The sequence below is a fragment of the Indicator indicator genome, chromosome 41 (assembly GCF_027791375.1).
Source record: "Indicator indicator isolate 239-I01 chromosome 41, UM_Iind_1.1, whole genome shotgun sequence".
Taxonomy (NCBI): Eukaryota; Metazoa; Chordata; class Aves; order Piciformes; family Indicatoridae; genus Indicator; species Indicator indicator.
This window is the reverse complement of record NC_072050.1, coordinates 649,998-781,951: the sequence shown is the minus strand read 5'-3', so window position 1 is coordinate 781,951 and position 131,954 is coordinate 649,998. Positions and strand designations below refer to the sequence as shown.

At 58.5% G+C, this 131,954-nt stretch overlaps 9 protein-coding genes across 12 annotated transcripts in view; 5 read left to right on the top strand and 4 right to left on the bottom strand.

Moving 5' to 3' along the window:
* Window positions 1-2,672: 2,672 nt before the first annotated feature.
* On the bottom strand, window positions 2,673-13,407 carry RACGAP1 (Rac GTPase activating protein 1). The gene is made up of 17 exons (XM_054397107.1): window positions 13,388-13,407; window positions 12,838-12,926; window positions 11,830-12,032; window positions 10,962-11,098; window positions 10,210-10,279; window positions 9,952-10,005; window positions 9,157-9,234; window positions 8,904-9,021; window positions 8,604-8,734; window positions 7,571-7,735; window positions 5,481-5,576; window positions 4,924-5,122; window positions 4,374-4,479; window positions 4,040-4,172; window positions 3,789-3,924; window positions 3,382-3,490; window positions 2,673-2,751 (listed from the first exon to the last, which is right to left on the bottom strand). The coding sequence occupies exons 1-17, from the start codon at window positions 13,405-13,407 to the stop codon at window positions 2,673-2,675; spliced, it is 1,923 nt and encodes a 640-aa protein (XP_054253082.1).
* A 21,047-nt stretch (window positions 13,408-34,454) lies between these two features.
* ASIC1 (acid sensing ion channel subunit 1) lies at window positions 34,455-53,727 on the top strand. Of its 2 annotated transcripts, XM_054397109.1 has the most exons (11): window positions 34,455-34,819; window positions 35,870-36,065; window positions 50,481-50,631; window positions 51,321-51,448; window positions 51,638-51,788; window positions 51,867-51,923; window positions 52,166-52,319; window positions 52,896-52,987; window positions 53,189-53,268; window positions 53,373-53,477; window positions 53,623-53,727. In XM_054397109.1, the coding sequence occupies exons 1-11, from the start codon at window positions 34,455-34,457 to the stop codon at window positions 53,725-53,727; spliced, it is 1,584 nt and encodes a 527-aa protein (XP_054253084.1). The 2 variants fall into 2 exon arrangements, with proteins under 2 accessions (XP_054253084.1, XP_054253083.1); XM_054397108.1 differs by lacking the exons at window positions 34,455-34,819; window positions 35,870-36,065 and adding an exon at window positions 48,940-49,566.
* Window positions 53,728-59,555: 5,828 nt separating this feature from the next.
* Window positions 59,556-66,131, top strand: SMARCD1 (SWI/SNF related, matrix associated, actin dependent regulator of chromatin, subfamily d, member 1). 2 transcript variants are annotated; one of them, XM_054397110.1, is made up of 13 exons: window positions 59,556-59,714; window positions 59,865-60,052; window positions 60,850-60,892; window positions 60,983-61,105; window positions 61,672-61,794; window positions 62,239-62,355; window positions 62,745-62,846; window positions 62,934-63,095; window positions 63,190-63,287; window positions 64,022-64,157; window positions 64,689-64,811; window positions 65,047-65,148; window positions 66,029-66,131. In XM_054397110.1, exons 1-13 carry the CDS (start codon window positions 59,556-59,558, stop codon window positions 66,080-66,082), a joined length of 1,530 nt encoding a protein of 509 aa, XP_054253085.1. In that variant the 3' UTR covers window positions 66,083-66,131. The 2 variants fall into 2 exon arrangements, with proteins under 2 accessions (XP_054253085.1, XP_054253086.1); XM_054397111.1 differs by lacking the exon at window positions 64,689-64,811.
* Window positions 66,132-69,623: 3,492 nt separating this feature from the next.
* On the top strand, window positions 69,624-76,665 carry GPD1 (glycerol-3-phosphate dehydrogenase 1). 2 transcript variants are annotated; one of them, XM_054397115.1, is made up of 8 exons: window positions 69,624-69,664; window positions 69,838-70,015; window positions 70,621-70,692; window positions 71,011-71,149; window positions 72,310-72,422; window positions 73,292-73,525; window positions 74,324-74,430; window positions 74,962-76,665. In XM_054397115.1, exons 1-8 carry the CDS (start codon window positions 69,624-69,626, stop codon window positions 75,056-75,058), a joined length of 981 nt encoding a protein of 326 aa, XP_054253090.1. In that variant the 3' UTR covers window positions 75,059-76,665. The 2 variants fall into 2 exon arrangements, with proteins under 2 accessions (XP_054253090.1, XP_054253089.1); XM_054397114.1 differs by having other exon boundaries at window positions 70,552-70,692.
* A 1,699-nt stretch (window positions 76,666-78,364) lies between these two features.
* Window positions 78,365-78,756, top strand: LOC128979040 (cytochrome c oxidase assembly protein COX14). Its single transcript, XM_054397119.1, has 2 exons — window positions 78,365-78,391; window positions 78,487-78,756. Exon 2 carries the CDS (start codon window positions 78,495-78,497, stop codon window positions 78,651-78,653), a length of 159 nt encoding a protein of 52 aa, XP_054253094.1. The 5' UTR covers window positions 78,365-78,391; window positions 78,487-78,494; the 3' UTR covers window positions 78,654-78,756.
* A 1,731-nt stretch (window positions 78,757-80,487) lies between these two features.
* CERS5 (ceramide synthase 5) lies at window positions 80,488-93,172 on the bottom strand. Its single transcript, XM_054397113.1, has 11 exons — window positions 92,973-93,172; window positions 90,238-90,343; window positions 89,053-89,183; window positions 87,423-87,480; window positions 86,735-86,785; window positions 86,288-86,380; window positions 85,945-86,073; window positions 85,568-85,674; window positions 84,504-84,660; window positions 83,227-83,256; window positions 80,488-80,723 (listed from the first exon to the last, which is right to left on the bottom strand). The coding sequence occupies exons 1-11, from the start codon at window positions 93,170-93,172 to the stop codon at window positions 80,571-80,573; spliced, it is 1,215 nt and encodes a 404-aa protein (XP_054253088.1). The 3' UTR covers window positions 80,488-80,570.
* A 2,899-nt stretch (window positions 93,173-96,071) lies between these two features.
* On the bottom strand, window positions 96,072-112,220 carry LIMA1 (LIM domain and actin binding 1). Its single transcript, XM_054397106.1, has 10 exons — window positions 112,102-112,220; window positions 110,439-110,484; window positions 108,192-108,653; window positions 105,137-105,272; window positions 104,452-104,600; window positions 102,892-102,999; window positions 101,382-101,439; window positions 100,643-100,758; window positions 97,633-97,766; window positions 96,072-97,153 (listed from the first exon to the last, which is right to left on the bottom strand). Exons 1-10 carry the CDS (start codon window positions 112,218-112,220, stop codon window positions 96,154-96,156), a joined length of 2,328 nt encoding a protein of 775 aa, XP_054253081.1. The 3' UTR covers window positions 96,072-96,153.
* Window positions 112,221-121,850: 9,630 nt separating this feature from the next.
* Window positions 121,851-128,261, bottom strand: GLI1 (GLI family zinc finger 1). The gene is made up of 11 exons (XM_054397105.1): window positions 128,165-128,261; window positions 127,911-128,006; window positions 127,382-127,577; window positions 127,038-127,200; window positions 126,857-126,958; window positions 126,616-126,756; window positions 125,966-126,115; window positions 125,431-125,595; window positions 124,964-125,212; window positions 124,236-124,515; window positions 121,851-124,108 (listed from the first exon to the last, which is right to left on the bottom strand). The coding sequence occupies exons 1-11, from the start codon at window positions 128,259-128,261 to the stop codon at window positions 121,851-121,853; spliced, it is 3,897 nt and encodes a 1,298-aa protein (XP_054253080.1).
* A 1,617-nt stretch (window positions 128,262-129,878) lies between these two features.
* Window positions 129,879-131,954, top strand: part of LOC128979018 (basic salivary proline-rich protein 2-like) — a 6,295-nt gene continuing 4,219 nt past the window's right edge. Inside the window, exon 1 of the mRNA XM_054397084.1 lies at window positions 129,879-130,428. Within this exon, the coding sequence (XP_054253059.1) occupies window positions 129,879-130,428 (550 nt within the window). The remainder of the gene's footprint in view (window positions 130,429-131,954) is intronic.

The window sequence follows — 131,954 nt, the reverse complement described above, 5'->3', positions numbered from 1 at the left end:
AAAAAAAAAAGAAAAATGCTACCCCCGAGGGGGGGGCAGCGGGGGGGGGTTACTGCCCCCCCACTCCTTTGTGCTCTCCCCCCCCTCCCCCAACTTCCTTGTGCTTCCAGGGCCCGCGGCCCCTCCAGTCCCTGCCCCCTGCCCAGCCCAGCCGCGGTGCCCCCCGTGCCTTCTGCTGCCCGGTCCTGCCGGTGCCCCCCAGCTCCTACCCCTGCCTGGGGACTGGGGGGGGCTGTGTGTGTGTGGGGGGCACACCATGGTCGACACCTCCCCCCCCCCGCCCATACTCCACCCCTGTGGGGTTCAGTCTCTGGGCACCAGCCCCCCCGCAGGGCCGGGGGTGCTGCCCCCTGCTCCCCCCTCCCCCCCTGCAGCTCTTCCTGCCCCCCCGTGGGCTGGGGGCTCTGCATGCTGCCCCCCACCAAAATCCAAACCCAGCCTCCCCCAGTGGAAGGGGAGGGGGGAGCAGGATAAGTGCAATAACCAACCCCCCCCCACCCCACGGGCAAGGGGCACCCCAAGGGGTCTCCAGGCACTTTAGATCCGCCCCCTCGCCACGGGGGGGCTACAGCCTCCCCCTCCCCCTGCAGTGACAATCAGGGGGGCCCGTGGGGGAGTGTGAAGGGGAGCAGGGGGGGGGCCTCTTGCAACCAAAGATTGAGTAAGTGGAGGGGCAGGGCTGAGCTGCCCTCGCCCCCCACCCCCACCCTCAGCTCCCTGCCCCCCACGCTGTGGGTCTGTGTCCGTCCCGGGGAGGGGGTGGGCAGCCCCCAACTTGCTTTGAGCTCTGGGCCCAGCTGTGCCTCCTCCTCCCCACCCCTTCCTCCCCATGCCAGCTCTGCCTAGGGCCTCGTGGTTCCTCCAGCCCCTCACTCACAACCCCCCCTCCCCAATTGTTTTTAGTGCAGCAGAGTGCCCCCCCAGCACCCCCTCCCTGGCATCTGTCTGTCCCCTCTGGGGCCTCCCCCTCTCTCCATCACACATCTACCTCACCCCACAGCTCGGTGAGTGCTCAGCCCAGGCATGGGGCAGGGGGGGGCACAGGAGCTGTGCCTCCTTGTGTGCCCTCCCCCCACCTCGGGGTGGCACCACCCAACCCTTCTGGTTTCCAGCCATCACCACCTCCCCACGTTGCTGCTACTGCCTGCCCCCCACCCTCATCAAGCCCTCCCCCCCACTTTGGTTGTGGGGGGCACCCACACACACCCCTCCCCGAGGAAGGAACCAAAGAGGGAGCCCCAAAGCTTGGCCCTGCACAGGAGTCTGCTTTTTTTGGGCTGGGGGAGGGGGGCAGGGAGTGCTGGGACCCCCCTGCTGAGCCCCCATCCCAGTGCAGAAGGAGGAGGAGGAAGAGTGGGCTGAACATTGGGATCCCAACAGCTCTTGTGGAAAGGGGCAGGGGGGAAGCAGGGGGCTCCCTCCCCCCAGGGAAAAAAAGAAAAAAGAAGCTGAGGCCCCCCCACGGCCCCTCCTGTGCCCCCCCCTGTTTAATTTATACGTAGAGCATTTTGTACAGGTTTTTAAGTTGCTTTTTTTTAATCTCCAGAGGTTTCTAGTTTTGTATTTTTCTTCCTCCTGCTTCTGCGCTCAGCTCCCCTCCTCCCCCCCCCCCTCCAAAAACCACCTTCCCCCCCCTCAGCCTGAAAAAAAAAAAAAAAACCAAACAGCTCCCCCCTCCCCACCCCCTTCCTCCAGCTGCCCCCCCGTGGAAGTTGTTCTTTTGGGTTTTGATTTTTTTTTTTGGTTGGGTTTTTTGTTGTTTGTTTTGGTTTCGTTTCTCTTCCATTTTGGTTTTTTTTTTTTTTTTTTTTGGTTTGTTTCTAAATAAAAGGGCAAGAAAAGGAAAGGGTTGTGGAGAGTGTGGAGTTTGGGCTCCTGGGGGCGGGGGGTGTCACTTTTTCCTTGGGGATTTTTGCTTTGGGGGAAGGGAGGGGGTTGTGAGCTGGCTGGAGAGAGGTTGGGCTGGGAGAAGGTAAACAGTGCTGGGCAGCCTCAGTCCAAAGTGATCAAATCCAATCGGCAGAGCAAGACCCAGAGAGCTTTGCTCCACCCACAGGGGACCCAGGCCCTTGCTCCTCCTCTCTAGGCTGCTGCTCAGCCACCCTCCCTCCCCTCCCCAAGCTGAGAGCAGCAGGGGAAAGCTGCTGAGGGCACCCAGGACTCCTTTAGGCTTCCCTCTCAGTCTTCTGCAAGATATTCCCCAAGCTTCAGGAAGAAGCCCTCTAGAGGCCCTGAGGATGCTCCAACCAGAGGAGAGGTCCAACAGCGTCATCCTCAGGCACATTGGTTCCACAACCACACTGTCAGGAATTCCAGGCTGGGTGATGCCAAAATTCCATCAGGGTGGCACTGCTGGGGGAGGAGACTGCAAAGCTTTCAACCCCAATGAGCTTGGGCTCTGGGGCTGGTGAGAGCGAGGCCCTCAAGCAGGTTTTGTCTTGTCAAGACAAACAAATCCTACTTGTTCCTTAGGTAATAAAAACACTGCCCCCTGAAATCCAATCCAGACTAGAATGAATGGAGCTGAAAGATAAAACAAAAACCACCTCCAAAACTAACAGAAACCAACCCACAAAATAAAACCCCAACTCTTAAAGAAGCTGCTGGAAGCAGGGGAGAGGACTTGGGCTTGGGGGATGATGTGGAATTGCCAGGAGGGCATCAGCTCTACCTCACTTCAGCCAAGGAGAGGCAAAGAAGGTGCCCTGGTGCCCAAGCTGGGTTGGTGTTGGTTTCCCTTTGCTGCCAAATCTGAAATGGAGAAAAAAAAAAAAAAAAAAGAAATCAGGTTGGGGATGGAGAAGGAAGGACCATTCAACCTCTCCTGGAGATCATGCACCCATATCTCACCACCTCCCCAAGGGCTTCTCTCCTTCCCAGCAGGTGCTGCTCATGAACCATTATGCAGCTTCCATCATTAACACAGCACTAATTAAGAGCAGGAACTCCAGAACTGAGTCAAAAACCCAGAAATCTATTTCATAGTTTCATGGAATGGTTTGGGTTGGAAGGGACCTTAAAGATCATCCAGTGCCCTGGGCAGGGACACCTCCCACCAGCCCAGGCTGCTCAAGGCCTCATCCAGCCTGGCCTTGAACACCCCCAGGGAAGGGGCAGCCACAGCCTCCCTGGGCAGCCTGTGCCAGAGCCTCCCCAGCCTCACTCAGGAATTTCTTGCTCATCTCCAGTCTCAGTCTCCCCTCTTCCAGCTTCAATCCATTGTCCCTCATCCTGTCACTCCCAGCCCTTGTCAAAAGTCCTTCCCTAGCTTCTCCAACCCTCTGATCATCTTCATGGCCCCCTCTGGGCCCTTAAGTCCTCCTTGAACATCACTTCCATTCATCTGAACACCTCCAGCACAACCCCCAGTGGGGCACTTACTTGGGGGTGGTTCTGCTGAAGGTGGAGCGGACCCTCTGGGACAGGGAGCTGGAGGAGGGGGTCTTGGAGAGCTGATGCTCTGGGGTGGTGAGGGGTCCCAGCATGCTCACTGCAAGGAAAGAGGCCAAGTGAGCAACAGGAGGACAGCTCAAGGCTTTGTTCCATGCAAGGAAGATCAGACATTCCCTGGCATCTGCCAAAGCCAGCAGACAAAGCCAGGATCTCACAGAGCCCCAGACTCAGGGGGGTTGGAAGGGATCCCTGGAGATCATCAAGTCCAACACCCCTGGCAGAGCAGGTACAGGTTCTGGGCAAGCTTCTCTCCCCAGAGCTGCAGGAATGGCTGAGCCAACAGTTCAGCAGCAGCTCTGCTGGAGGGACATCATCCCTAGCCCCCAGGAGGCTACCTTTGACATCTGGTGTCCGTGGGGAGGAGGAGGCCTTGGTGCTCTCAGCCACATGTGCTGGGTCCAGGTTCTCCTGCTCCACCAACATCAGCTGGCTCCAGTAGTCCATAGGCAGCAGCAGAAGGCACTCCACAACCTACAGCCAGCCACAAGCAGCTGAGCTCCAGCTCAGGCCTCAGCTCCCTCCAGCAGCCCATTCCAAGCCTTGCCATGGGACATCTCCACCCTTCCCAGCACTGCCCTTGGCACACCTTGGGCTGCCTCTTGGTGTCCTGCAGGAGCGTCATGGGGTCAGGATCTGGCACCGCATGGGCGACGATGGTAGGGCCAAAGACCTTGGCCAGGTTGGCAACATCCATTTTGGTATCTGGGCTCTGAGCTACCCTGGGGTCAAAGAAAGGGGATGGAGCTTCTGCTCTTCACCTTCCACTCAACAGCTCCCAGCTCACACCCCCTGCAGCAGTTTTTTTTCCCAGGCTCCATGCTCACAGTGACAAGAGCCTGAGAAAGCACCAGAGGCCACCAGCCCCTCCTGCACCAACTCCCCCTCCCCTCTCCAGAGTCACCTCCTGCATCCAGCCATACCTCTGCAGATGGACCATGAGGAAAGCCAAGGTGTCCCTGTTGGCCTGAGGAAGTTCACCAACAGCTTGGTACATGGCAGCCATGCTGTTGTCCTCATCTGGGATTTCTGGGGGGAAGCAAAATGTACAGATCTCAGCAAGAGGTCCCAGAGGCACCACTAGAACATTCCCCTCACAGCAGGAGAAACAAGGAAGCCAAAAGCTTCCCATGCCACTGTAAAAATTGTGTCCTGCCCAAGCACTAGAACTTGGGGAGATCTTGGAGTTGGAGAGAGCCAAGAGGTCTCCCCACAACCTCCTTCTCTCCAGGATGAACCACCTCAGGTTCCTCAGCTGCTCCTCATCAGCCCTGTTCTCCAGACCCTACACCACCTTGGTGCTTTCCTCTTCCAAACCAGGACCCCATAAGAGATCTTAGCAGGCTACAGAGCAGCATCAACCCAGCTGCAAGCACAGGGGCTCCACAGAGCACTGCCAGTTTGTGGGACCCCTACAGCTGTCCCCAGCAAGGGCAGAGGGAGGGTCAGAGCTGGCACTCAGCAGCTCCTCACCTGCTGCTTCCATAAAAGCCTTGTTCAAGCGGTGGGTCAGGAGAGGCTCTTTCAGGCTGCGCAGGAAGTCCTTGAGAAGGCCACAGATGGCATGGATGTCATCCACCTTGCTGAGCAGAGGAACATTCTTCGTCCTGAGGAACTTCTCCTTGAGTTCCCTCACAGTCTTGTCACAGCCAGACACTCTGTAGAGGCCAGTCTGGAACAGAGAGCAATGCTCAGAGGCAGCAGAGTGGTGCAGGGGCAAAGCTGACCACCTGCTGCTCCCACCCTCGAGCCACACCTCAGCACCAAGCCAATCCCAGCACAGTGAGGCTGGAAGGGACCTCTGGAGCTCCCCCAGCCCAACCCCACCCTGCTTGGGCACCCACAGCAGCTTGCCCAGCAGCACAATGCCCAGGAGGGGTGTGGAAGCTCTCCACAACCTCTTGTAGAAGATGTTGAAGCCTGGACCCAGTCCTAACCCTTCCAGACACCAACAGTCAGGAGCAGCTGGGTTAGCAACATGGCCCCAGCACCACAGCCACCAGTAGGTTTCTCACTCACTCTGCTCTTACCTCATGCAGCCCTCGCTGCTCAATCTCATTAACACAGTGCACTAGGATGGAAGGGATCATTGGAGGAGTAGAAGGGACAAAGTCCATCAGGGTCCCCTAAGAGGCAGAAAGGAAAATTAAAACCAAAGATACTCAGCCTTCAAGACATGGAAAATGCCCTCTCAGGGGTTCAGAAAGAGATGAAGCCTTAAAAACAAAACATTACTACTTCTTCATCAGCCCAAAGAGCAGCAGCACCACATCCACCAGCACAGTGCTGCAGGATCTGCTACCCAGAGCTGCCCTCTTCCCACCTCAGCACCCTCCCAACATCAACCCCCCCCCCCCCCCCGCTGGAGCTCCCAACATCAAACCCCCCCCCGCTGGAGCTCCCAACATCAACCCCCCCCCACCCCCAGCTGGAGCTCCCAACATCAACCCCGCCCCCCCCCCCCGCTGGAGCTCCCAACATCAACCCCCCCCCTGCCCCGGGCTGCAGCTCCCAACATCAACCCCCCCCCTGCCCCGGGCTGCAGCTCCCAACATCAACCCCCCCCCCTGCCCCGGGCTGCAGCTCCCAACATCAACCCCCCCCCTGCCCCGGGCTGCAGCTCCCAACATCAACCCCCCCCCCTGCCCCGGGCTGGAGCTCCCACCATCAACCCCCCCCCCTGCCCCGGGCTGGAGCTCCCACCATCAACCCCCCCCCCCCAGCCCCGGCTGGAGCTCCCACCATCAAAACACCCCCCCCCCCCCCGCCCGGAGCTCCCACCATCAACCCCCCCCCAGCCCCGGCTGGAGCTCCCACCATCAAAACACCCCCCCCCCCGCCGGCTGGAGCTCCCACCATAAACCCCCCCCCTCAGCCCCGGCTGGAGCTCCCACCATCAAAACACCCCCCCCCCCGCCGGCTGGAGCTCCCACCATCAACCCCCCCCCCAGCCCCGGCTGGAGCTCCCACCATCAAAACACCCCCCCCCCCCCCCCCCCCCCGCCCAGAGCTCCCACCATCAAAACACCCCCCCCCCCCCCCGCCCAGAGCTCCCACCATCAAAACACCCCCCCCCCCCCCCCCCCGCCCAGAGCTCCCACCATCAAAACACCCCCCCCCCCCCCCCCCCCCGCCCAGAGCTCCCACCATCAAAACACCCCCCCCCCCCCCCGCCCAGAGCTCCCACCATCAAAACACCCCCCCCCCCCCCGCCCGGAGCTCCCACCATCAACCCCCCCCCAGCCCCAGCTGGAGCTCCCACCATCAAACCCCCCCCCCCCCCCCCTGGCTGGAGCTCCCACCATCAAACCCCCCCCCCCCCGCCCCTGGCTGGAGCTCCCACCATCAAACCCCCCCCCCCCCGCCCCTGGCTGGAGCTCCCACCATCAAACCCCCCCCCCCCCGCCCCTGGCTGGAGCTCCCAACATCAACCCCCCCCCCCCACCCCCCCTGGCTGGAGCTCCCAACATCAACCCCCCCCCCCCACCCCCCCTGGCTGGAGCTCCCACCATCAAACCCCCCCCCCCCCGCCCCTGGCTGGAGCTCCCACCATCAAACCCCCCCCCCCCGCCCCTGGCTGGAGCTCCCACCATCAAACCCCCCCCCCCCCGCCCCTGGCTGGAGCTCCCAACATCAACCCCCCCCCCACCCCCCCTGGCTGGAGCTCCCAACATCAACCCCCCCCCCCACCCCCCCTGGCTGGAGCTCCCAACATCAACCCCCCCCCCCACCCCCCCTGGCTGGAGCTCCCAACATCAACCCCCCCCCCCACCCCCCCTGGCTGGAGCTCCCAACATCAACCCCCCCCCCCACCCCCCCTGGCTGGAGCTCCCAACATCAACCCCCTCCCACCCCCCCCCGGCTGGAGCTCCCAACATCAACCCCCCCCCCCCCCCCCGGCTGGAGCTCCCAACATCAACCCCCCCCCCCCAGCCCCGGCTGGAGCTCCCAACATCAACCCTCCCCCTGCCTCCCCTCCCAACTCAACTCCCCACATCCCATCCCCATCGCCCCCAGCCCTGCAGGCTCGCTGGGGATTTGTTCCGCAGCTCTTCTGCGGGACAAGGATTTGGTGGAGCCCAGGCACCTCCTGCCCCTTGCCCCCTGGAGCTGCCCTCACCTCTCCTGGGCGCACAGGGGTGGCTGCCAAGGTGGGGATGCAGGGCAGGGGGCAGCGCTCGCGGCACTCGGGGTGAGTCACCAGGCGGCAGTCTCGGCACTTGAGAGCGAGCTTCCCGAACTTCACCCTCTTCCCACAGGGCACACAGGACTCTGGCTTGATAACCTAGCACAGAACCCCCGGATGCCAAGGTTGGAAGGGACCCCAAGGACCATCTCTAGGTGATAGGGGAGTTGAAATGAGCAGGCAGTAGGGAAGGGCCCAGGACGCCAAGCTGGGTGTGTGATGGCCATGCTGGAGGGAGGAGATGCCACCCAGAGGGGCAATGCCAACCTCATCAAGTTCATCAAAGTCAAATGCAAGGTCCTGCACCTGGGTCAGGGGAGCCCCAAGCACAAATGCAGGCTGGGGGATGAAGGGCTGGAGAGCAGCCCTGTGGAGAAGGGCTTGAGGCTGCTGGGGGTGCAAAGCTGCAGATGAGCTGGGCACTGCCAGCCCAGCCCCAGCCTTGCCCTGGGCTGATCCCCAGCAGGTGGGGAGCAGGCACAGAGAAGGATTCTGCCCCTCTGCTCCAACCCTCCTCCAACCCCTCCTGGGGCTACCAGAGAGGCGTTTGCTCCAAAGACAAGGAGTGACAGGATGAGGAATGATGGCTTCAAACTGGGAGAAGCTCCATTTAGACTGACACTAGGAGGAAGTTCTTCCCCATGAGGGTGCTGAGATGCTGGAACAGATTTTCCAGAGCAGTGGTGGCCAAAGTTAGGCTGGCCAGGAGCAAGCTATTGCAGCAGGCCCATGACAAGGGCACTGGAACCAGATGATCTTTAAGGTTCCTCCGCTCCAAAGCATTCCATGATTCTATGCCTTCCACTGGATGGATGGGCACAGAGAAGAAGGTGTTCCCTGACCCATGCAGGTAGCCAGGACAGTTGATAATGCCTGGACAGGAAGTGGCTGGCAGCCTCTCAAGGGCTTGGTATCCCCACATCCCAGGAGGGAAGGAGTTGCTCCTTCCCTCAAGCTCTGGACCTACCGTCTTCGACACGAAGTCGTGCAGCCTCACCCCCCCATTGTGCTGGGGGGTGCCACAGCTCTCACTCTCACATTTGGATTCCAGCTGTTGGCTGCAGATGTTTAACTCACTGCTCAGAGGCTGGAAAGGGCCTGGAAGACAGAAGAGGACAAGAGTTGACTGAACGGAATCGCCCTCCACAACCTTGGCTTTGAAAGCAGTCAAGCAGAGGCTGTGGGGAGGTGCTGGGAGGAGGTAAACATTTCAGGAGAGCTTCTGGACTGCCAAGAGGCTGCTGCAGGACAGAGCCATGACAACTACCACTCTTCCTCCGGCTTCTCCGAGGGCCAGGCACAGTCTGGATAGTAGAAACTGCTTCAATTGGGCCCCCATCGTTGGGGACCATGACAGTGGTCTTGGCTATGATGGATTCATTCCCCTGAAAGGAGAAGGAAGTGGTGAGCGCCAGCAGCCCCCACAGGACAGGAGACTCTCCAGCTTGGTGGCCCTGGAAAGAGGGAGGTGATGTGACCTCCTGCCCTAAGTGCACACAGCCCCACAGGGAAGCCCATACCTGGTCTGCTGTGGAGACAACTGTTCTGCTCTTCTTCTCTGGGCCTGGGGGACCTTCAATGAACTGCCTGGAGGAGCGCTGCAAAGACACCAGAGGTGTGGGCACAGCATGGGCACGGGCAGGTATCCTGGGAGCCACACCTGGAGCTCAGCCTAACCAGCACTCAGCAAGTGCCTGCACACACCACAGACCAGGAAGCTCTTCCAGGGGCCCTGTTCTTCACAGCAACCTTGAAGTTGCCATGAAGTATCCCAGGAGGCCTCAAGGTCTTGCTCTCTCAAGTAGCTTCCCTAGGCAGGTCTACAACCCAATTCAGATGAAGAAAGGAGGAAGAACAGGAGCCAAACCAAAACACACACACAAAAGGACAACTAAGCAAGACCCAGACTGGTCCCAGCTCTGCTAGGGAGGATTCCAGGCTGTCCTGTGCCTCCTGTCCCCACCACACACCACCAGGACAGAACCAGCAAAGGCTCTGTGACAGAACAGGAAAATTCTCACTTCCTAGAGGATTCTTCCCAAACCTGGAAGCTGTTAGTAACCTTCAAGTGCACTCCTGCAAGCTCCAGGCCCTACCAGAGCTCCCCTGCAGCCACTGAACTCACAATATCAGGAGTTACTCTGTCTCCCTCCCCACAGCAGGTCTCAGTTACAGCAGCAGCACATCCAGCTGAGGTCTGATTGTCATTTAGTAGCTTGGCCACCACTAGAGGTGGCAGGGAGGTGACAGATGGTGACACTGTGTCAGCTGAAGCTGACAAGGGAAGCTGTTTGAAGGGGAAGGATCCAACATACCCTCTTCTCTCTCCTTTTCAGCCTCACAGCTTTCACCATGGAGGAATCCCAGTCCTGGAGGAGACAACAGTGCTCAGCTCAGTGGAAATCACAACCAGCCTCTGGTCAGGCCCTTCCTGAGCTTTTTAACCAAGAGAAAGGCAAACCAGCTCAACCAGTCTAACACCAGTCAGCTAAACCCAAGAGGTCTCCAGAAACTATCCCACAGCCCAAAGGTTTTACAGCAGAGGAGAACTCTGGAGCTTGGAGTCACATTACCAGTGAGTCATCAGTCTTGTCAAAGCTGATATCTGACAGGATTGAGCCAGATTCATCTATTGTTGAGAGCCTAAAGAGCAAAAACCACGGAGAAACTGGGCTCAGCTTGGCAGTCATGGTTCAGAGCAAGCTGCCTGCCTGCCAACAGCTGCATTTGCAAGTGGAGTTAAAGGAACAGGCTGCTGATGGGGGTGCAGAATGTGTCACAGAGGCACAGGGCTGGATTGAGTTGAGGCCTCTCCTGCACTGGTGAGGCCCCAGCTCGAATCCTGGGGTCAGTTTTGGGCTCCTCACTCCCAGAAGGACATTGAGGGTCTGGAGCAGGTCCAGACAAGGGCAATGAAGCTGGGGAAAGGTCTGGAGAGGAGCAGCTGAGAGAATAAGGCTGAGGAAGACCTTCTGGCTCTCTGCAACTCCCTGAAAGGAGGTAGGAGTGAGGTGGGGGTTGGTCTGCTCTCCCTAGTCTCAGGTGATAGAACAAGAGAAGATGGCCCTGAAACTGTGCCAGGGGAAAGTTAGGTTGGACATGAACAACAATCTCCAGATTAGGAGTGGTTAGGCATTGGAACAGGCTGCCCACCACCACAGGGAGGTGGTGGAGTCCCCATCCCTGGAGGTGTTCAAGAAACCTGTGGCCATGGTTTGGTGGTGGCTGCTGGGTGGACTCAATGACCTCCCAGAGCTTTTCCAACCCCAGCAGTTTTGTGATTGTGACACTTGTGGTGCTCAGCCAAAAAGCCTCTTTTCCCTACCTGCTGTTGCCTGCACCTCCAAGAGAAGTCTGTGGCCTGTTGAGAAAGGCCAGGGCAGACTTCTGCTCCTCGTTCAGCTGAATGCTCCCAGAGCCATCACACATGAGCAGCTCCCGAATCAATTGGATCTGCCGCTCCTGGAAAGAAGATCAGGAGCTGGATGAACTGTGCTGAGTTATGGTATGAAGCAATCTCCAGTGGTCCAGACACCACAGCTGTGCTCTCAGAACACAGCCCCTGCTCTGACAGAGAATGGCAGCTCAGCCCCAACAGCAGGCAGGGAATCATAACAGGATAGCTCAGGTTGGAAGGGACCTCAGAGCTCATCTGCTCCAACCTCCTGCCATGCCCAGGGACACCTCTCAGCCAGACTCAGCTGCTCAAGGCCTCACCCAGCCTGGCCTCAAACACCCCAGGCAGGAGGCAGCCAAAACCTCCCTGGGCAGCCTGTGCCAGAGTCTCATCACCCTCATCCTGAAGAGCTTCTTCCTCAGCTCCAGTCTAACCCTGCTCTTCCTCAGCTTCAAACCATTCCCCCTTCGCCTGTCTCTAGACACCCTCATGAAAAGTCCTTCTGCAGCCTTCCTGTAGCCCCTACAGGTATTGGAAGGCTGCTCTAAGTTCCTCCTCCCAGAGTCTTCTCTTCTCTAGGCTGAAGAACCCCAGCTCCATCAGCCTACCCTCACAGCAGAGGAGCCCCAGCTCCTGCAGCAGTTGCCTCTTTCCAGCCCAACACAGCAGGGAGCAATTTCTCCTTGGGTTTGTTTTCCCCAGGGAAAAGGTCTGGAGTGCCAGTCCTCAGCACAGCTTCATCCCCTTGTCCCCAGGTTCCCAAAGGGGTAACTCTGGTGGCAGAGGGAGCACTCACCAGCTTCTCACAGTCCCTCTCAGCCTTCTGCCTGCGTTTGATCTCCACATCCACCTGGTTGCGGGCGTGCTTCAGCTTCACCTCCAAGGCGCTGCGCTCGGCCTCGGTTTTCCGGAGGAGATCCTGGGACCTGCCCAGGTCGTGATCCATTCGCTGCCACTTCTGACGACATTCCTCGAAGTTCTTTGCCAGCTGAATGAACTCTGGGAAGAAGACAAGCACGCCTTCAGCTGCCCTCCTGTCCCTGACACTAGGTAAGAACCTGCTCCCCACCCCGAGAGAGGGGAAGCCACCTCTCGGCCAACACAGCCAAACCAGATAGCTTCAGGAGATGCTGCAGGGCTGCAGGCCAAGAAGGTGAGAACCCACCACAGAATGCTTTAGGTTGGAAGGAACCTTGAAAGGTCATCTACTCCAACCCCTCTGTAGTCAGGAGGGACATCTGCAACCATAGCAGGTGGCTCAGAGCCTCAGACAACCTGACCTGAGGCAACCAGGGATGAGGCAGCTCCCACCTCTGCAGGCCGCCTGGACCAGGGTCTCACCACCCTCAAGGTAGAGCATTTCTGCTTGAGGTCCCATCTAAACCCACCCTCTTCCAGTTTAAAACCCCTGCCCTAGAGGTCTCAGTCAAAAGTCTCTCCCCAGCTTTCTGATCATGCCCTTGAAGCACTGAAAGGCCACCAGGTCTCCCTGGAGCCTGCTCTCTTCCCCAGGCTGCCCAAGCCCAACTCTCTCAGCCTGGCCTCACAGCAGAGGGCTCCCAGCTCTGCCAGCATTGCTGTGGCCTCCTCTGGGCCTGCTCCACCAGGTCCTTGTCTCTGCTGTGCTGAGGACTCCAGAGCTGCCCCAGCACTGCAGGGGTTGGTGGGGGGGTGTCTCAGCATAGCACAGCAGAGGGATAGAAGCCTCTCCCTGCCCCTGCTGCCCACACTGCTGGGCATGAGCCCAGGCCATGGCTGGTTGATGCCCCAAGGCAGCACAGCCCTCCTGAGGAGCAGAACTTACGAGCCTCATTGCCTTCACTCAGAACTTCAGCCTGGTGCACAAGCTGGTCATACAGACCCCACAGGTTCAGCACAGCTGTCTCCATCTTCCTGCCAAGAAACCAGAGCTAAAGAAACAGCCCAGCCCTCTCTGCCCACCTCCAAACCCAAAACCCAAAGAAAAAGGGCTTCAGAATCAACCATTTATAAATTTAAAGGGAAGTTTTAGAAGCTACACAAAGCAAGTTACATTAGGAATTGTGTTTTGGGGAGATAAATGCATCTAAATCTTGCTGCAAAGAGTCAAGATCCTCATCCCTCTACGGTTTACAGCTAGAGAGAAGCAGCCCAGCTCCCTCTTTACTGCTTTAAATGCTTTCCAGTACACTACAAAGGCTCAGAATCCAAGATGAGATGAGGGATCCCAACCCAGTCTCCTCCAGGAAGGCTGCAGAACACAGCTCAGGCCCTGACAACCAAGAATTTTGTACTCTACAGGACACTAACAATCTGCAAGTTCTCACAGCTTTGTAAGATAAAAATAGGAGCAACCTCGTGGGGAATTTTAATACAGTTCTAAATTTTGCTGCATTTTAACTTCCAGCGCCTGCTGCAAGGAGCTGTTTGATTTCAGAGAGTCAGCAGATTTTCCTCAAACAGAGCAACAAGGGCATAAAAAGAAGCAATGAAGAGGAAAGTCTCCAGCTCAGCAGCACAGAAATTACTTCACTTGCTGGGCCACACAGGGCAGCCTCAACTAATGAATTAGTGCCAGGGAGTAGGTGCAGACACGGTTGGGAGAGGTGCCAGGTGAGGTATGGCACCAGCTCCACTCAGAGGAGGCCACACTGGAAAACTTTCAAGCACTCTGTTGGGACTTAGATGCCCTACAGACACACAGAGATCTCAGGACTTCATATGTGAGCTGCCAAAGGGCCTCACAGACTCAGGCAATTGGTTTGGTTGGATGAGCCCTTAGGGATCATCCAGTCCAACCCTTAAACCAGCACTGCCAGGTCACCACCAAACCCCTCAGCACCATACCTCCAGGGCTTGGAAACACCTCCAGGGGTGGGGACCTTGAGCAGCCTGGGGCAGGCCTGGGCAGCCTTCAAATGGAAGGAATCGCTCCTCGTGTCCAGCCTGAGCCTCCCCTGGGGCAACCTGAGGCCATTTCCTCTTATCTTATCCCCTGGAGGCCGGCCCCCACCTGGCTCCGACCTCGTTGCAGAGCCAGAAGGTCTCCCCTCAGCCTCCTTTTCTCCAGGCTCAACGCCCCCAGGTCCCTCAGCTGCTCCCTTGTGCTCTGCTATTAAGGGCACAGTCTCAGACCCTCATTACCAGCACCTCTCCCATTAACGCCGCGCCCAACCCAAGGCAGAGGCCGGGGCGGCCCAAGGAACAAACCCAGCCCGAAAAACAAAACCCACAGCCGCTCTCCGAGGCACGGCCCCCGCCCGGGAAGCCGAGAGAGAAAAGGCCTCTGAGGAAACAGGCGCCGGCCCACGCTGCGGGCCCACCTGGAAGGTGGCTGCCCGCACCCGCTGAGGGGGTTTCGCGGGCTGGGAACCGGGCACTCACCGCCGGTACGAAGCCCCGGGACCGGGTCCCGCCGCCGCTGCCCCTCACGGCCCTTCAGCCTCCCTCACGCCCCAACCGCTCAGCCTAACCGTCCCGCACCGCGGTTTCAATCCCTGCCGGCAGCCAATCACAGTGCAAGCCCCACATTAGTGGCTTCTCATTGGCTGGGAGTCTGAAGCCAAGCCGGCGCCATGGCTGCTGAGGGCGTGGCTTCTCGCTCCACTCCCTGTCGCGGGGGCGAGCGGGAGCACCAACCGTCGCACGCTGAGGCGAACCAGGCGCCATCTTTACTGATGGAATGTGCCTCGAGTGAGGGTTGCTTGGCAACCGAGCAGGATGGGTACGCTGTCCGAGCCTAAGATGCTGCTCCGGCAGGACCCAACTGCAGCCACCGATACTGAGGGGTCTTTTGGGTGAGAAAAAATTGGTTTCAATTGGGATTTTAAGCAAAGTCCTTAGCACAAGGTGGGGGTGGGCCTCAGCTATGCTGCTTCTGCAGTGCACTGTAAAGCCTGGATGCAATGAGCAGCTGGGTCAGAGCATTGGAACTTCACCAGGAGGCCCTTTATTAAGCATTGTCCCTTGAGAAACAGAATATTTTGACTAATTTCTGTCTTTGAAATGTTGATCAGGCAATCAAACCAGGCGCCAAGAGGCAAACCCCCATTTCAAGCCCTTGCCTTTGCAGTCGCTTAAGATGCAAGCTGATAAAACACAGCCTAACAGCCAACAATTAAGAGAAGTGAAATCACATAATCATAAACCAAGAGTGTGTTTTAATCTTTCAGATCTGAAGCAAAGCAGCAGGTAATGGCAGAATGGATATTAGCAATTAAAAAGTGGAACTAAATGCTTAACACTGCTAATGGGGAAGGGAGTTCATAAAGCAGATTGTGCTCTAGCATCCAGCTGCTTTGTCACAACTGCTTTATTTAGGTTACATAGTCTGATTTAACTTAATTAATAATAATTAATTCATAATAGATTGTAAAAAGCCTCCAGGTCTTCTGAAAAGTGAACATTAATGAAGCTTCCCAGAGGAAGGGAGTCACTGTGATCTACATCTTACAGGGGAACTGAGGTCCATAAGAGCCACAATTCATCATCTGAGCCAATGGGGAAGCAAGAGAAAGGCACCAACCTTGATACTTGGCTTCGTGGCATGGAAAATCATCCCAAAAGCCCAATTTGCCCCAGTCTGAAAAGCAAATTGGAGGCTGAAAGATACACATGGCTCTGCTGAGAGCCTCTTGTGGAAGCACAGTGCATCCCAGCCCTTCTTGCATCCCCATTCCTGAGGAGGTTTAGTTGTCAGGATTAGGTATTAGGTAATAGCTTGGACTTGATGATCTCTGAGGTCCTCTCCAACCTGGCTGATTTTGTGATTCTGTGATTCTGTGACTCTGATTCTGTGACTCAGATTCTGTGAGTCTGTGATTCTGATTCTGTGACTCTCTGATTCTGTGACTCTGATTCTGTGATTCTCTGACTCTGATTCTGTCACTCTGTGATTCTGTGACTCTGTGATTCTGTCATTCTGTCATTCTGTGACTCTGACTCTGTGATTCTGATCTTTTTTGTCCCTCACTTCAGGTTTGGCAGCAAAAGCAAATCCACAACAACTCAGCTTGGGCATTCTATGGATCTGTGAACCCTCCTCACCTGCTGATGTGGTGTGCATGTGGGAAATGGGCCACATGCCACTTGCTCCATCCCATCCTGGACCCTGAAAGCTTTGCTAATTTCTTTCCTATTGCCTGATTGATTAATTCCATGATGAGAGCAGAGAGGTGAGAAGCACCTTTCCTGTAGAGCTTTATTTCATGGGAGAAGAAAAGGCAAAAGGGTTGAAGCCTTTGCAGGAGTTGCTTTATTGCAGTGTAATTATATTCTCCTTTGTTTGTGTCTGGGAAGAGAGGGAGAAGCCTTGAAATGTCTCATCTGGGAAACTGTTAATAGAATTTATGCTAATTTGATGATTCTGGCGATTGCTGGCGGAAGCACTTCACATTTTCAAGCAGAAATTCTCCTCCAGTTCCTCCTGCAGTCTCGCTCCATTTGGTTTTTTAGCCTCTTTTGCCTCCTCCAGTCCACAAAATGGCCTTTGCTGGGCAGCACTTGGACGAGCTCATGAGGTGGTGAGGATCTTGGCTTGTGCCAGTGGGCTCCCTGCTGACCCCAGGCCTCCCAAGAGATCTGCCCTGGTGCCTCCATGTGCTAATAAGCAGCCCTACAACAACAAACCCTCCCCTCCCTGCTGGAGCTTCTCAAGCACCAAAGTCTCTGCCCGGCTCCTGCCTAATTAACTCCGGAATTGCAAACCCATTTGTGCAGCTTTTGTGCTCAGGGGAAACCTTTATTAAGTTCCTTTTAATTCAGACCCAGTTAGGGTGTGATGGTCTTCACAAACAGTCATTCAGACACACACACACACACAAAATAAAAGGGGAAGACATCAAACCCTCTCCAGGGGGGGAAAAAAAAGTCTTTACCTTATCTTATCTTATCTCAGACAGGAATGGTTCAGTAGCTTGAGGAAACCCCCCTCAGGCTGAGCAGGGAGGGCAGCCAGAGGAAGCTGGGGAATGAATTCCTTCTTTCTGCTGTCCTGGCCAGAGCTGCAGGGCCAGCAGATGGCATCAGGCTCATGCCGTCGGGCGGAGCTGCAGAGCCTCCTCAGCCATCGTGAGATAGTGCAGGGCACACGGCCTGGGCACACAGCCTGGGCACACGGCCTGGGCACTGGGTGAGGAGGGTGCCAAAGGTGCTGCTTTAATGATGGTGTGGCCAGCAGGAGCAGGGAAGGGATAGTGCCACATAAGCCTTCTGTGAGGCCACACCTGCAGTCTTTGGGTCACTTTTGGGTCCCACACTCCCAAGATAGACATTGAAGAGGAGGAGCAGGTCCAGAGAAGGGCAACGGAGCTGGGGAAGGGTCTGGAGGACAGGGCTGGTGAGGAGCAGCTGAGGGAGCTTTGGGGGGAGCTGAGGCTGGAGAAGAGGAGGCTGAGGGGAGTCCTTCTGGCTCCCTGCAACTCCCTGAAAGGAGGTAGGAGTGAGGTGGGGGTTGGGCTGTTCTCCTTAGTATCAGGTGAGAGAATGAGAGAAGATGGCCCTGAAATTGTGCCAGGGGAGGGTTAGGTTGGACATGAGGAAAAAAAGTCTCCAGATTAGGAGTGGTCAGGCACTGGCACAGGCTGCCCAGGGAGGTGGTGGAGTCCCCATCCCTGGAGGTGTTCAAGAAACCTGTGGCCATGGTTTGGTGGCCATGGTGGGGTTGGGTTGATGGCTCTGTGACTTTGCCTTTCCCAACCAAAAGAGTTTTGTGATTCTCTGATTTTCCCACGAGCTGCCTTTGCTCTGCAGGTCCTGACGGAGAGCCAGGCTGAACTGGGAGCTCCTCAGGATGATTCCTCCAGCAGTGACTGGCACGGGGGCAAAGAGCTCTTGGATGGGATCAGGCAAACCTGTCTGCAGCCACACCAGGTCCATCATCTCTGCTCCTCACAGAGAAACGCTGCTTTGAAGTCAGCAGAGGAGCCCCGGACCTACCCTGAACTCATTAAATAACAATGGGAGTCTCTATTGCCTTCCTCTGGCTTTTAATGAATGACCTCCTGTCGCTGGGAGCTTCGTGCGGTGACAAAGGACCTTTGTGGGCTGATATTTATGATTTCATTTAAGCCAGGGAGTAAGCTAAGGGAGAGGAGTGGAAAATAAAAGCTGGGCTGATGGTTCCTGCTTTAAGCTCAAGGGATCTTTGTCCAGTTTTTGGTATCAATGCAGTTGTCATCCCTGAAATATTCCAGCAGGGCTCCCACACTCCCTGCCCCACTCCCACGCTGGAAGGGCACTCAGGTCATGCATGGTGGCAGGGCAGAGGGAAATTCCAGCCCCTCAGCACACCCCAGGATCTCCTGGGTCCTGGCACAGGTTCACAGAGTGCCAGACTGCATTGGGTTGGAAGGGAGCCTCAAAGATCATCTTGTCCAAACCTCCTGCAGTCAACAGGGACACCTCCAGCTGCAGCAGGCTGCCCAGGGCCACACCAAGTCTGATCTTGGATGTCTCCAGGGATTTGGACTCAAACCACATCTCCAGGCAACCTGTTCCAGCGTTTCACCACTTTCACTGTGCAGAACTTCCTCCTGAGGTCCAACTGAAATCTTCCCTGCTCCAGTTTCATCCCTCCTCCCTCGTCCTGTCACTCCAAGCCCTTGTAGAAAATCCATTCCCAGCTCCCCTGTAGCCCCCTTCAGGTGCTGGCAGGCTGCTCTAAGGCCTCCCTGGAGCCTTCTCTCCTCCAGGCTGAACAGCCTCAGCTCCTTCAGCCTGTCCCCACAGGGAAGGTTCTCCAGCCCCTGCTCATCCTCGTGGCCTCCTCTGCACCCTCTCCATCCTGCCCACATCTTGTGCTGGGAGTCCCAGAGCTGGGCACAGTACGGCAGGGGAGGTCTCACCACAGCAGAGCAGTGTGGCACAACCACCTCTCTGCACTGGGGCAGGTTTGGCTTTCTTTGCCTCCCCCCAAGTGCACCCAGCCCAGGCCCAGCTGCCAGAGCCTCCTCCTGCTCGTGGCAGCCACCGGGCAGCTGCCAGCGCCGAGCACCCCCCCCGGTGCCAGCCACAGGGGCAGGGCTGATAACTGTTTTGCCTTTTCCTCAGTGGGGGATTAAGCAGCTGGGAGTCTGGAGTGAGAGTGTGTCCCCTCTCCTCTGCCATGCAAAGAAAGAAAATTAATCTTCCAGCTTCCTCTGCTCTTTGGGCTGAGTTACAAGCTGGGAGCGGAGATAAAGAGCAGGCGAGAGGAAGGTGCAGGTGAAGTGGAGAGCAAGGGCTGCCTGGCACAGACCTTTGTCCCTGCAGATAAGGACTTCTCCTCCCTCTGTCATGCATAATTCACCAGCACTGCCTCCCTCTGTCCTGGTCAGCCCTCTGCTCTGCTCTCACTGCTCTTCTCTCACAGGAACTGGAAGCTTTCCCATAGGGCTGTGGAATTGGTTGGGTTGGAAAAGGCCTCCAAGAGCATCAGGTCTGACCAGCAACCCAACCCCACAGTGGGCACCAAACCATGGCCACAGGCTTCTGGGACATCTCCAGGGATGGGGACTCCACCACCTCCCTGGGCAGCCTGTGCCAGTGCCTGACCACTCCTGCAGGACAGAAATTGTTCCTCATGTCCAGCCCAGCCCTCCCCTGGCACAATTTCATGCTGTTTCCTCTCATTCTCTCACCTGATGCTAGGGAGAACAGCCCAACCCCCACCTAGCTCCAACCTCCTCTCAGGGAGTTGCAGAGATCCAGGAGATCTCCCCCAGCCTCCTCTTCAGCCTCAACACCCCCCAGCTCCCTCAGCTGCTCCTCCCCAGCCCTGCTCTCCAGAGCTGTTGCCCTCCTCTGGACCTGCTGCAGCCCTCAATGTCCTTTGGGATCCCACCCCCAGCACTAACAGCCACCGACTGCATTTGATGTGGTTGATCACCAGGAGGTTCCTCTGCACCCTTCCTGACAGAGCTCTGCCACACAGAGCAGAAAAGCCACAGAGGCTTTTCCACAGACACTGAGAGTTTCTTTCACCAGAACAAAGCAGAAATCCCCCTGGTCACCCCCAGCCAAATGCTGAGCACAGACACCTGCTTAATTATTTTTGCTTTGTTAATGAAAGCAGTGCCATGAGTTTAATAACCACTGCTTGGGATTAATTGTGGTGATTATTGTATGGCCCAGGGGGAAAATTGCAGCTTGTTATCTCCAGGGAGTAGCATTAGGATCCAGCAGATAATCAGAGCATTATTTGTTGCATTTGAGAGGACATTTCTGATGGATTTGGAAGTGATAGGGATCAAGACCTTGTAACCAGAGCCACCCCCAGACTGGGCAGACCTGCAAAGCTCAAAGACATCTGAAGCTGCTTGGGGCAGCAGCTCTGCCAGCAGGACAGCACCAAGCAGAAGCAGCAGCGAGGCAGTACCAGGCAGTGAGGAAGCAGCAGGCAGTGAGGCAGCAGCAGGCAGTGAGGCAGCAGCAGGCAGTGAGGCAGCAGCAGGCAGTGAGGCAGCAGCAAGGCAGTGAGGCAGCAGCAGGCAGTGAGGCAGCAGCAGGCAGTGAGGCAGCAGCAGGCAGTGAGGCAGCAGCAAGCAGTGAGGCAGCAGCAAGCAGTGAGGCAGCAGCAGGCAGTGAGGCAGCAGCAGGCAGTGAGGAAGCAGCAGGCAGTGAGGCAGCAGCAGGCAGTGAGGCAGCAGCAAGGCAGTGAGGCAGCAGCAGGCAGTGAGGCAGCAGTAGGCAGTGAGGCAGCAGCAGGCAGTGAGGCAGCAGCAGGCAGTGAGGAAGCAGCAGGCAGCAGCAGGCAGTGAGGCAGCAGCAGGCAGTGAGGCAGCAGCAGGCAGTGAGGAAGCAGCAGGCAGCAGCAAGCAGTGAGGCAGCAGCAGGCAGTGAGGCAGCAGCAGGCAGTGAGGAAGCAGCAGGCAGTGAGGCAGCAGCAGGCAGTGAGGCAGCAGCAGGCAGTGAGGCAGCAGCAAAGCAGTGAGGCAGCAGCAGGCAGTGAGGCAGCAGCAGGCAGTGAGGCAGCAGCAGGCAATGAGGCAGCAGCAAGGCAGTGAGGCAGCAGCAGGCAGTGAGGCAGCAGCAGGCAGTGAGGCAGCAGCAGGCAGCAGCAGGCAGTGAGGCAGCAGCAGGCAGTGGGGCAGCAGCAGGCAGTGAGGCAGCAGCAGGCAGCAGCAGGCAGTGAGGCAGCAGCAGGCAGTGAGGCAGCAGCAAGCAGTGGGGCAGCAGCAGGCAGTGAGGCAGCAGCAGGCAGTGAGGCAGCAGCAGGCAGTGAGGCAGCAGCAGGCAGTGAGGCAGCAGCAGGCAGTGAGGAAGCAGCAGGCAGCAGCAGGCAGTGAGGCAGCAGCAGGCAGTGAGGCAGCAGCAAAGCAGTGAGGCAGCAGCAGGCAGTGAGGCAGCAGCAGGCAGTGGGGCAGCAGCAGGCAGTGAGGCAGCAGCAGGCAGTGAGGAAGCAGCAGGCAGTGAGGAAGCAGCAGGCAGCAGCAGGCAGTGAGGCAGCAGCAAGGCAGTGAGGCAGCAGCAGGCAGTGAGGCAGCAGCAGGCAGTGAGGAAGCAGCAGGCAGTGAGGAAGCAGCAGGCAGTGAGGCAGCAGCAGGCAGTGAGGCAGCAGCAAAGCAGTGAGGCAGCAGCAGGCAGTGAGGCAGCAGCAAGCAGTGAGGCAGCAGCAAAGCAGTGAGGCAGCAGCAGGCAGTGAGGCAGCAGCAGGCAGTGAGGCAGCAGCAGGCAGTGAGGCAGCAGCAAGGCAGTGAGGCAGCAGCAGGCAGTGAGGAAGCAGGAGGCAGTGAGGCAGCAGCAGGCAGTGGGGCAGCAGTAGGCAGTGAGGCAGCAGCAGGCAGTGAGGCAGCAGCAGGCAGTGAGGCAGCAGCAGGCAGTGAGGCAGCAGCAGGCAGTGAGGCAGCAGCAGGCAGTGAGGCAGCAGCAGGCAGTGGGGCAGCAGCAGGCAGTGAGGCAGCAGCAGGCAGTGAGGCAGCAGCAGGCAGTGAGGCAGCAGCAGGCAGTGAGGCAGCAGCAGGCAGTGAGGCAGCAGCAGGCAGTGAGGCAGCAGCAGGCAGTGGGGCAGCAGCAGGCAGTGGGGCAGCAGCAGGCAGTGAGGCAGCAGCAGGCAGTGAGGCAGCAGCAGGCAGTGAGGCAGCAGCAAGGCAGTGAGGCAGCAGCAGGCAGTGAGGCAGCAGCAGGCAGTGGGGCAGCAGCAGGCAGTGAGGCAGCAGCAGGCAGTGAGGCAGCAGCAGGCAGTGGGGCAGCAGCAGGCAGTGAGGCAGCAGCAGGCAGTGGGGCAGCAGCAGGCAGTGTGGCAGCAGCAGGCAGTGAGGCAGCAGCAGGCAGTGAGGCAGCAGCAGGCAGTGAGGCAGCAGCAGGCAGTGGGGCAGCAGCAGGCAGTGGGGCAGCAGCAGGCAGTGAGGCAGCAGCAGGCAGTGGGGCAGCACCAAGCAGTGAGGCAGCAGCAGGCAGTGAGGCAGCAGCAGGCAGTGGGGCAGCAGTAGGCAGCAGCAGGCAGTGGGGCAGCAGCAGGCAGTGAGGCAGCAGCAGGCAGTGAGGCAGCAGCAGGCAGTGGGGCAGCAGCAGGCAGTGAGGCAGCAGCAGGCAGTGAGGCAGCAGCAGGCAGCAGCAGGCAGTGAGGCAGCAGCAGGCAGTGGGGCAGTAGCAGGCAGTGGGGCAGCAGCAGGCAGTGAGGCAGCAGCAGGCAGTGAGGCAGCAGCAGGCAGTGGGGCAGCAGCAGGCAGTGAGGCAGCAGCAGGCAGTGAGGCAGCAGCAGGCAGTGGGGCAGCAGCAGGCAGTGAGGCAGCAGCAGGCAGCAGCAGGCAGTGGGGCAGCAGCAAGCAGTGAGGCAGCAGCAGGCAGTGAGGCAGCAGCAGGCAGTGAGGCAGCAGCAGGCAGCAGCAGGCAGTGGGGCAGCAGCAGGCAGTGAGGCAGCAGCAGGCAGCAGCAGGCAGTGGGGCAGCAGCAGGCAGTGAGGCAGCAGCAGGCAGCAGCAGGCAGTGAGGCAGCAGCAGGCAGTGAGGCAGCAGCAGGCAGTGGGGCAGCAGCAGGCAGTGGGGCAGCAGCAGGCAGCAGCAGGCAGTGAGGCAGCAGCAGGCAGTGAGGCAGCAGCAGGCAGTGGGGCAGCAGCAGGCAGTGGGGCAGCAGCAGGCAGCAGCAGGCAGTGGGGCAGCAGCAGGCAGTGAGGCAGCAGCAGGCAGCAGCAGGCAGTGAGGCAGCAGCAGGCAGTGAGGCAGCAGCAGGCAGTGGGGCAGCAGCAGGCAGTGGGGCAGCAGCAGGCAGCAGCAGGCAGTGGGGCAGCAGCAGGCAGTGAGGCAGCAGCAGGCAGCAGCAGGCAGTGAGGCAGCAGCAGGCAGCAGCAGGCAGTGAGGCAGCAGCAGGCAGTGGGGCAGCAGCAGGCAGCAGCAGGCAGTGGGGCAGCAGCAGGCAGTGAGGCAGCAGCAGGCAGCAGCAGGCAGTGAGGCAGCAGCAGGCAGCAGCAGGCAGTGGGGCAGCAGCAGGCAGTGAGGCAGCAGCAGGCAGCAGCAGGCAGTGAGGCAGCAGCAGGCAGCAGTGCCACATCTGAGCTCCAGCCCTCCCAGACCTGAGCAGCACTCAAACCTTTCAAACCTTTCAGCTGGGATCTTCTCAGAAGAGAGACCACAGTGAGGATGCTGCAGAGGACACAGCAGGGGGGATCAGCTGCAGCAGTTGCTGCCAACCAGATCTATGCCCAGTGAGAAGGTTGCTCAAGACCTTCCCTCCTCTCTTTCTCTCCCTCCTCACCCAGGTCAGCCTTTTCCTGCCCTCTTGCCTGCAGCCACCCACCCTGCAGTGTGAAGCTGGCCCAGGAGCAGAGCTCACACCCAGCTGCAGCTTCAGGACTGCTGTCTGCAGGGTCTCACAGGGACCACCAGCTCTGAGCATCCTTGCTGGCATCCAAGATCCCTCCAGATCACTCTGTTGGCTCCACTCTCTGTAGGAGATTTGTCCAGCACCACGAAGCAGCCTTCAGCTCCTGGAGGGTTTCTGAGTCAGAGGAGTCAGGTCCAGCAAACCAGGACCTGATGGGTGGGCAAGAGGCAGCTCCTGGTGATCAGAGAGCCTCAGATCGTTAGGGGTTGGAAGGGACTTTGAAAGGTCATTGAGTGCAACCTCCCTGCCAGAGCAGGATGATGCCAACCAGGCTCTAAGCCTTCCCTTTGCACCCCAAACTGTGCTCACCCAGCCTGGCTGCAGAGGAGGAAAAAGGATTTTTAGCAAGGCTAAGGCCAGCCAGAGCCTCTGGTGCTCTTTCTTGTGTAAGTTGATGCCCCAAAACCTGGGGATGGCAGCACCTCAGCACCCACACCACACCAGGGAAGAGGATCCCAGCCCCAGGAGGGTGCTGAGCCCAGGCAGGCTCTGCTATTGATCATCAGATCAATGCCAGTTCGAGGCCTGGAAGTGGCAGCTCCTTTCTCCAGCCCTCAGCTCCCACCCCAGGCTGGGCAGGGGGAGGAGGGAGCTGCCTCTGAGGTTCAGCACTGATGGGGAGCAGGGCTGGGGGGAGGCTGCCTTGCAGCAGCAGAGTTGGACACACAAGCAGACAAAAGGCACAGAGGAAGGAGGTCTGCTGGGGCTGGATCTCTATCTCCAGCACACTGGCAGCCAAATCTTTGTGCAATGTTTATCAAGGGTGAGGGGGCAGCAGAGCTGGCAGCTGGTGCAGGAGGACTCCAAGCCACTGCCCTCCTCACCTCCCAGGCAGATGTGGCCAGGGGAGAGAGGGATGGCAGCTGTGAGCCAGCCCACGGAGATGGATGTGAAGCCCTTTGTGGATCTAAGGAGTCCAGACTCGATCAGCTCAGCTGATGGGGAGCAGAAGAGAAGCAGCAGGGAGGGCAAAGCAGCAGATCCACCTCCTCAGGCTGCCAGGGCTGAGCACACTGCCTGCAGGAAGGAGTTTTGGCTGCAGAAGCCTTCACACAGCCGGGCAGGCACTGCAAAACCTCCCCAAAAGCACCAAGTGAGGAGCCAGAGGCTTTGAAGGCTTCCTCAAAGTGACTTTTAAAGCCAGGGTTCAGGAGCTGCTGCATTGCCCTCCTGGTTTTGCTCAGCAGTGAGGCAAAGGCAGAAGATCACAGAATGGTTTGGGTTGAAGGGACCTCAAAGCTCATCCAGCTCCAACCCCCTGCCAGGGGCAGGGGCACCTCCCACCAGCCCAGGTTGCTCAAGGCCTCATCCAGCCTGGTCCTGAACACCTCCAGGCACAGCCTCCCTGGGCAACCTGTGCCAGTCTCTCCCCACCCTCAGTCTTAAGTTCTTCCTCCTCTCCAGCCTCACTCTCCCCTCTCCCAGCTCAAAGCCATTGTCCCTCGTCCTGGCACTCCCAGCCCTTGTCCCAAGTCCCTCCCCAGCTCTCCTGGAGCCCTTCAGGCACTGGAAGGCTGCTCTGAGGTCTCCCTGGAGCCTTCTCTTCTCCAGGCTGGACAGCCCCAGCTCCCCCAGCCTGTCCCCACAGGGGAGGTTCTCCATCCCTCTGCTCATCTTTGTGGCCTCCCCTGGACCCTCTGCAGCAGTTCCCCACCCTTGGGTGTATTGCTCTGCCCCTGGGTGTGTTCATGAGGCAGAAGATGCTCTGCCCTTGGCCCTCTGGATGTCCTCCCAGAGCCACAGCTCTGCCTGGGGGAGCAGACACTGCTCAGCACTTCACAGCCAGGAAATCCTCAGGGAAGGGATGGACATAGCTTGGGTGACATCTGCAGAGCTCCACCTTGCTCCTCCGGAGGCTCTCACAGCCAAGCTGTCCCCAGGGGGAGCAGCTCAGCTCCAGCCTGGTGCCTCCAGCCCCCCTGGCACGTGTGGCTGCTGCAGCTGTGGGGAGGGAGCCAAGGGCTGCTCCAGCTCCAGCTTCAGCTCCCCCATCCCCTGGGACTCCCTGGGCCTCTCATAACGTGCTGGTAATTAACTCACTGATTGGCTTTGCTTTTGCTGAGGCTGCACATTGAGGATGGGCTCCATCTGCTCTCTGAGTGGGTTTGGCTGCTGGGGGAAGGTAGCAATCCCCTTCCCTTCAGCCTCCTGGGAGGATTGTGGCATTTCTGGAAAGGGAGGACAAGGTTAAGGCCATGCCAGGGAACAGCAGTGCCCCTCCAGCAGAGGCTGCAGCTCCAGGCTGCCCAACCCCAGGCTGCCCAGCTCCAGGCTGCCCAGCTCCAGGCTGCCCAACCCCAGGCTGCCCAACTCCAGGCTGCCCAACTCCAGGCTGCCCAACTCCAGGCTGCCCAACCCCAGGCTGCCCAACCCCAGGCTGCCCAGCTCCAGGCTGCCCAACCCCAGGCTGCCCAACTCCAGGCTGCCCAACTCCAGGCTGCCCAACCCCAGGCTGCCCAACCCCAGGCTGCCCAGCTCCAGGCTGCCCAACCCCAGGCTGCCCAACTCCAAACTCACCCCCAACCAGCCTGCTCTCCCCAGCACCACCAGTCCTGGACCTGGCTCCATCAGAGCCCCTGCAGCTACCAGCTGCTTTAGACTGATGAGGCGAGATTGAGACTGGAGAGGAGAAAGAAATTCTTTAGAGTGAGGCTGGGGAGACACTGGGACAGGCTGCCCAGGGAGGCTGTGGCTGCCCCCTCCCTGTTCAAGGCCAGGCTGGATGAGGCCCTGGGCTGGTGGGAGATGTCCCTGCCCCTGGCAGGGGGTTGGAGCTGTTAAGCTCTCCTCTGACCCAACCCATTCCATGGTTCTCTGCTTTAGGGATTTGCATCTCTGTTGAATTTCTTTCCAAGGCAAATAAAGAGCACAAGAAGCCAAGTGAGACCTCATTGTTGGAGCTGCTGGACTGCTGTGTGTCAGGCAGCTGCTGGGAAGAAGAGGAACTGATCTATATGCCAGGAGCATCCAGTGCCACATCCCCTCCCTGCACCACACAATTCCTCCTGGAGGAACAGGACACAAACACCAAGGAGCAGCAAACCCTGGAGGAAACCCTGGAGCCCTTCCCAGGCAGGTTCTCCTCTTTTGGCCCTGATGTAGCTGCCAGAAATCCTCCCCCAGGTTATTGCAGGGGGGGAGCTGGAGCAGCAAATCTCAGCTTAGCTGGGAGCAGAGCAGCACAGAGCACGTGGTGCTCACAGGGTCCCTCAGCACCCTTCTGCCTTTGTCTCCTCAGCCTCTGAGTGCTGCCTTCCCTCCTCCCTGCTGCAGGGAAGCACACAGCAGCTGAAGCCTTGCCTGGATTTGTTTGGCAGCTTTCAGAGAGCAGAGGAGCTCCCTGCTCACAGACTCACAGATTGCATGGGTGGGAGAGGACCCTCAGAGGTCATCTTGTCCAACCCCCTGCAGGCAGCAGGGAGACCTCCAACTGCAGCAGGCTGCCCAGGGCCACAGCAAGGCTGATCCTGAGCGTCCCCAGGGATGGGTTCTCAGCCACATAAGCAGCACAAGAAGGGCACATAAGAGGCTCAAGAAGGACCTGCAATTGTTGGAAGCAGTCCAGAGGAGGCCACAAAGATGAGCAGAGGGATGGAGAACCTTCCCTGCAGGGACAGGCTGGGAGAGTTGGGGCTGTCCAGCCTGGAGAAGAGAAGGATCCAGGGAGACCTCAGAGCAGCTTTCCAGTGCCTGAAGGGCTCCAGGAGATCTGGGGAGGGACCTGGGACAAGGGCTGGGAGTGCCAGGATGAGGGACAATGGCTTTGAGCTGGGAGAGGGGAGAGTGAGACTGGAGAGGAGGAAGAAATTGCTGAGAGTGAGGGTGGGGAGAGACTGGCACAGATTGCCCAGGGAGGCTGTGGCTGTCCCCTGCCTGGAGGTGTTCAGGACCAGGCTGGATGAGGCCTTGAGCAACCTGGGCTGGTGGGAGGTGTCCCTGCCCATGGCAGGGAGGTTGGAGCTGGGTGATCTTTAAGGTCCCTTCCAACCCAACCCATTCCATGAACCTTCAGCCCCTGCAGTCCAGCAGGGCAGCACCTGGGCTCTGTCTGATGAGAGCTTTTTTCTGGTCACAGGGTAAAAGGAGTGAGGATGGCAGGAGTCAGCCTGGGTGGAATTGGCTCATGGGGAGAGGGCTTCAGGACAGCAGCTGAGGAACAGCCAGTGGTGTGGCATTGCCTCCTTCTAATTGCTGGAGCTAAGGAAGCAGCACACTCTGCTCAGTGACTTTCTGCAGGGGTTCCTTCCACCTGCAGCTTGCAAAGTGCTGTTCCCAGCTCTGGAGAACTGCAGCTGATCAATCCCAAGACTTCCAGGAGGGCAAAAGAGCAGGAAGAGCCCTGAAGGGGCTGTGAAACACAACAGCCCCAAGGCAGTTGAGGGGAACCCAGCTCCAGGGCGATGAGCAGCAGGGGGAGGAAATCCCAACCATGCAGAGTCTGCTGGTGCAGCACAGAGGCACTGCTGTGGCTCTTCCCAAGGAGCTGCACCTGCAGGAGATGGGCCTGCCAGGGAGATTGTCTCCTGGCTTTTGGGGATGCTTCCTGCTGCCAAACCCCCAGGAGATGCTGCTCCACCTTCCCTCATCACTCTTGGTGTCTCTCCAGGTCCCTCATGCCTGTGTTGCAAGGTGCTTGGTTGTCAAGGGTTCAGCCTCCTTTTTGATCCTGTGTGCAGCTCGGAAGGTTTAAACAGAAAGCTATCAAAACAAAAGGTAGTTGTTGAGAAAGATGAATAGTGGGAAGGGGAAAAAAAAGAAAACCCAACAAAGCCAAGAAAACCCAACCAAACCCAACCAAAGCTCATCAGCAGGGAGGAACTCTTGTCTAATTTCTCACCCACGCAGAGCACAGCGATAGCAGTGCCTTCAGCTTGGCTTCCTAAAAGCTTTCATGGCTTTATTAGCAGCTCCCTGAACAGCTTGGCCTTTTAATAAGCCAAGACCTCCAGAGAGAGTATCTGCCCTGGGAGATCCCCTCAGGAAGGTGGTTGATCCAGGCAGAAATCACAGAGGGCATCGCTGCGCTCACCTGAGCCAGGCAGCCCTCGTCTGAGGGAGGAAGATGTTGGAAAGGTGTGGAGGGAGGGGAGCCACCTCCAGCCCTGGTGCTGCTGGGTGCCTGTCAGCCCTGCACTGCCTCTGGCACTGGGCACAGAGGTCTTTAATTATCCAGACTGCTGCCCCTCACAAAATTAAATGCCTCTGAGGATGACTCAGTGTTTAATGGCCTGGCTGCTGCTGGCGCTGGGAGAGCCAAGCGGGAGCGGGCGAGAGAGCACAGCACCAGCCTGGCACAGAGCAGAGGCAGCCACACTCTGCAGGGGGCTGAGGGACCCAGCAGCTGGGGAACTGCTGGGCTCAAAGGGTCACCTTTGGATGGCAGAATCCTCAAAGGGTTTGGCTTGGAAAGGACCTTAAAGATCATCCAGCACCCACCCCCTGGACTCCACCACCTCCCTGGGCAGCTCGCTCCAGGCGTCCAGCAGCCTCCAGGTAAAGAAGTTCCTCCTCAGCCCTCTGAGGAGAGGGTGAGGATGCTGAGGGTGTTTAGCCTGGAGAAGAGGAGGCTCAGGGGAGGCCTCATTGCTCTCTACAACTACCTGAAAGTAGGTTGTAGGCAGGTGGGGGTTGGTCTCACAGGCAACCAGAGGCAGAAGGAGAGGACGCAGCCTCAAGCTGTGCAGGGGGAAGTTTAGGCTCGAGCTGAGGAGAAAGTTCTTCACAGTAAGAGCAGCTGGCCCCTGGAATGTGCTGCCCAGGGAGGTGGTGGAGCCTCTGTCCCTGGAGGTGTTCAGAAACAGCTTGGATGTGGCACTTGGAGCCATGGTTTAGTTGTCAGGAGGTGTTAGGGGTTAGGCAATAGGTTGGCCTGGCTGAGCTCTGAGGTCTTTCCCAGCCTGTGACCTTCCTATGCTCAGCTTTATGCCTCTTGTCCTCTCACTGGGCACCACTGAGAAGAGCCTGGCCCCATCCTCCTGACATGCACCACTTAGACACTTGTGACATAGAGGAGATTCCCTCTCATCCTCCTCCTCTCCAGGCTCAACAGCCACAGCACTCTCAGCCTTTCCTCACAGGAGAGTTGCTCCAGGACAGCTCCGAGGTCCAGCAGCCAGCGGTGGCAAGAAGCTGCTCTGTTAAAAGCCTCTTTGGTCTCACCAAGATGCTGAGGCTTTGGCTTCCAGCACACAATTAACAATGTGCTCCTCAATTAGGAAGCCCTGGCCCTCTGTCAGGGTCTGTGTGAAGGCAACAGAGCTGCTTTTGGTTCAGAGCTGGAGCAAAGAGATGCCTCGAGGAACAGAGCAGTGGGGATGGCCAACAGGACCAGGTCTAGATGCTGGTAGATGCAACCACCCCTTCGTGCTGGAGCAAAGAAGTCCTCAGGAGGAACCACAGCAGCTCATTTGAATACAATTTACTGTTGCTAACGGTGCTAATGGTTATTTCCCAAAGCTAGGAAGTGTTTGGCCCCAAAATGGGCTCCTGGAAGCAATTTGAGAGGAGCAATCTCCAACACCAGAGCTGATGGAAGCAATTTGCAAGCCATTAGCAGAGATGGACTGGGAAGATATTTCACAGCTCACTCAGCCCAGGTTTCAGGGAGGGCTTAAATTGTTCTCCCTCTACCCCAGAATTCCTGGCCTGTGTGGGATCATAGATTCATGGCATGGGTTGGGTTGGAAGGGACCTTGAAGCTCATACAGTTCCAACCCACTGCCACAGGCAGGGACACCTCCCACCAGCACAGGTTGCTCAGGGTCTCATCCAGCCTGGTCTTCAACACCTCCAGGGAGGGGGCAGCCACAACTTCACAGAATCTTTTGTGTTGGGAAAGACCTCTAAGGTCATTGAGTCCAACCATTGACCTAACCCCACCATGGCCACCAAACCCTGTCCCCAGCTGCCATGGCCACAGGACTCTGGAACACCTCCAGGGATAGGAACTCCACCACCTCCCTGGGCAGCCTGTGCCAGTGCCTGACCACTCTGGCAGGACCGAAATTGTTCCTCATGGCCAACCTAAATCTCCTCTGGCACAATTTGAGGTCATTTCCTCTCTTTCTATCACCTGACACTAGAAAGAAGAGACCAATCCCCACCTCACTGCAACCTCCTTCCAGGGAGTGGTGGAGAGCGATGAGGTCTGCCCTCAAGCTCCTTTTCTCCAGGCTAGAGGCAGGATGTCACTATCCCCCCCAGCTGAGCACCAAGGTGCTGCCTCTGCAGCCCCAGCAGCAAGGGCTGGTGGCCTTTTAATTGCATCTCTCACCTTAAACACCCAACACCAGCCTGGAGATTACAGGGCTGGTCCCCCCCAGAGCTGTCACACCCCAGGGAGGGAAGCAGCAGTGCCCAGCATCTCCATCACCCTCAGTATTTAATAGACCATTATGAATTAAATTGCCTCCTGTGCAGCAGCAGTGCAGATAAAGAAGCAATTTGCAAGGCAGGGCTGCCTCCAGGGAAGGAGGGATAGTGGGGGCAGAACCCAAAAAAGCAGCAAAAGCATTTCCTGCCCAGCCCTGCAAACCCTCCTTGCCCTGGGGATGCCTTTGCCCTGCAGATTCTCTTCCAAGACATTCCCAGGCTGCATCAGGTTGGAAGGAGACCCTCCAAGGTAATCTTTTCCAATCCCCCTGCAGCCAGCAGGGACACTTCCAACCAGATCAGTTTGCTCAGGGCCCCATCAAGATTGACCTTGAATGTCTGCAGGGATGGGACCTCAACCACTTCTCTGGCCAAGCTCTTCCACTGTCCCACCACCCTCACTGTGCAGAACTTCCTCTTGATCTCCAACCTAAACCTCCCCTGCTCCAGTTTCAAACCATTGCCCCATCCCAGAGGGAAGTTTGTTACCAAACCAGAGGTGCCTGTGGTGAACCAGGGACAAACCTTGCCCAGAAGGTGAGAAAAGAGGCTCAGGGCTTGAGCTGAGCCTTGGCCCAAGCTCCTGAGGTGTTCCCCAGCCAAACCTCTTGCTGCCTGTCTCCTGGAGCCTGTGCTGGGAGCCTCAGCACTGCAGCACCTTCCCTTAATTACTTTTTTGATGCTAATTAGATCCATAAGGAGTTTGAGGGGAGCCCTGGCTGCTGGATCTGAGCCAGTGCTGAGCACCCATTTGGCACAGGAAGGATACAGCCACAGCATCTCCTCCTCTTCTTCACACCCCACTGCCCATCACTCCCAGGTGCCAGCTCACACCCTGGCACCCTACCTTCAAACCTTGTGCTGCAATCAGTTACTGCTTGGGGTTAATTGTTACCTCCTCAGCCATCCCACAGCCCTCAGCTGGTGCTGCTGCCTCTCCCAGCAGGAATTAACACAACCCCCAGCTGGCTTCCCCAGAAAGCCACAGGGAAAGGCTCCTGCTGCCCAGGGCAGGCAGCTGTGGTCCAGGCAAGGAGCAGAGAGGAATGGGGATGGGAAAAGCAGAGCTGGTGCCAGCTGGGAAGGGCAGCGCTGCTCTCCCATCTTCAGAGCCACGTTTCCAAGCACTGGAGAGGTCAAGCCTGTGCCCAGCAGTGGGCAGAGGTGGGGACATGGCTGGTGGAGGTGTCCCTGTGCCCCATCTCTGTCCCTGAGCAGGTCCCTCTACAAAATCCCAGTTCCTGCCCAGGCAAGGACCCAGTTTGGAGAGGATGTTTCAGAGCAGGACCAAACCAAACGTTTCCAAGATGAGAGACCTGGGGACCTGCTGTACCCCAGGGTGCCCACAGTCCCCTCCACCATGCTCCAGGCAAGGACATCGTGGTGGGAAAGCACCTTGGGCAAGGACCCAACCTGTTGGGGTGAGCCCAGGGACTGCCTCTCTCCAACATCAGCCTTGCCAAGGACACTGAAAGACTCTTTTCCATTTGACTGCAGCCAACACCTCCTGCACTGCTGCTGGGCAGAGGTCTGCAGCAGGCTGCATGTCCCCATAGAGGGACACCCCACTCCTTGGGGCAGCAATGGGGAGCAGATGGAAGAGGAAGCCAGGCTGGAGGTGCAATGGTGCTGGGGAGAAGCTGGGCAGCACTGGGGCAAGCTGGACAGCTCTGGGGCAAGCTGGGCAGCACTGGGGCAAGCTGGGCAGCTCTGGGGCAAGCTGGGCAGCACTGGGGCAAGCTGGGCAGCACTGTGCAACCCTCTTGCTCTGCCTGGGGAGGAGAAGAGCATCCAGCACTCAGAGCCTCCTGCCATGGGGGGCACCCTGGGGACAATGGCACCTTCCTGGTGACTGTAATTGGCAGAAGGGGAACAGCTGGGAGAGGGGCAGCACTATCTGAGCCCAGCACCTCTGTCAGGGTCTTGTCCCCATCACGGTGAGCACCATGCTGGGACCGTTCTTGCAGGGCAGCACCCAGTGAACTGGGACAGGGGCTGGAGGCACCACAGCCTCCCACTGCCCCCCTGAGCTCTCCCCATTTCCCTCACTGCTTTGAGCAACCTGGGCTAGAGAAGGGTGTGGTGAAGGGGGGTGGTGAAGGCTATTGGCAGGGCAGAGGCAGGTGGGGGCTGTATGGAGGGGGGGAAGGGGGGCTCTGGTGGAGCGAGGAGCCGGAGCATCCCTGGCAGGGCTGGGGGATGGGAGCGGCACAGGCGCGCACACGTTACCCACATGCACAGCAGCACCAACAGCCCCTGCCAGCAGCCTGCAATCGCTGGAGCGCTCCGCTCCTCCGCCTCTCCCCCCTCCTCCTTCTCCTCCTTCTTCTTCTCCTCCTCCTCCTCCTCCTCACTGCCCACCGGCCTGCGGCACCCCTGGGCGGCCTCCAGCCCCACCAGCGCACAGACAATGACTTCATGCGGATTATGCATCTGAAGAAATCACCAGCTCCCAGCTAGCCGCGGGGGGAGGTCTCCATGTGTTTGGCAGGGAAGCAGCCTCCTGCTCGCCATCCTCTTCCCCCTTTTTTCTCCTGGCACCCGGCAGCTGCCTCCTCTCCGGCGATGGTCGCCTCCGGTCCCCCTGCGCGGCGCTGAGCGAGGCCCCAGCGCATCCCTGCTCCCACGCCTGCACCAAGGTACCGCCGGGGCTATTTTTATTCCCCTCTCCGCTTTTCCGGTTCGTCCGCTGCTGCCGGGCTCGGTGCCTCTCGCAGCCTCCTTGTGCCTTCTGCATCTCCCACTCCCGGTTTCCCAACCCGGCAGCCAGAGGTGGAGGAAGGCTCGTCCCAGCCCCACTCCCCACGTCGCCGCCGCCGCCGTCGCGGAGCAGAACGAGAGCGGCTGCCGGTTCGCATCCTTGATTCCTTCCTCTGCTCGTGGATGCGCTGGTGGGTGCTGGGGGTGGGGGGAGGAAAGGAGGGCGGTGGGTGGGAGGGGTGGACGTGGTGGGTCGCTGGGGGAGCACAGAGCCCCCAGCTCTGCCGCGTCCACATGTTCCTTGAGCACCTCCGGGGATGGTGACTCCATGTCTGTACCTGTGTGTACCTCCAGCTCCAGGCTCGGGGGTGGGGGGAAGAGCAGAGCACAGCAAAGCATCTGTGCCAGGGCTGCCAGGCGCATCCCACCCTCCCTGCACGCTGGCACCGTGGGACAGCCAGCGTGGCACCCCCAGGCAGGGGCAGCACCCACGAGGCCTCCACAGCGCCCAGCACCCACAGGCTTTCCCTCCTTTCTCGGCAGAGTGGGCACCCCGGGGTGCTGGCAGGGACCATGATGGACCTGAAGGTGGACGAGGAGGAGGTGGACAGTGGGCAGCCGGTGAGCATCCAGGCCTTTGCCAGCAGCTCCACCCTCCATGGGCTCTCTCACATCTTCTCCTACGAGCGGCTGTCGCTGAAGCGCGTGGTCTGGGCACTCTGCTTCCTGGGCTCCCTGGCACTGCTGGCCCTGGTCTGCACCAACCGCATCCAGTACTACTTCCTCTACCCCCACGTCACCAAGCTGGACGAGGTGGCAGCCACCAGGTTGACCTTCCCTGCTGTCACCTTCTGCAACCTCAACGAGTTCCGCTTCAGCCGGGTGACCAAGAACGACCTGTACCACGCCGGCGAGCTGCTCGCCCTGCTCAATAACAGGTGAGTGCCAGGGCGCCCCGGGCAGTGCCTCTGTGCGCCACGGGAGGTCACCAGGCGGCTCCAGCACCACAGCATGCGGGACAGCAGCAGCTGGAGGGTTGCACTCCATGAGCGGCAGGCAGCACCTCCTTAGTCTCCAGGAGGAAGCAGATCCCAAGTCAGTTCGGCTCCGAGGCTGGACGTGGCCTCTCCGTGGCAGCACCAGAAGCCACCAGGTCAGGTCACTGCTCCTGGGTGTGTGGCAGCACTCTGGACTGCTCTGGATGGATCCATGCCCAGAGCTTCCCCTCCCCATGTGTGGCACATCCAGCAAATTCAGAACCACCCTGGGGTGGCTGCAAGGTGGAACCAGCACCCACTGCTCCAGGACCATGTCCTGGGTGCCTGGCACACACAGTGAGGTGAGGGATGCCAGCAGGTGAAGCCACTGAGCATCACCCACACACCAGGAGCTGAGGTCAGTGCCAGTCCTTGGGCCATGGGACTCTGCAGTGGCAGAGTTCCTGGGGAAGCCTCTTGCCCACCCTCCATAGTCCATGCCCATGGCTGCAGCAGCTCTGTGGTGCCACCAAACCACTGCCATGAGCCTGCTGCTGGCACCAAGGTGAGTCCCTGCCCATTTGGCAAGGGGCTTCACCACTGCCACCACTCATGGTCCAGGGAGGGGTTTGCAGCCACGAGGGCTGGTGCTGAGACTCAGCACATTCAGACCACATCCTGGCAAAGCCACCAGCTGCATCCATGATGGCACCAAAGGCACCAGGCAGGCAGCTGGGCTGGCCTCAGCCAGGGCTGGTGCTGCAGGACCAGTTCTGGGACAAGAGGGATAGGTTTGGTACTACTGCTGGGCATCTCCTCCTCCTTGCCCATCTTCCTGCCACCTCTCACACAGTGCCTCTGGGCCCCTTTGTGCTGTTGAATCCTCTGAAGATGCCACCTGGGACGCTGCTGAGCCCACACTGGGGCAGCAGTAGCTCATGTGAAGTCCCAAAGGGCTGGCAGCAGCCACCACCATCAGGCCTGATCTTCTGCCTGCCCTTCCCCACTCAGATATGAGATCCCAGACACCCAGACCGCCGACGAGAAGCAGTTGGAGATCCTGCAGGACAAAGCAAACTTCAGGAACTTCAAACCCAAACCTTTCAACATGCTGGAGTTCTATGACCGGGCAGGACACGACATCAGGGAGATGCTTCTGTCCTGCTTCTTCCGTGGGGAGCAGTGCACCCCAGAAGACTTCAAAGTGGTGAGTGCCCTCGAGGCATGGCTCCCCCATGCCAGGCAGGGGTTTCAGCTTGGGAAGGAGCAGCAGCATCTCCTCTGAGGGGTGGCCAGGAGATGCCACTGGGTCTTGGTGCACCCCAGGAGCTGCTCAGTGAAGCTGCTCAGGGTCCTCCTCCATGGGCAAAGCTCCCTGGGATCACTTCTCAGTGTTGTGCATGTTGGGTTGGAAACCTTGAGCTGGAGACTGCCCCAGAGTGAGGGGGCACTGGTGGGAAAGCAGAGAGGGAGAGCCACAGCCATGGCTGGTGGGGACCTGAGGGAAGTCCTCAGTGCCTGGGGGAGGCAGGTCCTGGTGGCAGTGAGCAGAGTTGTGCTCCATGGTGGCAGCCTCTCGTGCTGTGACAGGGATCCAGCACACAATGAAGCCTTTATCCTGCAGGCTGCCTCTCCCCATCCAGCTGGGAGTGGAGCAGAGTTGGCTATTTGAGGGCTGCCTGTGAAATTCAGCAGCCAGGGAGGCAGTTCCAGCATGGAGCATGTGGCTCTGTGCTCTGCAGGGTCCCCATCCTCATGCCCAGCTTAGGGATGTCCCTCTCAGGTCTCATACCAATGAGGATGAAGCCACTGAGGCACTGCTTGGGCACCCTCAGAGCTGCTGCCCAGGCCCCAGAACCATTGGAGTAATTTTGATCATCTGCTTTAAAGTCCCTTGCTGGGCTCCTTGCACGGAGCAGTTCCCTGGTGTCAACCACCAGGAGGTTTATTTGTTAAATGGAGGCAAGATGCAGCCTGAAGCTGGCTGGATCCTCTCCAGCAGGGCTGCTGAGCAGGGCTGGGTCCCAGCCTGCCTGTAGCCTCCAGCTGCTTTCCACACCAGGCTCTTCCTGGAGCATGGTCTTGGTGTCTGTGCTGAGCATCCTCAGGGATCCTCATCCCACTCCCTGCCTTCATCCGCTGGGGTCCACATATGCTGCTTTCTGCCTCCCCTCCAACCAGCAAAAGCAAAATAGACTCACAGCTGGGTTGTTATTCCTGTCTGGATTCTCCCTTGCAAGCAGGTTGGGATGATTTAATGGATTTGATTAGAAGAAGCTGGCTCCGTGCTGGATTTCTTTTGCTCTCTGGATTCAGTGGGCAGCCTTGCCCAGGTGCCCACACGTGGGGTGCCAGGAGCTGCCCTGTCCCACTGAGCTGTGTAGGGAACCTTTGTCCTGTCCTTGTGTGGGGGTGTGTGGTGGGAGCCAAGAAGCTTTGAGGGAGGTTTGTTTGATTTTTGGCTCCTTCCTGCTGCTTCGCTGTGCCCTCACACCATGGCTGCCCAGTCTGAGCTGGGCTAGGTGCTGCTCTGGGCCTGGTGGCATTGGTCAAGGCTGGTGGCTGTTGGGGACCCTCAGCTGGTGATGCATCCTCATCCCCTCAGCTCATGTTGCCCCGGTGGGGGTCCAGGGGCTGCATTCCCCTCTGCATTTTGGGAAGCCCCTGTCCGTGCCCAGGCTCGTGGGATGCCCCAAGCTGGTGCTTGTGCAGCCAGCACTGCCCCTCAGAGGAGGAGGCAGGAGTTGGCTGACCATGCCCCTTAGCTGGGCACAGAGAGCAGCCTTTCCAGGGGGCATTCGGGGGGCTGCCCAGACCCCACAGGCTGGGGGGCAGCTGCCTGTGTGCAGGCAGGGGTGGGGGTGCAGGGCCCCTCACTGAGCCTGTCCCCATTGCAAGTGTTTGATTTAGGTGCTGTGGCTTGGAGGAGAGCTGGGGGGTGCTGGGGAAGTGAACTGGGTGGGCTGGGGAAGTGAGGTGGGGGTGCTGGGGAGGAGCGCTGGGGGTGCTGGGGAGGAGCGGCCTGGGGGCGATGCTGGCTGCATGCTGATGCCGGCGCAGGGGCAGCCTCGGCTCTGCCGCCAGCGCCGCGGCCGCCGCCGCCGTTATCTGTCCCCGGCAGAAGGCAGGGCTCGGGGGCAGCCGCGGCGAATGCAGATGAGGAGCTGCCGGAACCCAAACGCCCTGAGTGACAAGGAGGTGCCTCTCGCCCGTGTGCCCCCACCGCCATGCACCCACCCGGGAGCATCCCGGGGGGGGGGGACTGGGCCTCTTCTTCCCCCCCAGCATCGCCCTGCAGCTAGGATAGGATCCCCCAGCAGGCAGTGTCTCGGGGAAGCCCATCCTGGGCTTTTCTTACCTCCTCTTCCATCTTGCGTCATCACCAGGTCACAGCTGGGGGTCCCCTGGCATTGTCCAGCCCCCTGCATCTCCACCCACCCTGGCTGAAGCAGCGCGGGGAGGGGGCTGCTCCCCGGGAGCTGTGTGCAGGATGCTCCAGGGACACAGCTGAGTGGGCTTTGGATTCCTTCCAAACAGGGGAACGAACCCCCTGAGAAGACCCAGGGGGAAGCAGCTGGGCACATCCCAGCTCTGCCCTGGCTCTTCACAGTCCCTCCAGCACCATGGAGGTGTCTGGCACCCACCAGAGCTGCCCCAGCCCAGCGCTGCAGGAGGACACCAAGCAGGGTGCAGCCACCTCCTGTCTCCAGCCCTCAAAGCCTGGCATGACCTGAAAGCCATGAGGAGCAAACATGAGGCCTGAGGCAGCAGGGCCATGGGCTGGGGATGTCCTCACCACTGGGGCTGTGCTCAGAGCCTCACAGGGCTGCTCCCAGGGCTGGCAGGGGAGCAGCTGCCCAGGCACCCTGTGCGGGGCAGAGCCTCATCCTGGCTGTTGCCTGCGTCTCAGGGCTGTGCTCATTGGCGGCAGAGATCAATGCCTCACACTTGCTGCTCCATTATTTATGAGCCGGGGGTGTTGCAGCCCTCCCTGCCGGGATGTGTGGCCCCAGCAGCTCCCAGCAGGCGTTTCCCCTCCCTCCCCTGGAGCCCTGCTCGGCCCCCAGCGAAGTGAGGGCTCAGCAGTTCTGTCTCCAGCCTCCAAACCCTATTCGTTTTCTTCCCTTCTCAGGGAAAAAGGAGACAGCCAGAGGCTAAGCTTCCTCTCCATACCCTCGTGTGGCCTGAGGGACAGGAATTGGGGCTGCCCCCTCTCCCCTTCCCCATCGTTAAAGCTCAGGATGATGTCTCCTGCTCATGAAGCCTCTTTCTGGGGGTTGGTGCAGCCAGAGCTGAAGGGAGCAGCCACAAAGTGCATTTGCAGCTTTTCCTTCTCACAACCATCAAACCTGCCCTGGGGGAGAGCCACATCCCCACCTCCTGTCACCCCCCTGCTGCAGGGCTCAGGGCTGGGGGGTGCAGGGGTAGGGGGGCACTAATCTAGGAGCCAGGAGCCCCGGGGCAGAGTGCAGGGCAGGGCCTCCATCGACTGCAGAGGATTTAAGACCTCTGGAGCATTTCCATGAGGCTCCAGGGTTGAGCTGGCACGGGGGAGAATTGAGTTTGACAGGGAGATGATGGCACTGCCTCTGCCATTGGATTCTGCCTCCTCTCTGCCCTGGGAACACAGAGTGCAGGGAGGAAGGGCAAGGCAGGGAGCAGGGAAGGTCTGGAGCATGTCCCAGCAAACCCTGACCACATTCCTCCTCTCCTCCTTATTCCCATAATAATAATGGATCCAGTAGCATCTCACTGCACTCCCCTGGCACCTTGGTGAACCCCACTGGACCCCACCAGATCCTGCTGTGTCCCTCTGCACCCTTCTATGCCCCTCTGCACCCTTCTGTGCCCCCTCTAGCCTGCCAACCCCCAAAGCATGACCCTTTGCACCCCCCCAAAGCCTCTCTGCACCCCCTGAGCTCCCTGCCTAGCTCACAGCCCACCTTGCTCCAGCTGCTGTGTTTTGGGGGTCAGCTCCTGACACCCCAGGAACACCCAAGCTTTCCCCACCCCCAAGCCCCCCTCATGCTACTCAAACCTGCCCTGCTGCTGGGTGCTGAGCTGTCCTGCAGCACGTCTGGGAGCTCAGAGGGAGGTGTGTGTTGGTCCTCAGCCAGGGCATGCTGCTGGTTTCCCTCCTCTACCTCAACCCTCAGCTCCACAGAACCCCCCCAGCACCCACCCAGGTGTCCAGCCCACGGCACCCCACGGCCCTGCAGGGAGCTGCAGCAGTCACAAGCCCAGGAAGCCTGCAGGGAGGCAGCAGAGCTCCCCCACGGTGCAGTGTCAGTGGATAATCACAGAGCTGGAGTGCAAAGCATCTCCAGCACAGCTGGAGAGCCTGGGCATGGGAATTATGGATACCCAGATATTTCCTGGAGCTCCAGACACCTCACAAACAAACGACCTGAGCCCTCCAGGCTCTGAAGAGACAGCCTGGGGGCCAGGGGAAGGGGCAGATGCTCTCCACAGCTCCCTGGAAGTAGGTTGCAGTGAGGTGGGGATTGGTCTCTTCTTTCTAGTGTCAGGTGATAGAAGGAGAGGAAATGGCCTCAAGTTGTGCCAGAGGAGATTTAGGTTGGCCATGAGGAAAATTTTCTGTCCTGCAGGAGTGGTCAGGCACTGGCACAGGCTGCCCAGGGTGGTGGTGGAGTCCCCATCCCTGGAGGTGTTCCAGAGTCCTGTGGCCATGGCAGCTGGGGACAGGGTTTGGTGGCCATGGTGGGGTTGGGTTGCTGGTCAGACCTGATGCTCTTGGAGGCCTTTTCCAGCAGAAACAATTCCATAATTGTAGGATTCTAGGACTCAACAGAGAGCTAGGAGGATGATGAAGGGACTTGAACATCTCTGCTATGAAGAAAAGACTGAGAGGCTTAGGGCTGTTGAGTCTGGAGAAGTCTCTGAATATCTGGGGGTGGGGGTCAGGATGAAGGTGCCAGGCTCTGTTTGGTGGTGCCCAGGGACAAGGAACAAGGGGCACAAGCTGGAGCACAGGAGGTTCCACCTCAACATGAGGAGAAGCTGCTTTGATGTGAGGGTGCTGAAGCCCTGGAGCAGGCTGCCCAGAGAGGCTGCGGAGTCTCTGGAGACTCAAAACCCACCTGGGTGTGTTCCTGGGTGACCTGTGCTGGGTGATCCTGCTCTGGCAGGGGGCTGAGCTGCCCTAACTTTCTGTGATTTTATGATTCTATGGCTCCTCAGGGCTGCCCCATCACTACCAACCCCCCAGATCAGGGCTGCCCCATCCCTGCCATCCTCCCAGCTTGATGCTGCCCCATCCCTGCCATCCTCCCAGCTCGGTGCTGCCCCATCCCTGCCATCCTCCCAGCTTGGTGCTGCCCCATCCCTGCCAACCTCCCAGCTCAGTGCTGCCCCATCCCTGCCATCCTCCCAGCTCAGTGCTGCCCCATCCCTGCCATCCTCACAGCTTGGTGCTGCCCCATCCCTGCCATCCTCCCAGCTCAGTGCTGCCCCATCCCTGCCATCCTCCCAGCTTGATGCTGCCCCATCCCTGCCATCCTCCCAGCTCGGTGCTGCCCCATCCCTGCCATCCTCACAGCTTGGTGCTGCCCCATCCCTGCCATCCTCCCAGCTCAGTGCTGCCCCATCCCTGCCATCCTCTCAGCTCAGTGACACCCTTAGGTGTCATGCCAAAAGCTTAAAACTTCCCAGATGCACCTCAGGCCATTCCTGCTCCTCTTGAGATGCCTTTACACATAAAGAATCATTAGGCAATGAATTATTAATTATTATTAATAATCTTTAATGGCATCTGTGGGTGCTGAGGAGATGAGAAAGCTTTCAAGTGCTGCCCGAAGGTGAGGATGCCACAGCTGTGGGTAGGGTGCCCTGCCAGGTGTGCCCCACAAATGCTGGCCCCCAGGGCAGCTGCAGGCTGTGAATGCAGCCCCAGACCTCCACCAGAATGTGAGAGCTTTCCAGACTGTTCCTCTTTAACCTGCCTTGGGTCTACACCCAGGGCCAGGCTGAGTACCAGCAAGGCACAGAGAATGGTTTAGGTTGGATGAGACCTTAAAAATCATCCAGCTCCAACCCCCTGCCATGAGCAGGGACACCTCCCACCAGCCCAGGTTGCTCAAAGCCTCATCCAGCCTGGCTGTGAACACTTCCAGGCTTGGAACCTCCACAGCTTCTCTGGACAACCTGTTCCAGTGCCTCACCACCCTCATGGGGAAGAATTTCCTCCTCATGTCCCATCTCAGTCCAGCTTCTTCCAGTCTGAAGCCATCAGCCCTTGTCCTGTCACCCCAAGCCTTTGTCACAAGTCCCTCTCCAGCTCTGGAGCCCCTTCAGGTACTGGAAGGTTGATCTAAGGTCTCCTTGGAGCCTTCTCTTCTCCAAGCTGCGCATCCCCAACTGTCTCCTGGCTCCTTTGCCAGCTGTGGGCATTTCAGATTCTGCCCAGGAAACCTCCTGGTGCCACTTCCCTTCTCTCTGCAGGGGCAGAAGAGAGGAGCAGGCAGGAAGAAGCTGGAGCAAAGAGGAGGCAGGTCCCCTGAGCATGCAGAGCTGTGCAGGATGGAGAGCTGTGGGAATTAACTGCCTCAGAGCATTTTGCCTTGGTTTTAATTTCTCTGCCTTTTTTTTTATAGAGGCTTTTGGTTTCTTGCCTGCAGAGAGGTTGGCTGGAGCCAGGGCTCTCTGAGCAGGAGGCATCACTGCAATTCCTGCAACAGCATCACTTGGGGAGCTCCTCACCAGCACAGGCTCTTAATTATTCATGCAGGCCTTGACACTTGGAGATTAGAGCCTTTCATTTGTGGTTTTGTTGGGCTTTTTTTTGTTGTTTGTTTTTTTTTTTCTTTTTTTTTTTTAGGGATTATTTATTATTCTAGTTTTGCTGTGTGGAGGGTTTGGTGCCCTGGCAGCCAGGCTCTTACTGTAAGGATGGAGATGGGGCAGGGAACTGGGGAGGGGGCAGAGGATGATGATGGGTGAGGGGTGGTGAGGGGCAGGGAACTGATTGGTGATGGGGCAGCAGGTTAGTGATGGGGCAGGGGGAGACTTGGGGGAAGGGGATTGGTGATGAGGCAAGGGGACAGTGATGGGGCAGAGGGCATCCCTTGCACCCCATCAGGGGTTTTGAGCTCCTTGCTGCTCCCCCAGCAGCCCCCCAGACCAGTCCAGCCAGAGGGAGACCCCTGGGGCTGTGTAAGCCCCCTGCTGGGATGAGATTAGATGTGGGGAGCGTGGCCTGAGCCAGGGAAGGCAGTGAGGGAGGCAGCAGGACACAGCTCCTGTGCCCCCTGCCAGTGAAAGCCTCAGCTCAGAGCCCTGCCACAGGCTGCCTCTCAGAAGCAATTGCAGCCTGCTCCTGGGTGCAGGGAACAGGAAAAGCATCAGGATAGTGTCCACAGAGCACTCCCAGCAGGGCAGGAGGAGTCAGCACTGACCCAGGGACCTCTCCAGGGGCACCAGCAGGAAGGGAATCACCCAGAAGGCTCTCAGCATTGCAAACTGGTTTGAGCATTTAGAGCAGAGCAAGGATTGCCCCCCTGGACTGGGCACTGGGGAGGCCACAGCTGGAATCCTGGGGTCAGTTCTGGGCACCTCACTCCGAGAAGGACATTGAGGGGCTGAAGAAAGTCCAGAGAAGGACAACAAGGCTGGGGAACTATCTGGAGAAGAGGGCTGGTGAGGAGCAGCTGAGGGAGCTGGGGGTGTTCAGCCTGGAGAAGAAGAGGCTGAGGGGAGACCTTCTGGATCTCTGCAAGTCCCTGAGAGCAGGCTGGAGCCAAGTGGGGGTTGGGCTCTTCTGCCAAAGAACAAGGGACAGGATAAGAGGAAAGGCCTGAAGTTGCCCCAGGGGAGATGTAGGTTGGACATGAGGAGGAATTTCTCCACTGAAAGGGATCTCAAAGCTTGGCACAGGCTGCCCAGGGAGGTGGCTGAGTCCCCATCCCTGGAGGTGTTCAAAGATGCTGAGATGTGGTGCTGAGGGCCACGGGTCAGCAGCAGTCTTGGTAGAGACTGGAGGGAGGTTGGCCTGGAGGACCTTGAAGGTCTTCTCCAACCAAACCATTTCTGCAATTCAGTGCTTGCAGGAGCCCAAACAGACCAAGAAGGACAAGGTGGCTGTGGGAGATGTCACAGTGGAGGCCTGACAAAAGGACCACTTTGACCACCCATGGAACTGGTGGGGTGGGGAGGTCCCAGCTGAACCCCACCAGAGATCCTGAGGTGGCAAGGCTGCAGGTGGCCTCTGTCCCCAGGGCAGCAGCAGCAGCAGCAGCAGCTCCTCACTGGGCTGGCTGAGAAGTGCTCAGCAGTGCTGGTCCAGAGAAGCTTTGAAAGATTAATGGAGTTTAAATGGAAACGTTTGGAGAGGAGATAAGGCTCATCTGATAGGAACTCACATGGAACAGGGGGAGGCAGGGAGGCCCCAGCTCTGTAATGAAGTCCACTTAGTGCCTTACTCCCCATAATGTGCTCCTCATTAGAGCCCCGGGCTGCAGGTGCTGGGGCTGCAGGGGATGACCTCGGGCAGGGTGGCACCCGGGGGCACCCAACCCTTCCTAAGGTCAGCCAGGGCAGAGCACACCAACCCTGCACAGTCCCCCCAGAAAAGGACCTTCGGTTTCCAACCCTCTGCGCGGGGCAGGGGAGGGACTCCTGCATCACCCAGCAGCGAGGCACCACCGGCGCCCACGGCCGGGGTGGGGCCCCTGGGCGTGGGGTGGAGAGGGGGCGGAGGTAGGGAATAATACAGAAGGGGGGGGGAAAACCACCACCTCCTTTTCACTCATCAGTTTTTCTGCATTAGAATGTGACGTGCTAATCCACTGTGAAGCGTCTAATCTGGGGGATAAAGGGCTGGGATAACACCGGCTGCGCCCGGCGTGGCTGCCGGAGCCAGCGCAGGCAAGGTGGCAGCATCTGATAAGGGGCAGCAAGGATTAGTCCCAGCCGAGATCCTGGCTGCCCAGGCGATCCCATCTTGCTCAGCCTGCCCCAATGCTGCCCCCTCCTTCTCAGGGCTTGGGAAGGGATCTGGAGCCCCCCAGAGCCGTCCCGAAGCAGCTCATCCTGACCAGTTCTAGTGCCCCCAACACGAGAAGGATATGGAACTGTTGGGGAGGGTCCAGAGGAGGCCAGGAGGATAAACAGAGGGGTGGATAACCTTCCCTGCAGGCAGGCTGAGCTGGGGCTGTTCAGCCTGGAGAAGAGAAGGCTCCAGGGAGACCTCAGAGCAGCTTCCAGTGCCTGAAGGGGCTGCAGGAGAGCTGGGGAGGGACTTGGGACAAGGGCTGGGAGTGACAGGACGAGGGACAATGGCTTTGAGCTGGGAGAGGGCAGATTGAGACTGGAGAGGAGGAAGAAATTGTTGAGAGTGAGGGTGGGGAGACACTGGAACAGGTTGCCCAGGGAGGTTGTGGCATCACCACCCCTGTAGGTGTTCAGGAACCGTTGGCCATGGCACCTGGGGCCGTGGCTTGGTGGCCATGGTGGGGTTGGGTTGCTGCTGGGACTGGATGGTCTCAGAGAGCTTTTCCAGCTCAAACAATTCCATGAATCTGTGTATGGGCAGGAGATGATGCAGGCAGCCCAGCTCAGCCAGGCCCTTGGCAGGGGCCAGCAGCTCCCTGGTACCACACGGAGCAGGTCCAGCTCCCGAGGCTCTTCCTGCGACAGCCTCCCCGGGGCCGGGCTGCCGCTTGCAGGCCTGGGATAAGGGAGCTTGCAATGTTGTTTTCTCCTCGCCTCCTCGGGGATTGGTTTATCTCTATGAATAACTGCATCCCAGCTTTGATCTCCTCTGCCATTAAAGCGTGACAGGCTGTGAAATGTGCTGTTGCTGCCGTCAAATCCCCCTCCCTCTTCCCCCCCTCCCCCTCCGCCGCCTCCGTGCTCCCCCGCTCCAGGAAACCTCCTTCCCCCGGGCCCGTCACAAGCTGCAGAGCAGCAGAAGTGCCCCAGAACGGTGGCCACATGACACCAGCAGCCAGGAAAAACCAAGGTCCTGCCACCCTCCCTCCTTGCTGAGGCAGGCAGGAGGCCATCCAGCATCATCTCATCAGCCCTGGTCCCCAGCAGCGGGTCGGGGAGCGGTGGCATCGTCCCCAGCACGTGCTGCCATGGGGGCTGATGTCACAGCTAATTATAGCATCCCCCCAGCCCTCTCCCCCACCAAAGCTTTACCTGGGAGAGGGTAAAAATAACTCCTGGTGAAGGAGGAGTTGGAACCAACCCAAGGACTCCTCCAGCATCTCCAAAACTCTTGCCACGAAGCAGGGTGGCACCTTCCTGCCTGCCAGGCGGGGACACAGCCACAGCTTGGCCCCAGTGGTGGAGTCTGGATGGGCTCCCTTGGGTGTTGGTGTCATCAGGACTGTCCCAGGTCACCTTCAGCTCAGCTCAAGTGTCAGCTCTGGGACAGGTGGTGGTAACTGGAGCTGGAGCCACGCTTGTTCCACAGCCCTAGCTGTGGGATGAGTGTGGTCCCAGCTCCCTCCATCAGCTGAGCTGAGCCAGGCAGGGTAATGGCCCCAGCTGATGAAGGGTTTTCATTACAGCATCTCCCTCTGCCTGCTGGAGCTGCTCCCAACAAGACACATTAAACCCTCCCCACACCATGGTTTGGGCTCATTGACACCACCAGGAAATGGCCTGCGGGGCCCCAGGGCAGCACTGCTGACCTGTGAGTGCCCTACCAGGGCACCCAGCTTGCTTCCACAGGACTAATCCAGACCAGTACCCCCAAACCTCATCCCAGGTGAAACCCTGTCCATGGTGCAGCTGCAGCTCATCTCCCAGCAGTCCAGCAGGGTGGAGTTGGAAGGGACCTCTGGAGCTCACCCAGTCCAAGCCCCCTGCTCCAGCAGGGCACCCACAGCAGCTTGCCCAGGGGCACAATGGCCAGGGGGGGTTGGAAGCTCTGCAGAGGAGATTCCACAACCTCTCTGGGCAGCCTGCTCCAGGGCTCTGCCACCCCCCAAAGGGAAGATTTTTTTTGCTTATCAACGGTAAAGACTGGGATGTGACCTGGTCCCTGTGGCACAGTGGTTCCCAGCCACCCAGTCTGCCTCCCTGGTCCCATTTCCCAGGATTAGTTTCCAGCTCAGACTCTCTGGAATGCTCCCCAAAGGCATGACCTTGTTCTCAGCTTTATGAAATTTCATCCAGTGGTGGCTCTGGCTCTGGTCCCCAAGGTCACCCCCACCCTCCCTCCTCCCTGCTGACAGCATCCCTGCCTTGTGGCACATCCCAGTGTCCCTCCTCGACAAGGATCCTAGTGGGAGTACTGAGCTTGGGGAGCTCCAGGATGGCACCCTGAGGGACAATCCAGTGTCACATCTTGGCTGAGGCTGCTCTGTAGGGATTCCTGCCCAGCACACTGATAACTGGAACCAGCTGTCATCTGCACAAGTTTCCTGGTTGTGTTTGCTCACCCAGTTTGGTGGTGCCCATGCCCATGAGCTGGGCTGTGCCTAAGGACTGGGGTCCCCACAGTGCCCAGCAGCCAAGCTGGAGGGCTGGGATGTGCTCCTCACACCCAAGCATCAATCAGAACCTCCTGTCCAGCTCTTGAGCACCAAAGTGCTGCCATATTTAGATGCTGCCTTCCCCTCCCCTGGCAGCCACGGTGCCCAATGGGGCTGCAGATTGCTCTGTGGGCAGCTTGGATGGATGTGGTCTGGGGAAGCTTTTCTGAAGTGCTGAGTGCTGGAAAGAAGCAAACCGCAAGAAAGGGCTGGGCTGCTGCAGGGCTGCAGGCAGGAGATGCCTTCTCTTCCAGCTGCCAGCTCCATCCTACTGCTCTGCACCAGGGCTGCTTCCCTGACAACTTCCCAGGACCTCCACCTCAGCACAAAGCCTGGATGCCATTCCCTGGGAGAAGTCATGGCTACCTGACACCACCATGGACTGGCTGGGCTCTGCAGAAGGAGTCATCACCTGAACCCTGGCAGTGCCCAAATGCTGCCAAGATCAGTGCTGGATTGGAGGAGGACAGACCTTGCACCACTCGGGATGTCGCTTGGCACAGGGAGATGAGCCAGCAGGGACAGGTGCTGCCAGGGCAGGATGAGCATCATGAGAGCTTGGGGACACCATGGGGGCTCCACAGCATCCACCTGCCCTTGCTGGCACCCCCCGAGTGGGCACTGCCTCGGGACGGTGGCACAGGAGCTTTGGGGAAACCTCTGGCTCCAGCTGCCCTGGTGGGGAGCCCAGAGATGCCATATGGCACCTCCGGACACAGCCTGGCACACGGCAGGGAGGCCTGGCTGGAGCTGCCACTCAGGCTGCCAGGGCCGTGGTGCCCGCGGGGAGGATGGAGGAGCAGTGTGGGCATGCAGCAAGGAGGGGAGCCTGGCGTTCCACGGAGCAGGCAGCCTCCCCAGGCACCCCCAAAATCCTATCCCTGAAGACGTTCATGATCAGACTGGATGCGGCCCCGGGCAGCCTGCTGTAGCTGGAGGGGTCCCTGCTGACTGCAGAGGCACAAGAGGACCTTTGAGGGTCCCTTCCCACAAGGTGCAGTCTGTGGCTCTGTGCTTCTGGAGCCGGTGACATCTCTGCTCCGGTGACATCTTGGCTCCCTCCTGCCAGCCGCAGCCGGCCGGTCCCCGGGGACCCGGGGAGCCGGCAGGACCGCCCCTCGCTCCTCCCCCCGGCTCCTCATATCCCCTCCTCACTCCGTGCCCTATGAGCATCCCTCTGCTCCTCTCCCTCCCGCTCACCTCTCCTGCTCCTTGCCCCTTCTCCCTTTTCCTTCTCTGAACTTGCTGCTTCCTCCTTCCCTGCGCTCCCCCAGCCCCTTTCCCCCACGCCTTGAGGAACCAGCTCACCACTGAAGACTTCCAAGCTGTGGCAGGACAGGGACCAGGACCCCCACACCAGAACCAGGATCCCCAAACCAGACCTAAGATACCCACACTGGAGCCAGGATCCCACACTGGAATCAGGATCCCACACTAGAGCCAGGATCCCACACTGGAATCAGGATCCCACACTGGAGCCAGGATCCCACACCAGGACCAGGACCTCCACACCAGGACCAGGACCTCCACACCAGAGCCAGGACCTCCACACTGCACCTGAGCCCCCCCAGCTGAACGATGCCTCTCCAGATCTTCTGCACCATCTCCTTCTCCAGCGAGGAAGGACCAAGAGATGCTGCAGCCACCGAGAGGGCAGAGGACAGGACAGAGGAGTTCTTCTATGGGCAGGAGGAGGATGAAGAGAAGGAGGAAGAGGGCCCAGGGGCAGCCCCGGATTTTGTGACCTTTGCCAGCAGCTGCACACTGCACGGCCTGAGCCACGTCTTCGTGGAGGGCAGCCTGGGTGCCCGCCAGGCTCTGTGGGCTTTGGCCTTCCTCCTCTCCCTCTCTGTCTTCCTCTACCAGGTGGCTGACCGCGTCGCCTACTACCTGGAGTACCACCACGTCTCGCTGCTCCGCGAGGAGGACAGCCCCGAGCTGACCTTCCCCGCGGTCACCTTCTGCAACATCAACCGCGCGCGGCTCTCGCAGCTCAGCCGCCAGGACCTGCTCTACCTGGGGCCCCTGGTTGACTACGAAGCTGGCATGGAGCTGGGCTTCACCCCGGCACAGCCTGGCCCCGGGGAGCAGGAGGAGCCCCTCGATCTCTGGGGCTTCTTTAACCGCACTTGCCACCAGCTGGAGGATATGCTGCTGAGCTGCAGCTATCGGGGCCAGCAGTGCGGCCCCGGGGACTTCGTGGCGGTGAGTAGCCCCAGGGTGGCCAGGCACAGGGAGAAAGCTGCAGCTGGCATCGTGTGGGATCGAGGCCTGACAGGTGCCAGCCCTTGGCAGCTCCCTCAGGGACAGGCTGATGTTCCGGCACTGTCTGCTGGGGACAGCAGTGGCTGAAGTTGTGCCAGGGGAGGTTTAGGTTGGACACGAGGGAAAAATTTCTGTCCTGCAAGAGTGGTCAGGGATTGGCACAGGCTGCCCAGGGAGGTGGTAGAGTTCCCATCTCTGGAGGTGTTCAAGAAACCTGTGGCCATGGCTCTTGGGGTGTGGTTTGGTGCTGGGTTGATGCTGGACTTGATGCTCTTGGGAGGCCTTTTCCAGCCCAAACAGCTCTGTGATTCTGTGGAGTCTGGCTGGTGGAACACAGAGAGCAGCCCCAGGGTTGTGCTTGCAGAGCAGGTGCCTGGCACCTCCATCCTGGCACCGAGTGGTCTGTAACCGCCTGGCCTCAAGTGCCCCTTGCCTGGGCTGGCAGTGGCACAGTGGCACAGAGACCTGTGGGCTGCTGGAGGCGTTGGCTGGAACAGCTGAGGAGGGATGGGGGGGAAGATCCCAACCAGCTCCATCCTTGGAAGGGATGGAGAAGGTGCTGGTGCAGGTCTGGGTGCTGCCATCTCAGGCAGCTGGGGTTGCTGTAGGACCTGGGAGGGGTCGAGGTGCTGTGAACCTGCAAAGTGTCTTCTCCAGGTCCAAGCTGTCCCTGTGCCTCGCTGAGCAAAGCCAAGCTGGACAGCTCCAGCGGTGACAGTCCTGGGGCAGCAGCCTGGCTTGGGTCGTATCTCCAGGCTGGGCACAGCTGTTCCAGAGCTGCTGATGCCAGCCCAGCTCCACGTCGTGGTGCCAGCAGAGGGACCCCAGCCTCAGCCCCACGTCCCCTCCTGCAGGTCTTCACCCGCTACGGGAAGTGCTACACCTTCAACGCGGGGCAGGACGGGAAGCCTCGGCTCATCAGCATGAAGGGAGGCACCGGGAACGGCCTGGAGATCATGCTGGACATCCAGCAGGACGAGTACCTGCCCGTCTGGGGGGAGACAGGTAACCCCCCACCGGCACAGCACCCCTGCCAGCAGGTCTCCTGGGCCACCAGCAGCTCTTGGGGTGCTCCCCAGCCCCTTCCCAGCTCCCCACCCCACGACTCCATGTTCCCCAGGCTCCCTCCTTCCATTTCTCATCACTTCAGGCCCTTTTCTCTCTTTTTACCTCCTTGTCTTTGCTCTTCACCATGGCAACTCCCCATCGGTTCAGACAAGCAGCCATCACTTGTTTATAAATAGAGGCACTTGGCTGCTGCTCCCCGGGTGCTGGAGCAGGGGGGCCAGAGGGGACAAGGACACTGGATAGCAAATGGATGGAGGGAGGGATGGGTGGAGGGATGGGGGAGGGAGGGAGGGAGAGAGGGAGAGAGGGAGGGAGGGAGAGAGGGAGAGAGGGAGGAAGGGAGGGTGGATGGAGGGATGGATGGAGGGAGGGAGGGATGGATGGAGAAAGGGAGGGTGGATGGAGGGAGAGAGGGATGGAGGGATGGACAGAAGGAAGGAGGGATGGGTGGAGGGATGGATGGATGGTGGATGGATGGATGGATGGATGGATGGATGGATGGGGGGAGGGAGGGAGGGAGATGTGAACAAACAAATTTGTCCAGGGGAAGATGAGGGAGAGAGGTGAAGTTTGGCACTGAAGATTAGGGTTCAGGGCCCTGCTCACCACACTTCTCTCTGCTGCAGACGAGACCTCGTTTGAAGCTGGGATCAAGGTGCAGATCCACAGCCAGGACGAGCCCCCTCTGATCGACCAGCTGGGCTTCGGGGTGGCTCCTGGCTTCCAGACCTTTGTGTCCTGCCAGGAGCAGCGGGTAGGGACTGGGGGGGTCTGGGATGCTCCCCCTCGCCCTGCGCTGTGGGACACCAAACCCCATCCCCATCCCTCTGCGTCGGGCGGAGAGGGGGACTCGGCCCTGGGGACCTCCACAGTGAGGAGGGTGTTTGTCCCCCCAGCAGCTGGGGGCCTTCTCTTCTCACTCCTGGCTTCTGCCCCTCCCCAGCTCATCTACCTGCCGCCTCCCTGGGGCGACTGCAAGGCCGTGGTGGGCGACTCGGAGTTCTACGACACCTACAGCATCACCGCCTGCCGCATCGACTGCGAGACTCGCTACCTGGTGGAGAACTGCAACTGCCGCATGGTCCACATGCCAGGTGAGCCTCACACCCGGCCCCGGGCCCCCTGCCCCCGGCACAGCCCCCCCAGCAGCCCTCCCTTTGTGTCTCCTGCAGGAGATGCCCCTTACTGCACCCCCGAGCAGTACAAGGAGTGCGCGGACCCGGCCCTAGGTGAGGCTGCCCAGCCCTGCGGTGCCAAGGAGCTGCAGGGGTTGGGGCTCTCCCCTTCTTCACCTCCCTCTCCCCTTCTTCACCTCCCTCTCCCCTTCTTCACCTCCCTCTCCCCCTCTTCACCTCCCTCTCCCCCTCTTCACCTCCCTCTCCCCTTCTTCACCTCCCTCTCCCCTCTTCACCTCCCTCTTCCCCTCTTCACCTCCCTCTCCCCCTCTTCACCTCCCTCTCCCCCTGCCCAGATTTCCTGGTGGAGAAGGACAATGAGTACTGTGTCTGCGAGATGCCCTGCAACGTCACTCGCTACGGCAAGGAGCTCTCCATGGTGAAGATCCCCAGCAAGGCCTCTGCCAAGTACCTGGCCAAGAAGTACAACAAGTCGGAGCAGTACATCGGGTAACAGGCAGCACCGGGATGGCACTGGGCTGGCACTGGGCTGGAACTGGGCTGGCACTGGCCTGGTATCAGGCTTGCGTTGGGCTTGAACCAGGCTGGCATTGGGCTTGCACCAGGCTTGCACTGGGCTGGCATCAGGCTGGCACCAGGCTGGCACCAGGCTGGCACCGGGCTGGCACTGGGCTGGCATTGGGCTTGCACTGGGCTTGCACCAGGCTGGCACCAGTCTGGTACTGGGCTGGCATTGGGCTTGCACCAGGCTGGCATCGGGCTGGCACCAGGCTGGTAGCAGGCTGGCACCTTGTCCCTCCATCCCAAAGCTCAGCCTGCTGATGCCTCGTTCCCAGATCCATAGAACAGATTGGACTGGAAGGGACCTTCAAGATCCTCCAGTTCCAACCTTCCTCCAGCCCAGCCTGGCCTTGAACAGCTCCAGGCAGGGAGCAGCCACAGCCTCCCTGGGCAGCCTGTGCCAGAGTCTCCCCAGCCCCACTCTCCAGAATCTCTTCCTCATCTCCAGACTCAGTTTCTGCTCCACAAGCCTGGAACTGTTCCTCCTGTCCTGTCACTCTGCAGGGAGAACATCCTGGTGCTGGACATCTTCTTCGAGGCCCTCAACTACGAGACGATAGAGCAGAAGAAGGCTTACGAGGTCGCCGGCCTGCTGGGTGAGCCTGGCCCCAGCCATGGAGGTGCTCTGCTGCTGGTGCCCTCCACCAGGGCTCTGCTCTGCTCCCCTGGCACTAGGCTGTGCCACCGGCGTGGATGCAGAGCGAGCAGCCCGGTGCCAAGGGCATGAGTTCTGCCCTTCCTCTGCCCCCTCTGCCACCAGACTCGTGCCCCCCTGATGGCTTCCCTCTGCCCTGCAGGTGACATTGGGGGCCAGATGGGACTCTTCATCGGGGCCAGCATCCTCACCGTGCTGGAGCTCTTCGACTATGCCTACGAGGTGAGTGTCTCTGCCACCCCACGGCTGCCCAAGGTGCCCACACTGCCCTGCAGCAGCACCAGGCTGGTGTGGCACAGAGGGGAGCTGACTGCTGGGCCCTGCAGGTGATAAAGCACCGACTGTGCCGGGGGGGCAAGTGCCACAAGAGCCACAAGAGGAGCAACTCGGACAAGGGCGTCACGCTCAGCATGGACGACGTCAAGCGCCACGTGAGTGCCAGCTGTGCCACCCAGGGGAGATGCTGCTCCCCCCCTGCCAGCTCAGCAGCTGCCCCAGATGCGTGGTGGGCTGGGAGGGGGTCATCGCTTCGGGCAGCACTTGGGGGGCAGTGACTCCTCCGTCCTCTGCCCACAGAATCCCTGTGAGAGCCTGCGGGGGCACCCGGCTGGCATGACCTACACAGCCAACATCCTACCTCACCACCCAGCCCGGGGCACCTTTGAGGACTTCACCTGCTAACCGACGTCTGGATGTAGAACCTGAGCTACCAAAGCCCTCTGGAGAGCTGCCCTGCTCCCTGCCAGTGCCAGCGGAGAGAGAGACATCCAAGGGGACCTTGCTCCTCGCCACGGTGGGACACGGACACGAGCAGGAGCCTGGGATTTGGGGGGGGGGCAGGCAGTGGGGTCACGCTGGAACCCCCCACGGCAGCTGCTCCAGGCCTGCCCTGCTCGCTCAGAGACTCGAGGAGGCTCCAGCCCCAGCCACCCTCCAAGGGTGGGGAGCGACACGCACAGCGGGCAGGGGGCACAGGCCTGCCCCTCCCCTGCCCTCCGCTCCTCTCGGCCTTTTTAACTCGAAACCCAGAAGCCAAGAAGAAGCAACTGCCCGGCCACAGAGCCTCCATCCACAGCCCTGTCCGTCTGTCTGTCCGTTGTCTCCATGCTCATCCTGCTCCAGCCCCTTGGCCGGTGCTTGCTGGGACTGCTGTGCCCGGCAGGAGGGAGCAGCCAGGAGCCCCATGGCTGTGCCAGGAAGGACGGAGCAGCCAGGAGCCCCACGGCTGTGCCAGGCAGGCAGGGCAGTGGAACTGGCAGTCCCGGGAGAGCTTTGCTGTCCTCTGGAGCTGTGGTGGCCTGCAGCCCACCCTGGCCTGGGCACTCCTGGGCACCCCTTGGGCATGAAGAAGGGACACCTCCACCTCTCCAAAACGTCTTCCTCGTCACCCTGGCCCGGTGCCAGTGATGCCCAGGCACCGAGCTTACTGGCACCAGAAGGAGTTTGGTTAGGGGTTGTCACCTTGGCACTGAAGATCCCAGCACCCAGGCATGCTCCCTTGGCCATGCCAGGTGTGGTCTCCCTGCCCATCCCTCCTGGGCTCCACACAGCCTGGCCAGTGCCAGCCCTGCCCCACAGCCCCTCCTGTGCCCAGGAAACCTGGAGCTGCCCCGTGCAGTGCCCCCAGGAACAGCCATGCTCGGGGAGCAAGGCGGAAAGCAAGCTCTGTGCCCCCCTTTTGGCTGCAGCCCCCAGCCTGGCTCCCCACGAGGGGCAGCCCCATGGCACCACTCTGGCCAGGGGTGGTATCCCCAGCACCAAGAGGGCTCACAGGGTGGGGGACACCCCAAGGCACAGGGTGCTCTGGTCCCCAGCACCACATGCTCCCACCCCACCCAACCACCCCGAGAGCAGCTGCCCCCCGGGCACCACAGGCCCTGGGCATCTCGGGGGCACCCTCTGGCTCACTGCCTGGGGACTGCCTCTGCTCCTCCCGTCGCTGCCCTCTCCCTGGCACACAGAGACCTGCCCTGGCAGCCAGGGTGTGGCTGGCACTGGCCAAGTCTCTGCTGCCCAGGCCGCTCTGAGGTCAGTGGAAATTGCCCCCCCCCAGCCCCTGCCAGCCCCCCCCCAGCCTCCCAGCCCCCTCCCCATCAAAGCCAGAGCCCCCCCGGGGCCAAAGTGCTACTTAACCTGCGGAGCTTTTGCAATAAGTCTGTTGGGCAGCCTGGGGTGGGAACTGCAGCTTTGGGGTTTCTTATTGTCATGATGATGATGATGATGAATAGGATTGTTGTTATTATTAATTATTATTACTATTATTATTATTATTAAGATTATTATTATTATTATTATTTGCTTCCTGACCAAAATTAGGAACTGGGGCTCAGTCCTCTGTACCCAGCAACCACCCAAAGAGGATGGGTCGGCCACATCCATAAATTTTCTTATGGATTTTTCCTGATGTTTCCCTGTGTTTCATTGCTTTTCTTTCTTGCTCTCTATTTCCTTCCTTCTTTTTTAATTTTTTTCTTTTTCTCTTTCTTTCTATTTTTCTTTTTTTTCTTTTTCCTTCCTTCCTTCCTTTCTTCTTCCCTCCCTCCCTTCCTTCCTCACTCCCTCCCTCCCTTCCTTCCTTCCTTCCATTCTTCCTTCCTTCCTCCCTTCTATTCTTCCTTCCTTCCTCCCTTCTATTCTTCCTCCTTCCCTTCTATTCTTCCTCCCTCCCTTCTATTCTTCCTCCCTCCCTCCCTTCCTCTCTTCCTTCCTCCCTCCCTCTCTTCCTTCCTCTCACCCTCTTTTCCTTCTTTTCCCCTCCTGCCCATTGAAGCTTTTCCAGATGGGGCTGGGCTGTGTCCTTGCCACTCACCTGTGGAGCCTTTCCTTGTCCACCTCCTGTCCCCCCCTGTGTTCTCTACCCCCTCCCTCCTGCACTATATATATATGTGTACATATATATATACCTGTATGCCTCATGCCAGTGTAGATACCCATCCAGTAGCATTTAGGGCCTTGTTCTTGTGCCACCTTTCTGTTCCTGATCTCTGAATGCCTTCAAGTGTATAAAGTGTGGAATTCTCTCTGGTATCTGTACTATGTACACACATTTTCATAGGAAGCACAACAAGCTGACAGATGCATTGTACATCCAATCCTGCTACTCCTAACGATGATATAAAGAATGATAGAACTCCTCCAGGCTCAGCCTGTCTCTCTCAGTGAGCTGCTGCCAACCCCTCCCCAAGGAGGCAGGTGGGGGATGGCAGCATCCCAGGATGTTCTTCAAGCCATCAGTGAAATCTTGGGAGTGGGGATCAAAGGGGAAGGGGAGGATAAGGTTTTGGTCCAGGCTGGCTTCAGTGATAGCAGCAGCAGCAGAGGTGATACTGGAGGCCAGAACCCCAGGGGCTGGAAGGGACCTCTGGAGCTCTCCCAGCCCAACCCCACCCTGCTCCAGCAGGGCACCCACAGCAGCTTGCCCAGGGAGGGTTGGAAGCTCTCCAGAGAGGGAAACTCCACGACCTCTCTGGGCAGCCTGCTCCAGGCCTCCAACACCTTCAACACCGAAGAAGTTTCTCCTCATGCTGAGGTGGAACCTCCTGGGCTCCACTTTGTGCTCACTGCCTCTTGTCCTGTCCCTGGGCACCACGGAGCAGAGTCTGGCCCCAGCCTCTTGCACCTCACAGCCCTCAGCTTTTGCTGAGCATTGCTCAGATCCCCTCTGGGGCTGCTCTTCTGCAGGCTCAGCAGCCCCAGGTGTCACAGAGCTGCTCCTGCCCCCTGGGCTGCTGGCGGCTGCAGCCTGCAGGGAGCGTGGGGCAGGCAGTGAGGCTGCAGCCAGCTCCGTAAACCTGGCGCTGGGCTCCAGCCAAGGAGTTAATCACATTTCACAGGAAGCATTTCTGATGGACCAGGTGAGGATGCAATGAGACAAAGCTAAGCCCTGAGACGCTGGGAGGCAGCTTGCTGCACGCTGCTGCGTTTGCCTTGCAGGTTGTGTGGCTGCCGCAGCCCCACAGAGCTCCGTGCAGGGCAGGACGGCTGCGAGAGCATCGCCTCTGCTGCTCCCTGGCGAGGATCCCTGCTCACCACTCACTGACTGCAACAGCTGCCAGCAGAAACAGGCTCTGAGGTACAATTACCCAGCCCTGGATGCTGCTGGGCTGCCTGGAGCCAGAGCTGGTTGGGGAGGGTGGTTTCAGAGGAGCTGCTGCCTGGTGCCAGCAGGTGTGGGGAAATGAAGGTGCCCCCGGGGGGGGCAGGGTTAAGCAAACTCTTCCACAGGGAAGAGCCAAGCAAGCAAAGCCTCAGGGCAGAGGGAAGGAGCAAGGACAAGTGTAAGGAGATACTGAGCCGAGGGGGCTGGGCTGGGCTGGGCTGGGCTAAGCTTCTCCTCCTGGTTCCCACAAAACGCAGCTGGTGTGAGGGGGCAGAGAGCTGCTCCCAGAGGGGGGCAGGGGGCTGGGGTCGCTCCCAGCTCTGCTCATGCCATGCTGGGGGCCTCTCAAGACCCTGAAGTTCACCTCCTCCCTGTGCCAAGCTGATCAGCTCTCAAGTGACAGATTCACAGAAGATTCCATGGGGTTGGAAGGGACCCTCCGAGGTCATCTTGTCCAGACCCCTGCAGGCAGCAGGCTGCCCAGGGCCACATCCAGTCTGACCTTCCTGGGATGTCCCCAGGGATGGGGCCTCAGCCACACTCCCTGGGCAGCCTGTTCCAGTGTCTCACCACCCTCACAGTGCAGAACTTCCTCCTGATGTCCAACCTAAATCTGCCCTGCTCCAGTTCCAAACCATTGCCCTTCTGAACAGTCACTCCCCAGCCTTCCTGCAGGAACCCTTCAGATACTGAAACACAGCTCAGAGGTCTCCCTGGAGCTTTCTCCTCTCCAGGCTGAACAGCCCCAATTCTTTCAGCCTGTCTTTGTAGGGGTTCTCCAGCCCTCTGAAGGGCCTCCTTCCCTCCCTCCACTCCTTGCTTTTCTCTCCCTCTCCTCCCTGCCTCTCTCTCTCTCTCTTTCCCTCCCAGGAGAACCAGGGCAGCTGTTCCAAACCTTGCCCCAAAGGCTCCTCCTTGCCAGGCTTTAAGTCTCTGTCCAAGCTGCATCTGAACAACAAAGGAGCAGATAAGTTCCACTGCTCTTCCTCCCCATGAATATTTCATCAGGCTGCTGGGCACCAGGCCTGTCAGAGGTGGCATTAAATTAACTGCATGGACACAGGGATGCTGAGACAACACTGAAGGGCTGTGCTCAGAGCCTCCTGCTCTCCAGCAAGGGTAGGGACACCAAACCTGGCAGAACAGCTGCCAGCACATCCCCACTCCTCTGCCCAGCCATGCACTGTGCAGGACAGCCCCCAAATGATCAGTGAGCATCCTTAATTGCTTAATTAATGCTTGTAGGGTGACTGCTCCCTTGGCTGGCTTTGTGCTGTGTCCCTTTTCTCTTGCTGAGCAACCACCAGGGTAGGTGCTGGAGGGCAGAGGGAACTTAATGCTAATGCTTGCAGAAAGTGGCCTTTGATTCACAGATTCATGGAATGGGCTGGAAGGGACCTTTAAGATCATCCAGTTCCAACCTCCCTGCCATGGGCACGGACACCTCCTGCCAGACCAGGAGATGGGCTCCATCCATGTCCATCTGTGCCCCCCCAAGCCTGTTCTCTAAGATGTTCTGGTTGGAGACATCACTCCCACCCCCAGGGCAGTCAACCTGCCTTCCCCTGAGTACATCCCAGAGCAAGGGAGGCTTCAGGTCCTTCAGGACCAGCACCTCCTGCAACAGGCAGGTGTTTGTAACAGCTGTGACCTGGCAAGCATGGGGCTGACCCCAGACCTCCTCAGCTCCAGGGCGGCTCTGACTGGAGCAGCTCCTCCGCAGTAACTCTGAGGGCTGCAGTGGAAATCAGCCAGGCTAAATTAGGACAGGAGAGATCAGAACCAGTTTGATGTCAGCTGAGGTAGGCTGACAGGTCCCCAAGCACAACTGAAAGGAGTTCGATGGCTGCCAGCCTAAGGAAGGGTCCAAGAAGCTGAAAGCTCCCTCACAGCTGGCTTTGCAGAGCTGGGAGCCCCTAACAGGGAGCCTGCTGCCTCTCCCACCCTGCTCCTAACACTCACAGGACTCTCTACTGCCCCACGGCCCTTGCAGCCCTCACAGAGTCCCCTTCGACATTGCCTACAGGACCCTGCACCCCAAAGAGCAATCTCCCAGACCCCGTACCCTTCCCTCATCCCCCAGCACCTTGGCCCTGCCCACACCACTCATGGCCCTTCCTAAGTCCCTGCTCCCTCCCAAACAGCTCCAGGACCCTGCTGCCAGACCCTGCACCCACCCACACCCCCAGGGCCATGCCTCAAACCCCTGCGCCCCACTAGACAGCCCCAGGCTCCTGCTCCAAGACCCTGCGCCCCCCCAGGACCGTCCCCAGCACCCTCCCAGCCCGCAGCGCGGTCCTCCAACCAGCAGAGGGCGGTGCGGGCGGGCGGTGCCCCTCTAGCGCGACCCCTCGAATGCACTCTATGGTGAGCTCCGGTTCCGGCCCCGCTCCCCTTTGTGTGGGAGAAGATGGCGGCGCGGGCGGGCTTCCAGTCGGTGACTCCCAGCGGCAGCGGCGGCGGGGCCGCTGCCGGGGCTGGCGCGCTGGGCCCGGGCACGCCGGTACGCATGGGCCCGGCGCCGGGCCAGGGCCTGTATCGCTCACCGCTACCGGGAGCCGCTTACCCGGTGAGGCGGGGGAGGGGCCGGCGGGGACGCGCGGGCTGGCGCTGCGCGGGGCGGGGCGGGAGGGAGCGGGGGCGGGGGCGGCGGGGACGGCGACGGGAACGGGAGCAGCCCCTCCCCGTGGGCACTGGATCGGTTTTATTCTTTTCGTAGCGCCCCGGAATGTTACCGGGCAGCCGGTTGGCGCCGCAGGGCCCCTCCATGGGGCCACCCGGTTACGGTGGGAGCCCAGCGGTGCGACCCGGGATGGCTCAGGCCAGCCTGGACCAGGCTCGCAAGAGGCCGGCGCCGCAGCAGCTTCAGCAGGTGCAGCCGCAGGCCGTCCCTAACCGCAACCACAAGTAAGCGCCGGCAGCCGCGGGCAGCGGGGACACCCCGGGGCGGCTCGGGGCAGCGGGAACACCCCGGGGCATCCCCAGGCCGGGGCACAGAGGAGTTGCCTCTCTCCCCGAAAGCCCCGCGGAGAGGGGCCGGGTCTGGGGGTCCGGGCAGGTACCCGCCCCCAAAATCGGTGCTGTGCCGGGGCCGGGGCCGGGGCCGGGTGCGGGGCAGCGGCAGGGACAAGGCTGGCATCATCTCGCTGCACGTAGTAGCACAAAGCTCTTCTCTTGGGGCGTGTTGGGTGCTCTGTGCTTGGGCTTCTCATGGCTTGTTTGGGTGGCCAAAGGGGACCTCAGCTCCTTGTGCAGCCCCTCTGGGGGAGGGGTCCTCCAGCAGGGAAAAGAGCAGAGTTCTGCCACCTTCCTGGCAGTGACACTGGGAATTCATCCCTCGATTTAAAATGCATCTCCTGGACAGGTCAATCCTGAGCTAATTGGGGCTGGAGAGTGGTTTTGGTTGGGCGTTCTGTCAGTTGGCCCTTTCCAACCTGCTGCAGCCTCCTTGTGATCCCTCTCAGGGGCTGTGGAACCTTCTGCTGGTCAGGGTTTGTCAGCTCTGCAGTGCCTGGGCAGGGGAATAAAGATCCTGAGCCTGTGCTGATGGCAGAAAAAGGGAGCCTGGCACCCAGGAGCCGCTGAAGCATCTCTGGAAGCAGGGAGCAGAGCATCCTCTTCCTCCCTTCTGAAAGGCTGCAGCTGACTTGCAGAGGGTGGTTGCCATTTTAATGCCTTTTCTGTCTGCCTCTTCTCCCTGGCAGTGCTAAGAAGAAGAAGATGGCTGACAAAATCCTGCCTCAGAGGGTGAGTGAGTGGCACAGGCGGCGCCGGCACCGCAGGCTGCAGGAGCCTGGGGGAGAGCTGAGGCTGATTTGCATTCTTGATTGACTCCAGATCCGGGAGCTGGTCCCGGAGTCCCAGGCCTACATGGATTTGTTGGCCTTTGAAAGGAAGCTGGACCAGACCATCATGAGGAAGCGCCTGGACATCCAGGAGGCTCTGAAGCGTCCCATCAAGGTAGGGCTGTGGCCCTGCTCCTCCTCTCACCTGTTGCTGGGTCACCCTCCTGAGGGGAACCTGCCCTGGCCAGGGGGGCTGGGCTCTGTTCAACATCCTCTGTCAGTGGAGGATGTTGAACAGAGAATAAAGAATGAGAAACAACAACAACAAAATTTTAAGCTATTCTCTGAAAAACATTAAAAGTGGAAGCAGGTCACATCAGACTGCATGCCACTTGGAAAAATGATTTTGGAGCAGGGCTCTGGTGAAGTGCCTGAAGAGATACCTCTAAAGGTAATGCAAAAGACCAAGCATTGCTACTTGCTGAGGAGGGGATTTGAGTGGACCCTCAGCCAAGTTTGCTGATGGCACCAAACTGGGAGGAGTGGCTGCTGTGCAGCAGGAGGTGGTGCAGCCATTCCCTGAGGCCTGGGCAGGGGGGGAGCCTCTGCAGGCTTCAGCAGGGATGAGCGTAGGGTCCTGCAGCTGGGGAGCAGCAGCAGCTCCCTGCAGCAGTGCAGCTCAGGGGTGCCCTGCTGGCAGGCAGCTCCCTGGAGGGCACTGAGCTGCTGCTCTCTGTCTAGCAAAAGCGGAAGCTGAGGATTTTCATCTCCAACACCTTCAACCCTGCCAAGTCGGACGCCGAGGACGGGGAGGGAACCGTTGCCTCCTGGGAGCTGCGGGTGGAAGGGAGGCTGCTGGAAGATGTGAGTGTGGAAAACCCACCCCCAGAGGTGGCTTTGGAGGGCCTGCAGTTGAATCCAACCAGCTCCTTGGTGGCTGAAGGCAGAGCCAGGGGCTTGCTCTCCTCCTTCATCTCTGTTTCCCAAGATGTGTGATGGTGACAAGACCAAGAGCCCAGCTTGGAGCCCAAAGGGTGTCCCCATGGCAGGACAGGAGTGGTGCAGAGTTCCTGTAGCTCTCAGAATTGGTGGTGAGAGCAGATCAGTGGCTCTGAGAACAGGGCACTTGTGTGGAACTGCTGAGTGCTTGCATTCCTGCAGCTCATTTTTTAACTCATCCTTTCACTTGCTGGCTTGGGACTTGATTTCCAGGCCTGTGTTTGGGTGTTCAGAACTGGGAAGGTGCAGGGTGGCTGTGCTTGAGCTCTGAGCTCTGCTCTCCTAACACTTCTCCTGTCTTGCTTGCAGTCTGCTCTTTCCAAGTATGATGCCACCAAGCAGAAAAGAAAGTTCTCCTCCTTCTTTAAATCTCTGGTGATTGAACTTGATAAAGACCTGTATGGCCCTGACAATCACCTAGTAGAGGTGAGCTGCTTTTTCCTGGGTTGGAGGCTGAGGTGACCCTTGGGGCTGGAGGGCTGGGGGGATCCTTAAGGCTTGCACAAATGGCTGGGAGCCAGCAGCTCTTGAGTCCCTCTCTCAGCTTTTCCCCTGGTTTGCTGGAGGCCTGAGCAAATCACACCAGCTCTGGTTTCAAGCTGGAAGTGGCACTGGGCTGAGTGTTCTCCAGCTGGGTGGAATTTCAGGGTCAGCCTCGCTGTGGCCCTGGGCAGCCTTGCACGAGATGAGCTCTGAGGCTCCCTTCCAACCCCCTGCAACCTGGGAATTCCCTGGCAAGCTTTTTGGGTGCCAAGCAGCAGGAGCCAAGGGGAATCAAGCATGGGGGTGCTGCTCAAAGCCCTCTCTTGTTCCAGTGGCACAGGACTGCTACGACTCAGGAGACAGATGGCTTCCAGGTGAAGCGGCCGGGGGACGTCAACGTGCGCTGCACGGTGCTGCTGATGCTGGATTACCAGGTAGGGTGCTGGGCTGGGGAGCACTGGGCCTGAGCTGCTGGCAGCTCTCTCTGCAGCCATCTTGCCTCCCTCTGCTCTTGGTTTCAGCCTCCCCAGTTCAAGCTGGACCCTCGCTTGGCTCGGCTGCTGGGCATCCACACCCAGACCCGGCCGGTGATCATCCAGGCCCTCTGGCAGTACATCAAGACCCACAAGCTGCAGGACCCCCACGAGAGGGAGTTTGTCATTTGTGACAAATACCTGCAGCAGGTAACAGCCTGGCTGCAGCCAGCCCCTGGCACAGCTCAGCTCTGGCACCTCTGGGCTCTGCCTCCCCTCCTGACCCCTCTCTTTTCTCTCCCAGATTTTTGAATCTCAGAGGATGAAGTTCTCAGAAATCCCACAGAGGCTTCACGCACTGCTGATGCCCCCAGAGCCCATCATCATCAACCATGTCATCAGGTGAGGCTGGGCTGCCCCCAGAGCCCCTCAGCATCATCAACCATGTCATCAGGTGAGGCTGGGCTGCCCCCAGAGCCCCTCAGCAGCATCATCAACCACCTCATCAGGGTTGGGGTTGGCAGGGACCTCTGGAGACCATCCAGTCCAAGCCCCCTGGTCCAGCAGGGTCACCCACAGCAGGCTGCACAGGAGTGGTTCCTGTGCCTCTTGAACTGGGGAGCCCAGAACTGGAGGCAGGATTCCAGCTGTGGCCTCACCAGGGCAGAGTAGAGGAGAACCTCCCTCAGCCTGCTAGCTGCACTCTTCTTGATGCACCCCAGGAGACCTTTGGCCTTCTTGGCCCCTTCTTGGCTCATGGGCAACTTGTTGTCCACCAGGACTGCCAGATCCTTTCCCACACAGCTCCTTTCTGGCAGGTGATGTGATTCTGCTTTGCAGCAGCAGTTCCCTGCCTGTCTCTGCCTCTGTCCTTACCATGTCCCTCTCCTCCCCAAGGCCCTCCCATGGCCATGCTGCCCTTTGCATCACACTCCTGTAGTTAGGAACCTGCCTGGAGCAACCCCTTGGTCCTTGTGCTGCAGTCCTCAGTGGGGCTTTGCTGCTCAGTGACAGAGCTGAAGCTGACCCCAGCCTGGCTGCTCCCTGTCCTCAGGCCAGCTGCAGGAGCAGCTCCAGTTTGGTGCTTTCTTGAGCCTCTCACTCACGGTAGCTTCTTCCCTGTTGGCTGCCTCCAGTGTGGATCCAAATGACCAGAAGAAGACAGCTTGCTATGACATTGATGTGGAGGTGGATGATACCTTAAAGACTCAGATGAATTCATTTCTGCTCTCCACTGCCAGTCAGCAGGAAATTGCTGCTCTGGATAACAAGGTAGGAAGAGCTCCTTAGGCCTGGCCTCCTCCTGGCTGGGTAGAAAAGAAAGGTCTGAAGCAGGAGGGCCCAGAACAGGGCAGGAGTTGTGCATCTGAGAGCTGCCCTGGGGTGAAGGTCCAAGGTCAGCGCTCTCCTGGGGGGCATTCAGAGTGTGGCCAGCAGCAGGCTGAGAGAGGTTCTCCTCCTCCTCTACTCTGCCCTAGGGAGGCCACATCTGGGGGACTGGGGCCAGTTCTGGGCTCCCCACTTCAAGAGGGACAGGGAACTGCTGGAGAGAGTCCAGAGGAGGCTGGGAAGCTGCTGAGGGGCCTGGAGCAGCTGTGTGAGGAGCTCTGGGGGGGTTCTCAGGTGGCTCTGCCCGGGAGTGAGGCTTGCTTTGAACACTGGGAACAGAGCAGGGAACTGGGACCTGAAAATCCAATCTGGATAGAATCCAGGCAGGGAGTACAGAATTCACCTTCATCTGCTGGGTCTCTTCTGACTGTTTGCCCTGCTCAGCAGTTCCCTGCCTGTGCTCCTGTCCTTCAGATCCATGAGACAATAGAGACAATTAACCAGCTGAAGACCCAGAGGGAGTTCATGCTGAGCTTTGCCAGAGACCCTCAGGGCTTCATCAACGACTGGCTGCAGTCCCAGTGCAGGGACTTGAAGGTGAGAGCTGTGCCTGGCCTGGAAGGTGGCTGCAGGCACTGGGCTGCTCATTAGAGCAGCTCCCACAGAGAGAGAAGCAATTTCCTGCTCAGGAGGCAAGGCTGCAGCTGGAGTCAGGCATCAGAACCTGACCTGAGTGCTCCGGAGCTGCTCTGAGGACAGGGGAGGAGGTGTGGGCTGGCTCAGCACAGCCAGAGCTGCACTCCTGAGCTGCTGTGTCCTTTGTGCTCTCCAGACCATGACTGATGTCGTTGGGAATCCTGAGGAGGAGAGGAGAGCTGAGTTCTACTTCCAGCCCTGGGCTCAGGAAGCTGTGTGCAGATATTTCTACTCCAAGGTGAGTGTCCCCAGGCAGGGCTCCCTCTCCATGGCTCACACTGGGGCACCCTGGGGAGTGCTCCTCCTGGCAGTCCCTGTTGGCAGTGGGCAGGGGCAGTGCCAGGCTTCCACTGCTGCTGCCTCTGGGTCCCATGGAACACAATCCTGGAATGGGTTTGGGTTGAAGGCACCACAAAGGTCAAAGACCACCACTGGCCCTGTGGTGGGCAGGGGGACACCTCCCACTAGAGCAGGATGCTCAAGGCCATGGCTCAGAGTGCCTGGCACTCCTGGCATTGCCAAGCTGCACCTGGAGATGCTGCCAATGCATCTTGGTGCTGTGGAATTGAATCCCAGAACCCCAGCATGGAGGGGCTGGAAGGGACCTCTGGAGCTCCCCCAGCCCATCCCCCTCTGCTCCAGCAGGGCACCCCCAGCAGCTTGCCCAGGGGCACAGTGCCCAGGGGGGGCTGGAAGCTCTCCAGAACCTCTCTGGGCAGCTGCAGGGCTCAGCAGCCTCACCCCAAACAACTTTCTCCTCCTGGGCTCCACTTTGTGCCCCTTGCCCTGTCCCTGGGCACCACTGAGCAGAGTCTGGCCCCAGCCTCTTGCCCCCTCCCCACAGCTCCTTTAGCTCTTGCTGAGCATTGCTCAGCTCCCCTCTGGGGCTGCTCTTCTGCAGGCTCTCAGCCCCAGGGCTCTCAGCCTCTGCTCCTCACAGAGCTGCTCCAGCCCCTCAGCATCTGCCCAGCCTCCCCTGGGCTCTCTCCAGCAGTTCCCTGTCCCTCTTGAGGTTGGAAAAGAGCTTTAGGGTCGAGTCCCAGCTGGAGTTCACCCTTTTACCAGCTGGGTGCTGTGGGTGCTGCACCACCTGAGCCTGACTCTGGCTTCTCTTGCAGGTGCAGCAGAGGCGCCAGGAGCTGGAGCAGGCCCTGGGCATCCGTAACACATAGGCTGCTCCTCTCCTCTCCTCTCCTCTCCACTCCTCCCCAGCCAGGAGGCATCACAGCTGCTTGTGGAGACAGAGCTGAGGCTGTGCTGTGGAGGCTGACAGCCTCCCACCCCAGCAATGAGGCCTGCACCATGATTCATCCTGGCATTGTCCCTGTCCAGGCAGCTCCAGGACACCTGGGACCTGCTGGGATGTGGCAAGCAGGACAGGCTCTAAGGAACACACATTTCTACCTGATTTTCTTCCTGACTGTTGCCTTGCCAGGCTTGAGGCTTCCAAGAGCCTCCCTGTGACTCTGCATTGCTTGTTCTGTCCCCAGCACTGCTGCTGACCTGGAGCCTTTCTCCACTTCAGAAGCCACAGCCTGTTCCACTCCAGCCAGCAGCTAGCTGGGGGTCACCTGAGACCTGGATCTGCTCTAGGGGGGACTTGTGGGGCTGGGCTCTTCCCTGCCTCTTTTGATAGCAAGGTGCCAGGAGCTGTTGTGGGCAGGATGCCAGGAACTGAGATACCTCCCTGCCCTCCCTCCCTCCCTTGGGGGTGCTGCTGCACTGGGCTGCCTCAGGCCACTGTTCCTGGAGGGATTCCTGGGCTGCCTAGAGAATTGCTTCTTCCCCTCTGCCCTTCCTCTGTCTCCCTTTGTGCCCCTTCCTCTGTCCCCCTTTGTGCCCTTCTTCCCCTTTGCAGACTGTCCTGGGGGAGCTGTGAAAGTGTTGGCAGTGCTGAGACTTCTCTCTGCATCAGAAGACCTCCACTTGTGGTCCCAAGCAGCCACCACCTGGTTGCTTGTTCTTGTGGCAGGAGAAGGGCTGCAGCAGCTGCCTGGTGGCCTTGGGCACAGTGCTGCAGGCTCATTCCTTTGGGACATTTCTCCTCTGTCCCTTGCTGCTGGGACCAGAGGCTTCTTGGTGTGTGGATCTGAGGGTGTGAGGACAGTCCTGGGGCACAGGCATAGCTCCAAGCATGTGTTAGAGGCTTCCACACTGAAGCTCCTGTGGGTTTTAGTCAAGTGTTAGGTTCAGGGCTGCAGTGAGGCCCAGCATGGTTCAGGAATGTTCAAGTAGATGTTCTCCACCCTGGGGAGTAGCAGCCCAGGTGCCTCTTCTGGGGTGAGTTACTAGTGGGTAGTAGGCAGGGGTGAGAGAAGAGCTTCTGCCCTGGACCTCAGCACTTCTGCTGGGGACTGTGATGAAACTGACTTGAAGGTTGGTCACATTTCCTTGGGGTAGCTGCCAGCCCCTCCTCATCCTCACACCCAGCTGGGGTGTGGTGGGAGGGTGGCTGTGAGCTTGGGAGCCTGGCTGGCCCTGCCCTGGCTCTTTGTGAGCCACAGGCTCTCAACTTCCCTCCTCCTGTGCCCCCTGCTGAGTGGCTCCTCCGTGGTTCTGGGGTGGGGGTCTGGGTGCTGGTGCCCACAGAGTCCTCAGGGTAAGGGCAGAGGAAGGATGCTGCTGAGTGACCAAGGGGGCAGAGCAGGCTGGGGCAGAGCAGCTGCTGCTCTGAACTGAGCAGTGATGGTTTTGCCATGGACCAACATCTTTTGTACTGTATCCTCCTGTAGACATCCCCCAGTTTTAATAAAAGTCTCCTGTGAAGGAAACTCTTCCAAAAGCCTCTCCAGGACTGCACTGCCTGGGCTGTGCCCAGGAGCCAGCACCACAGCTGGCCTGGAGCCTTGTGCCCACAGGATGCTTTCACCCAGCAGCTGCCTTGGATTCATGGAATGGGTTGGAAGGGACCTTAAAGCTCATCCAGTTCCAAGCCCAGGTTGCTCCCAGCCTCATCCAGCCTTGAACACCTCCAGGGAGGGGGCAGCCACAGCCTCCCTGGGCAGCCTGTGCCCGTGTCTCCTCACTCTCAAGAGTTTATTCCTCATCTCCAGTCTCAATGTGCCCTCTCCCAGCTCAAAGCTCCTCTCCCTCATCCTGGCACTCCCAGCCTTTGTCCCAAGTCCCTCCCCAGCTCTCCTGGAGCTCTTCAGGCACTGGAAGGCTGCTCTGAGGTCTCCCTGGAGCCTTCTGGAGGCTCAACAACCTCAACTCTCTCATCCTGTCCCCAGGGGGGAGGTTCTCCTTCCCCTTGACCACTTCATGGCTTCCTCTGAACCTTCTCCAAGGTCCTTCTTGAGCAGGGGGTGCCAGAACTGGAGGCAGTGCTGCAGGTGGGGTCTGAGCAGAGGGCCAGGATCCCCTCCCTGTGCTGCTGCTCTGCCTTCTGCTGCAGCCCAGCACACAGCTGCCTGCTGGGCTGCCAGGGAGCATTGCTGATGGCACTTGGTGTGCTTGCTTGGGATGGGACAGGATTATCTCCACTTCTTGTTTAAACAAAGCCAAGTGGGTTAAGAGGCTGCAGAGGAAATGTTCTTCATGTTTTGGCCTTTTATAGGGAGTCTTCCATGGAAGGAGCTCCTGCCTCAGTCTGCTCAACTTCTGCAAAGTGCCTTTGTGGTAAACAGACTTAGGGAAGCTGGGGCTTGGTGGCCAAGCTGCTGCTAACATCTGGACAGCCACACAGCCCTGCCTGGCAGTGTCCCCCCAAGCCCCAGGGCAGCTGGGCATGGTTTGGAGGCAACTTGTGCCAAAGTTTGCATCCAGAGGTCCCAAACATTGCTGAAGGGGCCTGGCTGCAAGGGAAGGATCCTCTGTGGGTAGAGAGGAAAGGACACTGCCTGAGGGCATGGAATCACAGAGTGGTTTTGCTTGGAGAGCTTTAAGCTCATCCAGTCCAACCCTTTTCCAGCTCTGCCAAGGCTGTTGCCAACCCATGCCCCTCAGCCAGAGCAGTGCCTCTGAAACCCTTCCAGGGATGGGGACTCCACCACCTCCCTGGGCAGCCTGTTCCAACCCCTGACCACTCTTGCAGGGCAGAAATTGTTCCTCATGTCCAACCTAAACCTCCCCTGGGAGAACTTCAGGCTATTGTCCTGTCCCTCGGCAGCAGAGCCCAACCCCCACCTGGCTCCAGACTCCTCTCAGGGACTCGCAGAGAGCCAGAAGGTCTCCCCTCAGCCTCCTCTTCTCCAGCCTCAGCTCCCTCAGCTGCTCCTCCCCAGCCCTCTTCTCCAGACCCTTCTCCAGCCCTGCTCCAACCCCTCAATGTCCTTCTGGCAGTTAGGGGCCCAGGACTGACCCCAGGCTTCCAGGTGTGGCCTCCCCAGTGCCCAGCCCAGCGACAATCACCTCTCTAGATCAGACTCCAGGCGGTGAGATGAGGACCGGAGCGGGGTCCGGCTCTGCAGCCAGCTCCGTGCTTGTTACCTGGAGGGGGAAAGGGAATGGAGGTAGAACAAAATGATTCGAGGCAAAAGCAGGGGGAGAGGCTCCGCAGGCACCGCTCCCGGCTCTGCCGGGCTTTGGGCTCAGCCTTTCCACCGGGAGAGCCGCTTGCACCTGCAGCCCCCGGAGTCGTGCCCGGGGCAGCGGCCGGCGCTGCCCGCTCGGGGCTGAGGCGGAGCCGGGGGCGGGCCGGGGCCGCCCCTGCTCCGGGTGGCCGTGAAATAGCGGCGGGGCTGGGCGCCGCGCAGTGCCCTGGCTCCCTGCACCATGGGTGGCAAGAAGGTTTGCATCGTGGGCTCTGGCAACTGGTGAGTGCCCTCTGCCCGCCCGCAGCCCCTCTCGGGGCACGGCGCCGTCCCCGTCCCCCCCGGCGCTCCGCGGTGCAAGCGAACAGTTTCGCCCTTGGTGAGCTGTGGTGCGCTGGGCAAGCTGCTGCCAGCAGCCTCGGTGCCCGCTCCGCAGCTCTGCTCTGCCCACGCAGGGGCTCTGCCATCGCCAAGATCGCAGGCAGCAACGCGGCTCGGCTCGGCACCTTCCAGGAGCAGGTGAAGATGTGGGTGCTGGAGGAGGAGGTGGGCGGCCGGCGCCTCACCGACATCATCAACACGGAGCATGAGAACGTCAAATACCTGCCGGGGCACAAACTGCCTCCCAACGTGGTGAGTCCTGGCAGCCGGACAGAGGTAATGAACAACTCTGCTGGCAGCTGCTGGAGCTCTGCTCGCCGGGGCTGGCAGCAGGGGATGCACCGAGCTGCACCGGACTCGATTTCACCCTCCCTGTGACCTTGATCTGTGCTTGGCAGAGCCTCGGTCCTGGCTGCTCTCACTGCCCACCTTTGCCCCTGCTCTGCCATCCCCCAGCCTGGGCTTGAGGCCATGTGGCTGCAGCTGAGCTGGCAGCGAGCAGAGAACCCTTGGGGGCTGCTGCCCCATGCCTGGGCACCCAGCCCCTCGCTGGCACTGCCATACTGAGGTCCCCAGAACACCCCCAGCTCCTCCCACTGCTTCTGTGGGATCAGCCCAGGCTGCTCTGCTCCCCAGCCCCATGGGGACCTCAGGGCAGAGACTTTGTGCCCTTCCTTCCCTTCCAGCTGTTACTTTCTTGTCCCTTGTCCCCTTTGTCCTGGGTTCAGGACACATCTCACTGCTCAGCCAGAGACACAGGGCCCTGATGCCAGTCATACTCACCTCAGGTGGCAGAGCCAGACCTACTGAAAGCCTGTGCTGAGGCTGACATCCTCCTCTTCGTGGTGCCTCACCAGTTCATTGGCAAAGTCTGTGACCAGCTCAAGGGCCATGTGAAGAAGGAGGCTGTTGGGATGTCTCTCATCAAGGTGTGAGCAGGAGCCTGGCCAGGGGGGCTTGGCTGGAAGCAGCATGGCATGGAAGGGCTGGGGGGGGGACAGAAAATGGGGTTGTGGGAGGTGTGGGGAGGGTGGGAAGTGGGGCAGAGTCCTTGTGGGGATTTGGAGGGAGTGGGGAGATCTCAAGGGCTCTGAGTGGGGTGCAGCTGAGCACTGGGGGGGGGGGGGGGGAGGGGGTGCTGCTGGGATGACAGCTGCAGCATCACAGCACAGGAATGGCAGGAGAGAGGCAGCAGTCCAAGTCTGCAGCGGGGCAGGTGCTCATCTCTGCCCCTGGTTGTCTCCCAGGGGGTGGATGAAGGACCAAATGGGCTGAGGCTGATCTCAGACATCATCCATGAGAAGCTGGGAATAGAGATGAGTGTCCTGATGGGCGCCAACATCGCTGCCGAGGTGGCAGAGGAGAAGTTCTGTGAAACCACCATCGGTAAGGAGCCTCCAGCCCTCCTCGTTAGCAGCCTTCATCTCTAACGAGCAGGAGAGGGCAGAGGGCAGAGCCTGGTGCAGCTTCAGCTGCTGCTTCCTTGGGGATCCAGCTCCTTCTCCCTGTGGAGGCAGCCAGGCTCCAGGCAGCTGGATGAACTCATCCACAGGGCTCGGGATGGGGCTGCTTGCTTCATGCGGAGCAGAGTTGTGTGTCTGAGAGTTCTGCTAGTGTGGAACCTGCACCAGGCAGCTTGCTGGGCACAAATTAAAGGGTGGACACCAAAAGGCCCTTTAGCAGTCCAGTTCCTGCCTTCATTTCCTTGGGCTCCAAGGGACATTCACCTGGACCTCCTGTTCTTGCCAGCCAGGGCTGCTGAAAGTTCATCTGGTGGCTGTTGTGAGCAGCCCTCCACGCTCTGAATGGTGCACAGCAGCCAAACCCAACAGAGCATTATGCTGAGTTAGAAGTGGTGGGATTCAAAGTGTCTGTGTTTGGAACAAAGGCAAACATGCCATGGAGGAGGCTGCAGGGACTGGAGAGGTGCAGGCAGCTCCTGCTCCTGCAGCCAGCACACAGCAGAGCTCTCGTGCAGGACCCTGCAGGACCAGCAGCCTCCAAACCTCCAAATGTGAAGTTTTGAAGGTGCTTTGAATGTCCTGGGCCTGGTATTTCTGTGCTGTTTGACAAAGCAGGAGGGAATTGTCCTCATCTCCTGGGAAAATTCCAAGGCTGATCCTTGCTTGTTTGGCAGCCAACGTGTGCTTGGCACTCGGTGGACCTGCAAATGCTTGGCAGTGCCCCTGGGCTGGGCACTGGGTTCCTCTTCTCCTAACTAATGTCAGGACAAGAGGAAATGGCCTCAAGTTGTAGCAGGCCAGGTTTAGGTTGGACATCAGAAGAACCTTCTTCCCCCTGAGTGTTCTCCACAGTGGCACAGGCTGCCCAGGGAGGTGATGGAGTCACCAGCCTGGAGGTGTTCACAGATGTGCAGCTGTGGCACTTTGGGACATGGCTTAGTGGCCATGGAGGTGCTGGGTTGGAGGCTGGCCTGGATGACCTGAAAAGGCTTTTCCAACCCTGATGATTCTTGCTGCAGTAGCTGCACCACTGGGCAGGAGAGCAGCACAGTCCCCCATCATCATCCTCCTTCTTCCCATCAGGCTGCAAGAACCTGGAGCATGGGCTGGAGCTGAAGGAGCTGATGCAGACCCCAAACTTTCGAGTGACAGTAGTGAAGGAAGCTGACACCGTGGAGATCTGTGGGGCCCTCAAGGTGGGTGAGCTGCTCCCTGGGGTCTGCAGAGCCTGGGGTGCTCCAGGGCTCTGCTGGCAGCTCAGGGGAGGAGCTGCCAGTTGGGTGAACCCTGCTGGGTGTTACCCTGTGGCACAGGCCAGGCTTTGGAGGGAGCTGTGGTTGAGTCTTGTTGAGCTGCTTGGAGGGATGATGACCACTGACACAGACCGGAGCCTGGGCTTGGGATCTCACAGGGACACTGTGTCCTGAATCAGGAATTGGGTGGCCAGCAGGTCCAAAGCAAGGATTGTCCCCATAAAATGGGCACTGCTGAAGCCACAGCTGGAGTCCTGGAATCAGTTCTGGGCACCTCACTCCAGGAAGGACATTGAGGGCTGGAGCAGAGCCAGAGAAGGGCAACGAAGCTGGGGAAGGGTCTGCAGAGCAGGGCTGGGGAGGAGCAGCTGAGGGAGCTGGGGGTGTCCAGCCTGGAGAAGAGGAGGCTGAGGGGAGACCTTCTGGATCTCTTCAACTGCCTGAAAGGAAGGTTGGAGCCGGGTGGGGATTGGTCTCTTCTCCCAAGGAACAAGGGTCAGGACAAGAAGAAATGTCCTGAAGTTGCCCCAGGGGAGGTTCAGGTTGGACATCAAAAGAAAATTCTTCACTGGAAGGGCTCTCAAAGCCTGGCACAGGCTGCCCAGGGAGGTGGCTGAGTCCCCATCTCTGGACAGGTTTCAGAGCTGCAGAGATGTGGTGCTGGGGGCCATGAGCTAGCACCAGCCTTGGCAGAGCTGGAGAATGGTTGGACTGGATGAGCTCAAAGGTCTTCTCCAACCAAAAGGATCTGATGGTCCTACAGCCACAGCACAGCTCTGAGCAGTCCCCTCTGTGCTGCTGCTGTGTTGCAGAACGTCGTGGCTGTGGGGGCAGGGTTCTGCGATGGGCTGGGCTACGGAGACAACACAAAGGCTGCCGTGATCCGCCTGGGGCTGATGGAGATGATTGCCTTCGCCAAACTCTTCTGCAAGGGCCCTGTCTCCTCCTCCACCTTCCTGGAGAGCTGTGGGGTCGCCGACCTCATCACTACCTGCTACGGCGGCCGGAACCGCAGGGTGGCAGAAGCCTTTGCCAGGACTGGGAAGGTGAGTGGGGAGTAGAGCAGCAGCACCAAGGGGGCCTGCAGCAGCCCTGGGGAGTGCTGAGCAGGAGGGACCCCAGCAGCAGCAAGGGGGCCTGCAGCAGCCTGGGGAGTGCTGAGCAGGAGGGACCCCAGCAGCACCAAGGGGGCCTGCAGCAGCCTGGGGAGTGCTGAGAAGGAGGGACCCCAGCAGCACCAAGGGGGCCTGCAGCAGCCTGGGGAGTGCTGAGCAGGAGGGACCCCAGCAGCACCAAGGGGGCCTGCAGCAGCCCTGGGGAGTGCTGAGCAGGAGGGACCCCAGCAGCACCAAGGGGGCCTGCAGCAGCTCTGGGGAGTGCTGAGCAGGAGGGACCCCAGCAGCACCAAGGGGGCCTGCAGCAGCTCTGGGGAGTGCTGAGCAGGAGGGACCCCAGCAGCACCAAGGGGGCCTGCAGCAGCTCTGGGGAGTGCTGAGCAGGAGGGACCCCAGCACCAAAGGGTCCTGCAGCAGCTCTGGTGCCTGCTGAGCAGGAGGGACCCCAGCAGCACCAAGGGGGCCTGCAGCAGCTCTGGTGCCTGCTGAGCAGGGGGGACCCCAGCAGCACCAAGGGGGTCCTGCCAGCACTGCCCAGTGGCACAGCCTGGCTCCAGGGATGGAGCCACAGACTACATCCCTGGACAACATGTTCCAGTGTCTCACCACCCTCACTGTGCAGAACTGATGTCCAGCCTCAATCTGCCCTGCTCTGGTTTCCATCCATTGTCCCTCATCCTACCACCCCAAGCCCTTCTGAACAGCTCTGTCACTGCTGGGTTGTTGCAGTCCATCGAGCAGCTGGAGAAGGAGATGTTGAATGGGCAGAAGCTGCAGGGGCCTCAGACGTCTGCTGAGCTGCATCGCATCCTCAAAAGCAAGCAGGCAGTGGACAAGTGAGTGCTGGCCCCTGCCTGCCCCCTGGGGTGAGGGGGGGGGCTCCCCTGCAGCTGCAGGAGGGGGACCTCATCGAATCTCAGAATGGGTTGGGTTGGAAGGGACCTTAAAGGTCACCCAGCTCCAGCCCCCTGCCATGGGCAGGGACACCTCCCACCAGCCCAGGTTGCTCAAGGCCTCATCCAGCCTGGCCTTGAACACCTCCAGGGAAGGGGTAGCCACAGCCTCCCTGGGCAGTGGCATCCACAGCCTCCCTGGGCAGTGGCATCCACAGCTTCCCTGGGCAGTGGCATCCACAGCTTCCCTGGACAGTGGCATCCACAGCCTCCCTGGGCAGCCTGTGCCAGAGTCTCCCCCTCCTTGGTGCCTCTGCTGTTCAGGTCACTCTGCACTGCCCACCTCAAAGCAGCAGGCACCAAACCACTGCCCCACCAGCTCCTGCCCACTGCATCTTGCAGCAGCAGTTGTGCTCTCTGACTCCAGCAGCTGTGGTGCCAGGGCAAGGACTGACTTTGTTCATCTGCCCACAGGTTCCCTCTCTTCACAGCTGTGTACCAGATCTGCTACGAGGGCAAACCTGTGGCTGATGTCATCAAGTGTCTGCAGAACCACCCTGTGCACATGTAAGGGGGCTCTGCCTGCAGGCCCCCAGGCCCCTGACCCTGCTGAGATGGGTGCAGAGCTCCTGCCTGCTCCCCCTGGCTCTGCTGCTGCAGCTTTGTGAGCAGTCTGCAGCTGCTGGCAGCCTCTGCAGTGCTGGGAGGGCAGAGCTCCCCTGTCTCAGCCCAGGACACTGCCAGCCTGAGCCTGGCACCAGCACAGAGGTACCTGCTGACCTCCTTCTCTCTTTGAAGGGCTCATTTAGCTTCTGCTGCTCTCAGCTTGGCCCTGAACAGGGCTGAGCATCTTCCTCTCTTCTCTTTCTCTTGCCTTGGTGGATTCAGTTCTCAGAGGGTCTCTGCCAGGTCACCTGGGTGGACAGGGGTGGTGCAGGAGGCACTGCCAGGGGGGATGAGCTTTGCTGTTAGCCCCACAGGGCCACTTTGCATCATCCCAGCCCCTTCCTGCTTGCTGCTCTTGCTTTGGGCTTAACTGTCTCATGGTGAGGGCAGAGCTCCCTGCCAGGCCCCTCCAGGCTGGCTGAAGCTCCTTGGGGCTGGATCAGGTTTGCCAGGGATGTGCCTTGAGCCCAGATCCCTGGAGACAGTCAAGATCAGGCTTGGTGTGGCCCTGGGCAGCCTGCTCTAGTTGGAGGTGTCCCTGCTGACTGCAGGAGGGTTGGACCCCCTCTGGGGGTCCCTTCCAGCCCAGTGCAGCCTGTGGCTCTGTGAGTGCCTCTTCCTCCTCAGCACTGAGGGCAGGATTCTCTGCCACCCTGCCATGTGCTGCTTCCACAGCCACCACCCCCTGCTGCTGCCCAACAGCCAAAGCTTTGTCTGTGAGAGGCAGCCCCAGACTGAGACTTCAGAGTTTGTTTATTCAGTTTTTGCTCTCACAATCAAACACCCTCACCCCTGCCCCCCCTGCCCCCAGGGAACTCCCCTCTTGGCACAGCTCTGCCTGTGCTAATTCTGTGCCCATGGACTGTGCCTGGGCAGCCTTCCTCCCTCCTGTCACTCTGTCCCCTGGCTTGGCTTCGGCAGTGCAGGAACCAACTGCCCCAAAGTCTTCCTGAGCAGCCTGTGGGCTGTGGAACCCCTGGCAGAGTACCTGGTAAAGCAGCTCCTTGCTTTTGGGTGAATGATCCACAGCAGCCTTCTGCCTTCTCTCTGGCCTGCTCCAGTCTGTGCCTTAGCCTGGTCTTTGCTTCTTCTGCCTGTGGCTCCCCAGCAGCTGTGAGAGCAGGTCCCACACTTACCTTCTGCTGCTGCCCCTCCTGTGAGGGGGCTGGAAAACGTCCAGCAATGGACATGAGCCACAGGAGGCACATGAGGAGACCTCCAACATCACTGCAGAGGACAGAGGTCTCCTGCCTTGCCCTCTGCCTTTGAAGCTTGCCCTTTGTCCAGCTGGATGCCACCTGCCTCTCTCTGGTCCTGTGGAGCTGGCTCTGCTCCTGCTTGCTCAGGCCACTGTGGCCAGCAGGTCATTGACCCCCTCTGGACTGGCAGAACTGAGATGCTCCCTGCCCACCCCCACTCTGGCTCCTGCTGCTGCTGGGTGTCTGACCAGCAGTGGACTCTAGGGACACTTAAAGCAATAATAAACCTGGAGAGGAGAAGGAACCCAAGCCCTCTGCTCTAGTGCGGCAGCGTCTCTGGGTTGGTGCCTGCTCAGAGTGCAGAGCAGGGCACTGTGAGCTCCCTCCTGGCTCTGCACCCTCCTGTGCTGTCCCAGAAACAGCAAGAATGGCTCTGCAGGTCGCTGCTCGTCACAAGTGTCCCACTTGCTTATTCTCAGCCTTCAGGTTTGGCTGTGGGACCAAAGAGGGTTGAGACTGAGCTGGAATCAGAAGCCAAACTCTTCTACCTGCAGCCTGCAGAAGCTGGGCCAGGACCACATTGTGCTCCACGTCCCCCAGGCCTCCCCTTCTCATGGTTGGCTCTTGGGACATGCTGTGTGGTTTTATTCATCTCTTCTCAACTGCTTCTCCTGAGCCTGCCTTGCCCCTGCCTTCCTTTGAAATGCATCTCACACCGAGTGACCTTTCCAGGACTCAGCCCTCTGCTCAGCCTCTTGCTAGGGGAATTTAATCTGCTGGCACTGCAGTTGTTTCTGTGCCTTTTCTTAGACTCTTTCTCACCAGGCACCCTTCGACCTTTAGATTCAATTGAGCTATTGTACAGAAAGTCACCAGCTCTGGCTTCCTCTAATGAGGACCTTGACTGAGGCTGGAGGGAGGGTAAAGGAAAGTGATCCTGCAGGGCTGCCACAGCTTCTGCTTCCTTTGTCTTGAAGGGTTGCAGGAATCCTGGTTTGAGTCTTTGGCTCATACAGGAGAGAGGGTCTCTGAGCTCTTCTCCTTCAGCCCACTGCAGTCTCTCACCTGGGCCTGCACCTGCCTGGAGCTGCAGCAGGACCTGGAATTGTGTTTTGGACTTGCATTTGGCTGTCGTCTCCTGTGCTGTGGAAGGGCTTTGTGCATTCTCCTCACGTGGGTGCTGCTGGCAGTGCCCTGCAGGCCCTCCCAGCGTTTGCTGGAGGCCCCAAGTCTCACCTGGGGGTGGCCAGTGCACAACTCTCTTGTTTTTCCACACCCCATGCCTTGCACTAGTTCATGAGCTATAAAAAGTCTTCCCTTTGCCATTTGGAGTTATGTTCTGCAGCCTCAGCACATCCAGGCTCTGCAGGGCTCTGCAGCCTCGGGGAGCTGCTGCTGTGCAGCAGCCTGGGGAAGGGATGAGGGAAAGCAGCCTGAGAGCCCCAGAGAGCCGCGGGAGCAGTGCAGGGTTGCGCCGGCACCGTCACGGAGGCAGGGAGGGGGAGCGCAGCCTCCGGAGGGCATCCCGAGGGAGGCTCTGGGGCTGCCCGCACAGGCGCAGAGCCTCAGACAGGGCCTCAAGGGGGCCTCGGCGCAGAGCGGCACCGTCCCCTGCCCTGCAGGGCAGCCTGTGCTGGGCCCCACAGCAAGGCCAACACCAAGGGACGTGCTAAGGACAGCGGGGCCGGGGACGGGCAGAGACCGGGGATAAGCAGGGACTGGGGACAAGCAGGGGCCGGGGACAGGCAGGGACCGGGGACTGTCAGGGACCGGGGACTGGCAGGACCGGGGATAAGCAGGGGCCGGGGACCGGCAGGGGCCGGGGACCGCCAGATGCCCGCCCGAGCTAGACGAGCGGCGGTGCCGCCACCACCCCCTCGGCAGGAGGCGCCGGAGCGTCCTCAGCATCCCGCCCGGGCGGACCACACTTCCCAGCACGCATCGCGGCCGCACGTGTGACGAGCGGGGCGCAACCGGAAGTTGAGCGCCGACCGGAAGCGGAGCGCCACGGAACGGCGCTACCGGAGCCCGAGGCGCAGGTACCGGAACGGGGCTTGGGGAAGGCTGATCCCGGTGGGACGAGGCCGGGGAGGGTGCGCGCCCGGCCCCGCTGACCGCCGCCTGTGTGTTGCAGGCGCAGCCATGGTGTCCGGCAAGCAGCTGGCGGACTTCGGCTACAAGGCCTTCTCCAGCTCCATGCTGCTGCTGACCGTGTACGGAGGCTACCTCTGCGCCGTCCGCTACCACCGCCTCCTCCAGCGCCGCCGGGAGCGGCAGGCCGCGGCCGGCCCCGACAGCTGACGGCAGACAGGAATCCGGTGCCGCCTAATCCCGGCTTGCGAGGGAGCAGGAAAACGGCCCCAAGATGTCCCCAGGCTGGGGAAGGAGATGGAGAACAATAAAAACGCAGTGAAAAGCTGCGGGTGTGGCGTGGGGGCTGTCCGTGACCGTGCGCCGGAACCAGCACCGAGCTGGGCACTGCGCTACTTGCAGAGGTGCCCTCAGCGGCAGTACCTGGCCTGGCAGCCGAGCAGCTGCTCAGAACCCAGGTGTGGGATACACGAGGACTGGAGGGGACCTCTCCTCTCTCCCCAGCCCTGCTCCAGCAGGGCACCCACAGCAGCTTGCCCAGGAGCACAATAGCCGGGGGTGGGGGTGGGGTGGGCTGGAAGCTCTCCAGAGAAGGAGACTCCACAACCTCTCTGGGCAGTCCGCTCCAGGCCTCCAGCATCCTCACACCAAGGAAATTTCTCCTCCTGCTTGTGCCTCTTGCCCTGTCCCTGGGCACCACTGAGCAGAGTCTGGCCCCAGCCTCTTGCCCCCCACCCTTTAGCTCTTGCTTGGCATTGCTCAGATCCCCCCTGAGGCTGCTCTTCTCCAGGCTCTCAGCCTTTGCTCCTCCCAGAGCTGCTCCACGCCCCTCAGCATCTTCCCAGCCTCTGTTGGACTCTCTCCAGTCGTTTCCTGTCTCTCTTGAACCAGGAAGCCCAGAACTGGCCCCAGGCCTCCAGCTGTGGCCTCACCCTGGCAGAGCAGAGAGGCAGGAGCTACCCTGATTCAGTTTTCTCAAGCTGGAAGGTGTCAGCCAAGCTTCTGAAGCGTCTTTTAATCAGAGAGAAGAGTAAACAATGGTATAAAATGGTAACAACTGAAGAAGTTTCCAAAATTCTGCTCCTGCCCTGACCCATAGCTCTTCCATTGCCCCCAAGTACCATTGAGTAAAAGAAGAGAAGCAAAGCCTGGGGGGGGTGGCTGCTGTCTCAGCCCAGTGACTCCTCCAGCTGGTTGCAAAATCAGAGCAGCAACATTCACTTCTGTCTTGGTGACCAGCAGGACTCAAACACTTCATTTTGTGGCCAGTTAAACACAGCCCAGCAGTACTGGTCCACCCCCAGCTCAAGTCCTGGCTGAGCCAGCTGGATCCAGGAGGCCTGGAGAAGTCTTCAAAACCGCAACTTGCAACAGGAAAAAAAAAACAAACCAAAACCAAACAAACCCAACCAACCATGATTTAAAAAGGCATTGTGAGAGCTGTCTTAGGGGCAATAACCAACCCCCTCCCCCTCTTCAGGAGGCTGTGGTCAAGGCTTCAGAGGGGTTTGCAGCACCAAAATAGGCAGCAAAGGCTGGCCTGGTCCCTCCTGACAGCAGAGAGAGAAGCTGTAACCTCCTCAGCCTGTAGCACCCTGGTGGCAAGCTGGGACGCTCCTGTTGCAGCAGTCTGGGGCAGAGCTCGCTGCAGGACCGAGAGGGAGAGGCTCTGCTGCAGCCACAGGGCAGCTGGGAGGGAGAACCACAGGACCCCACGCTCTCCATGCTCTGAAGTGGCTTCTGGAATGCATCAAGGAGATCCACTGAGCCTTGTGCTGGAGCAAACTGGCACCAGCAGCCAGCCCAGCCCAAGCTTGTCCTGCCTTGAGTCGATCCCAGTAAAAACCAGTTGGTCACAGACAGACCTCTGCAAATACCCATGGGACAAAGGCTGAAGTACAGAAATGGCTTCAGGTGACATGTGCAGCTTCACTTCCACCCCGAGCCGTTGGCTTTCTCCCTTCTGCTGTGCAAAGCCTCGTGCCTGGCCTGGCCTGTGCCCCTGTCAGAGCTGCAGGAGGTCTCTGGGGAAGGGTATCTTGATTAAAGATCACTTGGGAATGTGGAGCTCAACACATCTAGATACTGAAAGAGAAGTCTGTGTTTGCTCAAGGCCAGCCTGAGGCCTTACTCCTCTTCTGCCCACTGGCCAGCAGCCACGTGGCCATTGCTGGGGTTGGAGCCATTGCTGGAAGTGCTGAGAGCTCCTTTGGTGCTGCTGCAGGTCCCCTCCTCCTCTTCAGAGCTGCTCTCCACATCACTGCGGTCGTCTTTGGAGACCTGAAAAGTGGCAATGAAATGGAGGAAGGTGAAAAAGGGACAGGGAACAGCAGTGAGGAGGTTGTGCCCCTGGGCTGAACTGGCTTTAGTCAGCTACCTTCCCCTGCTCCACTTCCCTTCACCATTCCACCCTGAGGCACTTGAAGCTGGAGAGGAATCTGGCAGTACACAGAGAATGCAAAACAGACACTGGAAAGGGCAGTTTGGGAGCATCAGTTCCACTTCCAACCAGTCTGCCCACCCTGAGTGGCCTGAAAGGGGCCTGCAAGAAAGCTGGGGAGGGACTTTTTCCAAGGGCTTGTAGTGGTAGGACAAGGAGCAATGGATTGAAGCTGGAAGAGGAGAGACTGAGACTGGAGGGAGAATTCTTTAGAGTGAGGGCTGGGGAGGAGCAGCTGAGGGAGCTGGGGGTGTCTAGCCTGGGAGAAGAGGAGGCTGAGGGGAGACCTTCTGGCTCTCTGCAACTCCCTGAAAGGAGGCTGGAGCCAGGTGGGGGTTGGGCTCTTCTGCCAGGGAACAAGGGACAGGACAAGAGGAAATGGCCTCAAGTTGCCCCAGGGCATGTTTAGGTTGGATATTAGAAGAAACTTCTTCACTGAAAGGGTTCTCAAAGCCTGGCACAGGCTGCCCAAGGGACTGGTTGTATCCCCCCTGTCCCTGGGGGCTTTCAAAGCTGCAGAGATGTGGTGCTGAGGGCTGAGAGATCTTCTCCAACCACAGTGATTCCATGATCAGTGGATCCCATGACCAAACCCCATGTTTTATAGAGAACATTTTGTCCTACAGGGACCTGTTCGATCCTTGAATGATGAAGTAGCTCAGTTGATCAGGCTCCTGTCTGCACTCAGTGCCTCCACTTCTCACAGCCTGTGCTGAGAACTCATTTCTAAGCAAATGCCAGCTGGGACAGCAGGCTGGAGAGCAATGACAAGGACCTGATCCAGCACAGCTCAGGAGCAGGAGGAGCAGCTCAGCCCCAAGCCCTCGATCCGCTCCAGAGCTGTGCCTTCAGTTAAAAGGCTGCCTGCAGATCCAGGTGGATTCGATGTGGAGGGGATTTGGAACCTTCTAGGCAGAGGCCGGCGCCGGCTGCTGCCCACTGCCGCCACAGGGGGGCGCTGCCCCAGCACCGCAGCAGGGGAAGGGAGCACAGCCCCAGCCCCAACTGCAAACAGGCAGCCGAGGGGCCAGAGCCATACAGCCAGCGGTGCTGAGCGGTGCTGAGCTGCTGCCTCTGCACCTTACAGCCCTCTGCAAGCCTTTTGTGGCCAGCAGCTGCCCAGGGATTTCATTCTCTGCTCGCTCTGGGTCAAGGCTTTCCAAGAGCAGCAGGCAAGCAGCTCCGGAGCTGAAGGGAAGCTCTGGCAGGGATCCAGCCAGGGGCAGTTAATGATCTGCAGGATCAGTTTGATAGGCTGCTGGATGGCTGCTGCCAGGACTTTCAGGATCCTTCCTCACTCTCCTGCTGTGTTGGAAGTTCCAAGGGGCACGGGAAGGAAGCAGAAGCCCTTCCAGCTTCCCTCATTCCTGCTCCTCTCCACAGCACTGCTGCTCTCCTGTGCTCTGCCACTCAGCACAGTGGCCATGAGGGGAGTGCAACCAGATGACCTTCAAGGGCACACAGGGAGGACACCCCACAGGACTCAGGGGTGCCAGTGGGTGAAAAGCTGGACATGAGCCTCCACTGCATCCCCCCAGCCCAGCCCCAGCCCTGTCCTGGGCTGACCCCCAGCAGGTGGGCAGCAGGGGGAGGGAGGGGGTTCTGCTCCTCTGCTGAGACCTCCCCTGCAGTGCTGGGGCAGCTCTGGAGTCCATAGCACAGACAGGGACCTGGTGGAGCAGAGCCAGAGGAGGCCACAGCAATGCTGGCAGTGAGGCCAGGCTGGGAGGGTTAGGCTTGCTCAGCCTGGAAAGGAGAAGGCTCCAGGGAGGCCTTCTGGAGGCCTTTCAGTGCCTAAAGGGCCGAGCAGAAAGCTGGGGACTTTGGAGCAGGATCTGTTGTGACAGGACAAGGGGGGTGGGTTGGAAACTAAAAGAGGGAAGTTGTTTTTCAGGATGAGCCCAGTGAGACCCTGGCCCAGGCTGCCCAGAGAGGTAGGAGCTGCCCCATCCCTGGAACCACTCCAGGTCAGGTTGTTTGGGGCTCTGAGCAACCTGCTCTGGTCGGGGATGTCCCTGCTGACTGCAGGGGCTTGGACTGGATGACCTCTGAAGGTCCCTTCCAACCCAAATCATTTATTACTCTCTGCCCCTTCCAGCCTAAACCATCCTAGGCAGGATCAGAGACTCTGGGGGTGTATCAAAGCAGAAAGGTGAAGGCCATGCAGCCAGCTGACAGCAGAGAGGAACAGACCCCAAGACACTGCTTTGCCCTCTGGACTCCCCTGCATCAAGCAGGGAGAGAAGGCAGCAACCTCCTAGAGCCCCCAAACCACAGCTGTGTCTTAGCCCAGAAACAGCCAAAGTCTTTCAGTGACCAAAGGGAAGCACAGATCAGACTTACATGCAAAGGCTGAAACTGTCCAGCTCCAATCTGGCACAGAAAAAAGGAGGAAAGAATGAAGAAGACAGAGCTTAAAGTCCTTTCTCTGGCTAGGTCACCTGGGCAGGAGAGAACCAAGGAAAGGAAAAAGATGTAGACTTCAGGATACAGAACCAAGATGCAGAGACAGACAACAAGACATTGGCAGCAGCAGCTGTGGGGAACAGGGGAAAAGATCCTGTGCGCACTCTGCCCCTTGCCTTCCTCTGACCCCACCGCCACACACCACAGGGACAGAAACATTTGTCAGGGTTGCACCCCACGTGGAGGGGCAGCCAAGAAGTTAAACACAAAATGAAGCAGAGCCATGAGAGAAATTCAGCTCAGAAACCAAAGAGCTGACTAAAAAAGGCATCTGTGCTGTGAACTTGGCTGCTGCTTTCTGGTAGCTGCACAGGAAGTGGCTTCTCTTGAGAGGTGAGCTGGGAGTCATAGTTCCTAGGCTGCTTGCCCTGCCTCATGCTACCCCAACTGAGCTACACCTTTAGCTTGGCAGCTGAGCCTGCATTGCTCACTGCTAGGGCACCATCTGCTGCTAGCCAGCTGCTGCAGTCCACCCTCCCTCTCCCTGAGACACAAATTCAAACTAGAGCACTCAGGACTGCAGCCAGACTGCTCCCCAGCAGCCCAGTCACAACCACTTCTGCCAGCCCTTCCTCCTCTGCATGCTGCAGCTCACTGCCTGACATCAGCAGGCTGTGGTAGTGCTCAGGGATGAGGATGCAGCACCCTCCTCACAGCCCCAGAACCAGCTGAGGCTAGAAAACATCTCACAGAATGGACTGAAGCTCGAGGAGACTGAGGCTGGAGATGAGGAAGAAATTTTTGAGAGTGAGGATGGGGAGACCCTGGCACAGGCTGCCCAGGGAGGCTGTGGCTGCTCCCTGCCTGGAGGTGTTCAAGGCCAGGCTGGGTGAGGCTTGGAGCTGGTGGGAGATGTCCCTGCCCATGGAACTGGATGACCTTGAAGGTCCCTTCCAAGCCCTGCTGTGATCACAGGACAATTGAACACAGAGCCTGCTGCCCCCTGAAGCCCCAGGGTCTGTCACCAGCTCTGCTGCACCACCTGAGCATCACCGCAGCCTCTGCAGCAGGCACGACCCAAGGCCCAGCAAGCTGCACTGCACAAAGCTCTCCTGATGTGAGCCCCTCAGGAAGCAGGGCCAGCCCTCAGTGAGGGGACCAGCTCCTCCTGAGTGCCTGACAGGAGCCAAGAGGGTCCCCAGCAGGGACCTTACCTTGCCCCGCACCAGGGCCTTGTAGGCAGTGCGGACGATGAGATAGGACCAGATGATGTGCAAGAGCTGCAGGGTCACCAAGAGCCCATTGAAGAGCCACCAGGAAGGGTAAGGACCAATCAGTTCCCAGCTTTCAAACAGGGTTGTATTCAAAATCCTAGAAGAGACCCAGAAGCACATGAACAGAGCTGCCATGGCTCCAGCTTTGAGCCGAGAGGCTGCCCGGGGAGGCTGTGGCTGTCCCCTCCCTGGAGGTGTTCCAGGCCAGGCTGGATGAGGCCTGGAGCAACCTGGGCTGGTGGAAGGTGTCCCTGTCCATGGCAGGGGGTTGGAACTGGCTGAGCTTTGAGGTCCCTTCCAACCCAACCCATTCCCTGATTCTCTGAGTCTCCCACTCTCAGTAGCCAGATGCAGGTCAGTTTGTGTCTCACTATCTGCTGCTTTACTCCTGTCAGAGCCAGCTCTGGGAGATTCATGAGGGAAGGGACTAGAGGTGAGGTGAAGCAAGGGCTGCAACACCACCGCAGGCCTGCCAGAGCTTCTCCTCTGAAGCTGAGGGATTGCATTGCAGCCAGTGGAAAACACATTAAAGATTTACAGGAGTGCTGAGCAACAGCATGATGCAAGAGCATCACCTCCTGCCAGGCAGCCACAAACAGGGACAGGCAGCTCAGCTCCTCTGGCACTGCAAGGAGCTGACAAAGACAAAACAGTCCAGGGGGTGTTCAAGGCCAGGTTGGATGAGGCCTTGAGCAGCCAAGTCTAGCTGAGAGGTGTCCCTGCCCATGGCAGGGGTTGGAACTGGCTGATCTTTAAGGTGCCTTCCAACCCAGCCCCTTCTGTGAATCCCTGAATCTCTCTGCAGCAGAAGGAGAGGCCCCAGCTGTGCATTAGGATTCTCCTCACGCTCCTTCACATGCCCAGTCGTCCCCTGCTGCTCCCAACTGGGGCTGTCTGCAGCTTCAGGCTGCCTGGAGGAACAAGGCTGGCAAGGAATTCAAACACAAAGGCTCTGCCTAAAGGATTGGCAGAAGAAACAAAAGCTTCCAGCCTGAGGTGCTTACCAGAAAGGATAAATGCCCAAGCGTGTCACGATGAACACAACCCCGAAGAGCATGAAGAAGGCATCACAGAGCCTCTGGTACTTGGCATAATTGGCAAGCTTTGCAGCCTGAAAGAGAGACAAGAAACAGGAAAATATTCCTCCCTTTGTGCCCTCCTGTAATCACCAGGCTGTAAAGCTCCAAAACCCTCCTCAAGCCATCCCGTTTTGTAAGGAGTTTGGGAGGTTTTGGGGATTATTCCTGCTGCTAAAGCAGTTATGAGGAAAAGCTGACAGGGCAAGATCAGCAGCAGAAGCTTTGGTGGCAGATTTAATGCAGCTGATCAACTCAGCTTCCTCCCCTGAGGGCAGCAGCACAGAGCCTGGCAGCAAACTCACCTCTAAAAGGAAATCTGATGCATCGTGGAGGCAGAGCACCAGGGTCCCAACCCTCACCATGTTGTTCATGTAGGAGAAGGTGATGAGGCCAATGGTAGCCAAGTGATGGACAAACATGATCAGGAAGTCCTGGAAACAGGAAAAGAGACGAATGAAGCCTCTTTAGGCTGTCAAACACACCACAAGTTTGGCACAGAGCCATCAAAACTGACCAAGTGTGGTCACAGGATTCATGGATCCATGGAATGGGTTGGGTTGGAAGGGACCTCAGAGCTCCTTAACTCCTGGCTCTTGTTGGCCCTCCCCAGTGGGCACAGCACTCAGTGCCCCTGCCTGGCCTCACCTTCCTTTTGATGTCTGTAAACTGAGAGAACATCAGAGACCAGTAGAAGGCCAGCTCCAAGATGTAGTAATAATAAAGCCTGGATGTGAGAGGCTGGAAAACAAACACAGAGAGCACAGTCAGGAGACAAAGTACTTGAAATCCACACTAAAATCAACCTTGCTTCCTTCTTCCCTTTCCTGCACTCCTCCTTCCCTGTCCTCCCTTCCCACCCCACTCTGTTCCTCCACAATGCTGAAGCACAAAAGCTCCAGAATTAAGGTTTGGTAACAACCACCTTAAGCCACAGACACCTGACAGTGGGCTCAGCCAGACCTGACTCAGGAGCAAGATTCCCTCTCAACATTCACAGCTCATCCTGCAGCCTCCTGGATCAGGGGAGGCAGGCAGTTGGGTTCTCAGAGGGTTGGTCTCTAGCCAGAGAGACACTTGGTGTTTCTGCCCTACCTGGAAGGGGTAGCTGTGCCAGCACTGTCGTGTGTCCCAAAACCAGGGAGCCTAAGAGGAAAGGACAAAGAGAAAGGATTATGCTGCAGAGTTGTTTTTTTTTTTTTCCCTTCCCTGTCATCCACTGCAGCTGACCTCTAGAGCTCTGTTTCCTTCCAATTTCATCTTGAGCTGCTTTATCTTTGACTCTACCACTGGAGCTAAAGTCATTGTGAACCTTTCCAGTGATTTAAAAGCCTGCTGCTTGACTCCTTGTAGAATTCCCGGGGATTCAGGAGTCTTGCTGCAGCCAGAGGCAAGGCAAACTGTGATGGAAATGCAAGGGATAATCACACAGCTGCAACAGCAGCAGCAGCCCCCCTACCACTGCTACTGCTCTGCTCAGACCCCACCTGCAGCACTGCATCCAGCTCAGGTGTCCCCCAGCAGAGGAAGCTGCTGCAGAGGGTGCTGCAGGTGGGGTTTCAGAGAGCAGAGGGGCAGAATCCCCTCTCCCTGTGCTGCTGCCCTGCTTCTGTTGCAGCCCAGGACATGGTTGGCCTTCCACTGCCCCCCCACCTTGTTTTAAGCCAGGTGCCAGCACTGAAGAAGGGACACAAGCAGTCAGCCCCCCACTGTGTTTCAGCAGGACAACCACTCCCCAGCAGCAGCCCCCCAGGAGAGGGAGGGGGGCAGGAGCTGAACTCACCGTCCAGAGAAACCTGAGCCCATACAAAAATATACTGAAATAGAAGGTGAGCCTCCACCTGGGGAAAAGAGAAAAGGAGCAGCAGAAGTTAAACTTCTGAAACAGAAGCAGCCCTGGGTGACCATTTTTAGCAAAACTCAGTCAGGGGAAAAGCCTCCCCCAGCTGTGACATCTGAGAAGCTTTCACCCACCGAATGCTAACCCTGAGCTGGCAAAGATTTGACAGGAGAAAAATCTACTGAAGAGTCTTCACAGCTCAACAGCCAGGTTAGAAACCAAAGCTGAGAACCAACTGTCAGCACAGGCTGAGGCAGCTGGGGGTGCTCAGCATGGAGAGGAGAAGGCTCCAGGGGAACCTCAGAGCTGCCTGCCAGTACCTGAAGGGATACCGCAGGAAGGCTGCAGAGGGACTTTGCATGAGGGGGTCTGAGACAGGCCAAGGGGGAATGGTTTGGAGCTGAGGCAGAGCAGGGTTAGACTGGAGCTGAGGAAGAAGTTCTTCAGTGGGAGGGTGGTGAGACTCTGGCACACCCAGGAGGCTGTGGCTGCCTCCTGCCTGTCAAGGTCAGGCTGGATGAGGCCTTGAGCAAGCTGGGCTGGTGGGTTGGAATAGATGAGCTCTGAGCTCCCTTCCAACCTGAGCCTTTCTAGGATGCTATGAACATGCATCATCCCTCTGCTTCCATATCCACTGGTAACAAGAAGATAAGGCACTGACATCCAGAAGGCTTCCTAATGTGTTTCTCCCTCTTACCTCATGGCTTTAAGCAGACAGAACCATACTGGGGGGAGGAATTAATATGAAGAAAGTTACTGGAAAGGAAAGAAAGCAGCAGAGAAGAAAGAACAAGTCAGGAAAAAAATATTCAGGTGCTGAGTACCCTGAATTAAGTGCTCAGAAAGGAACAAGGAACAAAAGAATGAAGTGGAATGAGAAGAGCAGGAATGCAGCAAGTGTCTGGATCAAAGCATCTCCAGCACTCTGCCAACCATGAGCTCACCCTGCTGGGAACCAACACTGCCCTGCAGCAGCACTGTGCAGACAGCAGAGCTGCCCTCACTGCTGCAATGGTTTGGGTTAGGAGGGGCCTTAAAGATCATCCACTTCCAACCCCCTGACAGCTCCCACCAGCCCAGGTTGCTCAAGGCCAGGAGAGCTGGGGAGGGACTTTTGACAAGGGCTGGGGGTGCCAGGACAAGGGGCAATGGCTTTGGGCTGGGAGAGGGCAGATTGAGACTGGAGAGGAGGAAGAAATTCTTGAGAGTGAGGCTGGGGAGACACTGGCACAGGCTGCCCAGGGAGGCTATGGATGTTCCTTTCCTGGAGGTGTTCAAGGCCAGGCTAGGTGAGGCCTGGAGCAACCTGGGCTGGTGGGAGGTGTCCCTGCCCATGGCAGAGGGCTGGCATTGGCTGATCTTCAAGGTCCCTTCCAACCCATTCCACTCCATGGTTCTCTGCTCTGGTCTCTCAGGCACACTTACAGAAGATTCTTTCAAGCCCTCCTAACTTCCTCCATTTGCTTACAGAACTCTCTTCTAAGCAGCCCACCCCCAGGCAGCAGCTGGAAGGGGCAGATGAGCAGAGCTGGAGACAAAGAGCACACAGGGCTGGAGCCTCACACAGACATACATGCTCTCACAAAATTTCCTGAGGGTGCTGGGTTTGTCCTGGTTCCTCCGGTGCCGAAACCAGCGCTGGATCTTCCGCACGTCCCAGTCCAGCTGCTTGGACAAACCTTCCAACCTCCTTCCATCTGGAGACTGAAGGGAAACAAAGCAAGCTCATCACATCCTCCCACTCCTCAACCTCCCTTCAGTCCAAGATCCCCCTCAGCACGACGACAGAAATGATGCCCACTCCCTAGGGAGGCTGAGAGCACCACCACAGCTCCAGCTCGACCCAGGGCTGACTGCTGCAGCAGGCTGGAGGCTGAGCACTTCCTCAGCTCTTCCATCACCTGACAGCACATGAGGACAAAGGATGCAACTGTTCTGCTTCTTGGGGCGGGTGGAGCTGCTCTGAGAAGGCCCTGCCCTACCTGTTCAAACCTGCAGCAGCAGCCCCGGGCTCAGAGCAAAGCTGGAAACACTTAGGGGTTGCTACTCACGGTGAGGAAGAGTTCAGAGAATGGTTCAGGTTGGAAGGGACCTCAGGGATCATCTGCTGCAACCCTCCTGCCATGGGCAGGGACACCTCTCAGCTAGACTCAGCTGCTTGAGGCCTCATCCAGCCTGGCCTTGAACACCCCCAGAGGGAGGCAGCCACAGCCTCCCTGGGCAGCCTGCTCCAGAGTCTCAACCACCCTCCTGCTGGAGAACTTCAGTGTCTATAAATGTCTGCGGGGTGGGTGTCAGGATGAAGGGGCCAGGCTTGTTTCAGTGGTACCCAGTGACAGGTCAAGGAACAAGGGGTACAAGCTGGAACCCAGGAGGCTCCACCTCAACGTGAGGAGAATCTTCTTTGCTGTGAGAGTGCTGGAGGCCTGGAACAGGCTGCCCAGAGAGGTTGTGGAGTCTCCTTCTCTGGAGATTCCAGCCCCACCTGGATGTGTTCCTGTGTGCCCTGCTCTGGCAGGGGGGTTGGACTGGATGATCTCTGGAGGTCCCTTTCAACCCTTACCATTCTGTGACTCTATCTTAAGTGTCTTTCCCAACCAAATCAATTCCCTGATTCTAATCTATCTCCAGAGGCAGTAACAGGAGAGCAGGGCAGGGTGTGAAATGCATTTTTCTCAGACTAGGAAAGTGGGAGCAAACCCCCCCTGTGGCTTCAGCCATGTGGCTCCACCCCCAGCAGGACCTGCAGGGCACTCACCTTGGTGATGGCTGTAAACACTTTCTCTAAGATTGCATTGGGCTGGGCTCGGTGAGGACCACTGTCCTGAATGCCAAGGTGGATGGCACATGGCTTGGCAATAAACCTGAAAGAGTCCAAAAGAAAGCATCAAATCAGAGCATTTCCCTCCCCTGCTGAAGCACAAGGACCTCAGCCTGTAAAATCTCTCCAGGAGAAGCTGCTCCACTCACTTCAGAGGTGAACTCTTAGCCCTCAGCCAGCAATGCAACCTGCAATGCATCCATCTGAAGTGAGAAGCTTCATGTCCCTGCTTGCAAGGGTCAGAATGTGCTCACTACTCAGAAACACCACTTGGAGCCCAGGGAGCAAAAGCAGCATGGCCAACAGGACAGGGAGGGGATTCTGCCCCTCTGCTCTGCTCAGACCCCACCTGCAGCACTGCAGCCAGCTCGGGGGCCCCAGCACAAGAAGGACCTGGAACTGCTGGAGAGGCTCCAGAGCAGACCACAAAGATGATCAGAGGGATGGAGAACCTCCCCTATGGGGACAGGCTGAGGGAGCTAGGGCTGTTCAGCCTGGAGAAGGCTCCAGGGAGACCTCAGAGCAGCTTTCCAGTGCCTGAAGGGGCTGCAGGAGAGCTGGGGATGGACCTGGGACAAGGGCTGGGAGTGCCAGGACGAGGGACAATGGCTTTGAGCTGGGAGAGGGCAGATTGAGACTGGAGAGGAGGAAGAAATTGTTGAGAGTGAGGGTGGGGAGGCACTGGAACAGGCTGCCCAGGGAGGTTGTGAAGAACTTCTTCCTCAGCTCCAGTCTAACCCTGCTCTCCCTCAGCTTCAAGCCATTCCCCTTTGTCCTGTCTCCAGACACCTTCATGAGAAGTCCCTCTGCAGCCTTCTTGCAGGATCCCTTCAGACACTGGAAGGCAGCTCTAAGGTTCCCCTGGAGTCTTCTCCTCTCCAGGCTCAGCAGCCCCAGAGCTCAGCCTGTCAGAGGCTCAAGCTCTGCCCTCCATCCTGCAGACAAAATCTGCACAGCAGGAGCAAGGAAGCACCAAACCAAGGCTGCCCAGGGGCATTTCCATTCCTGGGGATATTCAAAACTAAACAGCACAAGATCATGAGCAGCCTGACTGGCCTGGAGGAGAGCTTTGAGGGTTGGACAACGTGACCTTCAGAGCTCCCTTCTAATCTAAATTACTTTATGATTCCATAAAAATCTTAACTGCAGCAACTGTTCCCAAGGTCAGTGCAGAGCCACACCTTCCCAGCAAGGATTTATCATCACTTCAGGACTTTTATTCCACTTTTGTCCACAGGTGTCTGCTGGCTGGCTCCAGTCACACCTACCAGGCTACCTTCTTCACATTGGTTATTCAAGCAGCCTGATGGTGAGGCCAACACCAACTTCCAAGCACTCAGACTCCTACATTATCACAACTATTTCTCAGCTTCTTAAGGGGGGTTGGACCTGGATGATCTTTAAGGTCCTCCTGCTCTGGAGACTTTCAAGACCCACCTGGATGTGTTCCTGTGTGATCTGCCCTGGGTGACTCTGCTCTGGCAGGGGGTTGGACTGGAAGATCTCCAGAGATTCCTTCAACCCAACCATTCTGTGATTTCTCTCCACAGTCCAATCTGATCTTCACTTCTCCCCAGCCCTTTCATTTTCTTCAGTTTCTGAGAGTTCAAGAAAATTCCCACTTCCAGCAAATCCACAGAACCAACCCAACTCCATTCCTGCTCTCTTCAGTCCTGCAGATCTTTTCAAGCTTTAGAAACACCTCCTGCCTTTTCAACGTCCAAAACTCAGATTAAATCAATCTGGAGTGAATTATCTGAGCAGGAATACAAGGTGTCTTGGTCTGCTTCACCTAACAGCACTCCTAAATAAGCAGCTTTACTAATTAGTATCTCTGTCACCCACGCAGTCCACCTCGGGTGTGGCTGGAAGAGATCCACATCGTGGGCAGAGAAAACCTCAGCCCCGGGGAAGGTGTTTGTGGAGACTCAGGGCAGTGAGCACTGGAGCATTACACCTGCTCCTGGCCAAAGAGGATGATCTGCAAGCACTTCCCTCATGCCTGAGATGCAAGGGACCCACAAAACGTTTAATAATATACCAGGCCATGTGAACAAGTCTTATTTCCTCATCCAGGAACTCGCAAGGAAAGTAGAATAAAGGCAGAACGCAGCCATTCAAGTCAGCCAACTGCAGAGCCGCAGCTGAGCTTCACTCTGCCCCCCGGACGGGAGGAGAAAGCGAAGGGAATTCCCCAGATGTCTTCCTTGCACTACCTCAGCATGAGGCACCGCTAGGACTGGAAAAGCCCCTCGGGATCCACAGCCGAGCAAGAGAGGAGCCCCGGGGCCGTGACAGCGGCGGAGAGGCTCCCGGGAAGGGTCTTCCTGCGTTACACAATGTTCCCTTTCCGCGGAAAGGGAGCCCCGGGCGACACCGGGGGTGGAAAGCACACAGCGGCCTCCGCCGAAGGGCCTCGGCCCTGCCCTGAGGGGCGATGGGGGAGCCCCACCGAGCTGCGCCGCGGGGGCCGAGCCCGATCCGCCTCGCCGCCGGCTCGGCCCCGCCGCTCCCTCCGGGACTCTCCGCAGCCCGTTGCTATGAGACACCGGCGGCCTCGCCGTGCGTTCGCCCCTGAGGCGGGACCGAGGGTAGCGTCCCGTTCACCTGAGAACCCCACCGCCCCGGGGGAGCCCCGAAGCGGGGGCGGGCCCGGGCCCGGCCGCACTCACCTCTCGAAGAGCAGCCGCACAGCGAAGATGCCGAGCGCCAGCGGAAAGGCGGAGAGGACGTGGCCCGCCCGCGGGTACTGCAGCCCGCTGCCCGGCGGGCCCGGCTCGCCAGCTAGGTCCGCCCACGTCACATTGTGCGGCAGCCAGAAGCGCTCGTTCCAAAACCAGGCCCGCAGCGCCGCAGCCGCGGCCGCCGCCATCTTCCGCCGCCTGCCTCCCTCCCTGCCGGCGGCCGCAGCCCAGGCGGCCACCGCCGCGCTCGCACCGCCCCCCCCCGGCGCGGCGGCCAATGCGCGTGTGCGCGCGGGGCGCGGGAGGGCGGGACTTCCCTCTGGCCACACCCCCTCCGTGCGGACCGTTACTTCCGCGCGTGTGCAGGGCGCCGGCGGCGCGCCCCGGATCCGAGGCGCGTTCCCGCAGGTCTTTCCTCGGCGCTGCGAGGGTTAGGGCGGAGCTGGCCCCGGGCAGGCGGCTCCGGTCCCAGCTTGCCGGCCCTCGGGGGGCTTTCCGCTAACGGAGAATGGTTGTTGTGACTGAAAAGCAGTCCTCGAGACTGAGAAGTCAGCAGAAGCTTTAATGTGGCCTAAAGCACGCGGTCCAGAGGGGAGTCTGATGTCTGCCCCCATGGCTGGAGCAGACGCCGAGCCCAACCTCGAAGGTGGTGGCTGCTCAGCTGCGGTAGATAAATCGCCTCCGGCTCACCTCTGCGGGGGTGATTTCCTCAGCTGAGCTCCCAGGCCCTTGCAAATGGAAGGAAGCTGTAAGAAGCATTTACAAGCTTGGCAGCCTCGGGGTGAGGGTTACCCAATGACGGAGCCTGGCCGCTGGAACCTGCCACACTCCGCTCCTCTGCTCTCCATCACGGCATCGACTTCCTTGTACGCTGAAGCCAATGATCCATCCTCCATCTAAGAGCTCTCCTGGCATCCATCCAGGTGAGAGCAAATCTAACAGCCCATTGAGCACACAAATACTGATAGGGGCAAGGACAGCCTGGCTCAGAGCTCCCTGGGATGGGAACTCCTCATGAGGGAGCCTGGAGATAGGCCAAGGGGGAATGGTTTGGAGCTGAGGCTGAGCAGGGTTAGGCCAGAGCTGAGGAAGAAGTCTTCCAGTAGCAGGGTGGTGAGACTCTGGAATGGGCTGCCCAGGGAGGTCCAGGCAGAAACATCTCCAGCTGCTGAGTAATTTGAGGGAATTGGTACCAAATCAGGGTCCCTTCCAACCCAGCCCATTCCGTGGCTGTGTGACGTGGATAAAGGTTCCAGGCAGCAGTGTGTGCTTGCACAGCAGCTGTCTCCCTGCTGTACAAGTCTTGCTTCTCCCTCCAGAAGAAAGAAAAAGCTGCTGCTGTGCAGCTGCTGACACCCCAGCTTGACAGCAGCCTGCTTCTGCCCTCTCCTGCCTAAATCCACATTTTCTCATGCTGCTGCAGGACACTCTGCATTTCTCTGGGTTTAGCCTCTGTCTGCCCCAATCAAACCCACCCCAGGCTTAAGTGAAGGTAACTGCAGCACAAAGCAGCTTAAGGGAAGGGTGGTGCAGGGGAACCCTCTTGTCCTTAGCTGCCATGCCTGAGCAGCACCTTGATGCCAGAAATGGAAGTGTGAGATACCCACAGGTCCTCACTGTCTCTCCCATCCTGCCCTGATCCCTCCCCACGCTGGGGCCGAGCAGAGTGCAGGTTTGACTGCTAGGCAGTGCTAGCCTGGGCACACACTGGCACCTAGTGGCACCAGAGCAGTCACTGCCTAGGCTCCAGGCACCAGTAGAGCATCAGCACTGCCCCAGCACCGTCTTAGAGCAACATCCTCTGAAACCATGGAATTGGGGGGCTGGAAAAGGCCTCCAAAAGCTCCGAGGTCCTTTCCAACCCAACCCATTCCATGACAACTCTGTGATGGTTGTGGCCACTGCTGTCAAAAGGGAGCTGTGGTGAAGCTGAACCCAAGCCAGCACCAATCCAGTCTCAGACTTCAATTTTAATGCAAATGACCAAAGTTTATTGAAGATTTTGGAGTTAGGAGTGTTAAGAACAGAGTATTTTACACCTCAAGTAGAGTTAAAGCTAATTCTCAGGAGAATGCAGTACAAAGGAAGCTAACAGCAAAGGGCATCCTCCTCCCACCCACCAGGATTTGACCATTCCTCAAAGAAATGAAGTTTAAAAACCAAGGAAGCTTTGATTGGAGCAATCAGAGAAGTTCCACTGTCCAGACCCCTTTTATTCCAGAGATTTTTTTTTTTTTCATTCCAGCCTAATTTCACAGCCATAACAAAGAGGTTTATGGCAGATTGGTACAGGCAGGATTGTAAAGCTGACAAAAGGCCTTCAAAATATTATCTGCAGTTTAAAATTATGAACTCCAAGTAAAAAAAAAAAAAAAAAAAAAAAACACAAACATAAAACCCCAAATAAACCCCTCCACTTCAAATGCATTTGAAATGCCAAAGTAATGCCCTGCAGGCTACTGTAAAAGGGTTGCCTGGTCCTCAAAGAGATCTGTGGGGTGGGAAAGCACTAAAACAGGGGTGGCTCCAGCAATGGGCACACCACTCCAGTTGCACAGAGGGAAAGAAAGGGAGCAGGGAGTCTTCAGCTGGCAGTCTGGAGAGAAAGAATCACACTGCACTCAGGCTGAGATGCTGCAGTTGTTGGATGCCAAGCACAATGTGGGTGTTGCTGCCATTCAGAGCCATCCCAGCTGTGCCCTTTGCACATCTTAAAGTGCATCAAGTTACCAAGTGTTAAAGCAGGCCAGAAAGTCCCTTTGGAATTGGTCCCTAAGCACTGCAGTAGCATCTGTAGGTGGTCAGAGCAGTGTGCCAGAGTCTGCTCCACACCACCACGGTGGAGTGCAGGGAATGGTGTAAACTGTTAGTGAGATACATTCTGGAGCTCCAACAGAGAGGGCAGCAGGAGCAGAGCACAGCTGTGTGCTCCTGGTGGGAAGCCCCTCCCTGTGGAGCCATCCCACAGCCAGCCCCTTGCTTCCAAAGCACCTGGACAAACTCTTTGCAGGCTCCCAGAGTCTTTTTCAAGTTGAGATCATCTGTAGGTGGGATTCCCTTCATGGGGGTGTGCAGTGTGGCATCGGTCTGGTGGAGGAGCTGCTTGTTAAAGCTAAAAACACCAATTTAAAAGGCCCAGCACCTGGCAGCAGTTTTCTAAAAGGCCAATTTATTCTTCATCATCATCATCCTCATCCTCATAGTAACGATTCCTTTTGATCTGGTCTTCCACAGACAGATCCTCCACATCTTCCCCTTCCCAGAAACCAACATCTTGGGATTTGCGGTTCTGGTTCAGGGACGATTCCTTAGCAGTCACATTGGCCAGGCTGGGATGTGTAGGAAAATTTGGTTCAAGGAATTCTTCCTTTGGAATTTCCTGCTCTTCCCTGCCAGGCTCTTCCTCATCTGTCTCTGTGCTCACCTGGCCATTTTCTACCAAGTTCTGCTCCCTTTTGATGCCAGACAATTCCTGTTCCTCCTCCACCTTCCTTTCTTCAGCACTCTGGATGTTCCTATTCTCAGCCTTCTTTGACTTTTTGTCTACCACAGCCTCCCTCTCCAGCTCCTCACTTCTTCTCAGCATCTCTCTCTCTGCCTTGGAAGGGGAGGAGGAATTCTCTGCTCTGTGGCCCTTCACAGACAGGGTTCTAAAGGAGGCTGCGACGGTGAAGGGACGACTCCGCTCCTTCAGCGAGGAAGATCTCCTCAGCTTCTTCAGATCCAGATCCACCTCCTCCAGCACGTCTGGCTTGGAATTCTCTTCCTCTGGGGGCCACTTGGGTTTGAGTACTTTGATGCCCTCATCTAGGGCACTTCCTTGAACACTTTGGTCAGAGGGAGGGGGCCAGGCGATCCTGAGCTTTTTGGTCTCTGCTGGTCTCTCTTCCCTTTCAGGCACAGCCAAAGCTTTTGCTTCCATACTTGCTGCCAGGACTCCTACTTTTGCAATTGGGGCATCCTCTACTCCTGGGCTCTGGGGGCTTTCTGTTGCATTCACACCAGGGATGGTTTTCTCTGGGGATTCCTCCCCTTCACTTTTGCCTGCCCACAATTCCTTGTGCTGTTTGTGCCCAAAGCCTTCATCGTAGTTGCCTTTAGATTTGAAGAGCTGATTGAAGTGAGGCTTGCAGTAGATGTTCCCCCGCAGGGATGCATAGGTGCCCAGACTGCTTGGGAAGACACAAAGTCAGACATTAACATTCTGCCCCTCAGCCACCCAGAGGCTCACACCTCCCACCAGCCCCAAGGCCTCATCCAGCCTGGCCTTGAACACCTCCAGGGAAGGGGCAGCCACAGCCTCTCTGGGCAACCTGTTCCAGTGTTTCCCCACCCTCACTCTCAAGAATTTCTTCCTCCTCTCCAGATCTCCCCTCTCACAACCCAAAGCCATTGCCCCTTGTCCTGGCACTCCCAGCCTAAAGTCTCCTTGGAGCCTTCTCTTCTCTCCCCACAGGGGAGGTTTCTCCAGCCTCCAATCATCTTCATGGCCTCCTCCAGATCTGCTCCATCAGTCCCAGGTCCTTCTTGTGTTGGGGGCACCAGAACTGGCTGCAGTGCTGCAGGTGGGGTCTGACCAGAGCAGAGCAGAGGGGCAAGAGGAAAGCCTCACAGGCTAGAGGGCAGCCCAAGGCAGCAGGGAGCTCACCTGAGCTTGCTGTTGCAGTAGGAGCAGCGGAAGCAGCTGATGTGGAAGACCTGCTGGTTGGCAAGGAGCCTCTCCATGGGGTACACAGTCTTCTGACACCCAACACAGGTTTCCTTCATTGGCAGCTGGAACTTCTGTGGGCAGAAGAGGAAGCTTGTTGGCTGGGAAAGGAACCAGCTGCTGGGGGACTTGGTGTGGGTTCATGCACAGCTCCCAGAGCACACAGAAAAGCTGCAGCAATTCCCTCTCTACACTGCTAATTCTGGCAGAGTGGGGTCTGGTGGGCAACCAAGCAGGGAAGAGACTGTGGCAGGCCCACAGGATTGCTGTGGCCTGACAACCAGCCAGGACTTTGCCCCAGTGAATTCCACAGCTGAAGCATCACAAAGTTGAGCAACAGTTGAGAAGGAACAATGAAAATACCAGAGCCCAGTTAGAGCTTTGAGCCAGTTCCCAAAGAGCTGCCTCGTCTGCTCCTGCAACCTCAACTTTCCTCAATAGGAAAAGGAGGAAGAAACATGGAGAGATTACAGCCAGTATGAGACTGACCAAAATAAACACTGGAGAAAGAGCTGAAATGACCTTGGGGGGGAAAAAAAAAAAAGGTAGAGGGTGGGAAGAGAAAGGAGCAGAACAGGCTGCTCAGTGCTTCCTCAGAGGAGGAAACAGTCTCAGCACAGACACAGGCAGCAGGAAACCCTCCTGACTTCATTTGTAAGCAAATCCAACTCTGCCCCAAAGAAACTACACTCAGGTTTCACGCCACACAGCCCTCAAAGACTTAAAGTGAGCAGAATATTGAGGTTAAAAAGCTAAAAAATTGTTTATGTGCTCACGAAGAACTTCCTGAGAGTTCAGTGCAGCAGCAAACTTCAGCTGCAAGGAGCAGAGCGTCGCTGCTGTGCTGCATGGCAACCACTGCCAGCAGCAAGCAAGCAAGTCCCTGACACAGGTCACTTGATGCCATTCATTTCTTGGCATCTATTAAGGTTGGCCAACAGGGAAAATACTTCACTGGGAAAAATAAATAACTTGAGAGCTGAGGAACTGGCAGCCTCAGGCTGCAGGTTGATCACAACCACTTCAGCAGCAGGGGTAAAGCAGTGCCCACGCTCCACGGGGCTGCTGTGGCACACTGATGGTGTAGCTTTCTGTGACAAAGAATTACCTGCTACAAACCCACTGAAGAGCTCTAAAGGAAAATATGATGGCTAAAGAAAAATTTTAAAAAATAAAATAAATAAAAACAAACAAACAAACAACAAAAAAAATCCAAACAAAACATGACCTGCTACAAGCTCACCAAGAAAGGACAAGGGAAAAGATGATGGCCAAAGAAAACCAAATAAAGCAGGAAGGGGACAGGAAGCCATAATTACACCCAATTTACTTATGCCAGACTAGAAACAATGGTTAGGCAATGAAGGTTCTAACCCAGGAGGGGCTGATTGCTGAAGACAGAGCCAGCTGAAGCCACTTTGTCACAGCCATCAGGTTCGCTGCCAGTTTCGTGCCAGTTTCAGAGGTCTCTGCACTTGAAGGCATTGCTTGAAGCAGATGCAAGTTCTGATTGTGATGACAGCTTGCCCAGCAGGAGTTCATGACTTCTCTGGCATAAAATCCATCATCTCTAGGGAACTCTGAGTCACTAAATGAAATCTTAGAGCTTGCTGCAGACAGAAATCTGCTCCCAGGTGCTGGCCAGAGGGAGCAAGGCAGCAGTCACTTGCTCGCCCGTCAGAGCCTGGCTGTCCCTGGCAGCCTGGTGACAGGGCAGGGCTGGCTTCTGCTTCTGCAACACAGCCCCAGCCCAGCACAGCAACTTACTTGGGTAGCAATGAGCCCTATGGCTGATGGAGAGGCCTTTTGGGGTGTGAAGAGAGAGAGATTCCTAGGAGCTACAGGAGGAAGGTGAAGCCCGAGAAATCTAAAACACTTGAGAGAAAGCTGAGAGTTGAGCTCACATTAGGAGGGAAGCAGAAGGCAGGAGTAGAGGTTAGGAACCAAGAACAGGAAACAGAAGCTGGAAGAGACAAATAGGAACCATCCATGAATAAACAGCAGCTGGGTTTCTATCTCAGCTGTGCAGCATCTAAAGCAGTTACAAGGCAGAGGACCAAAATGGTTCTGATCATACAAAAAGGTGGCACAGAGGACCACGACCCACAGGCCCTGTGCAGCTCCAATGCTTCAGCAGGCTGAGGTCACCACAAGTGCTACAGGCAGCTCTGATTCCACACACTGGCCTTTACACTGGGCACACTGGGAAGCCACATCTCCCTGGGCTGGCTGAGGTCAGTGCTGCTCCTCTCAGAGATGGGGAAATGAACAAAAGCCCAGTTGTTTCCTCAGGAGTGAGCCAGGAAGTCTGGGGCAGCCCAGGCAGCAGGGATCCCAAGTGCAGACAGCACACGTGACAGAGCAGCGTGGTCAAGCCTCCAGCACTGCTCTTGGTGCCTAAGCAGATTAGCAAACACATTCCTGCTCCAGAAATTCTGCATCTGCTTTGTGCTCCATAGCTCCTGCTGAAGGAAATGGGACCTTAAAGAATCCCAGCCTCAGCCTCTCTGCCCCCCACAGTGCCCTTGCTAGAAATCAGAGCATGGCTCAGGTTGGAAGGGACCTCAGAGCTCCTCTCCTCCAACCTCCCCACCACAGGCAGGGACACCTCTCAGCTAGACTCAGCTGCTCAAGGCCTCATCCAGCCTGGCCTTGAACACCCCCAGGGAGAAGGCAGCCACAGCCTCCCTGGGCAGCCTGTGCCAGAGCCTCACCACCCTCTTGCTGCAGAACTGAAGAGAAGCTGCCTCTGTCCAAGGATGTGCTCCCAGCAAGCAGCTCCAGCAGTCTCCGAAGCAACCCTGCCAGGCTGGATATGCTTCTCCATTCCAAAAGAGGTAACCTCATGAACCCAGTCTGATGAGGACAGAGCAGGGTTGATGCAGTTCCTCTCAGCCCCTTTGTGACCACACAACCATCACCAATGCTCACAACTGAAGAGCTGTTTTACCTTCACTACTTTTGGCTGAGCTGCATCTGGCTGGCCAGCTGGTTTAGAGCCACAGCTCTGCTGCTTCATGCTGACAGGCTTCTGAGCTTCTGCCTGGCTCTCCAGGCTTTGTCCAACTGAAAGAGCAGAGGAAGAAGAGGAGATCATTACCAGGGATTGAAACCCATGAAAAGTTTACACTTGTGAGCCCCAGGAGCAATGCTGCCAGCCACAGGCTAACACATTTTGACTTCAATACCCTGTGAAACCCTTAGACCTTGCACACCTCCAGGAGTCAGACTGGAGAGGAGGAAGAAATTCTTTCCAGTGAGGGTGGGGAGACACTGGAACAGGTTGCCCAGGGAAGCTGTGGCTGCCCCCTCCTTGGAGGTGTTCAAGGCCAGGCTGGATGAGGCCTTGAGCAAGCTGGGCTGGTGGGAGGTGTCCCTGCTCATGGCAGGGGGCTGGAGCTGGGGGATCTTTAAGGTCCCTTCCAACCCAACCCATTCCATGGCTCTATGAAATGTCTTCATCCACAGCAAAGAGGAGCTGCAGATGTCTTGGAATTAGAGCTGCAAACAATCTTCTAAGCCTGAGATATTGTGGTCAGGTTGGAGGTAGGCACAGGGCAGACTGAGGGCAAGACAGGATGCTGTGGGTCCAATTCATCACCTGACAGGACTGATCTGCACCCAGCTGAGCAGTCAGAGCTCATCCTCAGCCCTCTGCTCTGCTCTTGCTGAGGCAGCTGAGTGCTTACCATTGTCATCCTCCAGAAGAGCAGAGTGGGAAGCCAAACTGGTGTCACCTACAGAGCCCTGCAAGAGAGAAGCAGACAGTGAGCAGCTCTGACCTTCTGCAGCCTGAGTCACCCAATGGGCACTTTGCCACTCTCAGCACTCAACCAGGACCAGCCCAGCCATGCTGAGCTGCATCTGAAGCTGCTTTTTGCTGTGCAAGGCACAAGGCAGAGTCCAGCTGGCTGCCAGCAAAGCGAGTCCCTGCTCCATCCTCAGCATTTCACAGCTTTTGCAGTGTTCAGGTCCTCTGCCATGGTGCTCACACACATCCTGGCTTTGCTTTCCCAAACACCTGCAGCTTGGACACCTCTAGCCTGCAGGAATCCCTCTGGATTTGGTTGTGGCACCTCCTGGGTTTTCTTACTCAGAAATCCCTGGAGACCAAGCAGGATAGAGTCTGGAAGGTCTCTTCTGACCCAAACCATTCTAAGGCTCCATGAATCCATCAATCTCATGGCTCCCTCCAACATCTGAGAAATCTTTAACCATTCAAAGTGCTTTTGGGAAAAAAAGAACAGGAAATAAAAAAAAACACAAAACAGAAGAGCTGACTTCTCAAAAAGCTTTTGTAGACCTGGAAGTTTGCTGTTCCCTGGGTGGGATAAAGACCTTCCTTGTTCAGTCAGAAACAGGCAAATATTCAACAACAGAAAAACCCAAACCAACCAACCAACCAAACCCAAACCAACCAACCAAACAAACCCAGACCTCAAACCCCCAAACAAACCCAGACCGATTAGAACCAAACCAAAGCAAACAAAGAGCCCCTCCCAAAAAAAACCCAAACACAAAATAACTCACAAACAAACAAACAAACAACCCAAACCCAAGCCAGCACTCAGCAGAGCTGGGTCCAAGGCAGTGCCCAGCCCCTGCCCACCTGGAAACCAAGCCCCTGAGGGGCTGTGGCACTGCTGCTGTTCAATCAAATCATTTGAAGCAGCTACCCTGAGAAACTAAACTGCTGTAACCTGATTAGCTGCAAATCATCCCTAATGGAAAGGTCCACTGCAAGCTGCTGAAGGCTGCAAATTAATGAGGTCATGAGGAAGCAAATTCCAGACACATCCTCCACTGAGGAGAAACACAGAGACTGGGTGGGAAGTGCCTCAGCCTGGTTCTGGGGCTGCTGAATCTTTCACAGAACCATGGAATGGGTTGGAAGGGACCTTGAAGATCAGCCAGTGCCAACCCCCTGCCATGGGCAGGGACACCTCCCACCAGTCCAGGTTGCTCCAGGCCTCACCCAGCCTGGCCCTGAACACCTCTAAGGAGGTGGCAGCCACAGCCTCCCTGGGCAACCTGTTCCAGTGTCTCCCCACCCTCACTCAAGAATTTCTTCCTCCTCTCCAGTCTCAATCTGCCCTCTTACAGCCCAAAGCCATTGCCATGATCTTTAAGGTCCCTTCCAACCCAAACCATTCTATGAATCTATGAACCAATTCCACTTGGAGTCCTTCAGCATCTTACCTTCTCCCCATCCTGCCAGGAAATGGAGTCCTCAAGACTTGGTGGCATATTCTCCTTCTGCTCACATTTGTAATTCTCCAGTTCACTCTCTCTGGCTTGAATCTCACTCTATGGGATAAAGCACTTGAAAGGTGACAGGTCCTTGTCCCTAGGACACCACTCACTCTCTCTTTGCCTTGAAATCCTTCTCAGACTTCTTTTCTAGTACACAAAGTGATCGTTAAAGGAGGAGGCATAAAAATTTACACAGACTTGGGAGGTGACAAGTTCCAGTGAAGGATGAAGTGGAAAAGGCTCCAGGGATATCTTAGAGCTGCCTTCCAGTACCTGAAGGGGCTCCAGGAGAGCTGGGGAGGGACTTTTATCAAGGGCTAGGAGTGCCAGGACAAGGGACAATGGCTTTGAGCTGGGAGCAGGGAGATTGAGACTGGAGAGGAGGAAGAAATTCTTTGCAGTGAGGGTGGGGAGACACTGGAACAGGTTGCCCAGGGAGGCTGTGGCTGCCCCTCCCTGGGGGTGTTCTCAAGGCCAGGCTGGATGAGGCCCTGAGCAGCCTGGGCTGGTGGGAGGTGTCCCTGCCCCTGGCAGGGGGTTGGCACTGGATGGGCTTGAAGGTCCCTTCCACCCCAACCCATTCCAGGGCTCTATGCAGAGGTGGGGCTGCCTGCAGTATTTCTGTGCTTTTTGGGGCAAGCCAGCACTTTTCAAACTTCTCTCTACCTCCAGCTTCCTGATTGAAAACCACCTCTCATTTCTCCTGCTCAATGCACATCTTCCTGCTCCAGAACATGAACTTCCCAGCTGACACTCCCAAGTGTCTCAGGACAAGCACTACCTAGGGCACTGTGTAATTGAAAACTGCAACTCGACATGAAAGCAAACCCACAAAAGCTTCAGTTCCACTCAAACCCTCCAGTTCTGTGGTTTGCTGAGATTTTTCTTCCTAACAAGCTGCCTCATTGAAGATTTTTCACAAGAGAATCTTTCAGACTTCTCAGAAGAGCCCCAACCAGCCCAGCTGAGCCTCATGCTTCCCTCACTGCCACAGGACCACTGCAGAGCCACTCCTGCCCTTCACAAGGCATCTCCTCTGTGACATGAAAGCCACCAGCAGCAGCCTGCTGGATGGCCACATCTAATGGGGAGGGAACCAAATGTCAGAGCTTGGGTGCACAGACCTCTGAATGCCCTTCCCCAGCCTCAGGCCCAGAGGAGGCCAGAAAGGTGCTCAGAGGGCTGCAGCACCTTCACCCTGCAGGGACAGGCTGAGGCAGTTTGGGCTGTTCAGGGAGAGCAGCCTGGGTGTCCCTGTCCATGGCAGGAGGCTGGCACCAGATGATCTTCAAGCTCCCTTGATCCCAACCCATTCCACAGTTCCCTGATCTCTCCCCTCCCTTTCCTGCACACAAATGATTGCTTCTCACCAGCTGGGAAAGCCTCTCTCAGTTTGAGCCCAGCCCCAGTCCTGCATCTGGAAAGGAAGAAGCTGCTGAGTGGAGGTCATGGCCACAGGAGCTGCTTCCCAGTCCCAGGCTGGGACAAGTGACAGGACAGACTTACCATGGCAGTGAGGCCTGGGGAGGTGCCCTGCTTGGACACAGCTGCCTGGTACTTGGCCAACCTGTCCTTTATTGAGGTCTCTGTCAGACGAGGCAGCTCCAGGCTCTTCTTGGCCTCTGCCTTCTCTGGGCTGCTCTCCACAAGGTGCCCTGCAAAAAGCAGCAGAGGGCTGACCCCCAGGGACAGCAGCAGAGCTGTCTCCAGGAAGATTGCATCCTTGCTCTCATTTCTGCTGTCAGGTAGGTTTAAAAGGCCATCTCCTGTGAGTGCTCTGCTGTCCAGCTGTTCAGTGAAGGATGATAAATAAATGACCTTCCATTAGCTACCAGCCTCTGATGACTGCAGGTTGCTCAAATCCCTACAGTCCCTCTTGGGGATAACAAACTCATGTAAGGAGCTCCTCCAGCACAGCTTGAACAAGGGCACAACCCCACAGAGCAGGGAGATCCAACAGCAGCCACAGGAAGGTGGAGTGGGGTGGAGTAGATGATCTCTGAGGTGCTTTCCCACCCAACCCATTCCATGGTCAGGGTTTAAAATTCCCAGCAAGACTTCAGGGAAGTTTGCTGCTGACTGGGACTTTACAGACAGCAGATGGCTGCACCTCCTTCCCTTTCTGAAAGGCAAAAGCTGTTTTATAAACCAAAAGAGCTCCCCCCAAACCCAAAGCAGGATCTTTACTGACCTGATGTGCCATGGCTCTTCTCTCCTTGACCCACATCAAAGTCCTCTGAGGAGAGGCTGTTTTCAGAGATCCTCCTCCCCACTGCTGTCTTCCTCTGGTCTCTAGGGACCTGCTGGAGACAAGACCCCACCAGCACCTCTCAGCTGCCTGCACAACCAGAGCCTGCTGCCCATAATCCTCTAAGAGGTGCAGGTGTCACTAGCAAATCTGCTTTGCTGGAACAAACAGGTCCAGCAGGTGACATCTTATTTAACCAGCAGAGAGTTTGATCACAGAATGCCTGACCCTGGCACCCTGAAACAATCTCCTAAAGAGGTCAGGAGATGCCCTTTGACTTCCTTTGCTGATAAGCCAGGGAAGGGACTCTTTACAAAGGCTTCTTGTGATAGGACAAGAGGCAATGGACTGAAGCTGGAAGAGGAGAGACTGAGACTGAAGGAAGACATCTTTTAGAGTGAGGGTGGGGAGACACTGGAACAGGTTCCCCAGGGAGGTGGTTGAGGCCCCATCCCTGCAGACATTCAAGATCAGACTTGCTGTGTCCCTGGGCAGCCTGCTCTAGTTGGAGGTGTCCCTGCTGACTGCAGTGGGGGTGGACAAGATGCCCTTGGAGGGTCCCTTCCAACCCAATGCAGCCTGTGAATGATTTATCACAAGTGTCCATCTACGTTCAGTAACAGACAGAAGAATGAAGGCTGCTGTGATAGGAGGTACCTGGAGGTTCTTGTTTTGCTGTGGGGACCTCCTGCATTTGATACCAAACAATGTCCTCATTAAGGCTGATAAGGCTGAAGCTTAAGTAGGAGAGTGCCAGAGATAAATATTCTCAGATTCCAGGATAATCACCAGCTGCAAGGCTGCAGCACCTCAAGGGCTGTTCTGTGGCCACGCTCTGGCTGCCTGAGTCAGATCTGAAACTCATCTGTTGAGACCAACTCCAGAAAAACACAAACTAAATTTCAGCAGCTTTGATAAATGCTCCTGAAGTGCAGAGTTTTGTTTGACTTCCTCAGGTTGGGAGGTTTCACAGAATGGCTCAGGTTGGAAAGGGCCTCAGAGATCCTCTGCTCCACTTTTCCCAGCTGAAAGTCCCAGGGTTGGAAGGAACCTCCAAAGTCATTGAATCCTGGTGACCCCTTGGCAGAGCAGGGTCACCAGGGCAGGTCACACAGGAACACATCCAGGTGGGGCTGGAATGTCTCCAGAGAAGGAGACTCCACAGCTTCCCTGAGCAGCCTGCTCCAGGCCTCCAGCACCCTCACAGGGAAAAAGTTTTTCCTTCTGTTCCTGTGGAACCTCCTCTGCTCCAGCTGGTGCCCACTGCCCCTTGTCCTGTTGGGCACCACTGAGCTGAGTCTGGCTCTGTCCTCCCTCCTCTAAACCACTTGAAGGTGAGAGATCTTCATCCCTACCCTGGGAAGGGTCATACCAGAGCCAGGGGAAATGAAGACTGAGGCTAAAGCAGGCAAAAAAAAAAAAAAAAAAAAAGGCAGCTTTGGCAAGATGCTCCAACCACACATTCCAGCCCCCACACCCAACCTCCAACAAGTTCCTTATTTGCTGGTCACCAAAGTGAGGAAATTCCCAAGTTTGATCTGCACAGAGCTGCCCTGAGAGATGATGGCTGTGAAAAAACAGGCTGCAGCTTTACCAGGGAAGGAAAATGCAGCTGGAAAAATCTCTTCATTTTTTTTTTCCATTACCATGGGAAATATTTTCCAGTTCTGTGGTTTAAGGCCCCAGTAACTTTTCTGACTGGAAAAGAGCTCAGCCAGGACGAGCCTGCCCCTTCCATCAGGTGTGTGACAGCTTCAGCTTGGGAGTGTCTGCACACTTGTGGGGACTTGCAGAGTCCCCACTGTGCAAACTGCTCTTAGGTGATTCTCATTCAGCCTGGGTCTGCCTCAGCATCAGCGCAAAGCTCCTGTAGCCCAGAAAGGTGTCAGGAAAAGAGCTCAGCTTTGGGCCAGCACAGAAATGGCATCACAGAGTGGGCTGGGCTGGAAGGGACCTCAAAGATCATCCAGTTCCAAACCCCTGCCATGGGCTGGGACACCTCCTCCAGGTTGCAGCAAAACAAAGCCAGAAGTCCAGGAAACTCTGAGAAAAGTGGAAAATCCACCAGAATCAAGGCCCCAGGCCTGTGTTGCAAGCCACCAGCATATGCAACTAATTTTCTAGTTAAGCAATTCTCCCCCGGGACACGCAGTCTGCAGTCCACATGCGGGATCAGATTTCATGAGCAGTTGTAGGAAAAATGCAAGCCCTCTGCATTTGCAAGTCAAAACTCGTGAGGGCAGAGCTGCTTTGGACATCTCTCCACGCTGGGTTTTGTTTTTTTTTTTTTTTCTGCCCCGTGAAGATTTTTTTTTTTTTTCTGATAAGAAACATTTGTTAAGATGGAAAGATGGGGGGAAAGGAGAGAGGGGAAAAGGTGGAGGGGGAAAGGAGCAAGGAAAAGGTGGAGATGTTTCCATCTCTGTGCATCAGTGACTCATGGCCATAGAAAAGCCTCTCAGCCCTGGCAGCACTTCCAGTTCGACTACAGCTGTTTGAGTTTGGGGAGCTCACACACAAAACATCCAATTTGATCTCTTTTTTTCAGCCAAGTCACATTTCCATCACTTAAGGCACAAACGATCCCAACTTGCTTTAAAAGCTCCAAACAGCACAAACAAATCCTTAATGAATTCCCTCTTGGTCCCTGCACCCCTTCCACCAGCACTTTTCGCCTCCAAGGAGTAGGTTGGATGATCCTTAAAAGTCCCTTGCAACCCAAAGATGACCTTTAAGGGTCTCTTCCACCCCAAACCAGACCTTTAGAGCTCCTTTCCACCCCAACCCCATCTATGAAACAAAAAGCCTCAAGTCCGAGCGCTCTGCAGGCGCTCGCAGAGCTCCGGTCAGCTCCTCACAGCAGCTCCGTCGTGTTTGCAGCTGAAACAATGAGCCGCAGGATTTGCAGAGTCAAGAGTTGGGAGCCACTCCCTCCAGGGACTTTTCCCGAGGCAGCAGAGTTTCACTCCTTCTCGGGATGCCCGGGACGGATCCTTACCTTGCTCTGAGCCGCTTCTCCCTTCTCAAACATCATCTTGAGCTTGTTCAGCGGCACGTTGTACTTCTCGATCTTCCCCGAGGACTCGGAGCTCTCGCTGCCTTCAGCCTTTTCCACGTCCCTGGCCTCTCTCAGGCAGTTTTCCATTTTCCCACTCTCCGGTGAGCGGCTCCTGAGTTTTCTGCCGTCAGCAGCAGGAGCCTGCAGCTGGCCAGAGGTGCCCGCAGGAGGGACCTGGGCGTCGGGTGCTTCGCCAGCCCCCGGGGGCCGCTCGGAAGCTGGGGAAGGAGCTGAGCTGCTCCCCACTGCGAGCCCGGGGCCACCGACCTTGTGCCTAAGCTCGGCACCGCCGCTCCGCAGAGGTTCCTTGCGAGGCTCGGCCGCCGGGGCTGGGGTCTCCCACTTCTTCTTCAGCAGGCTGAGGGTGCCCCGCTTGAGGTGAGGGGGGAGACCTTCGGCGTTCTGCAAAGAGCAAGAAGCGGACTGCAGGGAGCCGGCTGACGGAGCCCCAGCGCTTCCTCCCTGTGCCAAAGGAAGTTAAAGGCTCAGCTCCGCGCTCCGCTCCCCGCTCCTGCAGACAGCTGCGAACGGTTACAACTGTGCCACATGGAGAAAGCATCCAGGACAGGGAAGGGAGGAGGGGGGAGAAGAGAAAATCAGGAGGGAAGGCAGGAAGTGAGCAAACAGGATGGCCTTATAAGGGAAAAGGGAGCCGAGCGCTAATGAGTTAATGACACACAAAAGGCTTCAATCCACACGCGAAGGAAAAGGGAGCCAACCCCACCAAGGGTCCCTACTCCTCGGACGAGCAAAGAGGAGCAAAAGCAGCCACAGGAGAGGTGGGTCCCGTGCCAGGGGGGTCCAGACCTTCCAGCTGGGTCAGCAGAAGAAATCAATAGGCCCCCCAAAAGTTACAGCTTAGCCTTCAGAAGCCATTGCTTGTCCTAGCTGGAGTGCTGCACCCCAGCTACCAGCAGTGCTCGAGTGACAGGAGACCTGCCCTGGGTTCTTTTACACCACACCAGCTCAGCACAGACAGCAAAGAGCTTTTGCCTCCCATTTACAACTTCCAGATCATTTGCTGGATTTTTCCTGTCTTGCTCTCAGTGCACTGAAAGCTCTCAGCAGGCTTTGCCTCACCACACACAGCAGCAGCACCCCTCAGACTCAAACACTTCTCCAACTACTTTGCCTTACTAATTGCCTCTCCCCAGGGCACCAGGCCCAGCCCAGGTCTGATCAATTCCCACCTCAAATACCTGGCACCACTGCATCTTCACTGCCTGTCTCTCATGGAGCCCAGAGTGCATCAAACTCGCTGCAAGTGGAGCAGGGCTGCAAGGCTTTGCAGGCATTAGCCAGGATTAGCTATATTGGGCTTTAAGTCCCTCACCCTATTACTCTTCTGGTTGTATTTTGGATGCTGCTTTGCAAATTAACTTGAATCCACCCAGACTTAAACAAAAGATCATTTCGTTGTCTTTAAAAGAAAGCACAAAAGTTGTCAGGTGGAGGCTGGCACAGAGGAGCTCAAACTGAGGGTGGGATTGGCTGGGTCCCTGCCAGCCAGCCTGAGGTTCTATGAGAACTGTGCAGCAGATTTCATTCAGATTCATGGAATGGTTTGGGCTGGAAGGGACCTGAAAGATCATCCAGTTCCAACCCCCTGCCATGAGCAGGGACACCTCTCAACTAGACTCATCTGCTCAAGGCCTCATCCATCCTGGCCTTGAAGACCTCCAGGGAGGAGGCATCCACAGCATCCTGTTCCAGAGTCTCACCACTCTGGTACTGAAGAACTTCTTCCTCAGATCCAGCCTAACCCTGCTTGGGGAAGATCACCCTTAATGGATTCTAAGCCACCAAAGGCACAGGGTAGGTTTCCAGCTGCTTTGAAGCAGCCTTTCTGATTTAGTTAAGAAAGGAAGAGCTACCACAGGACTGCCTGCAGCTAAGAACACAGCCTGGAGATTCCTGTCCTGTGGTTGAACCATTTTGCCTTCTGCTTAGGAGTGAATTGGTGATTCAGCACATAGCTCTGGGCAAGGAACTGGCCTTGCTTTCCTGTCACTCGCCCTGGGAAAGGGTCAGGAGAATGATTCCAAAAGCAAACACTGTGCCCAAGCCAAGTTTAGTGCAGGACACATGGCAGCAGCTTTGATACTCCCAAACCTCACAGAAACATTGCACAGAGCTGCCCCCCTCCCACAGCAGGCTGCTGCTTAGTGCTAGGAAATAAATACTCACAGTCCTTCTCTTCTCAGCAGTGGCCTCTTCAGCTGCTTTCTGATACCTTTGAGACAGAGGAAAAAGAGAGAAAGAAACCACCACAAACAGTTTTGTAACCAGAACACTGAACGCTCCTGCAGCCAGCTGAGGTTTGTTTTCCCCACTGAGGACTCTGTGCACTGCCCAAACCCATCAAATAAAACCAGAGGCTGGAAAAAGAGTAGCAGAGAGCAGCAGAACAATGCAAGGACACAACTGAAGTCGTGCAGTTTACAGTAACAACACACATTCATGTTTTTTCATTACCCAGCCACTCTCATTCCCAAATCCAGAGCCTTTACCTTGGAATAGCTGGATTGTTTTCAGCACCCAGCTGTCTGCTGTGCCCCCCTGGCAGGAATAACTCAGCTATTTATACAGCAGCTGCTGAACTGTGACAAATTACAGCTTGGCATAGGCAGAGAGATCTCCATAAGTGCCACTTTCTTTCACTATGCTGAGTTGTAAACTGCACTCATTCAGCAGCTGCTTCCCCAGCAGCTGAACCTTCCCAGCAGTGGAAACAGTAATCACAGCCCTCTGAAGATAAGCCACCTCTGATCACCAATCAAAGTCCTTTCAGGACCACAGAATGGCTCAGGTTGGAAGGGAGCTCAGAGCTCCTCTCCTCCAACCTCCTGCCATGCCCAGGGACACCTCTCAGCCAGACTCAGCTGCTCAAGGTCTCATCCAGCCTGGCCTTGAACACCCCCAGGCAGGAGGCAGCCACAGCCTCCCTGGGCAGCCTGTGCCAGAGTCTCACCACCCTCCTGCTGAAGAACTTCTCCCTCAGCTCCAGTCTGACCCTGCCCTGCCTCAGCTCCAAACCATTGCCCCCTGGCCTGTCTTAGACACCCTCAGGAAGGGTCCTTCTGCAGCCTTTCTGGAGGACCTCTTCAGGTAACTGCAGAGCCCCCAAGCAGGGCTGTGAGCCTGCAAGGAGCTGATGCTGTGTGCAGGGACCTGGCTGATTAAGGACTGGCAGTTTGGATTACTTCCAGTAAGCCCTTTCCAGAGGATTATCAACATTTAGGAGATGAGCAGAGGCTGCAATCAAGCTCCAAGGAGTGGATAAACTACCTGAACAATAGCAGTGGGAGCCAGCAGCTTCCCCTAGGCCAGGGCACTTCCCGAGGCACTTAGACCCTGTCTGGATTGCACTTCTCCATCTCCTGGAGGCTCCAGAAGGTTTTTCCCCACCCTCAAGGTTTACCTACTCCAAAACTTCACTGCACTATGACAGCAAATCCCACAGGGAAGCCAAGCTGTAGTCTGGATAATCCCTGAAGGAAATGAGAGCCCTTCCAGAGCTCACATCCAAGGCAGCACCACTCAGCTTTCATAGATCCATGGAATGGGTTGGGGTGGAAGGGAACTCAAAGCTCATCCAGCTCCAACCCCCTGCCATGGGCAGGGACACCTCCCACCAGCCCAGGCTGCTCAGGGCCTCATCCAGCCTGGCCTTGAACACCTCCAGGGAGGAGACAGCCACAGCCTTCCTGGGCAACAATCAGCAACTGGAAAACCTTTTGCCCAGCACCTATTAAAGCAGAAACTTCCCTGCCCACAGCTCTCTGCCATCTCACAGCACCAGCTGCCAACCTGCAGCCAGTGCTGCTGTTCAGAGCCTCACAGCACTTACTTGGAGAACCTCTCCATGAGAGCTGAGGACTTGTTCTTGTTGACTAGAGAAAGCTCTTTGGCAGTGATTTTCAAAGACTGAGAGGTCCATTGTCTTCTGTTGAAGGGGGAAGGCTCCATCCTGTCCCCACAGACACCTGCTGGGGAAGAAAGCAAAGCCCCAGTCAGCAGGAACAAGGGGAGCAGCCCCATGAGGGTCTCCCACACTGCACCAGGTCAGAAGGGACCCTCCAAGGGCACCTTGGCCAACCCCCCTGCAGTCACCAGGGACACCTCCAACCAGCTCAGGCTGGGGTGCTCCCAGTGCAGCAGTGCCACCAACTCCTGAGGGTTCAGACCTGGTCCATCAATGGGTGAAATAAAGCCACCAGATTACAACAAACACTTCCTCTGCAGAGGCCATTGAGATGGAGCCCTTGATAAGAGCACTGCCCACAGTGACTGGGTGGGAGAGAAGCTGCAGCCAGGACAGGAGGAAGCAGCAAAGTGAGGCTGCAGAGGGTGCCAACTGTGAAGCTCTGCATTTCCTACACACACAGAGGAGTGCCCTCCAGGAGGCCCCAGTGCCCTCTCTTGATCTGGTTTCCAACCCAGCTGTGCTGTGTTTATGTCAGGCTGGAGTTAGGAAACCCAAGAGGATGCCATTCCCATGCAAACATTTCTCATTCACTCCTGAGCTCTGCAGCAGCTCAGCAGCAGCTCCCTGTGAGCTGGAACCAGGCTGGTGCTGGGGGCAGCAGCTGCAGACCTCAGTCACAGGACAGCTTAGGATGGAAGGGACCTTGCAAGGTCATCTGGGCCAGCACCCCTGCAGTCATGGTTCCATGAGTCTATGATCTACAGCCAGAGCAGGATACTCAGAGCCCCAACAACCTGACCTGGAACAGTTCCAGGGATGGAGCAACCTGGGCCAGGGTCTCACCATCCTCAGTGTATAAAATTTTCCTCTACATCCATTCTGAGTCTCCTTCTTCTAGTTTCAAACCATTTCCCCTTGTCCTGTCCCAACAAGCCCTGCTCAAAAGTCTCTCCCCAGCTTTCTGATCATGCCCTTGAAGCACTGAAAGGCCACCAGGAGGTCTCCCTGGAGCCTCCTCCCTTCCACAGGCTGAACCACCCCAACTCTCTCAGCCTGGCCTCACAGCAGAGGGCTTCCAGCCCTGCCACCATTGCTGTGGCCTCCTCTGGACCAGTTCCAACAGGTCCACAACCTTCTTGTACCTCCTCTTGCAACAGCTACCAGTTCCCTAAAGGACTGCTGGTAGCTGCCCTCTCCTGCTCCAAGATCCTCTGCAACTTCTCACCACAAGACTGCAGCAGGCTATTATTATTTTTTTTTTACACATACTTATTTTTCTTTTGTGAAGGAGGAAAGGAGGGGAGGTTAATTTAAAGAGCTCTCTGATAAGACACAAATAAAGCTGCTGGCAGGGCGACGCCTTTCCTTTTTTCCTCCTTTCCTTTACCCCTGGCCTGATGTCACACAATGCCTGCAGCAAGTGCAGTGCCTGCCCCTGCAGAGCTAACTTCAGCCTGCCTGACTTCTTCCTCAGAGGTTCCATCACCATCAGGTCACAGAATCCTGGGAGTCTGAGTACAGGACTGTTTGACCAGGAGTCACTCTGCAAATGGAAACACCTTGAGACAACTTGACATAAAAAACTTGTGGCCAGCAGGGCAAGGGAGGTTCTCCTCTCCCTCTGCTCTGCCCCACTGAGGACACAGCTGGAGGACTGGAGCCAGTTCTGGGTTCCCCAGTTCCAGAGGGACAGGGAAATGCTGGAGAGAGTCCAAAGGAGGCTCTAAAGATGCTGAGGGGCCTGGAGCAGCTCTGTGAGGAGCAAAGGCTGAGAGCCTGGAGAAGAGCAGCCCCAGAGGGGATCTGAGCAACGCTCAGCAAGAGCTAAAAGGTGGGGGGCAAGAGGCTGGGGCCAGACTCTGCTCAGTGGTACCCAAGGACAGGGCAAGGGACACAAAGTGGAGCCCAGGAGGTTCTACCTGAACATGAGGAGAAACTTCTCTGGTGTGAAGGTGCTGGAGGCCTGGAGCAGAACTGCTGAAGAATGACAAAGCCTGAGGATTCCAGTGCCTCAGCCCAGAGTTCAGCTGCAGCAGGCAGAGCCTCCCTGGCCCTGTGCTCCTCAGCAAACCCCAGCACTGGGGCTGGAAGTGCCCAGCTGGTGCTGGAGCCAGAGGAACTTCTCCAGTGCTGCTCCCTGCTGCTGCACAGCGAGAAAACAGGCAGCAGATGAGCACCTGACTGAGCTGGGGGTGCAGTCAGGACTTTCTCTCCCACTCCTTAATATACCTGAGGTAATGCAGAGCAGGAGCAGTGCAGGCTTGGTGCAGTCAGTGGCTTGAGGGGCACAGGGGCAACCATGGTGTCAAACAAGAAGAGTCTGCCTGGTTTTGCTCTGATGTTCATAGAGTGGTGGATTCAGGGACACCTTGCACCAGCCCAGGTTCCTCAAGGCCTCATCCAACCTGGCCTTGAACACCAGACTGGACTAGAAGGATGCTTGCTCTCAGTTTTGTAAACCCCTCCAGGCATGGGGACTCCATCACTGCCCTGGGCAGCCTGGGCCAGGCCTGGACAACCCTCAAGGAGAATAAATTGTTCCTCATGTCCGGCCTAAACCTCTTCTGGTGCCATTTTCTCTTGTTCCATCATTTGTTCCTTGGGAGAAGAGACCAACCCCCACCTGGCTCCAGCCTCCTTTCAGTTTTGCTGGCTTAAGAGTTGCCAGCCTTTGCCACCTGCCCCAAGGATCATCCCAGAGAAAAGGGATCTCATTAGAGCACAAGGAGAGCTCAATTTGGCCCAGGCTGTGATTTCATGATTGTCTATGCAGAGCTTATGGACAGAATTTGCTGCTGAAAAAACCACAAATCCACACTAAAAAATAATCCTGAGCCAGCCACACAAGGGCTGCTCTTTCACTTTTGTTTTATGATTAACCTCAAGCCAAGAGGAGCTCACCTGAAGCCCAGCTTTGCAGTTTAAATTGCCTGGGAGAAAAGAGAGTCAGCAGTGCCCAGGGAACAGGCATTCAGGAGAAGCCTCTCCCTTGGCAGGGATAACAGGTCCCCATTGACAGCACCTCCCACGGAAGGACAGCTTCAGTGAAGCACTGAGAAAACAAAATCTGGTTTAATTGTTCAGAAGATAAACCTGGGTCTGATGCCCAAGCATTCCTCTGCAGCTCCCTCTGACTCCTCTTTGTGGATGAACTCTCTCCTGCTGTGGGCTTTTTTTGTTCTCCCTCCCAACCATTTTCTCCACAGGTGCATTAAGACAATCAAACCTGGCCTGGCAAAACCTCTTTCTAAAAAGCAGGAGCTGCTGCTAGGACCTTCAGACAGAAAGTTCAGCAGCATGTTTACAATCTCAGACAGAAACCAGAACACCAAAGTGCCCTGAAACTTGTGCTCCCACATTTTTAACACCATTCCTCGTTCTCAGCACATTCCCCTACGTTTATAGTTCCACTGAGTTCAAGCAGCTCTGTGCTTTTGCTGCTGCTGCTGCTTCTGAATAATTTAGCCCAAGTCACTGCAGGAAAGTCCTTAAAACTGAAATCCTGGAGATCACAACACAGCCAAGTCAGACTAAAGACAGGAGAGAGGCCAGAGGAGCTGGAGGAGGGGACAAGGAACCTGGCATTGTGCAAGACGTTCAGGAGGGGAAGGGCTGCGATCGAGCTTCTGGCATGCAGCAGATTTACCTCCAACAGCTTTAGCTGAGAGTTGAACAGGAGGAAAAATCTCACATCGGGATAGAGCCTGGAAAAGCCCTTTCCAGTGACACCTGCCCCGGAGCTGAGCTGGCTGCCTTATGACAGGTGGTTGAAGCGTCTGCAGGGCCATCTGCCGAAGCATCTCATCAGCTAAGCGCTGAGCGGGGAGCGCAGGGCAGGGGGCACGGAGCGGCCGGCAGCGAGCGGGTGGGAGCCAGGCAGGCAGCTGCCAGCTTGAGGTGTCCGTGACCGCCCGCACGCCCTTCCGAGGTGGCCCTGAGGGATACCTTCCCGTGAGCTCGTTCCGCGCCGCTTCCAGCACCGTTCCCCGACGCCCCCCGCGCCGAGCTGCGGCGGGACAGGGCCGCTCTTGCCTCCCGCCGCGCTGTCACTGCCCCGCAGAAGCGGAACTCCTGGCATGCCGGTGCGGGCTGCTAACACCTGCCCAGCCCGGGCGAGCCGACAGAGCCCCGGTGCCCTTCGCGGGTGCCGCCAGCGAGGTCCGGCAGCGGAGGAGAAGCCCACCGGAGCCTGCCCGTGGGATGGGCAACGGGTTGCAGGCACCTGCACAGCCCCACCAGCGGCTGCACCGGCGCGGGCCGGGCTCCAGGCAGCCCCGCGGCCACGCCGGTTCCCCACCGGCGGAGCCCCCCAGCGGCAGCGCTCCCCATGCCCGCCCGGCGGCGCTGTTCCACCCCCCCGGTCCCCACGCACCTGCGGCGGCCGGCGGCAGGTCGCGCGCACACCTGTCGGGACCGAGGCGGCGACTGTGGCCCCGCTCCGCGAGCTGCCCGCGAGCCGCCAGGGCCCCGCCCCGGGGCCGCCCCCAGCCCCCGCCCCGCCCCCTGGCCGGAGGCTTCCCCCCGCGCATGCGCAGTGCCCCCCCGGCTCCGGTGGGTGCCCGGCGGGGATGAGGGATGCTCGGTGGCTGCTCTGCGGCGGGAGAATCGGGGAGCCTTCGCCGAGCCTCCGCCTGTCCCGGTCCCTCTTATGGTCTGCTCCGTGCGGGGCTGTCCTGACTGTTGGTGTGCGCGGCCCGGAGCGCGCCAAGGGTGGGCTGGGGACCCCCGGGCACCTTCCCAGCATGGTGAGGTGGGGGCGGAAGAAAAGGTCTCAGGAGGAGGAAGGAGGAAAGGTCAAGGAGCCATAGACAGAATGGAAGGCAGAAGGGTCTCAGAGCCATGGTGGACGGGAGGGTGTCGGGGCCACAGCCTGCTCTCCACGAGCAGCTGGAAGGTGCTGTGAGAATCAGCTCTGTGTTCTGTGCTGGAGTCCTCCGGAGCTTTGTTTTGTTGGAGCAGAAGACTCAGGGCTTCAGCAGCCAGGCAGGAGAGCTGCATTCCTGAGCCTGCAGTCTGTATCCTCACCAGCATGCCAGGAGTGCTCCTGCTGCAGCCTGCACGGCAGTTCCTCAGATGTTTATCTGCACAGGATGCTTTCAGGAATAGCTGCAGGTGCTTCCTCCATCACACCCATGCTGTCTCCAGGTGTAAAGCAGCCAATGGCTGAGTTAAAAACTACTTGCATGGCATCAGTGCTGCAGCTCAGCCTCCCCACTGCTGCCAGGCATTGAACGTGGCCTCTGCTGTGCCCACAGCTCACAGCACTGCCCCTTGGACTTGATCCTAGAGGCCTTTTCCACCTGAATCACAGAACCACGCAGGAGCTCTGTGAGAGCAGACCCAGGGCTGTGGCCTCTCCTCAGGCTCCTTCCTGAAAGCAGCCAATGCTCCACTGCCTGCTTTTGGCTGCTGGTGGGTGCAGAGCTCCAGCAATGCCAATTCTGCTGAGCTGCAGCTGGCAGCTCTGAGCTCAGCACTGATTCCAAAGCTGCTTTCTGGGGGTGGGTAAGAGCCTGTGGTGAGCTGCAGATGTGGAGGGTGAGGAGTCACCAAGCTGTGACCAACCTCTTCTGGGAAACCAGCCTCAGGGTGATCATCAGCACCTCCAGGGGCTGGCATCCTTCCTCCTGGTGCTCTCAGAGCAGCAGAATGCAGCTCCAGCAGTGGATTTAGACCAGACAGAAGAATCCTACAAAATATTTTCTGTCTTCAGCCCTCCCTTTTTGAGATCTCATCCAAGTGTCTCACTTCTGGAGCAGCAGCAGCAGCAGCACTTCCTGAGGGACTCTTGGCTGATCCTCTGGCTGTTGGGGCTGCCCAGCTTCCTGCAGAAGAGGCCCAGCACTGGCAGGTAGGGTGAGGCAGCTGCTGGAGGGACAATGCTCACACCCACAGGGAATTTTTTGGGTTCGAGATCTCCACCCAAGCAGTGAACTCTCTGTGACCCCTCCCAACAGTGCCACTGCTTTGTTTAATCAGTGATTAAAGTGGAATTTTATTTCCAGTTCCAAACACTCTCTGTCAGTCCACACATTCCCTTCTTGTGTTCTGATAAACCAGGGCAAGAGAAAACCACAACAAGCACTGAAGCACCACAGCATGAGTCCTGTGAGGGGATGTGAGGGATGCAGAGAGAGGAGAGCAGAAAGGCAGAGGCTCTGCAGTGCCCTTTAGGAGATGACTGGGCACCAACAGTTGCTGGTGTTGCTCTGTCCTCCTGGGTTGTGTCCTGCAAGGCACAGGGTTGGGAGCTGCCCTTGATTTATCCATCTCCTGCCTGATCCGACTCCATGAGGCCCTTTGGAAATCCCAGCGGCAGAGCTGAGCACTGAGCTGCTGTCCCCAGCACAGCTCCTGGCAAAGCAAAAGGGCTCCTGGCAGAAGTTGAAGCCTCTCAGCTGCCTTCTGCTGCCCAGGGGACTTTTGGTGGAGTTAAACATTAACAGTCCCCAGAGCTGCCTCCTGTCCAAGGTCCAAGAGGGAAGCCAGACTGAGTCAGCCTGGCAGCAGCACTTCCTGCTCCAGCTCTCTCCTGCATGATTCACTCTGCTCTGCCAGGAACTCCTAGTCCTGGATGAAACAAGGAGAAGGCAGAAGGATCCTTCAGCTCTGCAGGTCAGGTCACTCCATCCCCCTAGGTGTTCCTGGCTGGCCTAGAAGTGGTCTTGGTGCAGCAAGAAGGAAAACTCGTGGGTAGGCAAAGACCCACCAGAGCCAAGGCTGGGCATCAGGAGGAAGCTCTGCACACAGAGACTGGTGAAACACTGGCACAGGCTGCCCAGGGAGGCTGTGGCTGCCCCCTCCCTGGAGGTGTTCAAGGCCAGGCTGGATGAGGCCTGGAGCAACCTGGGGGTTGGAGCTGGGGGATCTTTAAGGTCCCTTTCAACCCAACCCATTGCATGGATCTATGAGAAAGGTAAAGCTGTGGCAGCTCCAGGAGGGCAGGCAGGGCAGAGCTGCTGTCTGTGCTGTTCCTGCCTGGTTGCTCCATGCCAAGCCCCTGGGCGTAGCCAGCGTCCCACACAGGCAGCAGGTCCTGGAGCTGAGCTCTGCTCTTTGCCCTGTGCTGAGGCTCCTCAGAATCACACCCAGCAGCTGCTGCTCACCAGCCCTCAGCTGCCCCAGGCCCCTCTCCCAGGCTGCTGGGACTCAGCTTTGCCTGGAAAGCAAAATCCTTTCCTGCAGCATGGCTGGGAGGCTGTGACACCACTGCAGCATCCCTGCTGAGCTCTGGCCTGGAAACACAGCCAAGAGTCTGCCTGGCTTGGGCTGAGCCTTCCCTGTGCTTGCAGGCAGCTTGGGATCATCATGTGAGGGAGCAGCGGAGGGGTCCAGCAGCCAGCACCTTGGCTTTGGGCCTCCTTTGCTGCACAGGAACACACTGAGAGGCCAAATCACTGCCTCCTTGCTGCGGCTGTCAGGTACAGAGAGCTGAGAACAATTCATTCCCCAAAAGGGTTGTTGAGCCCTGGGGCAGGCCAGGTGCAGGGGAGGGTGTGAGGGAGGTTCCAGCTGAGCAGGAGGAGAAACTGCTGTGGTGTGAGGGTTCAGAGCCCTGCAGCAGGCTGCCCAGAGAGGATGTGGAGTCTCCTCTGGAGAGATTCCAAACCCAGATGGATATTTTGATCCTGGTGCCCTGCTGGAGGAAGGGAGTGGATGATGTCTAGAAATCCTTTCTGCCCCCCAGCATGCTGGGTCCTGGATTCTCTCTGTTCCCCAAGGGTGTAGGTTCTCAGCACAGTGAATTAAGGGGCAAACCAGGTCTGAGCTGGACTCTGAGCCTCTGTGAGACTTGCTGACAGAAATGTGAGCCTGATAAGAGCTCTAGGGAGGGAGAGGAGCAGGAAAGTGTCAGCTGAGAGCTGCCAACCTCTCCTGAGATGTCTGCTGCAAGCCCTGGCTCTTCCATGACCTCTTTCTTCCTGCAGGATGATGGCAGGCAGAAAGTCAGCTGCTCTGCCACAGGGTTTGTCCTCCAGAGAGATGAAAGGAAAGTGGTTTAGTGTCCAAATGAATGCCGTGGCTTTCAAGAAGAATTAAACCCAGATGTTTCCAGCAGGCCTGCTGAGACCAGCCTTTTCTGACATACTCAGCAAGCCACCAAGGAGGCTCAGACCCAGCAGAGCTCCATGGTGGGAACACCCTAGAAGCCCAAAGGCTCCACCACAGCCCTGGAGGCAGCCTGGCTGCCTGGGAGGACAGCACATGAGGGCTGAGGTGGAGATGGAGCTGCCAGCTCAGTATTGATTCAGTGTTTCAAGACATTTCCTCCCTGCTGCTGGGGCTGGCAGCAGGAGTGTGGTACCCAGCCCAGATTCAGCACCTATGGACAAAACACCGAGGTCAAAAGGTGGCCAAGCTCTCCCCGCCAGTTCCCTATCCCTCTTGAGCTGGGGAGCCCAGAACTGGCCCCAGCCCTCCAGCTGTGTTCTCCCCAGGGCAGAGCAGAGGCAGAACCTCCCTTGACCTGCTGCCCACACTCTTCTGAACGCTTCCCGGCCCCCAGGGCAGGCTGCTGGCCCATGTGCCTCTTGTTGTCCCCCAGCACCGCCAGGTCCTTCTCCGCGGAGCTGCTTCCCAGCGGCCTCCCCTCCCTGTCCTGCTGCGGAGGTTCCTCCGGTCCCGGGCTCGGACCCTGCCCCGGCGCCGCCTGAGCCGCACCGGCAGCCCCGCGGCCTCCATTGGGCTCCGCCAGGCCCCTGCTGCCCTCTAGCGGCCGCGGGTTAATGGCAGCAGCACTGGAGGACTGCGGGCCATAGAGAGCGGCTCCGGAGGACTGAGGGGCTCGGCTGGGGCCCGGGAAGCCTTCCACCCATGACACGTGACTTCCGGAGCCCGGAGAAGCATTTCCGGGGGGCGCCGGGATGGGTGGATGGTTTCTCGGAGCGTTCCCGGCCGCTCTCGGTTCGTTCTCTGGGCCTGGCGGTCGCAAGGCTGCTCCTGACTCTGTTCTGCTATGGTGGAGTCCCCATCCCTGGAGGGGTTTCAGAGCCGTGCGCCCCAGATGAGAAAAAGAGGAAGGGGGCAAGGGGGGAGCTGCACAGCATCTGGCACAGGATAAAAAGCAGAGCTTACACTCCCCTGAGAAAGGGTTTAATGGGGGGGGAGGCACTGCTGGAAGCGTGGGGTCACCCCCACGGGAGGGACAGACAATGGCACACTATGTACAGAGTGACAGGGGCAGCGCCAGGCACCCCCTGCCCGGCCACGGAGAGCTGCCTCCCCCTTCTCTCTCCTGGAGCAAGATGGAGGGGAGCAGGGCTTGCCAGGCATGGAGTGACTGCAGTCCTGAAGGAGACTGGGATGTGAGGCAGGGGGCAGTGGGAGCACAGGGATGGGGCCTGCCCACAGCGTTGGGGTGGGGGTAGGGGCTTGAACTCTTTGGTTTCCACATTGAGACTGCGAAGGGCACAGGGGAAAGGTTCCAGGCACTCAGTAAAACCAGTTCCCCACCTGAGAGGTGACCTGTGGCACCAGCTCAAGGGTGGCAGCTTGTCTAGGACCCAGCAACGTCCCTTCCTTGAAAGCCTGACACGGACTCCAGAGGTGCTTCTCCTGACACCAGCCACAACCCTGTGCACGAGAAGGGATTTCACATCTCTGCCCAGATGTGGTTTGGACCTCCCCATGCCAGCTGCAGCCGTGCCCACCTGATGGCTGATACCTCTTGGTTAGGAGAGAGAGTTGAGGAAATTGCTCTCCCCTGCCAGAGTGCTCAACATGGAGCTCATGTCACCCACAGCCATGTTGGCACCACCAGGAAGCAGGAGGCTGCCCGTGGGGCTCGGGGGCCCAGGCAGCAGTGCAGGGGGCTCCGTGTCGTCCACAATGGCAGCAAAGTCAAGGTGCGTGTTCTCCAGGTCCAGGGAGTCCAGGCTGTTGCCCACCTGCTCCCCCGAATCCAGGTAGTAATAGGAGCTGCCTTTGAGTCCTTCCAAGCCCCCCCCATAATGCCCAGGGCCCCCACAGCTTGCTGTCGTTTGGCCCAGCAGCTTCTGCCCACCTTTGCCCACCTGCAGATCTGTGCCCTGGCCTGGGTAGTACTGCAGAGAGCTGCTGGGCCCCTCGGGTGTGGGGTGGGCAGGGGGCAGGCGAAGCACCCGCCGGGCACTGGCATCTGCTCCCTCGTAGGAATGAGCTGGCTGAGCCAGGCTGCCCACATAGTTCAGGCTGGTTTGGTGCCCAGGGGGCTTAGGGCCACCAGGTGGATGTGGCACCATCTCAGGGTTGAAGCATGAACTCAGGAGGTGGTGGGGCTCTGCTAGCCCCTGCAGCTGGTCCGGTTTGGTTTGGTAAGCAGAGTACTTGGGGCTGGGGTACAGTGGTGCCTGCATGGCTTGGCACTGCCCAGCTTCAGTGCCCAGCCCCATGCCAGCATCCCCTCCCTTGGAGGCTGCTTGGTCTCCCCACATCAGAGCCTGCTGGGCCTGCACGTAGCTGCGGACCATCACTTCCTTGCTCTGCATGGTAGGGGTCTGTGCTCTCCTAGCCCCTGGGCTCAGCATGCCCACGTAGCCCCCAGCTGCCTGCTCCTCAGGCTGGTAACCTCCAGGCCCCACGGTCACAGCTTGGCCAAAGGAGGCAGGAGGCTGCCCGTGCCCAGCAAGCTTGGCACTCTGGCAGGGTGCCAGTGCTGGGGCAGGTGCTGGGTAACGCTGCTCAGATTTGATCTGCAGGCGGTTCAGTCGCTGCCCCCCAGCAAACCCAGGGGCCTGGCACGAGCTCAGGAGCTTGGGCTGCTGCCCACAGGAGCAGGGCTGTGGGTACTCAGTACTCAGGTGGTGACAGTGGGGCCCGGGCATGGCTGCAGCAGAGGTGCCAAGCCCTGAGTGCCCAGAACTCATCTCCAGAGTGCCCTGGGGAGGTTCATCCCAGGAAGCTGCCATGGTGCCATTGCCAGCGTGCACACTGGGGAAGTGCTGGTTCAGCTGGCACTGAGGGAGGGAGAACTCAGACTGGAGCAAGCCCTGCCCCACGTCCCCATGGCCTGCAGGGGTCAGCTGCATGCCCCCCGTGGTCCGGTGAGTGCTGCCATAGAGACCTTCACACTGGAGCTCCGTGCCCGCTGCCTGGCACGGGAAGTTCTCCTCAGGGTAGCTCAAATACTGCTCCATCTCCAGCATGCCAGGCTCCGTGCCAGGGCCCTCCACGCTCATACTCTCCAGGAAGACGTTTTCACTGATGCTGGGAGGGCATGGGGGGAAGATGTGGCGCTGAAGATTGGCATCGGAGCTGCCCAAGGGCTGCAGCACAGTTCTGCCCGCTCCTGGCATGTTCATGTTGCCCATGCTCTTGAATCGATGCACCCTGGGCACGGCCTGAGGGTTAGCTGCGGGCCGGGCAGGGTCGCTGGCTCGCCGCACGCCCTGGCGTGGCACCAGCTGGGGGGCAAGGCTGCCCGGGCAGCCGGGGGAGTCGTTGGCACTGTGCCTCCGCAGCAGCCCATTGGCAACGCAGCGAGGCTGGGCTGGCCCCAGGCAGTCCCGGGGTGAGCTGCTGTGCCCACCCGCGGGCACCCGCTCCAGGCTGGGCAGCGGGGTCGGGGGTGGCCCTCCTGTGGCCGCAGCGTATTTGGCCTTCAGGCGGTAGCGCTGGGCGGGGGTGAGGCTGCCCACGCCGGGCAGCCCCCCGCAGTGGCTGGCATCGCTGGAGCGGCGAGAGCCATCCGGAGAGATGGGGTCGTAGCCGTCTGCCAGGCCGGTCCCGCCGGGCACCGTGCCCATCTCGCCGCCCAGGCAGGGCCCGGGCAGGTACGGGGAGGCGAGGGAGGAGCGGCGGCTGACGGTGTAGGCGGAGCTGACGGTGCTGGTGGCGCTGCTGCGGCGCTCGCCCCCCGCCGGGCACAGCTCCGCCGCCGACAGCTCCGCGATGCGCCGGTGCGAGGCGGCCGCGGGGGGCACCGGCAGCCCGGGGACCTCCCCCGGCAGGCCTGGGGAAAGAGAAGGAGGAGTTAGAGCGGGCACCGGGGAGGGCCACCTCTGGCTGCAAAGCAGAAGTGTCCTGCCCCGGTGCCCGCGGCACCGGTGCCAGAGGCGGGCAGGGCGCCGCGGGCTCACCGGCTCCGGGGATGGGCGGCAGGCTCAGGCCCTTGGCGGCCGAGGGCTTCCTCAGCTGCTTCAGTTTGTCGATGCGGAGGTTCTCCAGCTTGTGCAGGGCCATGAGCCCCGAGGTGCCCATGGGCTCGCCGGGCACCACGTCCTCCAGGGTGGACAGATCCTCGCAGCTGCCGCCAGCGTTGGCAGCCATCTCCACCCCACTGTCGTTGTTGGTGGTGCTGCCCAGCGGGGAGTGGTCGCTGCTGCAGGACGATTGCCCACCGGGGCTGGGTTGTGGCTTCTGCAGGGCACAAGGGACACAGGAGTCAGAGCTCCACTAATGCCCAAGGCAGACTGCCAGCCTGGAGATGGGGAGGTGACTCTCCTGCTCCAACAGCCCGGCCAGGCCTCCTTTCATCATCAACACCCTGGGGAGGGACCTGGGACAAGGGCTGGGAGTGCCAGGACGAGGGGCAGTGGCGTTGGGCTGGGAGGGGGCAGATGGAGATGGAGAGGAGGAAGAAACTCTTGAGTGAGGGTGAAGAGACACCGCCACAGGCTGCCCAGGGAGGTCATGGATGCCCCCTCCCTGGAGGTGTTCAAGGCCAGGCTGGATGAGGCCTTGAGCAGCCTGGGCTGGTGGGAGGTGTCCCTGCCCACGGCCGGGGGTGGGCACTGGATGAGCTTTGAGGTCTTTTCCCACCCAAACCATTCCAGGATTCCACAGACAAACATCTCCAGCTCCTTACCAAGGCCAAGTCGGGCACCAGGAGTTTGCTGTCATCCTTCCGGGCCTCGCTGGGGCAATTTGTGTCTTTCTCCTGCTTCATGTCCGGGGGGGCAGCAGGGGTGGGCAGCACACGGCCTGGCACCAGGTCCCCTCGGTGCTTCTTGGTGACGTGGGCGTCGGGGCCGTGCACGGTCTTGACGTGCTTGCGCAGAGAGCTGGGGTCGGTGTAGCGCTTGGTGCAGCCTGGGATCTTGCAGACGTAGGGCTTCTGGCGTGGGGAGCAGGGGGTTAGCCCCAGCTGGGGACCCCCCAGCAAAGCCCCAGCTGGGCATGAAGTGAATCCCCCTCCCCTGCTCGGCAGCAGGCTCCGGAAGCCAGGGAAGTGAAGGACTCGAAGGGGTTGAGTGGCCTCGAGGGGGTCGTGGGGGGCTAGGGAGGGGAGCCCCTGGGCAGGGCAGGGGACTGGGAGCCCCGGGGGGTCTGTACCTCGTTGGAGTGGGTGCGGTTCTGGTGCTTGGCGCGGTCGGAGGCGTTGGAGAAGGCCTTGCTGCAGCCCTGGTGCTCGCACACGTAGGGTTTCTCACCCGTGTGCGACCGCAGGTGAGTCTTGAGGTTCTCCAGGCGTGAGTAGGCCTTGTGGCAGCCCTCGAACTGCACGAGCAGGCAGGGGCAGAGGTGCCACAGGTCTTCAGCAGGGCCTGTGCCACCTCAGCCCCACGCTGCCCGACTGTCAGGGACACCTCCCACCCACCGCAGCCTCCAGCTGCACATCCCCGCACTGCCACCAGCTCTTGTGCCCTCTGGCCCATGCGGTGCCAGCTCTCCACACGCTGCACCCAGCCTGCCACCCTCCTCTTCCCTCTGGGGCATCTCTGCCACACCACACATGAAGCCCACCCTGTGATGCTCTACCCTGCTCCTGACCCACCCCTGTCTGTCCCACCTCATTTCCCCCACCATGAGTCCCCCTCAGTGCCCTGAGCCTGGCACCCCAGCTGAGCCAGGGCTGGTGCCATCTCACCGTGCACTTGTGAGGCTTCTCGCCCGTGTGCCGCCTCATGTGCACCACCAGCATGTACTGAGCCTTGAAGGGCCTCTGCTCCCGGGAACACGCTGCCCAGTGGCACACAAACTCCTTCTTCTCCCCATGGATATGTTCATTGTTGATGTGCTGAGGAGAGAGGGGCATCACTGGTGGCACTGGGGAGGGTGCCAAGGTGTCTTAAGAGACACAGATCTGGCATGCATGGTGCAGACATCAGGGGGCAGGTGGTGCCTGGAGAGGGCAGGGGAGACAGGAGGTGGCTGGGGGCTATCTTGGAAGGACCAATACAGGTTTCAGGGTAGTCTGGGGGGTGGTCAAGGGAGAGTTTGGGTGTCTGGAGGGAGACAAAGAGCAAAGGAGGCAGCAATGGCTCAGCAGAGCTTCCCCAGGGGTGAGCAGGGCCAGGCTGGGTGCTGCCCCTAGGGACATGGTATGGGTGGGTCACCAAGAACTTGCCCATAGGTGGATGAGATCCTCCTTCCCAGGGGCAGCTCCCAGCATCATGCTCCTGTGTGGGAGCTGTCAGGGTTGGGGGGAGAGGAGCAGTGCAGCACAGGGCAGTTGAGGAGCAGGGTTGGCACCAGCAGCCTGAGGGCAGGTTCTGAGGCTGGCAGGACCCCACTCACATGCACCAGCTGCTCCTGTGTGTCGAACTCCTTGGCACAGCCCTCCCAGTAGCAGTTGGTTTCGTAGACAGCCTCAGACTCAGGCTTCCCATCCTCCTTCTCCAGATCCTCCCTCACATCCAGCATCCCCAGCAAGGGGTCCTGTGGGGGCAGGGCCAGATGAGCCCTCCCAGGCACCACCCTCTGTGCTCCCTGTTACTGGGAGCAGTGCCAGGGAGGAGCACAGAGCCCCGGGGAGTACCTGGGTGCCCGTGGAAGCTGGGCTGGAGATGTCACCCTCAGATCGCTCCTCTGGGTATTTGACACTCAGAGGGCTGCTCAGGCTCCACTCCAGCTTCAGCTGCTGCCAGGGCAGGGGGAAAGTGGACAACAGTCAGCACTGAGATGCCTTCTGGGCCACCACCTGTGTGGGTGCTCCTTACCTGGCAGTGTTTGAGGGTCCCCCGAGCTGGGCCATGGTGCAGGAGCCCTGGGCGGGTGGGGAGGTGCTCATGGGAGCTGCAGGGTGGTGGTGGAGGGGTGTGGGTGTACAGGTGGCCTTGGCCCTTCTGCTGGGCTGGTGGACTCTGGTACCCCACTGATGGACTGCAAGGAGCAAGAGGGATGAGCAGGTGGCACCATCAGGGGACAGAAAGTGAGGACTTCCCTGAGCCACGGTCCCACTCCACTCCCACCTCCCCTCCAGGTGCTCCCCAGGGTGGGATTTGGCTTTCAGGCTCCCAGACTGTGCATGCCACAGGGCTGCCAGCCCGCGCCTGGTGCCCACCTGATGGTGCTGATGGAGAGGTGCCCGTAGGAGCCGCTGGCAGAAGCGCAGCGAGAGTTGATGAAGGCCACGAGGGAGTTGGGGGAGGTGCGGATGACAGTCTGCAGGTCGATGCTGGAGTCTGACAGGGGTGAGATGGACAAAGCTCTCTTCTTGCCCAGCTTGCCTGCGCCACGTGGCGTTGAGAATCGTGAGCCTGGGGTGGCAGCAGAGGGGGGGGCACTGCTCTCAGCACGGGTCTGAGGGTGCTGAGGAAACCCCCAAGGACACAAACCTTCCCCACCAGTGCTCCTGCGGGCTACCTGAACCCCTCATCACACCTGCACTCTGCTGCTGCCATCCCCAAAGTGCCCAATCCTCTTGGCCACAGCCAATGCAAATCCTCCTGTTCCAGGAGACAGCTGAAGCCCCAGCAGTGTCCTCCCTGTTCCCAGCACTGCCTGACCCCCTCAACACACCCCCTCCTCTCCTGGCACAACCTGGAGATGACAACCCCCTCGTGGAAGACTTCCCAGGGCTGGGGACTCACCATCACCACTGCCCGGGTGCTCAGCTCCTGGCACCAACCCATAACCGCGGTGACTGCTGGCGAGGGTTGGCTGGTGGCACAAGGGGAAATCGAGTCCTGGCAGAGGGCAGGAGAAAGATGGGAAGGTTCATTAGGGTGGGTGGCACAAGGGGGACAGGAGACCCCCAGAACCCAGGGACTGAACCTGAGGTTGGGTGCCCCTCGTACCCATGCCAGGCTCTGCTCCAGCCCAGGACGAGGGGGCTACAACCGACCTGGTGGTCCTGGAGCAGCCAGGGCCGGTCCGCGGGGGGGTCGCAGGCAGCAGTGCTCAGCATAACCGGCGGCCGGGGGGCTGGCGGGGTTGAACATGTCGCGACAGGGCCCGGCCGGGCTTAGGAGTGCGGCGGGGGCCGGGCCGAGGGGCTGGAGCCGATCGGAGCCTGCGGAGGACAGGGGTGGGATGGCGACCCCGACCGCCAGGGGGCGCCGCAGCACAGCGCAGCCGCGGGACCGCCCGCGCCGGAGCGCGCTGGGGGAATCCGGAGGGTCCGGGAAGGGAGAGAGACCCCCGCCGGGCACGGAGAGGGACCCCTGCCGGGCACGGAGTGTCCCGCGCACAGAGACCCCTCCTGGGCATGGAGACGATCCCCAGGGCACGGAGACCGCCTGGCATACAGACACCCCCACCCCGGTGTGAGCACAGACCGTCGGGCACAGAGACATCCCCCTGGGCATGGAGACCCCCTTAGGGCAAAGAAACACTTCCCAGGGTAGAGAGACCCCCGGGCATGGAGACACCCTGCAGGGTACCGAGACCTTTAGCGGCACTGCTGCAGCCATCAGGAGCGTCCCCAGATACTGCCTTAGCAAGATGCCCTCACACCTGGCACTGTGCTAAATGGGTCCCAGCCCAGCAAAGCCAAATCCCACCACAGCTGGGGAACGACCCACACCCGTGTGCAGCCAGGCTGGCACACGAACACCCGTGCTCCAGCACACCTCCAGCGGTAAAACCTGCCCCAACTGCCCAAAGGGGAAACCAAGGCACACTTAGAACCAGCCTTGGTCAGAAGACCAGAGCTGGCACCTTGCTCTGCCCTCCTCTTGAGTCCTTGCAGCATCTGCTGGTCCCACCAAGCCCTGCCTTGCTGAGGAGTCCCCACCCAGCCTGCAGGTCCAAACCCTGCCCTGTGCCACCCACACAACCCACCCCTGCCCACAGGGCTCAGCCCAGCCCTCTATCACATCCCTGCCTGCAGGTTCCTGCCCTCCACTGGCTCTCAGAGTACCACCTGCCAGCTCCTCCTGGCCCTGCCCACGGTCGAATGTCCAACCATGGCTGAGCCTTCAACCTCTGTGCCCAGCTCCTGGCCCACAGCTCCATCCCCACCCACGGCCACTGTCGTGCCCCAAGATCCCCGAGGGCTTCCAGGAAGGACAGAGGCTCTGGGAGCAGAAACAACCACAGGGTGAGGGAGAAGCTCATGTGGGTGGTGCTGGGAAGAAGAAGTCCTCCTGCCCCCTCAGCCTCCCCCGTTAGGAGACTAAACGGAATCACCCCAAACAAGGGGTCTGGGGGAGTGGGAGCCCCTCACCCCGCTGGGAAAGTGCTGGGTTGAGTTTGGAGCACGGGGGGGCGAGGGGGGCAGCAATTCTTCCGCATGAGTTGCCCCTTTCAAAGCTCGTCTCGGGGCTTTGTCAGAGTGTCAGCCGCGAAGAATGGAGGGGGGGGCAGCAGGGCAGGCAAAGGGGGAGGGAGGTACCCGGGAAGGTGGCGCTGGGGGCAGCCCAGGCAAAGGGAGATGAGTAGGAAATGAGGGCTGGGGGTGGCAGGGGAGGGGCCTCTTTGCCGTGCCCAGCATGCCACCACACACGGGGCACACGTGGGCAGGGAGCACAAGGCATGGCACTCACGGCTCCCCAGCCTTGTGCACCATCTCCCTGCCCGGGGTGGTCTCTACCCCCTCCAGCATCCACCACACGGGAATGCGGGCACCTCAGTGGGGCTCTGGTCCCCACCACCCCCAGTCCACGGCCACCTCTGGGCACAGCAGGAGGGTCCAGGGCCCAGTGTGCCAAACTGAGTCCAGTCCAGGGAGAAAGGAGGAATATGGGGAGCAGATCCATCCTGGCAAGAGCTGGGTCTCCCTGCTGGGGCAGCCAGGAGGGGTGCGAGTGCCAGGCGGGCATGAGAGCAGCGACCTGGCGCTCTCTGACCCTGCACTTTCCCCCGCTGCGCTCCAGCATAGCAGGGGATGGCCGTGCCAAGCAGAAAGCGCCCAGGGCCCGCGGGTCCCGGCTGAAGGATGCTGCCCCCGGCCCATGGGGGGCTCCTCGGAGCCCGGTGGCCCCCCGATCAGGGGCAGCTGGAGGGGGCCGGGGGCGCGGGGCGCCAATGGGAACCGGCCCCGCGGCTCCCCACCGCCGCGCTCGCCTCCCCCGCCTGCCGCACACCGCCGCGGCCCACCCAAGTCGCAGCCTATGGGCATAAATTTGAGAGCCAGGCGCAGCCGGGATTCAGGGGAATCTTCCCTCGGTCTCCTCCTGCCAAGAAACTCAAACTGAAACACATTCCTGCTCCTCTCTGCCAAGAAAACAAGGAGCGCAGCCAGCGGCAGCAGCAGCCGAGGCAAGGCTGGCTCCAGACAGCGAGCCCCGCGCAGGAGGGGGTCAGGACTGGCCATCCCCGTCCCCGCCCCCCACCTCAGCTCCTCGCCTTTTATTTCCTGCAAACACATCTAAAATCTGTCATCTGGCTCCAGTTTCCTGAGGACACTGGGGAATAGGGAGAGGGGGGGAGAAAAAGACTGAGGAGAAGGCACAAAAGGCAGAGGTGGAAAGGAGCTGGAGGGAGCTCGCAGGACAGCGGTGGGATGCTGACAGTGCTGGTGGCAGAGCAAAGGCACAGGCAGGAGGGAGAAACCCAGACCTGGGCACTGCCAGGGGACTTGCACTACCCTCAGAGACCTGGCTGCAGGAGGGGCAGAGGCTGCTGCACCCTACAGCACCCTGTGGCAGGGCAGACTCCCCCCAGCTCCTGCCTCTCACCAGGAACACTCCCACTCCCGGGCAGTATGGCCAGCCCTGCTCCCAGGCACCCCACTGCCAGCCAGTCCTGCTCCCAGCCACCCCACTGCCAACCAGCCCCACTGCCAGTCAGCCCACAGCAGTGGGTGGCAGTTGGCTGCAGCAGGGTGGCTGCCACCCCGCTCATCATCACCCAGCGGTGCTCCTTGTCTGCCCCTCAGCACTGTGCCTGTCCCCTCCTGCCCCAGGCCCAGCCCCGGCAGGGTTAACTGCCCCGGAGTCCCACTGTGGAGGAATGTGATGTCAGGGCTGGATTAGGAGATCCCAGCCGATAGCTCAGCAGCGCTGAGCTGTGTGTGGCACAATCCATCAACCCGCCCGGCACAGCCCCCAGCGTGGGGGGCCTGGGGGAGGGCTCTGGCTGTGCATGCGTGGGGGCCGTGTGTGAAGGCAGCAGGCTGGCCACATGTGTGTGTGGAGAGGAGCTGCTGCTGTGTGCTCTGGGGTGCTGCTGTGTGCTCCGGGGGTGCTGCTGTGTGCTCTGGGGTGCTGCTGTGTGCTCTGGGGGTGCTGCTGTGGAGGTGCTCATGGATGTGTTCCCTGTGCATGCCTACACGTGCCTGTGGGGACCTACAACAGCAGCTGAGGTGGAGCCACCATCTGTTTGCAGATCCCCAAACCCTTCAGAGATCCATGGAATGGGTTGGGTTGGAAGGGACCTCAAAGCTCAGCCAGTTCCAACCCCCTGCCATGGGCAGGGACACCTCCCACCAGCCCAGGCTGCTCAAGACCTCAACCTGTTCCAGTGTTTCCCCCTCAAAGAACTTCTCCCCTTCTTCACCAAGGCAGCAAGGGAGGGCCAGGGCAGAGAGAAGAGGCAGGCAGAGAGTGGAGTCCAGCCACTGCTGGGACAAGCATGGGGAGACCCCTGAGAAAGTCAGTGGCCACTGCACATCCTTTTCATTCCGCCAGGTGAGGTAGGCTCCAGCCTTGGGACAGGAAAACCTCTGAGCTCACCACGGACACAGGACCCTG

What these genes read in the sequence shown, in the direction of transcription:
- RACGAP1 (XM_054397107.1), bottom strand. Translation starts at nt 13,407, where the DNA reads ATGCAGCAAAATTTAGAACT. An exon ending in AGAGGGACTGTGAGAAGCTG is followed by an intron (nt 11,099 to 11,829) that starts GTGAGTGCTCCC and finishes TCTTCTTTCCAG; the next exon opens with GAGCGGCAGATCCAATTGAT. An exon ending in GGCTTTTATGGAAGCAGCAG is followed by an intron (nt 4,480 to 4,923) that starts GTGAGGAGCTGC and finishes GCTTCCCCCCAG; the next exon opens with AAATCCCAGATGAGGACAAC.
- ASIC1 (XM_054397108.1), top strand. Translation starts at nt 48,940, where the DNA reads ATGCCTCTCCAGATCTTCTGCACCATCTCCTTCTCCAGCGAGGAAGGA. An exon ending in GCCCCGGGGACTTCGTGGCG is followed by an intron (nt 49,567 to 50,480) that starts GTGAGTAGCCCC and finishes CCCCTCCTGCAG; the next exon opens with GTCTTCACCCGCTACGGGAA. An exon ending in TGGACGACGTCAAGCGCCAC is followed by an intron (nt 53,478 to 53,622) that starts GTGAGTGCCAGC and finishes CTCTGCCCACAG; the next exon opens with AATCCCTGTGAGAGCCTGCG.
- SMARCD1 (XM_054397110.1), top strand. Translation starts at nt 59,556, where the DNA reads ATGGCGGCGCGGGCGGGCTTCCAGTCGGTGACTCCCAGCGGCAGCGGC. An exon ending in CTCTGAAGCGTCCCATCAAG is followed by an intron (nt 61,106 to 61,671) that starts GTAGGGCTGTGG and finishes CTCTCTGTCTAG; the next exon opens with CAAAAGCGGAAGCTGAGGAT. An exon ending in CCCAGTGCAGGGACTTGAAG is followed by an intron (nt 64,812 to 65,046) that starts GTGAGAGCTGTG and finishes TGTGCTCTCCAG; the next exon opens with ACCATGACTGATGTCGTTGG.
- GPD1 (XM_054397114.1), top strand. Translation starts at nt 69,624, where the DNA reads ATGGGTGGCAAGAAGGTTTGCATCGTGGGCTCTGGCAACTG. An exon ending in TTGGGATGTCTCTCATCAAG is followed by an intron (nt 70,693 to 71,010) that starts GTGTGAGCAGGA and finishes GTTGTCTCCCAG; the next exon opens with GGGGTGGATGAAGGACCAAA. An exon ending in AGCAAGCAGGCAGTGGACAA is followed by an intron (nt 74,431 to 74,961) that starts GTGAGTGCTGGC and finishes ATCTGCCCACAG; the next exon opens with GTTCCCTCTCTTCACAGCTG.
- LOC128979040 (XM_054397119.1), top strand. Translation starts at nt 78,495, where the DNA reads ATGGTGTCCGGCAAGCAGCTGGCGGACTTCGGCTACAAGGCCTTCTCC.
- CERS5 (XM_054397113.1), bottom strand. Translation starts at nt 93,172, where the DNA reads ATGGCGGCGGCCGCGGCTGCGGCGCTGCGGGCCTGGTTTTGGAACGAG. An exon ending in GGCTCAGGTTTCTCTGGACG is followed by an intron (nt 86,786 to 87,422) that starts GTGAGTTCAGCT and finishes CTTTCCTCTTAG; the next exon opens with GCTCCCTGGTTTTGGGACAC. An exon ending in CATCAGATTTCCTTTTAGAG is followed by an intron (nt 85,675 to 85,944) that starts GTGAGTTTGCTG and finishes TCTCTCTTTCAG; the next exon opens with GCTGCAAAGCTTGCCAATTA.
- LIMA1 (XM_054397106.1), bottom strand. Translation starts at nt 112,220, where the DNA reads ATGGAGCCTTCCCCCTTCAACAGAAGACAATGGACCTCTCAGTCTTTG. An exon ending in CTGCTGAGAAGAGAAGGACT is followed by an intron (nt 108,654 to 110,438) that starts GTGAGTATTTAT and finishes TGCTCTTTGCAG; the next exon opens with AACGCCGAAGGTCTCCCCCC. An exon ending in CTCAGCCAAAAGTAGTGAAG is followed by an intron (nt 97,767 to 100,642) that starts GTAAAACAGCTC and finishes TTCTGCCCACAG; the next exon opens with AAGTTCCAGCTGCCAATGAA.
- GLI1 (XM_054397105.1), bottom strand. Translation starts at nt 128,261, where the DNA reads ATGTTCAACCCCGCCAGCCCCCCGGCCGCCGGTTATGCTGAGCACTGC. An exon ending in GGACCCTCAAACACTGCCAG is followed by an intron (nt 126,959 to 127,037) that starts GTAAGGAGCACC and finishes CTGCCCTGGCAG; the next exon opens with CAGCTGAAGCTGGAGTGGAG. An exon ending in TGGTGCCCGACTTGGCCTTG is followed by an intron (nt 124,516 to 124,963) that starts GTAAGGAGCTGG and finishes TGTGCCCTGCAG; the next exon opens with AAGCCACAACCCAGCCCCGG.